The 144,179-nt window shown below is 38.7% G+C and overlaps 1 long non-coding RNA gene across 3 annotated transcripts; it reads left to right on the forward strand.

Annotated features, from left to right (window-relative positions):
* Positions 1 to 43,528: 43,528 nt before the first annotated feature.
* LOC120233173 lies at positions 43,529 to 98,034 on the forward strand. Of its 3 annotated transcripts, none has more exons than XR_005528736.1 (4): positions 43,529 to 43,657; positions 52,800 to 52,980; positions 95,284 to 95,567; positions 97,665 to 98,034. It is a non-coding gene; the product is annotated as an uncharacterized LOC120233173 (long non-coding RNA). The 3 variants fall into 3 exon arrangements; XR_005528738.1 differs by having other exon boundaries at positions 95,287 to 95,567; XR_005528737.1 differs by lacking the exon at positions 43,529 to 43,657 and adding an exon at positions 50,708 to 50,820.
* Positions 98,035 to 144,179: the final 46,145 nt, after the last annotated feature.

The raw sequence follows: 144,179 nt of genomic DNA on the forward strand, positions 1-144,179 counted from the left end.
CCAACTCCAAGTAGTCATTGGTTTAAGATTGTTCACCTATTGGGGGAGATGCTAATTCCCTGGCATTTACAGCCTTCCATGTATATGGGCAAAGAAGGTTCTAGCACCTAGAGAAAGCCTTGAGGCAAAGAGACTTAGGTACAGACCGTTGGAATATGGGTTAGTGTACACTTAGATATTAAAGGCTAAGGGCACATGAGTAAGGCATTTGTAGTGTCTGCTACATCCTGGTTATCAATACCCAGTGAACAGAAAGGGGGAAGGGAGAACATGGAACATTTTATAGAAGGTTAATGTGGGCCAGGGTAGCAAGTAACACACATCACTTTCATCCACATTCCCCTGGGCTCAACTACATGCAAAGGGCACTGCCTTTAAAAAGCTAACCCCACAGTGGATAGTCACATTCCTATATGCTCTACTTATGGAAGTCCATCATGGACCACTAACTAGCTGCCTCTACCACACCTGGCTGCTGCTTCTCCATTTCTTCATCTTGTTCTCCCACTTTTAATCTCCCATTCACACAGCTGCACTTAGTTTCTTTAGAGTTGGACTTGAAGGAAGGAGAGAAGGCACAGGGCAAAGACTTCTTACTTGATTGGTTCCATTGATATCTGTTATCAGTGCTCTCTGGATGTGACAATGCCAAACACTGACTTTTTCTCCATAGAGTAATTTTGTGGATTCTTTAGGGCTCACATTGCTGGTGATCTCTCACCTACAGTTTCTCTGATGTGGGCTACAACCCCTCTGCTAGGTCTTATAACTTCTCTAAGCTCCTAGTTGCTGGTGGCCCCCCTCTCTTGAGGTCAACTTGAACAAATCAACAGTGTCTTGAGCAAAGTCCCCTTCATGACCATTCATTCCCGTCTGTGCAATCCATGGCAAATTCTCCAGCATCGGGACATTCTCAACACTGCCTCACCCCCAGCTCAAGAACAGCTGGCTACATATCACATGCCAAACTTTAAAAGCTTTTTTTTTGTTTGTTTTTGTTCTGTTTTCATTTGGTTTGGTTTGTTTTTTTCATAGACACTCTCATTTGTCTTAGGGAGGGAAAGCTCAACTATCCCTGCACTGCTCTGGAGAAGTTACGTGAAAGTTCTCAGCACTTGTTTCTCTCACTAGGGAACCTCTCCACCAGCAGCTTCAACATCTCAATGCTGTTTTTCATCTTGTCTTATATGGCCTTACACAAGGTGGGGGAAGAGCTGTTGTGGTATAACTTACTTGGGATCATGTTCTTTGCTTATTCACCATAGGTGCCTAGCTCTTCCTTTGGAAGTTAGGAGAATATATTAGCAGGCATTCGCAGGCTTCAGAACCTCTGTGAAACTCAAGACAATAGGAAAACTTGGACTCAATATCCTGTTAACAAGCTAAGCAATTTCTCCCAGTGTCTACACTGCAAGGACATCAATGGGTTGTTGCAATAATCAGTGAAGAGAACTCTGGGAATTATTAGGTCTGCCCCTTAGATTTTAGTAAGATAAGTTTCAAAACCATAGGTATGATCTCATGGAAAGTGATCTTAAAGGGGGATGTGGCTCAAGGGACATGTTAAGTCTAAAAATAAATGACATTTTGAATCTCGAGTCTCAATGATAAATAAAATGAAGATGGCTGGAGGGAACATTTAAAGAGAGTAGTGTGGTCATACAGAAGGACCTCTCTGGTGGACTCATGTTTGAAAAGGACATCCTTACTCATATAAATACATGACAGAGGGAGGGGACGAGAAAGCACAAATGCAAATGAGAAAAATCAATCTATAAAAGTAGCTTTCAGAATATTGAGGCTCATCATGAATCAAGGTTTAAGAAAAGTGCTAAAGTAAAACATAGGGATCATTTTTAAAGACTACATTTGGAAAATAAAGGAAACAAGGGAGGAATAAGTCCACTGTGTAGGCAAGATAGAACTCTGTTAACAAATAACAGAGTAAAGGCGAAAGGACTGTACTGCTTATTTTATTTTAGCCAGAAGGATGCTTTTTCAACTGAAAAAAATTATAGTAAAAGTATTTTTAGGAGTAAAATGAAGACCAGAATAGATGACAAGATTGTAAGGGAACACTCAGTTGCCTTAGAGGAGTTGAAGTTTCCAAGTCTAAGGGAATTATATCTCCCAATACACAAGAACATACAGATTTAACCCCAGAGCTATTTTTAGGTGCCCTTGAGAAATTGCCAGGAAGCATTCCCACTTATAAGGCTTTTGAGCCTAGTTTGTTCCCTCTACTTGGAGTACCTGTGCCCCAAACATTCCCGTCTGAATAATTAGTATTTATACCTGGAGGCACAACTGAGCCACCGTCTTCTATAGGAGTCCTTTCCTGGTTCCCAAGGCTAGTACAGATGTCCTTGGTAGGTGTTTCTTGACCTCTCATTGTACTGTCCTCAAAAGACCCATCACCTGACCATTCCTGTAAACTGTCTGTAAGAGGATGTTAGCTTTTCCTTTTTGCATCACTTGGACTTGGCATGGTGCCCAGGACTATGCTAAATACTCAATAAGTATTTCTCCAATGAATGAATCAACTGTATCACTGTATCCTTCTCGGTCCTTTTACAAAGAAGATTTTGCCTGCTCTGAGGCCAAAGATAAATCGATCATTTTGTCTGTGCATGGGGCCATTGTTGTCTGAATGATAAAATACAGAGATATCTGGCTGGACAAATATATACTGTGCAGAAAAGTTTCTTTGGTAGCTTTAAAGCTGCAGCAGTGATATCTGGAAGAATATCCAAATACTTACACCACTCAGGATGACAGCAGACAACATGCCACAATAATTTCCCCTTAATCCAGAATTTAGTGTGTCAGGACCTATACAAAATATTTTAAAAACTCTCTTAACAGTTCTGAGATGTAGACATTATTCTCTCCCATTCTGTAGTTGAGGGAATAGTCTCTGAGAGGTAAAGTATCTTGCCCAAAACGATGTAGATGGCAAGTGAGAAAAGTGGTATTCAACCCCAGTTCTGCTTAATCCACAACCTTGTACCCTGCATCAGTTTCCAAGGGCTGCTATAGCAAAATACCACAGCTTGGGGCGGGGGGGCTTACAAACACAGGAATCTATTCTCTCACAGTTCCAGATGCTAGAAGTTCCAAATCAAGGCATGAGCGGGACCATGTTCCCACTGAGACTTTGGGTGGAAACCTTCCTTCCTTCTTCCTAACTGCTGGCAATTCCTTGGCTTGCTGCTCCCTCAATCCATCATCACTTGGCCCTTTCCTTGTGGAAAAGGATTTCATAACATCTTTCCTCTTTTTGTAAAGATACCAATCATTTGGGTTAAGGCCTGCCCTCATGATCTCATCTTGACTAATTACATCTGAAACAACGCTATTTCCAAAGTCATATTTTGAGAAGATGGTGGTGAGGACTTCAACATATCTTTTTGGTGAACCCAATTCAACCCATAATGTGCCTACTCACTATTACGCTGCCTCTCTGAGAAATGGGGGAGTGTTTTAAGCCTCTAGGGCACAGAGACAAATTATTGTGAAGATGCACAGCAGAACAACACAACAAAGTAGAAAGAGAATCCTAAAAAGCACATCTAAACAATTGTATTATTTCTGCTTTCTGTCATGGAATTTTATTCAGTAAAATATGTTCTTTAAATTATTTCCATCTCAATAGAGAGGCGGCTGCCATGATGAAGCTTAACAGAAACAAAGCCTTCCACTTAAAAATGTTGACTTTTACATTAGAGATTTGACTTCAACATACAAAAAAACAAGGTTAATTTGACCAATGTTGAGAGTGAAAGCAAACAAGTGAGTCAGGATTTGTGCAGCTGATTGTCTAAGTTTAACCAAAGGGTTTAGAGTACTTATTGTAAACAGTGTGTTGGAGAAAGCCAGCTCTCCACATGCAATCTGTGTTTCCTCTTCCAGAGGGTGGAGTTGTCATTCAACCGGGGATTATGTGACAGCTTCTCACCAACCGAATGTGCGTTGAATGATGTGTGTCAGTTCTAGGTTTCATGATCTTATTTTCCTCGAGTTGGTTGGACGTGGGGATACCAAGGCTATAGTGGCATAAGATGGAAGGAATCTAAGGTCCTGAATTACTATGTAAAGGAGAACTGCCCTACCAATCAGGGCACTCACTGGACCACTATGTTAGGCAGCCATAACTAACAGGTTAAGGTCTATATGTTACAGTAGGTAGTGCCATTCTAATTAATGCAGAAAGTTGCACCTTAACATAGATTGCTACTACAACAAAAAAACATGTTACACTGGGTTAGAGGTCAAGTGTAGGCAGTGAGGAAATAAACACAGAATAAACAAAGTGAAAACCAATACTACATGTAGGATAGATACTTTGTAAAATCGCTACCTGTCATAACTCACACAGACTAAATGCCTACTGAGCCTGTGTTATTAGGGGGAGTGGTTGTAACAAGTATTCATATGTGGTGGCTTTTCTTGCTGTTTTGAGCAAGGTATCACAAAACAAGCAAAAAAACATCTTACATAAAAATTGGCTGATTGGAAATCAGCAAGTCACAAAGATGAAAAATCTTACTCTTCTCGAATCTAAAAAGAAAAAAATGAAAAATAAAACCTTTGAAAAACAAAGGCTTGTTCATATTCCTTAGTTAGATACAGTGATTCAGTCCCATGGCAAAAATAAGCAAAGTCTATTGAAAGTTAACCAGACCTATTATTTTGAATGTCTCCAAAACCTGACACTATCAAGCTGAAAGGTGGGGACTTGTGGAAAGGAAACAGATTAAGCAGTCATGTGACTCTACCTTTAGACAAGGAGTCTGGGATGTGATTCTTGATGTGGAGACTGACTAGAAACAAAGGGATCAGAAGTCTACGATCTTCACTACCAAGGAAACCACAAAGTCCACTGATTATTTAATGGACTTGAAATCCCAAACTTTTACGGGAAAAATATAAGCAGCAAAACCTCTACAGATCTCTTGAATAAGTCCTAATGCCCACTTCAGATGGGCCATGGAAAATATAATTTAATAAAAATAATTTTTCAGAAAATGAAGCCAGGCTCCACAGAGAAGCGAGAGTTTCTCCCAGAGAGCAGAATTAAGGATGTAATCCAGGAATTCCTTTCCCCTTCAAGCTGGCTCCTAGATCCTTTTGACATGACCCCATTATTTTTTTTATAATGTTCTACTTTTTGTGGCTCATCTTGTACTTTTCCCTAGAATCAGTTAATGTTCCAAGGAGCTCCACTCTCTCATAATGGGAAATGGCATTTGGTAACTAAAATCTAGTGTGCTCTTTGCTATGGGGGTGTCTTTATTTCTAGGCCTTTTCTACAGACATGGTGGGATGCTGAGAGGGTGGGAGATATACACACATAGATCTATTTATCTCTATGTATCTGTCATCTGTCATTCATCTGAAAATCCACGAGTTTATGCTGGTACCTCTAACTGCAGTCTAGCTCCAGACGGTTCAATCACTCTTCTATCCGTATTATAATGTAGCTCTTATTCAAAGTGAAAAATTGGCTCCCATTTCCTCAGTATATTTATTCATACCTTCAATCTCTATTTTACACCAAAAGTTTCAAATTGCTATTCCATACGACTGGGAAAAACAAACTAATTAGAATTTATTTATTTTTTTTCAATTATTTTTATCTTCAAACTGAAGGTATAATGTCAATGTACTGTATTCAAAAATTCATTTTCTCCCTTCAGTGTGGTTTTGTTATTAATCTGAAATAGAGTCAAATTCATATGTTTCTGTTTATATTCCATTTTGGATAAAATAGAGCATGTTAACCTAATAATACAGTGTGCTAGCTTTTACATAAGGGAAATAATATACATGTAGAAAGATACATCCATACTATATTTTATTATCTTATTAAGATCAATTAGGTTTCGTGCTTTGCATCTCCATTTCCTAATATGCCATGGAAAACACTCTGTGTCCACTCTTAAAGATATTCCCTGTTACTTCTTACGTCCACATAGTCCTCAACTGTATGAATGTTACTATAGTTTATTCAACAAGTATCAGGACAAACTGATGGTTTCCAGAGGTGAAAGCGGGAGAGAAGGGCAAAATGGGTGAAAGGGAGTGGGAGATAAATCTTCCAGTTATGGAATGAATAAGCCTCAGGTATAAAAGGTACAGCATAGGGAATGCTAACTAAAACCTTGAATTGTAACTTGTTCTGCGAGTGTTCTGCAAGATGATCAAACACTTCTAATGAATTTTAACTTGATAAAGGAGTGATGTCTGCAATATGACTAGTTGGGACACCGAATATCACATGATCACAACTGAGCCAATGGTTCTTGAAATTCACTTGATATACGACTGCTTTAGATTACAAGCATGTTTCCAGAACGAATTACACTCACAAGCCAAGGTTTTACTCTATAGTTAATGGCATTCTAATAGCATTGTATGGTGATAGATGGTGGGCATAGAATAATATACAGTTAGAGAATTGTTATGTTATATACCTAAAACTAACGTAACAGTGTAACATTATATGTAAACTACACTGAAATTTTTTTAAAGACCTACTGTGGCATTAAATGGAAGAGGCAAAGCTCAACATTTAATATTGTAGGTGTAGGAAAATTTACTACTCTTAAAAATAAATATTTTATTCTTTCCTTCCTATAACTTTAGAAAGCTAGAGAATTTCTGCCTATCTTTTCCTTTGTCTCCATAGGCAAAAGAATGCTAAAAAATTGTGATATCTTTAAACCATAAACTCTTGTCTTTTGCCATGGTACTAGAAACACAAATATATCTTGTTTTTCTCATAGAATAAACATAGACAATTTACACCAGTGCCTATAATTTCTCATTTCTGTAATTTTCTGATCCCTATTGCCCTAACAGAACAAAACTGTAATACTTTTCCTGAGGATACTGAAATGATTTATCAATCATTTCTGTAAAAAATAAAATACTAGTTGCCATATCAAAAAAAAAATATATATATATACACATGTATAGGAAGGGTAAGCAAGAGAGTAATGAGACTGATTAACTTCCATAAAGATGGTCTTTCATCTTAAAGTCTGTTTCTTTCTTATTCTTAAGATATATACCTCACCTTATGTTTGTTGTTAATATTAGCTTTGTAGATCTTTTCCCATCATATTAGTCTCACATTTTTTTGTGTGTGGAAACCATGATAGTGCACTACTCACTCTCCCTGCAAGGAAGCCTACGGCAGGTAAGCAGTGGCCTGACCAGCTCGGCCTGCCACACCTCTAGGTCCACCACAGCATTCCCACCAGGGACATGCTTCCCCTGGGATGCTCACAGCCAAGGCCTGAGAACAGCAGTGGGTAGAGAGGATGGCCACTGAAGACAGTGTGATCATTCTAATGACCTATCTTTGCCATGCGCTCCACTGGTCTGGCTGAAGCTTTCTCAGAGTTGTGCTGTTGTCTGAGGCTCCTCCTTTCCAGCTCTCCTCACTCCCCTCTTCCTTTTGACATGTGTCAGACCTGCCCCACTGTCGGAAGGCTTTCTCCTCATGTCCCTAACTCCCTCTCCCTCAATCTTTCCCAAGCATTTCCCCCAATAAATCTCTGAGTATCCGATCCTGTCCTTGTATGTGCTTCTCAGGAAACAATGGACACTGTAAGAACATGATGTATACCTTGTAAAATAATTTGTATCTGGGTTTTTAATCGAATGTGGCTTTTTAAAACACTGGTTACAATGTTGTAGGAGAGTCCTTATAATTACTATAGTTGGACTTGTTTCTATCCTTTTGCACTTGATTTCTATGCATCCTGCTTTTTGTAGGATTTGATTGTTCAATATCCCCCCTCCACCACCTTTTTTTTTTTTTTTATCATTTTGTGTGTGATCAGGAAATTTATACATTCTATTTCTGTTTGTTTCACTTGAGGTGTCCAGTAGGTCACCAAATGCATATTTAACATCAGCTCTAAGATTAAACATTACTTTACTCTGCTTACTAAGTAATGCAGGAATCTCTAAACATTCCATATCTTCTCCCTGTACTTCCAATTTATTTACCGTCCCTGTCCAGTACTTGAGGTTTGCATTTTAACCTGTCAAATTAGTATGCGATGTTTACTTTAGATTTATATCTATATTTATCATGTTCTTGGTACATTTCCTTCCACACCAGATATTCCCTCTGGGATCATTGTCTTTTCAGAGTAGATGTTTTATAAGGTGTTTTCATAAAGGTTTGCTGATGATAAAATTCAGTTCTTGTTACCCGGCAATATATTTATTTCCCTTTCATTCTTAAAAGAGAGTTTTGATGGGTATAACAGTTCTTGGTTGACAGTTATGGTCTCTCAACATTTTAAAGACATTATTCAACTGGCTCCTGGCTCCCATGGTTCCTGCTAAAGTTTGCTGTTGGGCTGATTCTTGCTCTCTTGTGGGGACTAATTCTTGCTCCCTTGTGGTGATTGCTCTTTCTCTCTGGCTGTTCTTCAGTTTTGATAATGATCTGTTTCATTATGATGTGTCTGGCTATACAGGTCTTCTTTATCCTGAGTAAATCTCTGAACAGTCATGATCCATTTAAATATTCTTCTTCTTCACGTTATTCTTTTCCTCTGAGACTCTGATTAGATATGGTGGAATGTATTCTATATTCCATAGTTCTTACCTTCTTTTTAATAGATTTTGTATCTTTGTCTCATTGCGGTATATTCTGGATAATTTATTCCATTTTTCTGAGTTTGCTAATTTTTTAATTGTACCTAATTTGCAGATTAACTCTTCCCCTTCATTTTTTATACTAACAAATATTTATTCATTTATAGCATAACATTACATTTTGCTACTGAGTTTTCTGTTGCTTGCTCATTTTTGTGATTTTATCTTTATTTTTCAAGTATTCCAGAAGCTTCAAAATCTGAAGTTCCCAGAGAGCTCAATCTGTTAAGTGCAGTTCCCATTGCTTATGGTGCCTTGCTTCCTTGTGAGCTTGGCAATCTTTTACCACTATCTCCTATTTGTCTTATTATGCAGGCCAAAAGTGGATATATTTTCCACCAGAGCGTGTGTCTATTTCTGGTAGGACCAAGGAAGTACTACAAATCTGGAAACACTTTAACTCCTTCACTTTTTCTTTCTTTTTTTTTTGTTTTGTTTTGTTTTTACTAATTGCTGTATAGACTTTAACTTTATTTTTTATTTCTTCTTTGATATGAAGGTTATCCAGGAATACATTTATTTCCATTTATTTCCAAGTATAAGAAATTTTTTTGTCACCTTTTAAATATTTGTTTCCCACTTTGTTGAATAGGAGCGGAACTGTGACCAATAATATGTATGCTAATACTTACAGTACAATTTTCTTTATGGTCAAGTGGATGTATAATTTGTATCAAAGTTTTATGAGCATTGTAACAAATGCACTGTCACTTATTTGAGTTTCTTGATAAATCAAAGTATAATATATTGTTACTTATTTGGGCTGTTAGAACCTAATTCTGAATAAGATGTGAAGATTTCTGTGTTTTTGTCATATGCTCCTTGCATTTGTAATTTTTCTTCTATATATATTTAGCTGTTGGATTGTTTAGCTGTTGGATTGTTAGGAGCAGAAAATCTGATGAAGAGTGCATCGTTTTAAAACTCTCTCTCTCTCCCTGTGTGTATAAACTATCTTGAATTCTATAAATATTTCCATCCGATCTTTCATAATCAGATTTAAATTTCCCTAAATGTTTGAAAATAAGATACCAAATATTATTCCCTGCTTCTCCCTCAGTACTCTGATGAAAACTTTGTTTGGATAACTTTACTTTCTCCTTACCCACTGACCAACTCCTGGGTTTGTTTAATTTGTCTGCTTCTATGGTCTTATGGGAATTTTCCTTGAGGATTTCCCCCTCAAAACTGAAGAGGTTTTAGAACCTATTATTATACTCCCAGGTAGTCTATCATCTATGTAGATTTAACTGAGTTTCGTTGTTAGCTACTAGGCCTACTCTAAATATTTGTGGGACTTTGGACAAGAGTACAGATGGACATCCACACACCTTATGTATAAATAGGCATTATAATTCAAGTTAATAAACTGTTAAGTAAAATATGCTGTTTATTCCAATGTTGGAAATATATACCTATAAAATGGCAAAATAAAATATAGGTGACTCTATGGTTTAAATCACCAAAATTTAGCAAACTATAAAAAGCAACTGAATCCAATTACTGTATATGTCTAAGTTTTCTGTTGAAGAATCAGTAATATTGTAAAATAAAAACACACATGTTCATAAATCATATTTTTTCTATAAAGTTTATTTTCTTGCTTATATTTTAGCAAAACTACTTATCATGGTCTTATAATAAATTATCAGATAGACTCCCAAAATGTGATTTAATTACAAATGCAAAAAATGAATAGGATTTCATCAAAATGTAAAACAAGTTAAAAATAATCTAAAGTATTTAAAAATATTCTTCAAATACATTGAAATTATCTGTTAAAATTAAAAATAAAATGCAATTTGTTGAGGTTGCTGGGCAGTGGGGGAATAGGTTAAATCAATGATGGGCTATTAAGAGGGGCACTTGTTGGGATGAGCACTGGGTGTCTATGTAAGAGAGGAATCCTTGGCCTCTACTCCTGAAGCCAAGACTACACTGTATATTACCTAACTTGAATTTAAAGTAAAAAAAAACATAAAAATAATATTGTACATATAGAATTTGTAATTAAATGAAATTTTTGAATCAAAGTTATGTTTAAAAGGCTGAATTTTCTCTTAAAATTTTTAAAAAATATTTATTGATTTTTGAGAAACAAGGCACAAGCAGGGGAGCGGCAGAGAGAGGGACAGAGAATCTGAAGCAGGCTCTGCACTGACAGCAGTGAGCCCAATGTGGGGCTCAAACTCACAAACAGGGAGATCATGACCTGAGCTAAAGCTGGATGCTTAACCAACTGAGCCAGCCAGGTGCCCCAAGGCTGAATTTGATTACTTTATATTTTCATTTTTTAATGTTTGTTTATTTTTGAGAGGGAGGGAGAAAGAGAGAGCGCAAGCTGGGAAAGGGCAGAGGGAGGAAGACACAGAATCCGAAGCAGGTTCTGGTCTCTGAGCTGTCAGCACAGAGCCCAACATGGGGCTTAAACTCATGAACCATGAGACCATGACCTGAGCTGAAGTCAGATGCTCAACTGACTAAACCACCCAGGCACCCTGAAATTTGGTATAATTTCAAACATTTAACAAATCTTACTCTTTTTACAAAAAAATTATTCCTAATTTTAGTATTCAGTATCTGTCTAGTGTCAATGATTTCAATATACATCTCATGCTTCCTTCATTTTATGTCTAATCTACATATGTGCAAATTAAGAAGTAGTTTGCATTGTTAATACTGAAAAATATTCTTCAGCTGTAATGTGAAACTGTTGCAAATAGCATGCTAATTTTTTAGTACTTCTAGTGTCAGGATTTGGAACAGGAAAAGAAGAAAAAAATAGACCCTTCAAACTAGTAGAATGACATTTCATATGGAAGAACTATTTCATTCATGTTATCTGAGAGGAAGGATCTGACAAATTATTTAAATTTTCTTTCCTAAGTATTTGTTGCTTATATCTTCCATGCCCTGGAAAAGCTCTGGAGAACCATTTCCCTGGACAATGCTCATCTCCAGAGTGAATATTTACAGGGATGGTTTGTACTGTGCCAGCTATGAGTACTAGCTCTTGATATCTGGTGGTATCTAGACTTAGGGGTATCCAAATGTCCTTCAATACATTTATTTTTGGTTTGCTTCTGATCAGAGGGTTGCTGCAAAGCTTGGGGCCCAGATGAGATCCCTCTCACCTAGGTGGAAGATGAAGTACGTCTCTATTTCCTCTCCTTTTCACATTTCTTTAAGATGAGAAACATGTATTTTTCAAAACTCCTCAGATGGGGTATGTGGCGATTATTTTCTCAGTTCTTACATAGTCACAGACATCTGGTCACCAGGACAGAGCAACTAACTGGGTATGGGATTTCTGAATTTTGTTCTTTTTGCTGCAAACAATTTTCTTCTCTGACTTGCAGCTTTGAGATAATCTAGGAGTAATGGTAACCACAGGCATTGCTGCTCTAGGTCAGGCACAGTTCGAAGCACTGCGTGTTAATTAACTATTAGTTAAATTAATTCTCATAAAATCTCATGGATTAAGGACAATCACTATCACTATTCCCAGGTATGCTCTTTTGGTTTGGTCTATTTTTTTCTCTTACCAAACCTGCTTGGAATTAACCATCTTCTTTCAAACTACAAACAGGTTTGCCTTTATTCTAGAGCATTTTTCATCTATTATCTGTAAAGTTATTGCCTGTCATCCATCTTTTATCTCTGTCTCTTTGCAGAAAACTTAGTCATATACAAGATCTCTAGACGCATTCGTGTCTTCCCATCATCTTTTCATCTTTCTATTTTTGTTCTGTTTTTTGAGTGATTTCTTTCTCTTGGCATTTCTTGTCACTAATGCAGGTATCAAGAGAGTCCATTTTTCTTCAATTCACCTATTGGGTTTTGTTTGTTTGAAAATCATGTTTGTTTTTTCAACTCCAGAAAACCTGTGGAGTGGGCTCAAAGCAGTCTCCTCAGAGGTACTCAGGAGTGTGATTTCTCTGGGCGCCTACCTCTTTGTCTTGGTCTTTCTCTGAATGAGAGCACCGTATAGCTGTATTCTTGACTTTTCTGTTGTTGGCTTGTGGAGACTTAGGTCTGATCGTTCTGGTACCAGGTGGTGGTGGCCCATCAAGGAGAAGGCAAAGCATTTTCTAACTGTGGGGACTCCAGGAGGCAGAGGAAAAAGCTAGAAGGAAGCTCCACACTCTATTGTTTCCTCACACAGTACAGACCTAGCACAACCACTCAGTGTTCTTTCTACTTCTTGGGGATTCTGAAGAACAGATGTACTCATATGGAGCCAATGGCAGGGTGGTACCCTCATTCCTCAGGGAACCCTGGTTCTCTTCTTGCCTTGGGGGTCCCCAGTAGGGATTTAGAGGCTCTAGCTTGACCCTCAGGGAGAAAGTCCCACACCAGCTTCGTGAGGAGCACTGACGTAGAGCCCAAGACCTCTCATTCAAATCCTATAGTTATTCAGGACTGGGCATAGAGGAGAAGGGGGAGGCACTTAGGTTGGCCATCATGTTTCCAGAATCAACCTCATATTCAAAACAATGTACATAAGAATCAGTAATAATGATCAGATTCACATTATGTTTTCCTTCTAAGATCACATTTTCATTCATCTATTATTCAGACATCTCATGAAATTCCACTGCCTTTTTATGTCTTTAAAATTCTTTTGAAAGACTTTTTAAAAAATTTTTATTTCTTTTCGAGAGAGACAGTCTGAACTAACTCTCATCTTGTAAGCCCTCTCTGGGGCAGGCAGAGAGAGGGGGACAGAGGATCTGAAGCAGGCTCCACGTTGACAGCAGTGAGCCCAATGTGGGTCCTGAACTCAAGAATCGTGAGATCATGACCTGAGCTGAAGTTGGATGCTTAACCAATTGAGCCATTCAGGTGCCCCAAATCTTTCAAATTTTTAATCAATTAGAATATTTTGATTATGAAAACCTTAATATAAATATACATATCCAGGAATATACAATTTAAGTGAAGATAATTTTAAGGGACAAGATCAAAGAATGGAGTAAAGAATGAAGTGAATACAAAATAAAATCTCAATAAAGCTACTATAAAATTGTTTAACTTTATGCTTTCAGGGGTATTTTGCTCCATTCAGTTGTTGATAACCTTACACCTTTGGTGTAGACATCTCTCAAAATGTAAAAATGGTAAAATTTTCCAGGCCCATATAAATTAAGGCAGGGCTTAAAATTCCTGTACAGAAAGTCAAAGACTGCCAATATCTTCACCAAAAGCTGGATAACTTTGAACTGGTATCAGGATTCTTTTTTTTTTTAATGTCTTATTTATTTCTGAGAGAGAGAGAGAGACAGCATGTGCAGGGGAGGGTCAGAGAGAGAGGGAAGCACAGAATCTGAAATAGGCTCCAGGCTCTGAGCTAGCTGTCAGCACAGAGCCTGATGCAGGGCTTGAACCCACATACTGTGAGATCATGACCGGAGTCAAAGTTGGACGCTTAACTGACTGAGCCACCCAGGAGCCCCTGCCACCAGGATTCTTAAACAGTCACTCCAGAAAATGGGCTGATGATGGCATAAAGAATCAGGCAGAGTAGAAGAGAAGGCAGACAGAGGGAGGGAAGCAGTGATCAGCAGTAGTTGGGAAAGGGACCCTAGACAAAAAACAGATTATTATTAGCGGAATATTCCAATCACAGAGGACAAATTAGAAAAAACCCTATAGAATGGAGGTTTTATTTATTTATTCCCTACCTTAGCCAAAGAAAAATTGAGGAGAGTTCTTAATACACTGAATCAATCAGGATCACATGAATAGAAGTAAATAGGAAGGAAAGAAGAAAAACATGCCCTGGAAATATACATGGCTGAGCTCACAGACCTAGGTTTGGATTGTGCAGCTGTTAGCTAGTTGTCTGACCTTAGGAAATTGGCACAGCCTCGCTAGACTTCTATCTCTTCATCTGCAGAGGCTATTAAAAGGGCCTATATCATAAGGTGGCTGTAATAATGAAGTGATAAAAAAAGTGACCTAAAATGTTGAACACATCACAATGACTATAAGTACTCAACACTATTAGTTTTTATCTTTATTTTTTTTAGTGTTGTTTTAAGTCCCCCTTCCCCCTTGGCAAGTACCCAGAATGCAGCTATTCTTCTTTGCCAACTAAATAAGACCTACTAGAAAATTAAGCTGGGGCAGAGCTGAGATCCTCCTGAAAATATATAAGTGCTTAGGAGGACAGGTCGTTTCTTAGCTCTATTTGGAGGTGAATAAAGTTAATATCTACATGTCAGGCCCTAGCAACATTTACTGAGTCCACTGTAAACCAGAGGTGAATGAGAAATCAAAGCCATAGAGTTTTGTATCATGTTCATAATTTTAGCCTAGAAAAATTTTAAGGAAAATATAGGTAGACAACCACTTTGACTACATAAAATCCCATAAGACACCCATGGTACTGCCTAGCATTAAGCAGTGATATTTCCTGGTATAGTGTCTGAGACTATTTACAAAATATATATCATGGAAACCAATTAGATCATTTTCTCCTTGTCATCTTATCAGAAAGGCCTTTCTACTCCCACTCTGTTTTTCTTCCTAGCACTTGTCACCACCTGACACATACATTTACTTGTTTATATGTGGATTGGCAATCCCCCATCCCAACTAGGACGTAAGCTCTGTGACAGCAGGGACTTTGTTTCATATACTGCTACCTCCACAGTGCCTAACAGAGTACCTGAGCTGTGACAATATTTTCTGAATCGGTGGCCGACCAACTGACTGACTGATTATCTGCACAACAGGTAAAAGCTCTGTTACATATTCACAAATAATGATTTTTGTTTTGAAGTATTCAATTTATAACATTTCCTTCCTTCGCTGATTAAGTCCACCCCTGGACTGTGATAGAAGACCCCATCTTCTGTTTTTAAGGAAATTGTTGTTTTTACCTTTATTGAGATGAGTAGGGCCCAAAGGTAGAGAAAGTGTGCATCAGGCTATCCAAAAGGAGTTCACATTAAGAAATGATACTTAAAAAGGGAGGCCAGAACATATGTGTGAAAGTACCAATAATCCATCCAGAATCCTTCCTTTTTGTCCTTTCTGTCATTGTCCTGCTCCTCTTTCTTCCTTTCTGAGATCCCAGGCTATTGGGTACCACTCACTTGATACATCTTGATTTCACCATTGTAAAAGGGAAGAACAAAGTTGCCCTGTTTCAACTATAATTTTCTTCTGTCAAAAACTTTTACAATGTACCGTATTATATACCAAAATAATTTATCTCAGAATTTTTTAAAAGCACTGTTTTTTTAATATTAACATTTCTCTGATGACCCAACAGAAGTTAACATGAAAGACTTATAAAACAAGTAGATCAGACACACTGCCCTTCAGAACATGATCATCTACAGAGCTTAGCTTATCAAGGTTATTTTCACTAATGTCTCAGGGAATTGGTGAGGTTGAAGCAGTAAGAATTATAGAGGTTCTAGAAGAGTCATACTCTGATGGCCTTTTAAACCATTCTGGTAGAGAATCATTATTTAATACAATATGCAGATGTATTACTGCTTCTGTTAGACTCAGTTACTGACACAGGTTTTTTACAAAACCAGTAACTTATGTAAGTTAATCTTTTAAAGGATCTGCTTTCCAATTCTTCATGTATTTACGGGTTAATGACACACCAGGTCAGTTACCAATAATCTTCCATGTAGTGAAAGCAGTTAAAAACGTTGGCTTCAGAATCAGAAGGCCTGGGATTGAATCCTGCTTCTGCCATGTAGTTGCTGTGCAATCTTGGGTATATAGTTGAACCTTTCTGTGCCTCCATTTCCCCATCTGCTTAACAGGATGATAATAAAAGCACTCACATTTTTGGATTGTTGAAAAGATTAAGAGTTAATTCATCTGAGACACCCTTGACAATGCCTGGCCTATAACAGTAGAGTGTAGGGTTTTTCCGGGTTACTTTTGATTTTGCAGGAGGAATGAAGAGGCTTTCAAAACTATAATATATGGGACTACTAGAATTAACTGCATCTTCTTCATAAAGTTTCATGTAGCAGAATAGATTCTAGTTTAGGTTAACTGGTTTTGAAGTTTCCATTTACATTTAATTCCTTAAATTGTTCTACATGATTCTCTAGAAAGCAGGAATGACCCTTCTAATTCACCATTTGATTGGCAAAAATCCCCACGATCTGGCCCTGGATGGAACAGATTCTGATTAGGACAAGGATATTGTGTTTTTGTAGAAAGAAAATATCTTGTGAAGTTTAGTTAAGATTAGATGCCTGACAGAGTCATTGATTTGTTCATTTCTCCTTGGCCAATGCAAAGAAGGAGGTTACGTTTGAGACTCTGGTCTCCCCAAAAGAATATATATTTCATATTTCCTTAGAACTTTCAGATGTCTATTTAAACACACTGTCCTCTAACAACCAATTAGTATGCAATGATTTAGAAGATGGTGGGTCAGCATGGAAGTTCTCTGCTTCTCTCATCTCTGAAATGCAGCTAGATTAGCACCAAACCATTTTGTACACCTAGAAAATTGATCTGAGTATTAACACAACAATCTGCCTAACTTGAGCCACAGAACTTGGCAGGTACATGGTGCAAAGAGGTGAATTGGGGGGGAGAGAGAAGCTGTGGAGGGTAGGAAGCTGTTTTTGTGGAGAGAGGACAGAGAAAGGGGGGAGAGTACAGGAAAAGCTCTCTCCCCAAAAGTAGCTGGAGAGAAAGAGAAAAAATGGAAACACCCACAAGTGACTGAATAAGAAAGGGAGAAAGGATGAAGGAGAGAGTTTCAATACCATCAGGACTCGATAAACAGGAAAGAAAAGACTCAGAAATTCTGCAACTCAGTATGTGGAGGTACTCTACTGGGAAGGGAAAATTCCCAGGAGCACTCAGTGAGGCCCGAGGGGTCCACCAGCAACATGGGGAAAAGCAGTGTCCCTGCTATAAAGGCATTTGGTAGGGGCCATCTGGCCTCCCCACAGGCACAGGTCCCAGCAGACTCCAGAGAACAGCCATGTTTGCTGACCTTGGAACAAAGACGCCAGGGTGTGGTGAAACCTGGCACCAGTTGGGTGTTGTGATTTACAATCCCTGAATCTCTGGTGCCACGTGACTGCACTAACTTTTTCTGGGGCAAGTCAGTACCCAACCAGTCTCTGAGCCTCTGCAGAAGCACGATTGCACAAATGTTCCTGGGAGCAAGTCAGCACCTGGCCATTGCTTGGTGAGACCCTCTCCCAGAGGGTCAGAGCAGGTCCATACTATAGGGCCTTCATTAGTGAGGGATTTGGAAACACAGGCCCATCTGAGATAAAATTCATGAGGGAGGTGCCAACTTGCAGGCTGACAGCTTGTACGTGGACAGTGTAGAAGGAGGGAGTTGACAGAGCCTAGAGATAAAGGAGGAGTGCTTGATTGCCGATCAGTGAGAGTACAGTGTTCCTGTGCCAGAGACTGGAAAGCTGGGGGAAGCCATTTTCACCTCTCCTGTGCATGTGCATACACTGCTCACGCTCACTACACCTATCCACCACAGTAAGCTAAGCAGTGCCAACTAGTGGAGAACAGAGCCATTACAACAAGCCCCATCCAACTGCGCCAACCAAGCCCTAGAGGAGCACAAGTCTCTCTGCTTGCTTAGTGTATGGACTATAAAGTGCTCATATTTGACTTCTAGGGGAAACTATATGATCTCATTTGAATTTCCTTCTGTTCACTGGTCCATCTACTCATTTTTTTCTCTTTTGTTTTTATTTTCTTATTCTTTGATAAAGAGAAAAAATTTATTTTTATTTTCTGTTTTTATAAAAAAATTTGAAATTTTTTACTATACTTTTATTTTTTTATATTTTATTACATTTTACTTTCTCCATTTTATTTTATTCTATTTTATTGTATACATTAGTTTTAATTTTTAAACTTCTTTTTACTTTTTTCTTTCCCTTTTTTTTCTCTGTCCTATCAAACTTCTTTCACCAACCAGACCAAAACACACCAAGGATCTAGCTTTGACTTTTTTGTGTTCTTTTTAATTTTTATTTTATTAATTATTTTTCCTCTTCCAAAATGATAAAATGAAAGAATTCACCCCAAAAGAAAGAACAAGAAGAAATAACAGCCATGGACTTAATATAGATATTAGCAAGATGTCTGAACTAGAATTTAGACTCATGATAATAAACTAGCTGGGGTAGAAAACAGCATAGAATCCCTTTCTGTGGAGATCACTGAAACTAGGAGCTGGTTCTTTGAAAGAACTAACAAAGTTAAACCCCTAGCCAGTTTGATCAAAAAGAAAAAGGAAAGGACCCACATAAATAAAATCAAGAATGAAAGAGAGATCACAAGCAACACTGAAGAAACACAAACAATAATAAGAGAATATTATGAGCAATTAGAGGTCTTTAAATTTGGGTACTCTGGAAGAAATGGACAAATTCCTAGAAACATATCAATTACCAAAACTGAAACAGGAAGAAAGAAAATTTGAACAAATTCATAACCAATAAAGAAACTGAATTACTAATCAAAAATCTCCTAAAAAAGCAAGAGTCCAAGGCCGGTTGGATTTTCAGGAGAATTCTACCAAACATTTATAGAAGAGTTAACACCTATTCTTTCAAAGTGGTTTCAAAAAATTGAAATGGAAGGAAAACTTCCAAACTCATTCTATGAGGCCAGCATTACCTTGATTCCAAAACCAGACAAAGATCCCACTAAGAAGAAGAACCATAGACCAATCTCCCTGATGAACATGGATGCAAAAACTCTCAACAAGATATTAGTCACCTGAATCTAACAATATATTAAAAGAATTATTTATCAAGACCAAGTGGGATTTATACTGGGATGCAGGGCTTGTTCAATATCTGCAAATCAATCAATGTGATTACATCAATAAAAGAGAGGACAAGAACCACATGATCCTCTCAATAGATGCAGAGAAAGCATTTGACAAAATTCAGCATCTGTTCTTGATAAAAACCCTGAAGAAAGTAGGGATAGAAGGATAATATCTTAAGATCATAAAAGCATACATGATTTCATGGTTTTTGAGTTAAGGCCCCACATCGGACTTTGTGCTGGTAGGGTAGAGCCTACTTGAGATCCTCTCTCTCCTTCTCTCTCTGCCCCTCACCTGCTTGCTTGCTCTCTCTCAAAATAATAAACTAATCCCAAGATTAATGCTTATATTCTAAAGGATGGTGTCCAATATTAAGTCCAGTTATTTCCAAAGGAACTTTTTATAATTAAAAAAATTTTTTTTGTGGCAAAAATACTTAACATGAGATATATCCTCCCAACATATGTTGAGTATATATTATTGGTTTGTTTTTTTTATTTGAAAGATATGGGGGAGGGGCAGAGAGAGAGAGAGAGAGAGAGAGAGAGAGAATCTCAAGAAGTCTCCACGCTCAGCAAAGAGCCTGATGTGGGGCATGATCCCACGACCCTGGGATGGTGACCTGAGCTAAAATAAAGAGTCTGATGTTCAACTGACTGAGCCACCCAGATACCTTGACAATACGTTACTGTTAACTAGAGTTACAATATTGTATAGCAGATTTCTGCAGTTTATTCTAATCTTACATAACCATAACCATATGCCTGTTGAGTAATAACTCCGATTTCCTCTCTTCCAAGTCTCTGGTAACCACCATTCTAGTCTTTGATTTTTATGAATTTAACTATTTTAGATATTTCAAATGTGATCTAGGACTCAATAAAGGAGGACAGGAGACAGACTTTAAGAAAGGCTCATTAAAGCTACTCCCCTCTGCTTCTATATTCCTATGACCTTGAGTGTGTCTGTTGATGTGCCATTGGGTTAAAATGGGTCACATGGAAATAGGAAGCTAAAATATTTACCATGGAGCTGACAAACATTGATTTTGGCAGGGGATGTGGGAGATGTTGCCCATTGCCTATCTATGCATTCCCACCTCATTTCCTCAGGTAACAGACTCCCGTCTTATGTAAATAGAGAGCTTCCCAGGAATGAACCATGACTGATCTAAACCAAGCATTCTAGTCTTATTCTTTTGGGATGTGACTGTTGATGATGGGCATGTGATGTAGTTCAGCTAATGAGATGTAAAGAACCCTAGAGAGGACTTATTTGCCTGACTAAAAAGATAAAACTCTGTGAAAATGAAAACTTTGACTTTCTCTCTTTGTTTGTCTGGAACATGGCTCTGGTTCTGGCAGTACAACAGTTATTTTTTGACATGAACAAAAAGCTTACAGATGATAGTTAAAGATGATAAAGCAAAAAGATAGAAAGAATATAGTTCCTTGACGGGATCATCAAACAGCTGAAGCCATTCTATAGAACTGTCTGCTACTGGAATTTTTGTATTAGAAAAATATCAACCCTTTTTTTTCTTTTTTATTTAAATTCCAGTTAGTTAACATACATTGTAATATTAGTTTCAAGTGTAGAATTTAATGTTTCAACACATACAATACTGTGTACTCACCACAAACACCCTCCTTAATCCCCATCACCCATTTAGCCCATCCCCTGCCCTCCTCCCCTCTGGTAATCATCAGTTTGTTCTCTATTAGTTAAGAGTCCATTTCTTGGTCTGTCTCTTTTTTCCTATGTGTGTATGTTTGTTCCTTAAATTCCACATATTAGTAAAATCATATGGTATTTGTCTTTCTCTGACTGACTTGTTTTGCTTAGCAGAATACTCTCTAGCTCCATCCACATCATTGCAAATGGCAAGGTTTTCTTCTTTTTTATGACTAATATTCCAGTGTGTGTGTGTGTTTACCATATTTTTATCCATTCATCAGTTGATGGACATTTGGGCTTTGTCCATAATTTGGCTATTGTTGATAATGCTGCTATAAACATTGGGGTGCATGTATTGCTTCTAGTCAGTATTTTTGTATCCTTTGGATAAATATCTAGTAGTGCAATTGCATGACTGTAGGGTAGTTCTACTTTTAGGATCAATTTTTTTTCTTAAAGTATACTTCATGCCCAGTGCAGAGCCCAATGGTAGGGTTAAAACTTGCAAACTTGAGATCAAGACACTTAACTGAATGAATTACCCAGGTGCCCAGTTGTTCTTTAAGAATGTTTTAAATTTTTATTCATTTTTGAGACACAGTGAGAGACAGAGCATTCATGGGGGAGTGGAAGAGAGAGAGAGAGGGAGACAGAATCTGAAGCAGGCTTCAGGCTCTGAACTGTCAGCACAGAGCCTGAGGTGGGGCTTGGACTCAGGAACTGTGAGATCATGACCTGAGCTGTAGTCAGATGCTCAACCAACTGAGCCACCCAGGTGCCTGATTGTTCTTTTAACTTTCTGAGGACACTCAATACTGTTTTCCAGAGTGGCTGCACCAGTTTGCATTCCCACAACAGTGTAAGAGGGCTCCCCTTTCTCCACATCCTTACCACATCTGTTGTTTCCTGTGTTGTTAATTTTAGTTATTCTGACTGGTATGAGGGGATATTGTCATTTTGTAGTTTTTATTTGTATTTCCCTATTGCTGAGTGATGTTGAGCATCTTTTCACATGTCTGTTGGCTATCTGTATGTCTTCTTTGGAAAAATGTCTATTCATGTCTTCTAAATTTTTTACTGGATTATTTGTTTTGAGGGGTGTACTATAAGTTCTTTATATACTTTGGATACTAATCTTTTATAAGATATGTCATTTATAAATATCTTCTCTCCCATTCCATAATTTCCTTTTAGTTTTTATTGTTTCTTTCATTGTGCAGAAGCTTTTTACTTTGATAAAGTCCCAATAGTTTATCTTTACTTTTGTTTCCCTTGCCTCAGGAGATATATCTAGGAAGAAATTGCTATGGCCAAGGTCAAAGAGGATGCTGTCTGTGTTCTCCTCTAGGATTTTAATGGTTTCCTGTCTCACATTTAAGTCTTTAATCCATTTCAAACTTATTTTTGTGTATGATGTAAACAAGTGGTCCAATTTCGTTCTTTTGGATGTTGCTGTCCAGTTTTCCCAATACCATTTGTTGAAGAGATTTTTTTACTTGATATTCTTTCCTGCTTTGTCAAAGATTAATTGACCAAATAGTTGTGGGTTTATTTGTTTTTTTATTCCATTCTGTTGCTATGTATGTCTATTTTTGTGCCAGTACCATTGTGTCTTGATCATTACAGCTTTGCAATATAACGTGAAGTCCAGAATTGTGATGCCTCGAAGCTTTGCTTTTCTTTTTTAAGATTGCTTTGGCTATTTGGGGCCTTTTGTGGTTCCATACAAATTTTAGGATTGTTTGTTCTAGCTCTGTGAAAAATACTGGTGGATTTTGATAGGGACCACATTAAATGTGTAGATTGCTTTAGGTACTATAGACTTTTTTGTTTTGTTTTTTTTTTTGTTTTTGTTTGTTTTGGCACCAACAGAGTTTATTCCAGGAAATGAGGAAGGAAAAAGCAAATTTAAAAAATACGTAATATACAAAAGTACACACAATGCAAAATAAGAGAATGGCTATCAAGCAAATCACACATTTTCCAGAGATGATCCTGCTTACGCACTTTGTAGATTTTTTTAATAGTTTATTGTCATGTTGGTTTCCATTCAAGACCCAGTGCTCATCCCAAGTGCCCTCCTCCATGCCCACCACCCCCCTTCCCCTTTCCCCCATACCCATCAGTCCTCATTTTGTTCTCAACATTCAAGCGTCTCTCATGGTTTGCCTCCCTCCCTCTCACCCCGTGTCCCCCCTTCTTCTCTGCCACAGTCCTCCGTTAAGTTCCTCCTAATCCTCCTATACGTGCAAATATATGATATTTGTCCTTCTCTGCCTGACTTATTTCGCTCAGCATAACACCCTCAAGGTCCATCCACGGNAGCACGATTGCACAAATGTTCCTGGGAGCAAGTCAGCACCTGGCCATTGCTTGGTGAGACCCTCTCCCAGAGGGTCAGAGCAGGTCCATACTATAGGGCCTTCATTAGTGAGGGATTTGGAAACACAGGCCCATCTGAGATAAAATTCATGAGGGAGGTGCCAACTTGCAGGCTGACAGCTTGTACGTGGACAGTGTAGAAGGAGGGAGTTGACAGAGCCTAGAGATAAAGGAGGAGTGCTTGATTGCCGATCAGTGAGAGTACAGTGTTCCTGTGCCAGAGACTGGAAAGCTGGGGGAAGCCATTTTCACCTCTCCTGTGCATGTGCATACACTGCTCACGCTCACTACACCTATCCACCACAGTAAGCTAAGCAGTGCCAACTAGTGGAGAACAGAGCCATTACAACAAGCCCCATCCAACTGCGCCAACCAAGCCCTAGAGGAGCACAAGTCTCTCTGCTTGCTTAGTGTATGGACTATAAAGTGCTCATATTTGACTTCTAGGGGAAACTATATGATCTCATTTGAATTTCCTTCTGTTCACTGGTCCATCTACTCATTTTTTTCTCTTTTGTTTTTATTTTCTTATTCTTTGATAAAGAGAAAAAATTTATTTTTATTTTCTGTTTTTATAAAAAAATTTGAAATTTTTTACTATACTTTTATTTTTTTATATTTTATTACATTTTACTTTCTCCATTTTATTTTATTCTATTTTATTGTATACATTAGTTTTAATTTTTAAACTTCTTTTTACTTTTTTCTTTCCCTTTTTTTTCTCTGTCCTATCAAACTTCTTTCACCAACCAGACCAAAACACACCAAGGATCTAGCTTTGACTTTTTTGTGTTCTTTTTAATTTTTATTTTATTAATTATTTTTCCTCTTCCAAAATGATAAAATGAAAGAATTCACCCCAAAAGAAAGAACAAGAAGAAATAACAGCCATGGACTTAATATAGATATTAGCAAGATGTCTGAACTAGAATTTAGACTCATGATAATAAACTAGCTGGGGTAGAAAACAGCATAGAATCCCTTTCTGTGGAGATCACTGAAACTAGGAGCTGGTTCTTTGAAAGAACTAACAAAGTTAAACCCCTAGCCAGTTTGATCAAAAAGAAAAAGGAAAGGACCCACATAAATAAAATCAAGAATGAAAGAGAGATCACAAGCAACACTGAAGAAACACAAACAATAATAAGAGAATATTATGAGCAATTAGAGGTCTTTAAATTTGGGTACTCTGGAAGAAATGGACAAATTCCTAGAAACATATCAATTACCAAAACTGAAACAGGAAGAAAGAAAATTTGAACAAATTCATAACCAATAAAGAAACTGAATTACTAATCAAAAATCTCCTAAAAAAGCAAGAGTCCAAGGCCGGTTGGATTTTCAGGAGAATTCTACCAAACATTTATAGAAGAGTTAACACCTATTCTTTCAAAGTGGTTTCAAAAAATTGAAATGGAAGGAAAACTTCCAAACTCATTCTATGAGGCCAGCATTACCTTGATTCCAAAACCAGACAAAGATCCCACTAAGAAGAAGAACCATAGACCAATCTCCCTGATGAACATGGATGCAAAAACTCTCAACAAGATATTAGTCACCTGAATCTAACAATATATTAAAAGAATTATTTATCAAGACCAAGTGGGATTTATACTGGGATGCAGGGCTTGTTCAATATCTGCAAATCAATCAATGTGATTACATCAATAAAAGAGAGGACAAGAACCACATGATCCTCTCAATAGATGCAGAGAAAGCATTTGACAAAATTCAGCATCTGTTCTTGATAAAAACCCTGAAGAAAGTAGGGATAGAAGGATAATATCTTAAGATCATAAAAGCATACATGATTTCATGGTTTTTGAGTTAAGGCCCCACATCGGACTTTGTGCTGGTAGGGTAGAGCCTACTTGAGATCCTCTCTCTCCTTCTCTCTCTGCCCCTCACCTGCTTGCTTGCTCTCTCTCAAAATAATAAACTAATCCCAAGATTAATGCTTATATTCTAAAGGATGGTGTCCAATATTAAGTCCAGTTATTTCCAAAGGAACTTTTTATAATTAAAAAAATTTTTTTTGTGGCAAAAATACTTAACATGAGATATATCCTCCCAACATATGTTGAGTATATATTATTGGTTTGTTTTTTTTATTTGAAAGATATGGGGGAGGGGCAGAGAGAGAGAGAGAGAGAGAGAGAGAGAGAATCTCAAGAAGTCTCCACGCTCAGCAAAGAGCCTGATGTGGGGCATGATCCCACGACCCTGGGATGGTGACCTGAGCTAAAATAAAGAGTCTGATGTTCAACTGACTGAGCCACCCAGATACCTTGACAATACGTTACTGTTAACTAGAGTTACAATATTGTATAGCAGATTTCTGCAGTTTATTCTAATCTTACATAACCATAACCATATGCCTGTTGAGTAATAACTCCGATTTCCTCTCTTCCAAGTCTCTGGTAACCACCATTCTAGTCTTTGATTTTTATGAATTTAACTATTTTAGATATTTCAAATGTGATCTAGGACTCAATAAAGGAGGACAGGAGACAGACTTTAAGAAAGGCTCATTAAAGCTACTCCCCTCTGCTTCTATATTCCTATGACCTTGAGTGTGTCTGTTGATGTGCCATTGGGTTAAAATGGGTCACATGGAAATAGGAAGCTAAAATATTTACCATGGAGCTGACAAACATTGATTTTGGCAGGGGATGTGGGAGATGTTGCCCATTGCCTATCTATGCATTCCCACCTCATTTCCTCAGGTAACAGACTCCCGTCTTATGTAAATAGAGAGCTTCCCAGGAATGAACCATGACTGATCTAAACCAAGCATTCTAGTCTTATTCTTTTGGGATGTGACTGTTGATGATGGGCATGTGATGTAGTTCAGCTAATGAGATGTAAAGAACCCTAGAGAGGACTTATTTGCCTGACTAAAAAGATAAAACTCTGTGAAAATGAAAACTTTGACTTTCTCTCTTTGTTTGTCTGGAACATGGCTCTGGTTCTGGCAGTACAACAGTTATTTTTTGACATGAACAAAAAGCTTACAGATGATAGTTAAAGATGATAAAGCAAAAAGATAGAAAGAATATAGTTCCTTGACGGGATCATCAAACAGCTGAAGCCATTCTATAGAACTGTCTGCTACTGGAATTTTTGTATTAGAAAAATATCAACCCTTTTTTTTCTTTTTTATTTAAATTCCAGTTAGTTAACATACATTGTAATATTAGTTTCAAGTGTAGAATTTAATGTTTCAACACATACAATACTGTGTACTCACCACAAACACCCTCCTTAATCCCCATCACCCATTTAGCCCATCCCCTGCCCTCCTCCCCTCTGGTAATCATCAGTTTGTTCTCTATTAGTTAAGAGTCCATTTCTTGGTCTGTCTCTTTTTTCCTATGTGTGTATGTTTGTTCCTTAAATTCCACATATTAGTAAAATCATATGGTATTTGTCTTTCTCTGACTGACTTGTTTTGCTTAGCAGAATACTCTCTAGCTCCATCCACATCATTGCAAATGGCAAGGTTTTCTTCTTTTTTATGACTAATATTCCAGTGTGTGTGTGTGTTTACCATATTTTTATCCATTCATCAGTTGATGGACATTTGGGCTTTGTCCATAATTTGGCTATTGTTGATAATGCTGCTATAAACATTGGGGTGCATGTATTGCTTCTAGTCAGTATTTTTGTATCCTTTGGATAAATATCTAGTAGTGCAATTGCATGACTGTAGGGTAGTTCTACTTTTAGGATCAATTTTTTTTCTTAAAGTATACTTCATGCCCAGTGCAGAGCCCAATGGTAGGGTTAAAACTTGCAAACTTGAGATCAAGACACTTAACTGAATGAATTACCCAGGTGCCCAGTTGTTCTTTAAGAATGTTTTAAATTTTTATTCATTTTTGAGACACAGTGAGAGACAGAGCATTCATGGGGGAGTGGAAGAGAGAGAGAGAGGGAGACAGAATCTGAAGCAGGCTTCAGGCTCTGAACTGTCAGCACAGAGCCTGAGGTGGGGCTTGGACTCAGGAACTGTGAGATCATGACCTGAGCTGTAGTCAGATGCTCAACCAACTGAGCCACCCAGGTGCCTGATTGTTCTTTTAACTTTCTGAGGACACTCAATACTGTTTTCCAGAGTGGCTGCACCAGTTTGCATTCCCACAACAGTGTAAGAGGGCTCCCCTTTCTCCACATCCTTACCACATCTGTTGTTTCCTGTGTTGTTAATTTTAGTTATTCTGACTGGTATGAGGGGATATTGTCATTTTGTAGTTTTTATTTGTATTTCCCTATTGCTGAGTGATGTTGAGCATCTTTTCACATGTCTGTTGGCTATCTGTATGTCTTCTTTGGAAAAATGTCTATTCATGTCTTCTAAATTTTTTACTGGATTATTTGTTTTGAGGGGTGTACTATAAGTTCTTTATATACTTTGGATACTAATCTTTTATAAGATATGTCATTTATAAATATCTTCTCTCCCATTCCATAATTTCCTTTTAGTTTTTATTGTTTCTTTCATTGTGCAGAAGCTTTTTACTTTGATAAAGTCCCAATAGTTTATCTTTACTTTTGTTTCCCTTGCCTCAGGAGATATATCTAGGAAGAAATTGCTATGGCCAAGGTCAAAGAGGATGCTGTCTGTGTTCTCCTCTAGGATTTTAATGGTTTCCTGTCTCACATTTAAGTCTTTAATCCATTTCAAACTTATTTTTGTGTATGATGTAAACAAGTGGTCCAATTTCGTTCTTTTGGATGTTGCTGTCCAGTTTTCCCAATACCATTTGTTGAAGAGATTTTTTTACTTGATATTCTTTCCTGCTTTGTCAAAGATTAATTGACCAAATAGTTGTGGGTTTATTTGTTTTTTTATTCCATTCTGTTGCTATGTATGTCTATTTTTGTGCCAGTACCATTGTGTCTTGATCATTACAGCTTTGCAATATAACGTGAAGTCCAGAATTGTGATGCCTCGAAGCTTTGCTTTTCTTTTTTAAGATTGCTTTGGCTATTTGGGGCCTTTTGTGGTTCCATACAAATTTTAGGATTGTTTGTTCTAGCTCTGTGAAAAATACTGGTGGATTTTGATAGGGACCACATTAAATGTGTAGATTGCTTTAGGTACTATAGACTTTTTTGTTTTGTTTTTTTTTTTGTTTTTGTTTGTTTTGGCACCAACAGAGTTTATTCCAGGAAATGAGGAAGGAAAAAGCAAATTTAAAAAATACGTAATATACAAAAGTACACACAATGCAAAATAAGAGAATGGCTATCAAGCAAATCACACATTTTCCAGAGATGATCCTGCTTACGCACTTTGTAGATTTTTTTAATAGTTTATTGTCATGTTGGTTTCCATTCAAGACCCAGTGCTCATCCCAAGTGCCCTCCTCCATGCCCACCACCCCCCTTCCCCTTTCCCCCATACCCATCAGTCCTCATTTTGTTCTCAACATTCAAGCGTCTCTCATGGTTTGCCTCCCTCCCTCTCACCCCGTGTCCCCCCTTCTTCTCTGCCACAGTCCTCCGTTAAGTTCCTCCTAATCCTCATATACGTGCAAACATATGGTAGCTGTCCTTCTCTGCCTGACTTATTTCGCTCAGCATAACACCCTCAAGATCCATATATGTTGCTCCACATGGCCAGATTTCATCCTTTCTCATTGCCATGTAGTATTCCATTGTATAGCTAAACCACATTTTATTTTTTAACAAATAGTTTATTGTCAAGTTGACTTCCATATAACACCCAGTGCTCAACTATAGACGTTTTAACAACTTTTGTTCTTCCAATCCATGAGCATGGAATGTTTTTCCATTACTTTGTGTCCTTCAATTTCTTTCATAAGCCTTCTATGATTTTCAGAGTGCAGATATTCTACCTTTTTGGTTAGGTTTATTCCTAGGTATTTTATGGTTTGGGTACATTTGTAAATGGGATTGACTCCTTGGTTTCTCTTCCTGCTGCCTGGTGTATAGAAAAGTATTACCTTGACACCAAAACCAAAGACACCATTAAAAAGAAAAAAATGAAAACAGAGGACAATATCTATGATGAACATGGATGCAAAAATTCTCAGTAAAACATTAGCAAATCAATTCCAACAGTACATTAAAAGAACCATTCACCACAATCAAGGGGGATTTATTCCTGGAGGTTCAATATTTACATAAATCAATCAACATGATACCACATTAATAAAAGAAAGGATAAGAGCCATATAATCTTTCAATAGATGCAGAAAAAGCATTTAACAAAATACAACATCCATGTATTATAAAAACCCTCAACAAAGTAAAACATTGTTTTCTAGAAAGTTAATGAAACTAGGCTTGCTGTTTCTTGCAACTGTATGGCTGATGTAGGTGTATTCTCTTGAAGGTTGTTGTGAGACCCCATTGCTAACATAGTGAGAATTCTGCTATTTCCATTTGGGTTTCCTTGAAAGTAGACTCTGAGACAAGGATTATGGTGCAACTAGTTCATTTCAGAATTGAAAGAAACATCAATAAGTTTAGGGAAGTGAGACAGAATGGAAGGCAGCCAATAAAAGGTGCATTATCAAGCCAGCTACAACTGTGGGAAACTTTACAAACCAAAAGAAAACATATGCCACAAGGGCCATGAAGCTAGGGTGTTTATACATCAATTCCTATCGTTCATTAGTTGATGCTCCCAGGGATAATTAATTCCCTGGCATATCTGTCTACCATATGGAGGCAAATTCAGCTTTAGTAGTCAGAATAAGCCCTCAGGAATAGACATGTAGGAACTGGTAGCTCGAAGTCCAGCTTGCATGCAAGCATGCAAGGCCTAGGAGATATGGATGAGACACCAATGGAATTTGCCATAAATAATGAGCTGCTGTTCCAGTCTGCTGTTCCAGGCAGATAGTTATTGAGTTAATGGTTAAAATCCCTGCATTGATCTCTATAAGGAACATTTTAGAAGCACTTAAGAGACAAACTGTCTCCCTGCTAACATAAATGTGTCTCAACTAGAAGTCATTGGTTATGGTCTTCCTTTACTTAGGCTGATGATAAAATGGAAAAAGCATGTATTCAACATGACCTTTGGTTATGAGCTTGACTTATGAACTTCAGAAAGAGGATTGAGATTGGAGTGACAGGTAAAGAGACAATTTCATCCTCCATCTGTATCCACTCTCACATTCCCTACATATCCTTTCCATCCTGGTTTCAAGAAGGACCACCCTACTGTTTCTAAAGCTTATTCATTTCTCTTCTGTCTCTCCACCTCTCCTTAACACATTAATAAAACTTGATTCTCCTGTCTCATAATTTTTATTGCATACTAAAAATGAAAACATTATGACATGTTCTACTTCACTTATGTTTTGTTGGATTTACACATTTTTTGGAAGTGGCGTGATGTATATGGCTGATAAAAAGAGCATTGGACTAGAAATTTTATGAATTCTAGTACCAAATTTACCAATACAGAAGTTGAATGGTCATATGCAATTCATTCACCTTCCCTAAGCTTCAATTTTATGATGAAGAAAATTCAAGTTTTGACTCTAAGGACCCTTCCAATTCTGAAAGACTAATTCTTCCGTTGACTTGGAGCCTTGCTGCCTCTGTCAATATGAAGTCTATTTTATTATTTGTCTTAGATTTTTTTTCCTCCTAAAAGGAGGAATTAGACTCTCTAATTAGACTCTCTAGAATTAGACTCACTAGAGAGTGAAGCAAGAAGCTAATCTCATGGTTACATTATGAGGAAACTAAGGGAATCTTTTCTTCAAGTTTAAATCCTACTGCATGCCATTCTACTTAGTTTAATTTTTCACATTGCAAAGGCTTAGCCAATTTTACTAAGTTATCACATTGGGGAATTAGGCTTACTACTTAATGAACAAATACCTTAACAGCTGACACCATAGCAGAACATGGTGGGTGGGGACAATTATGACAGGTAGGAAAGTAGAGGAGCATGAACACCAGGAGAGAAAAATAAATAATGAGGCTAATAGGGAAGATAGAGGATGTGGGAAGACAAACGGCTTAATTCACTGTTATTTTCTTTTTGATTTGACATCCTTTTTATACAATGCCCAGCAGAGTTCCAAGTCCTGTTTGAGTGGGTGATTTTTGTGGAATACTCACATGACACTTCAGACAATGGTATTTATGAAGGCCAGAATTTATTTGGAAAGAACTATGAAGTTGAATTAAAATAAATTATTTTTAAGTTTATTTATTTTGAGAGAGAGAAAGAGAGAGAGAGTTGGGGAATAGCAGGGAGAGACTATCCCAAGCAAGCTCCATGCTGACAGTGCAGACCAACACAGGGCTCGATCCCATGAACCATGAAAGCATGAACTGAACCAAAACATCCATATTTTGTATATCTACCACCAGAAACTTAATGGTAAATAAATAAACTTACTTTTAAAAAATACAGCTTTCAGCAAAATTTATATATATTTATTAGTTTTAAAGTTATTAACAAGGTCTCTCGTTTCCTTATATAACTCCTTTGCTTCTATAACTCTGGTCATTTTATGTCTAAACCAGCTATATGTGCTTCAAAGGAGAATAGCCTGCTATTTAGAGCCTCCTAGCTATCATCACACAATCAGACTGCCACTCAGCACACTGTCAACCAGACAGAAAAGAAATGCCATCTTATCTCTGCAATTTGCCACCCAAATAGCTCTCTGAAACTCCCTTTGCTGCAGAGTGAGGGTGGAAGCTAATCCACCCAACAAGCCAGACATCATTTTCCTAAAAAGGTCAACTTGATATGCTCCTAACAGAGACCATAAGTATGCATGCAGCGAGCTATCAATAGTCATCTTAATATTCTTCCAGTACTGTCACATTTGCACGTGATATAAGAAATTAGCTCAAGCACTGGTGGTAAATCTGTGGGCTCACAGATTCTCCTATCTGCAGTGAAAGAAACCACGAAATGTATCTTGGATCCAAGTTCTATTTGTGCAGTTGGTATGAATTTTTAGTTGGCCTTCTGTTCCCCAACCACAGCCTGAAATCGTAGAAACATTTGCTTCAGCAGGACAGCTAGCTCTTCAATGAGCACACTGTTGAGCTTTATGATCATAAACATGACACTTGTTTGTCTCTACAGTACTCCCCATCTGGATTATTAGAGACAGGCAGAATGCAGGTGGAAAGAAAGGAAAGGCCCCCTCATGAGAGAAAGCTTCCCTTTCCAATCTACCTGGGCACTGATAGATTTACTAGAAGGCTGAAACTACAGCGACCCTTTACTTTTTGGAGCTTCTTATAAATATTCAGTTACATATGCTTATATTTGTGATTTTTTAAACTTTTTTCGAAAAGAAATGATAAAAGCTTGAGGACCCACAAATTTGGTTTCATCTCTTTTACTGGGGAATCCTAGCACTCTGAATGGCCTTTGTCACTACCTGATTCCTGAATTCTAATTTCCACACTGCTGGGTAGAAACAAGAAGCCATAGAGAGAAGCTGAATTGTACAATTATCTGGTGTACTTTATTAACAGTGGGAATTGATGTGGATAGTTAACAATCTAGGCAACGTTTAATATTTAACAAAAAGTTACATATACATATATATGTATACACACACACACACACACACACACACACACTTGACTTGGTCTATGTAGAGGAAGCTTTCAAGGAATAGTAACTGTGACATTTTTAGATTATTTTTTCCTATGTTATGTCCATGAAAACTTGAGGACTCAAGTTTATAGAGTTTGTCAATATGTTAGAGAGATATTCATCTCCTAAGCCATTGCAAACGGGATGAGCAGTAATGATAAATTTATCATAAAACAAAGATAGTATATTAAGAAGCATTTCAAAATTACAAAATTCTAATCTATCTCTTTCACAGATTGACTGTCAAATACATCCCAATGGGGGAAACTATTAGTAAAAAAAAAAAAAAAAAAGACATAGTATGCTGACTTTGGGTATATTTTATATTGAGCAAGGCGATTTAAAATTCTTCACATAGCATGTTCAGGCTGCATTTTAATTAAATGTCATGCAGAAGTATTCAGCTTTTGAACCATGTGATATTCCCAGGACAATAGTAAATTTCCAGGGAAAAATTTAGCTGCTAAAAAGTCATTTATGAAATTGTCCTTTGTTCCTTATTATTTCAAATTAATGACCTTGCTACTCAAAAAATATTCATTAAAATATTTCTCTAATAAATGATCTTGTTTGATGTCAAATGTCTTTACAGCATAATATTTGCATCAAATGATGTTATTTCAAATAATTTTTACATAATTTATCTCATTTAAACATCACATCAAACCTATCTGTTTCATTGCCCTTGGTTTTCAGATAAGAACCCCGAGACTCACTGGTTAACTATTTCTAAGTCTCAAGTCAGTATATCACAGGGCCAGAATTTTAACCTCATTTCTAAAATTTTCTGTTAAATCCTCAACTACCCTTTAGTTGAATTATGAATGATCCTTTGGCATAAACCAAATTTTTAAAGTTTGCTGCCACAAGCACTGTTGACACCTCTGTGATACTTGTGTTACTTTCTTTTCGTCATCTCAAAAAGCAAGGCTCAAAAGAACAACTTTTATTTCCAACATTGATAGAGCGATACCAAATAAAAATAATCAGAAAGTGTAAAACCAAGATAAATATTATACAGCTGTTAAAAATCATGTTTTCAGAGGGAAGAAGAGGATGAAGAGTTATGATGTAGTTGACAGAGTGTTTGAGTTCTACAAGATGAAGAGTTCTGGAGACGGATGGTGCTGACGGTAGCACAGCACTGTGAATGTACTTAGTGCCACTGACCTGTACGCTTAAAAATGGTTAAATTGGTAAATTTTGGATGGTAAGTTTTAAAAGTAATTTTTAAAAGATGAACAGATGCTCATCCTTTGAAAATTTTGAACTCTAGGGGAAATAGGAATAATTGCTAAGAGTCCTGATCCATAAAGGTAATTAATTATTTACGTTTGGCTTGTATTATTACAGTGGAAGCAATCTTTTAAAAATCAATGACATGGGAAAATGGTCATGATGTTATACTAAAGTGAGGGGGAAAAACAAAATGCAGAACTATATTGAATAATAGCACAGTTCTTTTTAAAATTTGTACATATACTCAATAGAGATTGAAAAAAAAAGTACCAAAATAATAGGGTTAGCAAATTTTTTTCTGTAAAGAGCTAGACAGTAAATATTTTAGGCTTTGTGGGCCACAGAATGCCTCTGGTGCATGTTCCTCTGGGTGTGTGTGTGTGTGTGTGTGTGGAGGTGGTGGTTATTTACAACTCTTTAAATATGTAAAAATCATTCTTAGCTTAAGGACAAACAGAAACAGGCCTTGATCAGGACTCAACTCTCTAGTGATTCCTCTTGAATGATGGAGTTATGGGTAATTTTCATTTACTTCTTCTATGCTTTTCTACATTTTCAAAATATTACACTGTGGGCATGTGGTAGGTTTCTATAATTGAAAAATAAAACAGCATTATGTTATGATCTTAAAGACCTCCTCATCTTCTGTATGCAATGTTTTTCTTCTTTCTCCTGAGAAGCTCATAAAATTAGTAGGGTGTGGCTATCATCTGTTATTCTTAAGAAAATTACCCAAGATCTGCGTGCCTCTTCTGAGAGTATGAACCACACAGAGACAGGAGAAAATGACAAATTCAGACAAACTCTAGTGTAAAGCCTTTTTGGAGACTGTATTACTTTGACTCCTGTGATTCTATTAGGAAAAGGGGGAGGGGGTGGCTAGATGTCACCTTTCAACCAGGATGGAAGCAGAAGGCATAACATCTGGCTTTAGAGCTTAGCATTGCTTTCATAATAAATAAATGGTCAAGGAAATAAGCCAGAAAAACAAGCAAAGCCTTTGTTTGCGGTCTCGTGGTGTCATGAAACTCCCCTTTTACTGTGATGAGAATATGGAAAGTCAGTTTTACTTCAGACGGGGAGTGGGGGAGGGGGTCATATCATTTGGGCAGTATCTTGCCAGTTTAATTTCATGCTCTCTCTGTCCTCACTTCTGTGATGACTTCTGTACTAGACTATAGGCAACTCAGGCCTAGTTTGTTTCCTCATCTTCCTCAATCTCTCCCATCAACTTCTGATTCTCCCCCACAACTTTCTTGCTTCTCTATATTTTCTATCCTCAATCTTTACTTTCTACTTTTCCTAAGTATCCCAATACAAGTGATCAGAAATTCTTGAATCCTGGAAACTAAACTGTTGTGCTTGCTAATCCAGTTCTACAAAGGGATGTCCCTGACGACTCGGGCTCCATGGAAAGAACAGCAGACAGGAGTGGAATCATGTATCTTAAGCCCTCTGAGAACATGGGAGTGTCCATCATGGGTCTGTGGTGACACTAACTACATGGTGTCCAGACTTTCCCAGGTTTCCTCTGCAGGAGCACAAGGTTTACTTACAGCAAAGAGTAAGTGAGGAGCCATCTGATGTGGATGGTAATTAAGCATTTTACTTACAGGTTCACGGTTTTGTGGGTTTTTTTTTTTTTTTTTGGTAATATTAATCACAAAGAAGAGAACAGCTTGTGGGTCATGGCTTGTTAATGATTTCTCAGTTTTCAAGGGAGACAGGGAGAACTGCTTGACATGGCCCTTGTGTCACCATCTCTACTATGGGCTAAATGCTTCTCCCTCTCCCCAAAATCAATGTTGAAATTCTAGCCTCCAACATCATGGTATCAGGAGGTGGGGCCTTTGGGAGATACTTAAGTCATGAGGATGGAGCCCTCATTAATGAGTTTAGTGTCTTATGAAAGAAGCTCTAAATAGATCTCTCACCCTTTTTCACCATATGAGAGATTTGTAGCCCATTTCCACACAGTGAGGGGTTCAGCTATGAACCAGGTCACCAGAACTTGACCATGCTGGCATCTGATCTTAGACTTCAGCCTCCAGCACTGTGAGAAATAAATTTCTGTTGTTGATAAGCCAACCAGTCTATGGCTTTTGATTACAGTAGCCCAAATGGACTAAGAAAATGCCCTTGTGTGCTTTGGTTGTATAGGATCTGGAGTTTTGGAAATGCCACTGTGATCAGAGGTTCTGAAGAGGACCGTTAACACAACTGACTTAACACCACTGCCAACCAAAGATGTTCTCACATATCTTCCTCCTTGACCGTTCCTTGCCATTCTTTTAAGATCAACTCCTAATACTTTCAAAACAGCCTGTTCCTGGCCTGTGCTAAGAGAACATTCCTGCTGTCGCTGTACTTAAGAAAGAGGGAGGTGGTATTGGAGGCTAACGTCAGTAGATGAATCAGATGTGGGCTCCAGCAGGCATGGGGGCAGGAGACTCCACAGTGCACTGGCAACAGACTGAGTGTAGTCAGATGGACTGTGCTCAGAGTTTTACAGGCTCACTCACAATTTGGAAGTTACTATCTCAAGCATGTCTCTGCTGTTGTGTCATTAAGAAGCACTTCTTCTTCTGTATTTTTTTTTTTAACTGTGCTTTAAAGCTTGAAAGGGAAATCAGTTTTGTCACAGATATGCCTATAGAATACACAGTGCTTTATTGCTCCTATTTTCAATTAATCTTTGCTGCTGTGCTGGCCTAGCGGGACCGTGTTCTCTGGCTGTGTTCCAGAAGACTAAGACTGACACCATCTACCTGTAGTCGTTTCCTTGGTGGTTTATTTCCCTCTGTTTTCCCCTGGCGGCAGCAGCTCTATTAATTGAAGCCACCTGTTTGGTGGCATGTCCTCTATTCCCCTAGAGGGGCTGCAACTCTATGTGTTACTCCATTGTTAGCTCACCACTGTCTGCGTATGAATTCGATTGCAGAAGAGGAGCGCAGGGTCAACCTGAATCCAAATGGATTCTGCTGGGGGTTTGCAAAACTTGCCATTGGAACAAGTGCATAGATATTGCTCTGGATCACTAGCGTGCCTTGATTTAAACAAACTGAAGTGTGGAAAAGCATAATTTAGAAAACTGAGAAATCTGAGGTGATGATTCTTAGAAGCATAACCTCTGAGATAAAAGGAACAGAAGCCACTTAATTCAAGCCTTTATTTAATGATTCCTTCTTACAAAATCTCTTATAAGTGACTCTCCATATTTGGAGCATCCAGTGATAAGAAGCATATTCTCTCAAGAAGTGGTTCATGCCATTTTTGCAGAGATAATGAAATTTCTCCCATATATTAAACCAAAATTGACTCCCCTATTTATTCAGCCCACTTGCTTGAGTAGTCACACTTGCAACTACAGGTGGTCCCTGACTTATGATGGTTCCATTTATAATTTTTCAATTTTACGATGGTGCAAAAGCAATACACATTCAATAGAAACCATACTTTGAATTTCTGAATTTTGAACTTTCCCAGGCTATTGATATGTGTCACAATATTCTCTCATGATGCTGGGCAGTGATGGCAAGGCGGCTTGCAGTCAGCCACGTGATCATGAAAGTAATCTACCAACACACTCACATTCTGTCCCCATACAACCATTCTGTTCTTCATCGTCCATATTCAATAAATTGAGATATTCAACACTTTGTTATATAATAAGCTTTGTTAGATTATTTTGCCCAAATATAGGCTAATGTAAGTATGTTGAGTATATTTGAGGCAGGCTAGGCTAAACTGTGATGTTTAGTAGGTTAGGTGTATTTTTTTTTTGGCAGATTAGGTGTATTAAATGCATTTTTGACTTATAATACATTGAGCTTACAGTGGATTTATTGGGATGTAACCCCATCATAAGTCTGGGAAGATCTTTGTATATGAAAATTAAAATTCTACTCAAAATTTCAAATATTGGAAGACAACTAGGATACTCCACAAATATTTTTTCTCCAGGCAAAATATTCTCAGTGTTTTCAACCTTTATAATATCATGATTTTTAGATCTTTCTTTTATCATATTGGGATTTTTTTTCTTTCACTGACAAAATTGCCTCTCTTAAGGGGTGGGTCCCAGAACTAGGCTGTAATCTGAATGCTAGATGTAGAAGAGAGCCTATCATATCCCTTAACCAGAAACTGTAAGATAGACAGAAAATATTTTTTTATTTCAACTTTAATCAGTAATAAGTTCTTCCTATCAGCAGTTACTTGAAATATAAATGAATTAAACTTCCCAATCAAAAGACAGAAGTGTGGGGCCCCTGGGTGGCTCAGATGATTAAGCATTCGACTCTTGGTTTCAGCTCAGGTCATGATCTCACAATCTGTGAGATCAAGCCTGACATTTTGGGATTATCAAAAATAAATAAACATTATACATATATGTGTGTGTATATATATATATATGGGATTATCAAAAATATACATATATGTGTATATATATACACATATATAATACAAACACACTAATAGAGTAGCTGAATGGATGTTTTTTAAAAAGGCAAAACTATATGCTATCTGCAAGAGACTCACTTTAGATTTAAGAACACACATAGGCTAATAGTAAAGGGTAGAAAAAGGTATCCCATGCAAATATTAACCAGAAAAGAGATGGTCAGACAAAATATATTATCAAAAACTGTCACAAAAGACAAATATACAAAATACATCAAATCACCAGGAAGACGTAACAATTATCAATATATACACACCCAACATAAAAGCACCTAAATATATAAAGCAAATATTGACCGAACTGAAGGGAGAAATAGCAGCACAATAATGGGAGATTTCAATGCTCCACTTTCAATAATGGATAGAAATCCAGATAGAAGGTCAATAAGGAAACAGAGTACATGAACATTATAGACCAAATGGGCCTAATAAACATACATAGAATGCTTTACTCAGAAGCAGCAAAATATACATTCCAAGAATGCAACATACTCCAGGATAGTTCACATGCTAGTTCATCAAACAAGTCTAAACAATTTTAAAAAGGCTGAAATTATACGAAGCATCTTTTCCAACCACAGTGGAATGAAATGGAATCAATAACAGTAGGAACACGGGACAAAAAGTCATAAATATGTGAAAATTAAATAACATACTTTTGAATAATCAATGGGTCAAAGAAGAAGTCTAAAAGGAAATTAGAAAGTATCTTGAGACAAATGAAAAATAAAACACAACATACCAAAACTTATGGGATGCATCAAAAGAGTACTGAGAGGAAATTTCACAGTGATACTTACATTACCAAAAAACGTTTCAAATAAGCAACCTAACTATACAGTTCAAAGAACTAGAAAAAGAAGAGCACAATAAGCCTAAAGTTAGCAGAAGGAATAATAAAGATTAGGGCAGAAACAAATGAAATAGAAAACAGAAAAAATGAAACAAAACTAAGAGTTGACTTTTTAAAAAGATCAACAAAATTGACAAGCCTTTAGCTAAACTAACTACAAATAAGAGAGAGAAGACAAATAAATCAGACATGAAAGAAGACATTACAAGTGATGCCATCAAAATAAAAAAGATTTATAAGAGACTACTATGAATAATTATATGCCAAAAATTTGGATAGCTGAGAAGAAATGGATAAATGTCTAGATGTATAACCTATTAAGACTGCATCATAAATAAATAAAAAATCTAAAAAATAAACAGATCTACAACTAGTAAAGAGATTGAATCAGTAATTCAAAACCTTCTAAAAAAGAAAAACCCCAGGACCAGATGGGTTCACTGGTGAACTCTCCCTAACATTTGCAGATTAATATCAATCCTTGTCAGAGTCTTTCAAAAAACTGAAGAGGGAGGAATGTTTTCAACCTAATTTTATAAGGCCAGCATTACTCTGATACCAAAGACAGAAGACACTATGGAAACTACAGACCAATGTCCCTAATGAATATAGATGCAAAAATCTTCAGCAAAATACTAGCAAATCAAATTCAACAGCACTTAAAAAGAATCATGTACCATGACCAAGTCATGTACCCATGACTTCCTGGGATGCAAGTATGGCTCAACATACAAAAACCAATCAATGTGATACACCACGTTAACAGGACAAAAGTTCAAAAAAACAAGATGTCTCAATAGATGCAAAAATCATTTTGTATATTCAACACCTTTTCATGATAAAAACATTTTAAAAACTGCAAATAGCATGAAATTACTTCAACATAAAAGTATCATGTATAAGCAGTCCATAGATAACATCATATCCACAAGTAAAAACTTGAAAGCATTTTTGCAAGATCAAGTTGAAGGCAAGGATGCCCACTTCTGCCATTTCTCCCAACATAGTATTGAAAGGCCTAGACAAAACAATTAGGCTAGAAAAAGAAATGAAACACATTTAAATTAGAACGTAGTAAAATTATCTCTGTATATGACATGATCTTATATGTAGAAAACGCTAAAAACTGCACCAAAAAAAAAAAAAAACCCCACCCTGGTAGAATAAACAAATTCGGCAAAGTTACAGGATAAAAAAATTAACATACAAAAATCCATTGTGTTTTACATACTAATAATGAGCAATCTGCAAAAGAAATTAAGAAAATCCCATTTACAATAAATAAATAAAATACTTCAAGGACTTATACACTGACAACTATAAAAAATACTGCTGAAAAAAAATTAAAAGACACAAATTAATGGCAAAACATCCTGTGTTCATGCATTGGAAGACATCGATAAAATGGCTGTGCTACTCAAAGCAACCTACACATTGAATGCAAACTCTATTAAAATCCCAGTGGCACATTTTACAGATACAGAAAAAACACTGCTGAAATTGATATGGGACCACAAATGAACCTAAATAGTCAAAACAGTGCTCGCTTCGGCAGCACATATACTAAATAGTCAAAACAATTTTTAAAAGGAACAGAGATTGCATCACACTTTCTGATTTCAAAACATATTATAAAGCTATGGTAGTCAAAAAAGAATGGTCCTGGCATAAAGACAGACACAGGGAACAAGAGAACAGAAGAGAGAGCCTCAAAATAAACCCATGCATATGGTCAACTGAATCTCAACAAGAATGCCCAAGAATACACAATGGAGAAGGATAGTCTCCTTAACAAATGATGTTGAGAAAATTGGACAGTCACATACAAGAGAGTGAAACTGGACCACCGTCTTACACCATACACAAAAATCAACTCAAAATAAATTAAGGACTTAAGCATTAGACCTGAAACTGTAAAACTCCTAGAAGAAAATACACAGGGAAAGCTTCATGCCCTTGGTCTTGGCAATGATTTCTTGGATATAACATGAAAAACAACGAAAGCAAAAATAGAGAAGTGGGATTACATCAAACTAAAAATCTTTTGCACAGCAAAATAGTCAATAGAGTGAACAGGCAATCTATAAAATGGGAGAAAATATTTGCCAACCGTGTATCTGAGAAGTAGTTAATCTCCAACATCTATAAAGGAAATCCTACAACCGAATAGCAAAACAAAAAACTCAATAACCTGATTAAAAACTATGCAAAGGACTTGAACTTCTCAAAAAAAATGAAGCACATAAATGCCAACAGGTATATGAAAAGATGTTCAACATCACTAATTATTAAGGAGATGCAAATCAAAACCATAATAAAATATCACCACAGCTATTAAGATGGCCACTGCTATAAACTAAATGTTTGTGTCCCCCCCACCCCCCGCCCCCTCGATTCATATGTTGAAGCCTAATCTTTGTTGTGATGCTATTTGAAGTCAGGGTCTCTGGGAATTAGGTTTGGATGAGGTCATAGAAGTAGAGCCCCCATGATAGGATTGGTGCTCTTATAAGGAGATGTGGAGCCCAGAGCTCTCTTTCTCTGCCCTATGAGACCACAGTGGCAACTTTGTATGAATCAAGAAGTGGACTCTCACCAGACTACAAATCTGCCAGTGTCTTTGTCTGGGACATCTAGGCCTCCAGAACTGTGAGAAATAAATGTTTGTTGTTTAAGTCATCTAGTCTGTGATATTTTTGTCATAGCAGCCTAAAATGATAAAGATAGCCATTATCAAAACAACAACAACACACCAGAAAATAAGAAGTGTTGGTGAGGCTATGAAGGAATTGGAGCCCTTGTGCACTGTCAGTGGGCATGCAAAATGGTGCATCTGCTATGGAAAACAACATGGAGGATCCTCATAAAATTAAAAATAGAACTACCATCTGATCCAGGCAATTCTACTTCTGAGTACACATCCAAATGAAATGGAATCAGTATCTCGAAGAGATATTCACACTTCCATGTTTATTGCAGCATTATTCACGATAGCCAAGAGGTGGAAACAACCCAATGAACATTCATCTGTGCACTGACAGATAAATGGGTAAAGAAAATGTAGTATATATATGCATAATGGAATATTAGCCATAAAAAAGAAAGAAATCCTGTCATATGCTACTATATGGATGAACAGTGAAGACATTATACTAAGTGAAATAAGCCAGTCACAGAAGGACAAACATTTCATGATTCCACTTAAATGCATTATCTACAACAGTCAAACTCATTGAAGCAGAAAGTACAATGCTGGTTGCTGGGGGGCTGGTGAGAGGACACTGGGAGTTGCTGTTAAATGGGCCTAAAGTTTCAGTCACACAAAATGAAACAGTTCTAGAGATCTACTATTCGCCATCCTGTTATAGTTAACAATACTATATACTACATTTAAAAATGTGTTGAGGCCGATATTATGTTTTACCACAATAATTTTTAAAAGCCTACTTGAATTTCCATGCATATCAATAATCAATATTCCCAGCAAAAAGAGAAAGCTGCATAGGAAAAAAAATTAAAAAGCTATGGATTTCCACCATGCCCATGGATACACCAGGCTTTGTAAATAATCTTGCCATTTGGAAGCTCATTCTTAGTCTTCAAAGTACTTAAAGGCTTAGCAAAAGTGCTCATAGGTGAAACAGCAAGAAGCATCTACCACCATTTCAGAGGGAGTCTTCTGCTTCCAGGAATAAAGTCACACATTTACAGGTGCTTCCTGTTTTTTCAAACACCTTGCCCACCTTCTGCACACCAGGCTTGCATTCTGCAAAACGTCAGCCCCACAGGAAGCTGCCTGCAAACTCAGGGAGCTCTTCTGACTCTTAACAAGGTCTTGAATATACTTTCAGAGAAATGCCAGCAAAAACTGTAGTCATGTGGGGAAGAAGAAGTCTGGAAGAAAAATACACAGAGGACTAGCACCAAAAGGGTGAGAATATTTTTCTGTGAAAATGCTGTCTGTAACTTACATATTTAAACAAACACATGTGTTTTATGTTTTGGATTGCTGTGGGTGGAATTAGGAGAACTGACTGCAAGTGGGTGGGGGCTGTCATTTCTCTGTTGTGAGGGAGGAAGGGGAAGGAGGAAGGTGGAGAGTAGGAAGGAGGGCTAGATGACTGGACTGCCCCAACTAAGCTCAGGGGAAGAATTACTAGAAGAGTTTCTCTATTTCAGGACACTCACAAGCTTGCCCTGAGATTTCAGAGCCACCATTTTGAAATGAGCACATAGAGTGTTGATTAAATTGTGATAGTGTTCACAGTGAGCTTTGGGTGTTGATTAAATTGTGATAGTGTTCACAGTGAGCTTTGATTAAACTATGCTGGGAAATGTCTTCTTAACAGGTTCACAGGTGGACTTGGAATGAAAAGAGCAGGCTCCGTAGTCAGTTTTCAAATGGGTTCAGAGAGGTTGTTCAAGGTCATGAATGACAAGTCACATATTATAGGCAATGAATAATCTTGGGTAATAGATTGATTTTTTGTGTGTAAAATTCAAAACTGAAGAAATTAGTAATTTCTAGTAATATTTGTTTAGCTCCCAATTTATATTTTTATATTTGCTTTTGTTTTTTCATTTTCAATCCATATTATCAAATTAAGTTGCATTGCATAAAAGATTTTTGCTTATTAAATTGGCTCTTTGATGCTCTTTTTTCCACAATAAAATTAAAAATCAGCAACCACAGGGGCGCCTGGGTGGCTTAGTCGGTTAAGCGTCCGACTTTCGCTTAGGTCATGATCTCGTGGTTCGTGGGTTCGAGCCCCGCGTCGGGCTCTGTGCTGACAGCCAGCTCAGAGCCTGGAGCCTGTTTCAGAGTCTGTCACTCCCTCTCTCTCTCTGACCCTCCCCTGCTCACGCTGTTTCTCTCTCTCTCCTAGAAATAAATAAAACATTTAAAAAAAAAAATCAGCAACCACAAAGGTACGCTTCTTCTGGATAACTGGCAAAAGGGTCAGATGGGAGAAGTTTCCTCTGCTGGGATTCAAACAAGTATCTGTAACCTATACTGGGTAGAACTGGTCCATGCACATCCTAAAGAAGACCACCCCTAGCAGTAAATTAAAGGAACAAAGCTAAGGCTGATTAACTTCCTTTTGCTTGTAATAACAAAGATGGAAGAACTAGAATGTATTATGCTAAGCGAAATGTCAAAGATAAATATCATAATTTCATTCATATGTGTAATTTAAGAAATGAAACAGATAAGTATAGGGGAAAAGAAGAAAAAACATAAGATAAAAACAGAGAGGGAAGCAAACCGTAAGAAATTCTTAAACACAGATAACAGACTAAGGGTTGCTAGAGAGGTGCTGGGTGGGGGGATGGGCTAAATAGGTGATGGGCATTAAGGAGGACACTTGGGATGAGGACTGGGTGTCATATGTAAGTGATGAATCACTGGGTTCTACTCTTGAAACCAATACTATACTGTTAAGTAACCTGTATTTAAATAAAATTTTTTAAAAAGATGGAAACACTTAAATCTTATATAACAAACAAAACCTTTCAAATACTTTTGTTTAAAAAACTTGATACATCTAAGAGTTTGAAAAACAATTATTTTTAAATTGTAAAATCTGTTACACAAGGATTTATTTCTCTTCCTGCTGTCTAATGTAGTTTGGTAAAGCATCTTGTCACTGTGGGAGAGAATTTACTGAGAATCCCAACATGCAAATGCTACAGATTCAAAGACGTCCTTGTCCTGAGGAAACTTACTTCCTCTTTGGACATACATATAACATAGTAGAAAAATACCAAATAATGACAAAGGCAGGCAGGATCCTAGTCATTTGGCTCTGTCATTAAATGTCTCTAGGTTTCAATTTTCTCATCAGCAAAATGAGAAAATTGGATTAGGTATTCTCTGAAACCTTTCCTAGTTTTAAAACATAATGATTCTGGGGCACCTGGGTGGCTCAGTCAGTTAAGTGTCTGACTCTTGGTTTCAGCTCAGGTCATGATCTCATGATTCGTGGGTTCAAGCCCTGAGTCAGGCCTTGTGCTCACAATGCCACCCAGACACCCTGCAGCTTCCAACTTTCAAGGAGGTCTATATGACTCCTACTCTTTGCCCTTTGACCCCATTCTGTTCTCTTAGTTCCCTTATGATCTCTCTCTTGCTTCCAGGTCAACTCAGGCTATATGGCCAAGTATTTCTAGTATTAGCTCCCATGATCCCATTTCTTTCTTAATCTGCCACTCAACGATCACATTACTTGCTCTCCCCCATTCTACTCCCGAGATACTGAGCACTGTTGTAGAAAATCAGGACTGTGCCGAGTGTGTCTTCCATGCATTTGTTCTTTTTAACTCTGATTAGACTGTCACTGCTACTCAACCATTTTTTAAATTCTTCCATAATCACCTTCTTAAAATTTTGGCCACCATTCATTTTCTTTATCCTCAGAATCTTATTATTCTACCTTTTACCTTCTGAAGGTATCTTCAATTCCCCAGTCTTAAAAATTTTGATGTTACCTGATACATACTTTCTCAACCTTTCCTATCATTTCATGTCAAATTTATGCTGTATCTTCACCCAGGTACCCATTTAGCTAACATGTAAAACATTTATTATGATCCATATGATATTATGATATGTAATATGACTTAATCTTTTCAACAATTTTGTGAGGTAAATACTATCATCTATTTTACAGATGAATAAGATGTGTGCCCAACATCACCCAGCCAGTAAAGAACAAAGCCAGGATTTAAATTTAGGCAACTGCAGCTCAGAGCCAACATTCTTTCCCTCACCCTGATGGGAAATAAGGGAGAAGTGTTTGTGTTTGGGTGGGAGGTGGGATTTGAACATAGATATATATTATCTCATATCCAAAATTAGTCTGTCTCTTCTACCTCTGTCTTCTATGGCATCCTTACTCATCTATTCAAGGACTTTGTATCTGCTGTGTCACAAATCACCTCAAAACTTGGTGGCTTAAGACATCATACAGCGTTCCTCACAAGTCTAAAGGTAAGCTGGATGTTTCTGCTCACATGAGCCAATGTGGCTAATTATAGCTGTACTCACTCACATGACCAGGTGGAGGCTTGCCTGGGACTTAGTGGTCTAGAATAGTCTTATTCACATGTCTGGAAATCAGCCTGATGTCAGTTGGGTAACAAAAGTGGCCAGGCCATGTGTCACTCATCATCTAGAACATCCAGGGACTATTCACATGTTAGTGATTGCAGGAACACCCCCAAGGGCCAAAAGGGAGTGAGCCTCTGTGTACAAGCACTTGACATGTCTCTTTGCCTCACGTGTGTTATTGTCCCAGTAGGCAAGCAAAGTCATGGTGAGGCCCAGAGTCAAAGGGAGCCACAACTACAAAAGCCTACAGACTTTGATGAATTATATACCATGACTTCTCTTTGATCCCTCCCATTCTACTGACTCCTTCCCTTTATCTAACAGTTTGGTATAATACACTGTTTTAGAAAATTTCCCTTCAATTCCATTATCCCCTGAGGTACTATGTAGCCGACTCCGTGAGTATTAGAGATTGACTGAATCACCAAAAGTTCTCTGAATTAACTTCCATAGAAAACAATGATATTGAAAGGATGAGGTAGTTCAAAAATATACAATTACCACACTAATCATAAGAAACTTAAAAAGACTTTCATTCAGGGAGGAATATTGTTTAGAAATGGTGGCACAAAGTGATGATAAGAAAGTAGAATGACTTTTAGTTGGTTATATTTCTGTTTTTATAGTCTCTATAGACAATGCGCTTTGCATTACCTGTGCCTGAGAAAGATGCTTCCTCTGCTCAGCCCTTGCACACCAGCATGCCAGAATCTTTCTCCTGAGCCTCAGTGAGGATGCAAGACATTTGACCCTGAATGTTTTTACATCTCATTACATTTAAAAAAAAAAAAAAAGACAGGACCTTGAGGGTGTTATGCTGAGCGAAATAAGTCAGGCAGTTTGCACGTATAGGAGGATTAGGAGGAACTTGACGGAGGAACAAGGGGGAGAAGAAGGGCGGAAATGGTGGGGGAAAGGGAGAGAGGCAAACCATGAGAGACTCTTGAATGCTGACAAAAACTGAGGACTGGGGGGAGGGGGGATGGGCATGGAGGAGGACACTCGTGGGGATGAGCACTGAGTGTTATGTGGAAACTAATTTGACAATAAACTATTTGTAAAAAAAAAAGACAAAAAAACACCTTAAATTTTTTCTGGCTTTCACTAAGCTCCATTTAAGAGCATATATACTTTCAGCTTTATGAGAGAGTACATAACTGCCCTGTGCTTTTCCGCACTGTGTGAGAGTTTCCATTGCTCCCCATTGGTTTTAATCCTTTTCAGTTTAATAGGTATAATAACATAGCATATATTTTAATTTGCACTTCCGTGCTCTGAAAGTCTTGTATACTTCATTATACTGAACACTAAAGTGAAGTTTTTTGGTTTTTCTTGCTACATCCCTCAACCTAATTTCTTTTAGGACTAATCTCATTCCTTTCAGCTGTGATCTTTCAGGTGACAAATTAGTCACCAGTATTTTTCTGGATAAATATATCTCAGAGCAGGTGTTTACTTCACACAGCAACAGAAAAGGTAGACTATTTGCATAAGTAGAGGTAATATGGCTGTGCCTATTCTAAGGTTCAGAGAATGTCTCATAATTTTGTCTCCGATTTTTGTTCCCTGATGTACCCCCACCAGCTGGTAACCACCAGGAGCAGCCAAAGCACTGTGTGGAAGGTTGTATTTGTGATATCTGCAACTCAGCCTAAGAAAATGAAGTTGCTGTAAATCTGATAAAGATGTGTTTTTGTCAGTTTCCTACCCTTGCACAGCAGTGAGGGATTTTAGACGTGAACAGAGCTCCACTGGACTTGAATCACTTTGATAAATCCAGATAAGCATCCGAGTTCTGGGGCCTTTTACAAAACAGGAACTTCTTTTCCTTTATGTTTTAATTCCAGGATTTCATTGGGCAGATGAAGGTTGCTTCATTCCTTTAGAAAATCTCCCTCTGTGTTTATGTAGCTCATGATCGACTTTCCTCTCTTATTCAGACAAGATTTGGAAGCACAAGCTGGTGTTCAATTCAGTGAAAGCATCAAAATATCCAGCAACGTCAAATCATTAAATAGAACATTATGTAGTTATCAATAGACATTTTGAAGCCTTTTTAAAAAGGTCAATGAAGAATCTTAGATGATCTACAAATGTCCATGAAATAAGGTTAAGTCAGTGGAAATTTATATCTTTATCTATAGATATTTGGCAGTTATGCTTCTATCTTACAATGTGTCTATCCAACTATCTAGAAAAAGAAAATATACCAAAATATTAACAGTGAGTATCTTTGGGTGAAGAGATTATGAATTAGTAAACACTTAAAAAAATATTTTTTCCAATAGTTTGACCACAAGCATGTATTATTTTTGTAATCCAAAATGATTAGAAGTAGTACTTATTAGTAAAAAAAATAATGTGGCAAAAGTTCTGGCAAGACTTAGTCTTATACTATAGAAGCTTTGAGGCAGTAATTTAATATGTGCAATTAATTTTCCTTTTGCTTTCTTGAGTTTGACATTGGTTTGAGAGAATAATGGAATTACCAGATTTTATAAACATAACATTCAATAAATTCAGACATGTACAGGCAAGTTTGGTAGCCTGCTGGGTCTTTCTGCATGAAGAAAAGAGGGTCTAGGTAATGAAAAGTTTATTATTTTCTTGGAGTTGATGGTTGGTACCACAATGCCATCCCCAAACCCCATTCACTGTGGCATCAGGGAATATTTTAGCCTCTCAGGCATTGGGTGGCATTCCAGGTGACAAAGGCACACATCATTACAGGAGAGTTGGAGTACACAAGCTTAGTTGGGGGTGACCTTGGGGTAAAGAAGAATTCAGTTATACCTTCATACAATAACACCAAGTTTCCTTCTCCTTCAGAGAACAGCCGTTGCCCTCAGGAGAGGAAGCTATGAAAGATAAGGAGTTAAATTAATGCTTATTAATCAGCTGATACAAAGCAAATAGGTCAAAAGTCACTCAGTTTCATTAATATCATCAGAACACCATTACACCCATGTAGAGGCCTGATAGAGAAGAGAGACAGTTGATGGGTGATGTCATGAGGATCTCCTCCCCTTCTTGAGTTCCTACTGTATTATAAAAAAAAAAAAAAAATTCATTTCTTAGATCAAATTTAGAGATTTTAAAAATATGCTACTTTATTTTAACTTATTAAAACCCTATATATAGTTTCCTAATACTAGGGGAGAATTTAAACTTTGCAAAGCAACTGAGCATGTATTTATGAAACGTGTCTAGCACTATACTCTATATTGTGGAGGCTAAAGAGATAAGACATTCCCTTTAAAGAAAGATCTTAGGACCTTATTGGGAGGATAATAATAGACATGCACATGGCATACAAAATACTACACAGTCCAGGAGGTATGGTAGGATGAAGTATTGATGAAGAAAGTGGTCTTTTGCGATTTTAGAATATAAACTCTGGATTTGGCCCCCCTGAAAATCTAATCTCCATTCCTTTTATTACTATGGGAAAGTTACTTAACCTCTGTATGCCTCAGCTTCTTCATCTGTAAAATGGTGAAAATTAAGTCTGCTGCATAAAGTAATCCATATGCCATGTATTCAGAAGTGTTTCTAACACATAGATGGAGCTCAATACAAACTAGCTCTTACCACTGCCAAAAAAACAAACAGTTCAGAGAATACATCTGATACTTGTAAATTATCAGTTGTCAGTGTTGGACCAGGGTTTTGACAGAAATGGCATGATCAGCTTTCAAAGAACATTTTTGGGTTTGCAGTTTATAAAAGGCCAGGAATTGTTCATTCCAATGACAGCTTCAAATCATTCCCATACAGAAAGGAAAGTGGAAGAAATAGGTCAGTTGATTATTTTCTTAAATAATCTCTGATCACTGATTTGAGGTTTCTCTTGGAAGTTTGAAAGTTTATGACCATCCATGGCTCATGATGGTGACAATCCTGAGGATATAGGAAACTCACTTCCCATGCAGGAAGAAAATATTCTATGGAAGAGATAAGAGTATGCAATGGAATCAAAAAAGGTAAGAAAATAATATCCATTCAGTCAGTCAACAAACGTATGAAGTACCTACTATGTAAGGCATGGCACTAGGATCTAGAATCTAAAATTAGCCTGTATCCTCAAGAGTTTAATGACAATTCAGTGATAAAATGGAACATGAAAAAGGTTAGAACAAGTCCATCCAGAAGGCATGCAAGGGGTATTTGTGGCAGGGATTCAGATAGGCCTCCTGGAGAAGATGCCGTCTGAATGGGATGCAGGGGGCCAAGTACTGCAGGTATTCACAATGGCTAGAGTGTCAGTGTGGGAAATCATGGCACGGAACTATGCCTGGAGACTGAAGTAGGGGCCGCGTGAAGGTCTGCCTTTATTCAGACCCCAAAGTGAGTCCACTGAAAGATTTAAAGATGGGGGATGACATTTAACTATTTTCATTTCTGGAAGATCACACTGGTTGCACACTGGAAGCAAACTGGAAGGTGGAAAAGAACTGAGAGTTTCTGAATTTTATAGCCAAAAATCTTGAACCGTCTTCTGTGTGTATGAAGTCTGTAAAGTGCAGTGAGGCTCGCTCTCTTAAGTCTACGTGGCTTGCCGGTCCATTCTGGTGCTATTACCCATCAGTCAGTCTTCGTCAGCCTCCCACTCAGATCCCTATAATTAACGATACAGCTGCCACAGTAGACAAACAGGAGGAGAATGAGGTATGGACTTTTTTTGTTTTCCTCCTCTCATCTAGTCAATGTAAGGAATTTCACTAGGAATTTTTCTCTTTTGGCGAAAGCATTAATTTATTAACCTATCAGCTTCCCCCCCCCCGCAAATCTTAACATGGTATTATGGTCTATTTAAGTGCTTACCCAAAATATTGCATTCCTGATGTTGAACTATGTAAGAATGATCCTGCATGGTTTTTAGTTGCAATAAAACAAAAATGAACAAAAGCAACCCAAATATCTATCAAGAGAAAACAGATAAATCATCTTTTGTCAAATCACACCATAGAATTTATATATGAGGGAAATACAGTTGCATACTTTAGGACAGATGACTCATAGGTGTATAATGTTAAACGAAAACCACAACTCTCTGAGGGCCACACACAGTATAATAGCATTTTTATCTCACCCAAGAACAAATCTGAATTACTTATTACTAAACAATATATGTATATGCAGGAAAAGCAAAAATAAATAGCCAGAAAATGATAATCAAGTCAGCATATTCCTCAGAAAGAGGAGGAAGGTAGGAGCACTGGGAAGGTGCACACAGACAACCTCAAGGCATTGACATTGGTAAAGTTGCAGTTCTTGCCTTTTGCAATGACATTAATTTCTTAATTTTGAAAACTGTGCTGTATTTAAATAAAGTGTTAATATTTAGGGAAGCTGAATAAAAGGTTATAGAAATTTTATATTGTATTTTATACCATCGTTGCAACTTTTTTGTTAATCTGGAACGATTTCAAAAGAAAAATTGAAAAAATGTATATTAAAAAGAAAGAAAAGCCATTTCAAACCCCTTCCATCTGTGGTTACAAAATTTTGCTTTTATTTTTGAGAGCAAGAGAGACAGCAGAAGCAGGGGAGGAGTAGAGAGAGAGGAAGACACAGAATACGAAGCACGCTTCAGCCTTCCAGCTGTCAGTACAGAGCCTGATGCAGGATTCAAACTCATGAACTGTGAGACCGTGACCTGAGCCAAAGTCAGACACTTAAGTGACTGAGCCCCCAAAATTTTGTTTTAAAGGGACAACTTAACTCTCTCAAAATTAGAGGATATTTTCTTCTCAAAATAAAGATGTTAAAAACATTCTGCTTTATGAAAAAGTAAAAAATATACATAGAAAGATATTATATGTATTATATATATCCTCACATTTTCATAGGATATGATCCAGGTAGTGATGTATTTTTTTCTATGAATAAACTCCTTGTGGTTGGACCCCAATGGTCCTTGAGTGTCTTACAGTCTAATTTTATGTATATGTTGTTCTAGGCAATAGATCAAGGAGTTCTATTTCTGCCCAAGTCATTAGAGGTCATTTAACAGTAAAGAAGAGTTGGCCCACATGTAAAGAGTACTTAACGTGCAACTCTGAAGTTTTCTTCTCGATTTTAAAGAGGAAGGTGGAGAAATGAAGAACAGGATAAAGGCCTGAAATCCCTTCTCCAGAAAGGTGAGGGCAATTTGGCCAACTCTAAGAATCTTCGGTACTCTACACTTACTTCCTATTCTGAGTCTCAAATTATGCTGAAGCTCTTTTGTTTCTTAAAATATATGTATTTACAACAAGTAGCTAATTATGATGAAAGCTTTTTAAATTCATTTTAATGAAATGTTTTGCTTTAGAGAATTCAAGTGATAACACAGCAAGTTCCCAGATTTTACCACCAGAGGGCATAAGACATTAAGAAATACGGCAAATAAATAAAAAATAAAGCACACTGGCTTCTGAGACTCTCTGATTTTGCGGTTTGAAATCTCTAACTACTTCCAGAAATAAACTTATTCAGAAGACCAGGTATGTGCAAATGAGGACAGGAAGAGATTAGGAGGGAAAAATTTATTTTTTTTAAGAATGAAATTCTCAACCTTGTTCTCAGAAGTGCTCACCTACATTCATTTATTAATTACACTATTGATTTAGGTTAAACACTCCAACACTGAAATAGGTTGGCAGTAATAAATTGCGATGTTTTCTCTCCTGGTGATGTTTAAGAAAAATGTTGGCTGGCTAATGCAATCCAATTTAGGAAATGAGGGGTGAGCTAGTCCAGAATCAATGAGGCCAAGGTCTCGGAGTTCAGTTTGTGTTTGGAACAGTGGACATCTCTCTAAATCAGGTCCACTCCCTCACTCTGACCAGTGGATGCACACTGCAGGTCACACAGGGAATGGAGAGAGAGAGTCCATATGTACAGACACCAGCCCAGCCCTGCACTGGAGAACTGAATCAAAATGAGTGTTCATCCTACTGATGTGAGGTTGAGGAGATCTCCTTACGTATGTATGGTATTTTGATCTTGAAGTTAGAAATTACTTGGAGTAAAACAATTTAAATTTTCCTATTCCTCCTACCATCATTCCCCCAACTCTCCCTTTCCTATTTCTATTTCCTTTCCCACCTAAGCCCCAACCCCCTCCTTTTTTTTCCCTTTGATTGATTACATACATGGAAAAGGTGAGTTTTAATTTTAATGGTTTAAAAATTATTTCAGTCCTGCCAATAGCTTTTGCTGAAACAATGTGAATGGGCAGGTGAGAGGAGCCTTGGACTTGGACCCAACTGGTCTATCCCTATCCTCTGCATGAGGTGGTACCTTACTCAGTCATTATACTGAGGTCATTTCCTCCACAGTGCATGAAAACGCCTACTGTTCATTCCATAGATGAGCAATTTTGAGAGAAACCGTGCATGTCAGTTGGAATCAATAGGATATTTCTATATCCCAAACCATCCGTGTTGGTCTGAGGATGATCATAACTAACACTGCATTTGTATAGCTGGAAATACCAGTGCACCACATCTTCCTCTCATGAGGCTTCCAAATCTAGTAAAAGTAAACTAGAGAGCTGAGACAATTACCTTGACAATTTAGGCAAAAACTTCTCGATATAAGAGCTCAGGGTCAGGAAGGATTGTGTGCATTATTTATTTGTTTATTTGGAATTTATATGGAATACTTATATTGTTCACACATATTTATATTGTGTGCATTATTTGGAATTTATATGGAATACTTATTTATATTGTTCTCACATATTTGAGATAATTGCAATGTTGCTTTTTTACTTTTTCAAAAATAGTCCCAAAACGCATTGTCTAAAATACAGTAAAGTCTATTTTTTTGTTAATAGGGTTCATTATTTCATTTCTACTCTATCACCTTCAGCTCTCTAATCAGTCATAAGATTTTGTTTACTTCTGTAGATTTGAGGGTTTTTGAGCCCTAGCTCTAACTGATACATGGAAATCATCTGTTGAATCTGCCAATTCTGACTGTAATTACTGCTGTGATACCTTTAAGAGCCAAATTCCTTTTGGTGCACCTGGGTGGCTCAGTCAGTTGAGCATCTGACTTCGGCTCAGGTCATAATCTCATAGTTCGGGAGTTTGAGCCCGCACTGGGCTCTGTGTTGGAGCCTGCTTCGTATGTGTCCCTCTCTCTTTCTCTCTCTCTCTCTGCTGCTCCTCTGCTTGCACCTTCTCTCACAAATGAACATTAAAAAAAAAAAAACAAAAACAAAAACAAAACTTACATAAAGAGCCAAATTTTTCTTTAATGGAATTGAGTAGAGTTTTAAAAAACAAAACCTGCCTCATTACATTTTGGCCCACCCAGGACCCACTGCTCAGTGTGAGCCCATGGAAATTAGTCCTATTCTTCTGCTTTAAACATCTAACCTCTGAGTCCATAATGGAAATGACACAGAGAAAAAGACCATACCATGAGCTTAATAGAGGTCACTTTCCCATCCCCAGTCACTCCGTGGTCTGCCCACGTGCCCCTCAGGCATCCCGTATCACACCCTTTCCTGGACTCAGGTCAGATGGGATTTTCCCCTTTCTCCAACTTGAATGCCACCTTTGCTCCAGTGCTTACAGAGTTCTATTGTTTTGGGGAATCTCCAAGGCTAAGTCAGTTTATAGGTAGTAACTGTTTGTAGGGCAGCAAAGTTTTGCTGACATCCAAGAACGTCAGATACTGGATCTACCTGGAGAGAACCTTGCCCTAAGGATCCAGATGGAGTTTGAAGGTGCACCCCTCACACCTAGGTAGGCTTCAATACGTCCCTCAGGTAGCAGGGCTGGAAACTCCAAATACTACCTACATATATGAAGAATATGCAGCTTCTTTATTTTCTATCACAGTTTAATACTCCTTCATAAACATCACCTCACTGGGTACCAGGGGATAGAAAACACTTTTTTAAAGTTGCCAATATTATTATTCTGGTCTCTTCTCGTTTTAAATGGATTCTTCTTTTTAACTTCCCCTCTCTTCCTCTGCTCTTTCCAAAATGGGGAGGAGGGGGCTGATGTGATCACATGGCAGCAAAGGTCAAGGCATGACAAAGCCCTCTAGATCCTCAGTGAATGGTTTGGTCCCCTCCGAGCTGATGGGTCACTGGGTCTAGAAGGGTCTTTTGAACATTTTCCCGGCACATACTCTGGTCCTGACCATTTGTCCCTGGAGTGCCTTCTCCACTGCAGTTCTTTGTGCATCCTCAGGCCTCTGCCAACTCTCTGGTCTTGTAAGCACCAACACATCCACTCAGTGAGGCCTACAGGAATTTTTAGAACCCCCAGGAGTCAAAGTTCTGCCTCATCTATTTAGCAACTTGCCAAGACCCAGTTATTCAATCACTTCACATGTTGGCAAAGAGCCTTTGCCAGAATTTCAAGCAGTAATGGGGGAAAATGGGACTCTTCTGAGCAGGATGCATATACTGAAAACCTGAGTCCCTGATTCTCCTTTCTTGCTTAGCAGTCAACAGCATGGAAGGGAAAACCTCCTATTACCTGTAAGGAATTGCTTTTTAGATCTTCTTTGTATACCCTCTTTTTATGTCCTTTCTGAGGTGGTATTTTGTAAGTCGCTTTTTCTAAAGCCATAGCACTGGACAGGTTGCAGAGAGAGAAGCTAGTTGATCCACAAGGAAAGATGCATCTGGAGAGATTCCAAAAATATTCTCTCTGTCACACCTAACTTGTACATAAGCTTCAGTTTCCCCAGCAAAAGAAAAAATTATATATATAGAGAGAGACAGACAGACAGAGACAGAGACAGAAAGACAGAGAGAGAAAGACAAAGAGAGAGAAAATAATACCTGGACCCACCCTCCAGGGATGATGAGCTTGGTTTCCCTCTTGAAATCCACCTGGGTAAAAAGTCCAGGAAGTAGAATTTTATAGACATCCATATCATAGAGGGTTTGTAACAGCATGTGACAGATACACACACATGGAACCATTCTCCACTTGCATCTTCCCTCTGTTTGGAAATGTCCTTCAACCTGTGTTAGGCTCAAACAGCAAGATGCTGATTAAAATTTTAATGTAGTTACAAGCCTAATGAGTTGGCTTTTCTTAAGGATTCAAAAACCTTAATAACAAAACTTACAAATGCAAGAACCATTGAAAGACAATTACTTATTCATTCAGTAAATATTTTGTGAGCATCTACTATGTGACAAGTATTGTCTTGGGTTCTTGCATACATCAGTGATCAAAATAGACCCAAATATCCACAACAGAACAGAGGAGGCAGGAGGAAGCTTTTGGAGATGATGTGTAAGTTTATAGCATTGATTGTGGCAATGGTTTCACAGGTATATACTTTCCTCCAAACACATCAAACACATCAATTTGTATAGCTACACTTTTTTGTATATCAATCATACATCAATATAGTGGTTTAAACCCTATGATTCTTAACCTCATATTTGACAAGAATGGAAAGGGGTGAGAAAAAGTAGGCAGATGATAATATATTGAAAGTATACATATATAAACAATATTGTACATTAGGAGCAGACAAGCAGATTAATAGGAAAAGTAGAATGCAAATTACTACAATGATAGTTATTGTTGTACCCTCGTTCAGCATATTAAAAATTATTGGCTCACTTATTCATATTTCTCAGTTAGTTTAGACCTTCCAGTGTTAAGGTAACTTTTAACCAACAGGGAAAGAAATACAGTCTCAGACCACAAATGTTACAGTTTCCAGGTTATGATCAATTAATCCTTAGTCAGGACCTGGGCCCTGGTTGACATTTCCAGAGTGATTTAAACTAATCCAGTAGCCATTTTTTGCCTTCCCTGCCTGCCCCCCTCCCTCTTTCTAGAGTCACAGGGCACTTATCTTGTCAGTGGGTCTTTTCAAGACCACATCTTTCACACAATTTTGGGTTTTGGCCATTTGTCATGTTTTCCTGAAATGATACATTCTTAAAGGTTAACTTGGCCTGCAATACATACTGTTTTCCTTTCATTATTATAAACAATTTTGGCATGATTTGTTAGCATTATGATCAATTTATGATCATATGTTAGTATCTCTTGATAATTAGCACAATCATCCAAGAAGCTTTGTTTCCTAGAAGATGAAGACTGAGTTTAATTCTGGGTAATGTGGCGAATCTATCTCCTTTCAACCCTCAATTTCTACACGTTTTCCTACACTTCTGGTCACAATCTTTCTTATTCTTGGCATGCTTCTTACTTTTTCATAACTCCTGGTATTACTCATAATTCTCTTTACCTTGCTTACATACAGGAAAAATATGTATCTAAATTTAATAAAGGAGCATATATCCAATTAAAAAAACAGAACACTCACCTATGTCAAAATACCACCATTCTCTTACAATCAATAAAAATTGAGCACATCTAATGATGTTCAACCTTCTTTCACATCACAATGTCTTTTGTGAACTTCACCTGTTCCCATTTTGATTATCATTATTGATTCATGGAATCATGAACTTAACTTGTTTATGACTAATCATTTTTTAATGCTCAAATGGTTTGAGTTAGATAGTGGAACTACCTCCAAACTTACTCCATTGTCCTTTCAACATTATTCTGGGTATGTTTAAAGCATCCCTGCATTCACACAAGAATTAAATGTTTACCTAGTCTTTAAAGAGCTCTGGCTCCTTTTAGGGGAGAGTTAGAAAAGAACAAAGTCCCAGACATTAGAGAGCATGTTTGACATTTATTTCTCAACCTCTTTAGTGACAGAACATGTTAAGAGTCCACATGTATATTTTTAGTTTAACTTTGATTTCCTAAATCAATTTTATTTTCTTCTAAAGTATTTTTTTCTATAACATACTTAAATCCAGAATGAGATAGGACCCTTCAGAAGGGGCTCAGATCAGTATTATTCCCCCATTCCACTCTCCAGCTGAACCTAGAACTCAAATCCTTTTTCTGCAGCTTTTTTATTTTGGCTTGGAAATAGGGGAAAGTTTCAAAAAAGAAATAACAAGAGAGCCAGGTCTTGAAGAACCAGCAAATATACCAGCAGATTGGTAGTTGCTGGGGGTGGGGGAGGAGATATAAAAGATACTCCAGATAAAACTGACCATATATACATAGGCACATCATGTGCAGTGATCCAAGGCATGAGGGACATGGGATAGAATGATGGGAGGAAAAGGCAGTGAGATGAGAGATAAGGGCAACATATTAAGTTTGGTTAGTGCAGGAGGGATCTTACTTTGCCACATTAAGTAAGTAGTTTGATTTTTATCCAATGGGTGATCATAGGACAAAAGTAACTAGGTGAGTTTAAGGAACGTTCTGGAAAACTAGTCAAAGTAAATTTATAATAAATTCAAAAAAGTTATTTATACCATCCACCTTCAGTGATAAAAAAGTTCTAGAAAAGGGTTAAAGAGGGAAATTTTTATGTATAAAACTTTTAACAAATTCTTGATATTTTTGTAAGCTGAGGTTAATTAATCAGTTCTTTTTAAAAATTTTTTAGGGGCGCCTGGGTGGCTTAGTCGATTAAGCGTCCGACTTTCACTTAGGTCATGATCTCGCGGTTCGTGGGTTCGAGCCCCACGTCGGGCTCTGTGCTGACTGCCAGCTCAGAGCCTGGAGCCTGTTTCAGTCTGTGACTCCCTCTCTCTCTCTCTCTCCTAGAAATAAATAAAACATTAAAAAAAAGTTTAAAAAATTTTTTTAATGTTTTATTTATTTTTGAGAGATAGAGACATAGCACAAGCAGGGGAGGAGCAGAGAGAGAGGGAGACACAGAATCAGAAGCAGGTTTTAGGCTCTGAGCAGTCAGCACAGAGCCCAACAAGGGGCTCAAACCAATGGACCATGAGATCATGACCTGAGCTGAAGTCAGATGCTTTACCAACTGAGCCACCCGGGCACCCTATGAATCAGTTCTAATGGAGATATCATCTTGTAAGACAGTACTTCTCCATCCATTTTCTTCACCCACAGAAGAAGGGATCAGACATTGTGCCATTGTGATAGGCAGATTTCTAAAATGGTCCCCGTGATCTATGCCCTTGGTGTTACATGCATGATTGAATTCCATTTTTGATCAGGTACATTATAAGGCAAGAGTGGAAAGATTTTGCAGACATAATTAAGATGCCAAATTAGTGGCGCCTAGGTTGCTCAATCCATTATGTGTCTGAGTCTTGATTTGGGCTCAGGTCATGACATCACAGTCGTGAGATCAAGCTCTGCATGGGGCTATCTGATAAGCATGGAGCCTGCTTGGGATTCTCTCTCTTTCTCACTTTCTGCCCCTCCTCCACTCACATCCATGCAGGAGCCTACACACTTGTCTACTCTTTCTCTCAAGATAAACACTTTTGAAAAAGATCCCAAATTAGTTGACAAATTCATCAAAAGTGGGATTACCCTGAGTAAACCTGACTTACTTAGTTGGAAGCCCTTTAAAAAGGATCCTGGACTTCAATGAAGTCAAAGTGATTCTCCTCCTGGCCTTGAAGAAGCAAGCTTCCAAGATAAGTCCTACAGCTATAAGGAAATGAATTATGCCAACAATTACACGAACTCAGAAAAGGAATTTGAAACTTAGATGAAACCCATGACCTGGCCAATACCTTGACTATAAGTATTGTGATACCCTAAACAAAGACCCAGCTAACCCAAATCTGGATGCCTGATCCATGGAAACTGTAAGATAATAAGTGTATACTGTTTGAAACTCTGAAGTTTCTTTTATGTAATTTGTTATGAAGCAATAGAAAGCTAATATACTTGTAGAATAGAAGGAAAGGAAATTCACATAGAATCAATACTTACCTATTAAAATAGACTATGTGGATATAGTTAAAGGCTACATGGGTTCATATCCCAACACTGCCATTGACTTGCCATGTAATTTGGGCATCTTTCTTCATGCTTACATGCCTTGATGTCCTCATTTAGGAAAGGAGGATAAACATAGGGCTTAACCTCATAGGATCATTTTGAGGATTAAAGGACTTAATTTATGCAAAGTCCCTACAAGAGCACCTGGCATGCAATAAGCACACTATAAAACATTAGTTATCTTTATATGATGCTTCTCAACTAATTATCAATGAATCTAGATATAGCAAAGGCTTTCTTCATGCACACTCCTCTTAACTAAGAGTATATCCTATTACAAATATTCAAGGCATCTGATAACAAGATCAAATATCACTGCATTGAGTTTCCATAGTCAATTTCAGTCAAAAAAAAGTTAAATAAAGGATAACATAATATAAGGATAAACTTAACCAAAGAGGTAAAAGATCTGTACTCTGAAAATTACAGAAAGCTTATGAAAGAAATTGAAGATACAAAGAAATGGAAACATTCCATGGTCATGGATGGGAAGTATAAATATTATTAAAATGTTGATACTGCCCAAAGCAATCTACATATCCAATGGAATCCTTATCAAAATAAGACCAGCATTCTTCACAGAGCTAGAACAATCCTAAAATTTTTATGGAACCACAAAAGACCCCAAATAGCCAAAGTAATATTGAAAAAGAAAGCCAAAGCCAGAGGCATCACAATTCAGGACTTTAAGTTGTATTACAAAGCTGTAATCATCAAGACAGAATGGTATTGGCACAAAAACATACACATAGATCAATGGAATACAGAATCCAGAAAGGGACCCACAAATATATGGCCAACTAATTTTCAACAAAGCAAGAAAAAGTATCCAATGGAACAAAAGACCATCTCTTTAACAAATGGTGCTGGAAGAACTGGACAGCAACATGTGTTAGAGTGAAACTGGACCAATTTCTTAAGCCATACACAAAAACAAATTCAAAATTGACTAAATACCTAAGTGTGAGATGGACTAAAGACCTAAATGTGAGATAGGAACCCATCAAAATCCTACAGGAGGAAACAGACAGCAGCCTCTTTGACATCAGCCACAGCAAATTCTAATTTGACATGTCTCTGCAGGTAAGGGAAATAAAAGCAAAGATAAACTATTAAGTTCTTATGAAAATAAAAAGCTTTTGTACAGTGAAGGAAACAAAAAACTAAAAGGCAACTGATGGAATGGGAGAAGATATTTGCAAATGACATGTCTGATAAAGGGTTAGTATCCAAAACCTATAAAGAACTTACCAAACTCAACACCCAAAAAACAAATAATCCAGTGAAGAGATGTGCAGAAGACATGAATAGACATTTTTCTAAAGACGACATCCAGGTGGCTAACAGACATGAAAAAATGCTCAACATCACCCATCATCAGGGAAATACTAATCAAAACCAAATTAAGATACCACTTCACATCCATAAGAATGGCTAAAATTAATAACTATGGAAACCATAGATGTTGCTGAGGATGTATAGAAAGGTGAACCCTTTTGCACTGCTGGTTGGAATGCAGCCACTCTGGAAAAAAGAATGGAGTTTCCTCAAAAAATTAAAAATAGAACTACCATATGACCCAGCAATTTCACTACTAGGAATTTATCCAAAGGACACATAAAACTGATTCAAAGGGGCGAATGCACCCTAATGTTTATAGCAGTGTATCAACAATAGCCAAATTATGTAAAGAGCCCAAATGTCCATCGACTGATGGACAAAGAAGATATGGTGTGGGTATGTATATGTGTGTATATGTGTATCTACATACATACATATGTGGGTATATATACATATATATACAGACCATGGAATACTCCTTGGTAATGAAAAAGAATGAAATCTTGCCATTTGCAACATGGATGGAACTAGAGGGCATTATGCTAAGCAAAATAAGTCAGAGAAAGACAGATACCATATGATTTCACACATATGTGGAATTAGAGAAACTCAACAGATGAACATAGGGAAAGGCAAGGAAAAATAAGATAAAAACAGGAAGGGAGACAAACCATGAGAGACTCCTGGATACAGACAGCACATTGAGGGTTGCTGGAGGAGAGAGAGAGGAGAGGTTGCTGAAGGGATGGGTTGAATGGGCGATGGGCATTAAGAGGGCACTTTCCGGGATGAGCACTGGGTGTCATACGTAGAAGATGAATCACTGGCTTCTACTCCTGAGGCCAAGACTATACTGTATGTTAATTAACTTGAATTTTAATTAAGATAATAATAAGAAGAATATAAGCAGACTATAAAAATAGCTAGGGGAGGCCTTACCATATCTGGAACTCTTAATGCTCCCCCAAGACTTGGAGATCCGTTTCAGTGTCAAAGTAATCACCAAAACACAAAAATAGCTACTGAGTTCTTGTGTTGTAACAGCTGTATGTCATTTGCAAGGAATTGTACAATGCAAGTATTATATACCTATACAGTAAAATTGAAGGAGAATACTTTGGGGAAAGCTACTTAGCTATGGTAGATAGAAAGCTATGGTAGATAGGTAGGTGGATGAATGGATGGACAGACAGATGGAAGGATGGAAAGACTGAAGGAAACAGATGACCTGAAATCTTGATCATGACAAGATACATCTTAAATTCCCTAGGTCAAATGGACTGAATTTTAAATAAGATATCAAAAGAATATGTGAAACTTTTTCTGAATCAGTAAAAACTGTTGGCCTATAACTTCTTTTAAAATTCAGACATAATTGAAATTGGAAAAACCTTTCCCCAAGATATACAACTAAAAGGATTTAGCAAGGTAAGGGGAAAGAAGTCAGTTGTGGAATGATGTACATAACCGTCAAACACCAGTTACATCAGAATTACTCAGGAGAATAAATTTTAAAGAATTATAGATACTTAAGCTTCATCCCAAAAATTCTAACCCAGGAGGTCTGGAGATCAGAAAACATAGCAGGAAACTATATTTTTCACTGTATCTGTGGAGATGAGGCAGGCTGTAGCAACAAACAGATTCCAAAATGTCAGCCAATGAACACAATAGAAATTAATTTCTTGCTCATAAAATGGTTTAAAGGGAGATTGCTGTAGGGAGGTTCCTCTCCATACAGTCATTCAGTAACTAAGACCCTTTCCATCTTGTAGTCTCCTCCAAACCTTAAAGTTTAATTGCTTTTTTGCTTCCATCTGACAGAGGGAGAAATAGCATGAAGGAGCACATGTGGGAAGTTTTAATGGACCAGACTGAAAGTTGCATGAACTTTCCCTTTGCTCTCATTCTGTTAAGGAAAAGTCAGTCACATGGCCAGTAGGAAGAAGTGGATTTCAGTGAACAGGAAGCAGTCTGTGCCATAAGCACACCTGTGATTTGGATGTGCAAATGGTACATGGTTGAAAATTTACAGAAGAAAATATAACTTTTGAGTCAAAATAATCTAGTTTCCAAACTTAGCTACTTGACAGTTGTCTGATCTTAGGCAAAATATTTCCCCTTTCTGTGTCTTAATCTTAACAATTCTGCATCTTTTAAATGAGGATTTGAAAATCCTACAATTTAAGATTCTTAGGAGACTGAGAGATGTCCAAACTCATTAGAATTTATTCAAGGAGTTATGAATATGTCATTCTTGCTGTATTGTTGGTTTGGGAAGACAAAGAAGCAAGATGTTCTATTATTTGAGCTAAGAAATCAAATGTATCAGCATCAGAATAATTATTCCAACTGAATTACTGGATTGAGAACATTTTAAAAGGTAGAATCTTCACACAATAGAAGTTCATTTCTTGCTCTTGTAAAAGTTCTTGAGCAAGTGTTCACATTAGCAAGCATCTTTCTTCCATGCAATAATTCAGAGATCCAATCTTTGTCCACCTGGTGGTCTTCCCAGTCCCTAGGTCTTTATCATTTTATCCAATGTGTAGAGATTAACCATGGAAGCAATAGGTGATGCGGTTTGAGCTATGAATTAGGTGTCTCAATAGAATATTTGAAGCCCACAGAGAAAAGTTACTCTAATTTTAAAATAAAATGAAAGCAATCTTAAAATATTAAGGAATTGAAAATGTTGGTAGTATAGCTCTAGAGCGGGAGAGTCACAATAATCTAGTTATCACATATTTTGATTCGGGTTGTTTGAGATATTTTTAGATTTAACTTCTGTCACATATAATTGTGTGCCACCAGGGGCACCTGGGTGGCTCAGTCAGTTGAGCGCCTGACTTCAGCTCAGGTCACGATCTTACAGTTTGTGAGTTTCAGCCCCACATCGGGCTCTGTGCTGACAGAGTGGAACCTGCATGGGATTCTCTCCTCCTCTATTTCTGCCTCTTCCCCACCGTCTCTCAAAAATAAATAAACTTGAAAATTAAAAAAAAAATAAATGAGCACCATACCTAAGAAATTCCATGAACACTCAGGTCCAGCACTGGGCCTGATCTTTGCACTGCTTATCCTCTGATGCAAGTGACACTATCATTGATTAGCTGAATTCTGTATAATTGAAAGGAGTAATTTACAGACTGGTTCTGAAATCTGGATTACTGTGAGGATGCTGTGTAATCAATGCAGTTATCAAGGGCAGAGAACAGCCCTTGTTCAGTATTTCCCAGAGTTGAGCTATATACAGACTTCTTTCACAGAAAACTAATTTTCACTAAGCCACAAGAATATATCCATGGTTTCCCAGTCTTCAGATTCCAACCTGAGGAATATATCCTTTGGTTAAGGATGTATTTGCTCAAAAGAGCAAAATATGGCCCTGCATGCATCATCTTCTTGATTTCTTCATATTCTGATTTCCATGATTTCAAATCCCACTTCCTGTACCCCCTCAGCACACTCACACACTTTTTGTGCTATCCTCTCCAACAAGCATCTCAGAACACATCCCTGTCCATCTGATCGCCTTGATTCTACCCATTTACCTCTTAGGCTTTGTTCTAGTTTGATGAACTCTTGCTGACCTGATAAACCTATCAGAACATGTGCCCTCCACCCCACATGCTTTAGTCACAATATGGAGTCCATGTTCTCACTTCAGTACATTTCCTTGCTTCTAAGTTCTTACTTTGGCTGGACTCCATATTAGGGAAGAGGGACAAAGGACACTCAGGGTACCATCCATGTGTCAAGCCTCACGGCATCATTTATTGCCCTGGTGTCCTTAGGAAAATACTGGAGCCTTTCAGCTTCCTTTCCCACCTCTGCAAAATGGGAACGGTAACAATTTCCTAGGCTCAGATAAAAGCCCCTTGTTATTTAGGTTCTTACTATGTGCCTGCTTATATGGAAGTATTAAATGTATTATCTCGTTTAATCCTTAGGCCATTCCCTTTCTTAGTATCGTGTCCACATTGTTAGATGAAAAAATTGAGGCAAAGAAAAGGGTAAGCGAGTCCATCAATCTGGGAATAGCCCTCGGAGCCTTAGTTTCCAGTTGATATCAACCCAGTTCACTTACTTGCTTCTGAAAGTACAGTAACACAGAAGTTATGACTAGAAGCACATTTACAATAAATAGCATAATCTCGCTGTGTGTGCTCACTAGAGCAGCACTCCTGTGGTGGTTCTTTGCCACACCAGCCCACTTTACCAAAAGTCAGGTAATGCAAACATAAATTTGACCTAGTTTAATCAAAATGTGGGCTGTGGTTCAATTATTTGACAATTGGTTACTAAGAATTTAAAGTGTCTAACCACCACTATAAATGCAGTCTTTCTCTTGTGGTCTCTCTCAGAAACTAACATTGCCATTTCTCACTGCCATGTATACCATGTAGCTCCTCCCAAATAACCTGCAAATGCAGAGGGAGCTGTATCCTCACAGATCGCATATTTCAAGGGGTGGATTTAAAAAGGCATCACGTGATGGATCTTGAGACGACATTCCAGCCAATCTCCAAATCCCAAATGTTAGCGTTTATGTGTATTGTCTGCAGGGTAGCAGTGGTGGCATGGGAGCCTTGATCCTCATCAATAGTAGTCTCTATTGTTTACTTCCCATTTAATGAGCAGTCAACCCCAAGTGGAGAGGAAGGCAGACTGAACTCAGCGGTGGTGGTGGCGTCAAAAGGATGGTCAGACCACAGCAAGCTGACACCCATCGGCTGTTCCCTCCGCTACCAGTACCATGGGCCTGAAGTGCAAGGATCAGAGGTGGCCTGACCTTGTGGGAGCCAAGACTCACCCCTGCCCTGCTGGCTACACCCCAGCTCAGTCTACAAGGCAAGAAGAGTTCTGAATAATAGACAAAGATTATACACCAGACTCCAATGCAAGAGTGAGCAGTTCCTGTTTAGGTCACAGGCCTCCTTCAGTTACTCTGGAAGGTTAAAACAAGCAATCTGTTTTGTGTTTAGAAAGGTCTGATGTTCCTTTATGTGGGGGTGTTCACTTTATAAGAAAAAGAAAAAAAAGCCAGCCTCCTGCTGTCAGCACTGTAGTGTGGAAATGTAGCACATCCTACTCTGACATTTCTTTTCTGCCTCCTGAGCCCCACTCGTTAGATTGTGGTTTCTAGGCTGTTTTGCTTTTTATTTCTTTCTAATTGGTTTTACTCTTCATGCCAAGTGTCTCAAGTCACATTAACTAAAGATGTAACGTTTTTGAAGTAACAGGGAAAGCTGGGATCAGCCTCCTGCTGGGACTGGACGGATGGGTTTACAGATGCTTTGCCTCATGTGAGGCCCTCTTGCTGATATTCCCAGAGTGGTGGGTATTGCTAGCATTGCCCCCTACCTCCATGGCTCCCATTCCCTAACGCCAACAGGTTAAAATCACTGCCTTCTACTGACCTCTCAGGGAACGCTGGAATCTTATCCAGACTTCCCAGACTTATCTTTTCCAACCCTTGCAGCAATGACTTTGCTGGGAGTGTCCAACATAGGAAGCTTTGAAGCTTTAACAATGGTCATGTCTACTTGGCAATTACCTCTGCTTGGGACCCTAAGCAGTTTGCATAACCATAAAGGTGTGAGAGAAATTGATATTTTTGGAGATGTTAGATGTTCCATGTCAATGCTTGTTTAAGAAAAAATTGCTGTATCTGTGTCAGTCTTCTCAATCAAATAGCATTGCTTGAATCATTTACCAAGTATTTACCGCTTGCCTGCTTTGAATGCATCACCACCATAAGAGAATAAAAACAATGCAGAACAACAGTGGCCAAGGCACTTGATATAACTTAGTGCTTCCCAACCTATCGCTATTTGTAGTCCCATTTTACAAGGGAGGAAACCGAGGCCAGGAGAGGTAAAAACCTTTGCCCAACATCACACAGGACTGTCTGGCTCCAGAGTCCACACCATAACCACCATGCTAGGCTGGCTCCATAATCTCCCAGAGTTAGAATGCTCTTAATTTTTTTTAATGTTTATTTTGAGAGAGAGAGAGACAGAGAGACAGAGAGTAAGGGTGGAGAGGGCCAGAGAGAGAGAGAGAGGGAGAGAGAATCCCAAGCAGGTTTTGTACTGCCAACACAGAGCCCAGCGTAGGGCTCAATCCCATAAGTGAGGAGATCATGACTGAGCCAAAATACAGAGGTGGACACTTAACCAACTGAGCCACCCAAGTACCTCAGCACACCCTTGATTCTAAGGCAGGGCATCAATCTTGAATTATTGCCTTTTGTTCTACACTAATGAACTATTTGGAATGACCCAGAAGGAAACCTACTATGCTTCTTGCTCTTCCTGAAAGGCCTGTTCTGAAAAACTAACAACAAGCCACAAGCCTCCTGCTTTCTCCTTTCAGTGTCATACTCCCAGCCTCTGGTATCAGGGCAGCCTGCTGTCTTGACCCAGACACCAGCCAGAACCAACCCTAGATCTGGCCCAAACCAGATCCCCCAAAGGATCACTTCACCTCAAAGCCTCAGGAGACTTTGCCCCCTCTATTATTTACAACCCTCAGCCCTCTAAACAGCATGCACCTGCACCATTGCCTTCCCAGCCTAGAGACAAGCAGGGCAGAGCAAGAGAAGGCAGTGGAAGCCATGAGCATGGCCTTCGTAGTCTGCTGTCCAAGGACAGTTTCCACCACACAGGATTTTGGTTCCAATGTCTCCATTAGAAGGCTATGGTTCTTTCTTCATCTACCTTGCAGGAGGTTAGAACAACAGCAGTCCTCTGAGAACAGCTAGAAGTTTTAAGCCACTTAGAGTATCTACATTTTTAAAAGAAAAATAAGCAGAAGAAAAACAATCTAGGAGAGAGTTTATTTAATTTCAGAGATGGAAGAGTTCCAAGTTGTTAGCAGTGCAGTGTCTTATCAGAGGAGTGGGTTGCCATGGTGTAGAGATCGGAGCCATCAGGAACCACAGAGCTGGTGACTCATCCTCATGAATAAGGAGGCATCCAGGTGAATGAACATAACTGAATGGAAGGCCCTCTGCATTCAAAGGAGTCACCTTGAGTCTGATACATGACAGCCATGGGACAAGTAGAGGAAAGGGGTGTATGTAGATGTGTCCATCTCAACAGGGAAGTTACTATTGGGGGGTGCAAGAGGCTATGCTAAACTCAAGGAAATGCTGCCTCTACTTCTCCCTAAATAAAGGAAAGGGAAGGAATGAGAAGAACATGTAAAACTAGCTTCCTCCAGAAAGCATTTCAAAGTAAGTTATGTCAAAGCCATGGACCTAACCTGGGCCAGTGGTTAGAGGAGGCAGAAAGTCTAGATTCCCCAAGTTGGTTTAACTTGTATTAATTCAATAAAACTCAACAAGCATTTATTTATACACAACTAATAACAGCTATTATTATCACTTCATGTACACAATTCCAGCCTATGGGTAGTTTAATTAGGAAAGACAACTAATGGCACATAGCACAGGGTGAGAAAGACTTTGCCATCAAGTAAAGAAGAAAAGCACGTACAAAGAATACAATGAAAGCTTTGCTCTTTCTGTGGGATAACTCCTTTTGGTAAGAGCTCCCTTAGGTATTTGGAAGAAACATCATTTGGCAAAAGAGGGAGGTTAAATGGTGTGGGACAGAGAAGTGAAAACAAAATGGAAAGGAGCTATCATGGAAGATGACGATGGTAGAAGTGGAAACACCAAGCGCTGCTCAGGACAGCCCAGCCTCATTGCAACATGGACATGTTAAGCCTTTGCCTGGGATTCACTTGAAAGCCTGTGGACAGCTAAACAAAAAATGGTTGTCTTTACTGGATTAGTTGATAGCACATATTTTTCACACTTAGACAAACATTTCTCTGCAATTTAGATCTTGAGAACCAGGGTTCAGGGTTTGGAATTCCAGGCAAATAGCTTCCTCCCAATGTGTTGGTAGAAGAGGTAGTTGTCAAGTGAGGCACCACAGAGTTAGGGCTGCCCTGCCTTCATTGGGCAGCAGTTACATAAAGGAAGCGATTTTCTTGACCTCAGGAGTTCTCAGTCTTTAAAAGGTGAGTTCACAATAGGACACTCCAAGAGGGAGGTACAGTAGGTGACGGGTCACATAGATTTCTAACCATTGAAAAATCCCTCCCTTTATTTTTCATGCCAATCTATTAACATCTATAATAATGATCTGTTGAATCCAGTTTGAAAAAACAAAAAGCAGGACCATTAATTTTATGTATTAACTTAGCTGGCCACAGCATCCAATATTTAGTCAAGCATTACTCAGGATATTTTTGTAATGATGTGTGGAAGAGATTTACATTTAAATCAGTAAACTCTAGGGGTGCTTGGGTGGCTCAGTTGGTTACGGGTCTGACTTGGACTCAGGTCATGATATCACAGTTCGTGAGTTCGAGCCCTGCTTTGGGCTTGTGTGAGTTCGAGCCCTGCTTTTGTGTGGACAGCTCAGAGCCTACAGCCTGCTTCATATTCTGTGTCTCCCTCTCTCTCTGCTCCCCCTGCTGTCTCTTTCTCTCTCAAAAATAAACATTAAAAAAATGTCAGTGGACTCTAAGTAAAACAGATTGCCTTCTATGATGTAGGTGGGCCTCATCCAATCAGTTAAAGACCTGGATAGAACAAAAGGATGACCTCCCCTGGGCAAGAAGGAATTCTGCCAGTAGACTGACCTTTGGACTTCATCCATAGCACTGGCTCTTCCTGGTTTGCCAGAAGGCTGCCTTTGCACTCCAACTGCTGCCTTTTCCTGAGCCTCCTGCTTGACCACCTTTCCTCTCAGATTTTCCATTCCCAAAGCCTCCACAATCACATGATCCAATTTCTTAAAGTGAATCTATATCTAATTTCTGTATCTATACATAGATACAGAACCCTAACACACTAAATTACTATAAATTTGGAAAATAGAATGGAGTCTTATTTCCAGGTAGTCAGGCTGCGATTCATAGTTAAAAGAGGAAGAGAAACACATATATTTTTAATGTGCCATACAAACAGATTTTGAGATAAAGGGCAGTTAAAAACCCAGGCACTGAGACCGAATATGAAACATGTCAGCACAAACAAAGTGAATCTTAAAAGCAAAAGCACCAATATAAGAACTAAGGGATCAAAACATCAAATGAAAAAAAAAAAATAAAATCCTGGATTCTTCCTGAGGTCTTATCTAAGGCAAGCCAGACAGACATAAAGCTTCGAGCTGACATGCAGGCAGAGGCTTCAACTCAGTCTGGCTTATGTGTTCATGCTCTAAAAGCAAAGCCACAGAAAGGGGGATTTGGGGCCACATGCTTCTGCATGATAAAGGCACAGCCAGAAAAAAACTGAAGAGAAGCCACCTGAAGCATAGAATTGGTGTCAGGTTTAGAAGGGAAAGGCCCAACACAAAATCCCAGGGTCCTTACTGATCCCACCCAGCATAAGACAAGGAGCCAGGAGCAAGTCATCCCACCCTTCTGGGCAAAGGCTTCACCTTCTTCTTACACATGCTACTTTGAAGCCTCTAGAGTTATTAGAGCTTCTATTAACAATTTCTAAGCATCCACAAGTCTCCTTAACCATGCTTATGGTCTACCTATTACCTGACACATTGACTGTATTTATTTGATTTCTAAACTATGTGGTCTCTTAAAAATAATTTGATGTTTATACTAAAAACACAAGGCTATGCATTAAAAAGGAGTCCAAGACAAAAGTCAACAAATAAAGGAAAAAGGGAAGATTATATTCTGTTTTAAGAGAAGACAATAGAAAGAATAGCTAAATTTGAAATTCAATTCAACAAGCATTTACTATGGACTTCTCCCCAAATCTGATTTCTTGACAAGCATATCACAGAGGTTAAGGGGGCTGCCATTTACCTGATGTGACCTTGGGCCCAGTTATTTAACTGCTCTGCAACTCTTTGTCTATCCATAAAATGGAGAACGGGGGGGGGGAGGGGGGAGAGAAAACTTTCCCAGAAATTAACACAACTTCAAATTACTACCTATTTCTCCTATCCCTGACCTCGTGAAAGTTTCTGAAAGAAAAGTCAAGGAGAAAGAGGGCCAACATTTATGGTGCACTGACTATATGTTAGCACCTCACAAGCTACCTCATCTATCACCAAAGCTTGTGAGAAAACATTTTTATTCATACATACATAAAATTAAGTTTTAGAAACCCCAAAGCTTAGATCAGAAGCTGTGAGTGAGAAAACTAAAATCTACTCTCTTATGAAGCATGGCACGGAGTGGTGCTCCACAGAGTAGGATCCCCAGGTCAACCTGCCTTAGAATCACTCAAAATTCTTGTTCCTGGGCTCTTGAGACCTTCTTTATTTCACTGTCTTGAGAGTAGCAGAATTTCAGTCTCTTGGTGATAGTGGTTTTAATAAGCCACTCACTGCCATGATTCTTCTGCATACTCAAGAGCCGTTAGTGGGGCACCTTGGTGGCTCAGTCAGTTGAGTGTCCAACGTCAACTCAGATCATGATCTCACAGTTTGTGGGTTTGAGCCCCCCTTCAGGCTCTTTGCTGACAGTTTGCTCAGAGCCTGGAGCCTACATTGTGGAATCTGAGTCTCTTTCTCTCTCTACCCCTCCCCCACTTGCTCTGTCAAAAATTAAAAAATGTAAAAAAAAAAAAATGTAAAAAAAGAGCCATTGGTTTATCAGTTGGGAACATGGACTCAGAATTCAGGCCTGGTCCTGGTTTTGCTATATTGTAGGAATGTTGGGCATATTACTAATCTGAGATTTTTTTTTGGCACTTACCCAAAACATGGAGATAATAGAAACTCATAAGTTTACTGCAATGATTAAGTAAATGCTTAGTGCAAAGTTCAAGGTTTGGAACTTAGTTATTATTTCCTTCACATAATATTAACTCAATTTCCTTTTTGCTTCCTCATTTTTATTTCTTTCCCATCACTTAACTGAGACAAGCCAAGGAAATATCACCAGCAGCCTCCTTGCTAAATGCAGTGACCTCTTTTCCAATGTCATGCACCTTTGAATACATTTTATTCATCACTTCTTTATCAAGACTGCATTGTGTGTCTGTTCTGAGCCATACACTGGGCCAGGCAGAAGGTATATAATGAACGAACACAGTAGGTTCAATACCTACCCACATGGAGCTTTCAAGTTTGTGCTGGGGATATAGATTTCAAGAAGTAATTGTATTTATGGATATTAACAAATGGTAGTGTAAAAACAGCCTGTCCTAGAAGAAAATGACAGAAGGAATATTTTGTCAAGGAGTGTCAGGGAAGGTCTGAAATCTGAGAAGGGGCCAGGTATGAAAATAATCATTGTCACAGAAGGGATAGGAGAATATGAGAACACTCTTAGGTAGAAAAAAGCTTGTCACTTTGGAGGAAGTAAATCCTCCATGTGGCTGGACAAAAGGAAGGGTGATAAGAAATAAAGTGGGAGAACAGGCATGGGCTCAGCCATGTAGAGCTCTGTAAGCCATGATTAGGGTTTGAACTGAATTCCTAGGGCAATTTGAGGCCGTTGGAAGACTTTGAGCCAGAGGATGGCTGTGATGTGGATGGATTAGATGAGGGACAGAAGACAAGTTGAGAGAACAGTTGGTTTGGATAGCTTAGATTTGGGTGTTGAAAGTAGAGGTGGGCATACAAATGAAGAATTTAAGATGAAATTTTTGATGGAAAATTGAGAAAATCTGGAGATGCATTGAATACAGAAAAATTAAAAAAAAAAAAAAAGAAAGAAAGAGGTGCCACGAACTATTCTGAAGCTCAGGTTTGAGCAGCTGGTGGGGTAGTAGAGCCATATACCAAGAAGAGGCAGGAAGTCACTCCCTAGGGGAAATGCCATGATCTGTCCATTTGTAGAACTCTCCCTGGTGATTCTAATGGCTAGCCCTTGTTGGGAAGAGACAACCTAGAGAGGTGGTATAGAAAATAGTAGTCAAGTTTAATGGTAACAATTATTTCTTTGGAGGTAGTTTGCCTTGTTCAAGTCTTGTCACTTACTGGCTATATTGCTGGGCACGTGGTTTCTTCACCTATAAAGTAAAAATACTAGAACCTGCCTCACAGGTGCCATTAAGTGGATTGTCTTCTAAAACATTTAGAACACTTTCAAGCTACCGATTTTAGATCAGTTGAATAAACCAGATGCATTCACATCTCTAAGCTCTTGCCCTGCTCTTTAGTTGATGGATTCATCTCTCTTTTGTCCATGTGATAGTTTCCTATATTCTCTTCATGGATAGCTCGTCTTGACTACTCCCCCTACCACTAACGACCCCAGCCAGTCATCTGGGCCATTTTTCCTGCTTGCACAATCATAGAACTTAACACGTCATATCACAGTTATACTTATTTGCCTGTCTTCTGACTAAGACTTTGAACTCCTGGAAGTAGCTGGCCTTATATAAATTTATATCCACAGAAAATTAGTCTAATGTCATGGCTCAAAGCCCAAAATGAATTTGTTAGATTTAAAAGAATTTAGCCGAATTAAAAGCAAAAGACCCTCAAAGAATGCATCTCACATACAAGTCTATTGTTTAATTATACAGTATCATATGGATGCAGACACAGCAAGCACCCTAAATGGCTACTTAGGCCCAACCTTAAGTCTAAACCAGTCATGCCAAACATAACACCTTTCTTATCTGCCTCTCACCTCCGCTTTGTTCTTCCTGAGCAATGTGGGGCCCATGCCTTTCTGTAGAACAGAAGGGGGTAGAGGAGTGAGGATGAAAACATACTCCTACAACTTTACAAAACTTTCCTTCACCCCTAAATGGGGGAGAGAAGGTAGAGAGAACTGCTAATGTACGTGCCAGAACAAGCACGCTCAGGTTGCTTTGAGTTCTTTCTTACCACGTGGCCTGGTGTATACAGTCCAAGCACCCGTAGGCAAAAACCAACATTAACGTTGGAGTGAGCCACTCTGGAACAAGCTTTGTAGCAGGACTGGTGTTTTTGCCATGTTCTCGTAGGGAAGTACAGCTTGATCTCTTTCATGCTAATGCTTCTGGAATTTTCAAACCCCAGGAAGTATGTGTGACATGCTGGCTGTGCATTTTAAACCAAAATAATTCCAGAATTTGGTCTCTCTCATGTTCAGGTTGCTGGAGACTTCAATCTCCAGATATTATGCAGGCAGATACTCGTCATGCACTTTAAAATAATTTGATCAAGGGTTTGAATTTCTGAGGCAAAAGATGGAAACTTTTTCACTCAATCCCTTAATCTCAAGGCAAATGGGAAGAGCAGGAGGCAGTTTGACAGTATAAGCAAACAGTTTTTGGCACCAAACAGTCCCGTGTCCAAATCCTGACTCATTCACTTTTCAGTTCTATGCTCGTTAGAGTTGTTAATAAAGTAGCTAACACTTAAATGTGTTAACCACATCACGCTATGTTTTATGTGATTTATATGTAGTGACTTATTTTAATCTTAAGATAAAACCATGAGGAAGATACGATATTTTAAAAATTTTTTTAATGTTGATTTTTCCCTATTTTATTTATTTTTTTTTTTACAAATAGTTTATTGTCAAATTAGTTTCCACATAACACTCAGTGCTCATCCCCACAAGTGTCCTCCTCCATGCCCATCACCCCCCTCCCCCCCACATCCATCAGTCCTCAGTTTTTGTCAGCATTTAATGTTGATTTTTGAGAGAAGAAAGCTGTCAACACAGGGCCTGATGTGGGGCTCCAACACACGGACCACGAGATCATGACCTGAGCCGAAGTTAGACGCCCAACGGACAGCCACCCAGGCGCCCCAACACTACTATCCCATTTTACAAGGAAGACAGCAGAGTCACAGAACGATTTAGTAACCGTACAAGCTAGTTAACAGCAAAGCCAGGATTCAAACCCAGGCAGTGTAACTCTAAATCCATGTAGTCTCCAGGTACCTGAGCCTGTCTCCACTGCGTTTCCCTGCCCCCAGCTGCCACAGGAGCACATCACACTTTCAGAACCTCAGTTTCCCTGTCTGTAAAGAGGGACTAATGAGGTCAACTGCAGCGAGGCCTGAAGGAGATCATGTAAATCGAACCCTAGACACAAAAGGGGCACCCATACTAGGTCATGTGCCTTTAGTTTTCAACTTGTATGCTCACAACATTGTCAGAATTCTAGATAAGTTCTAATCCAAGTCAGAATCTACAGGGCCTATGAACAGCTAATGTAATGCATGGAAAGGACAAATTGGAGGCTTTAAAGTGTACTTTCCCAAAACTTGTATTAATTTAGAAGGCAGACAGTCTCTGAAGCCAACTATCTCAATACCTCTAAATAAACTTTGGCCTTTACTGACAGAAGCCCACCAATGGGTAACAACAAGCCAGAGATACGAGTCAAAAGCTTGGAGAGCCCAGAGGGAGACCAATTATTTAGGGTTGGAAGGGCCAGTTAGAAAAGTCCTTGAAGCATGGTCAGAACATTTCTAGGGGGGGGGAAAAAAAGGCCAATGTCTTGAGAGGAACGTACATGATCAATGGCACTGAGGTGTGAGAACTCCCCACGCACAGTGTTAGAGTGAGCGAGGACTGAACAGCAGCAAGAGTGAAGGAGGCCTGGGAAACTTGCCTGGGAAGAGGCAGGCCTTGAATGTCACATGATAGAATGTGGGCTTGACTCTGTGTCCTAGGAGCCATCAAGGGTTTTTTAAAGGAGAGGACATCATCAGAACTGTGCTTTAGTGAGACACATTGTGTAGTGTTGTGTGTGATTTAAGGTGAAGAGCACACACCTCAGGGAGACCGAGTTTGAGGTAGAGTACAAAAGAATATTTGATTTTCTTTGTCAATATATTAAGATATACACCAAAATACACCAATATCTTAAAATCTTGAGAGAAGGGCCGAAAGTTACCTGTCACTGGACTACAAGTGGAAATACAACATTACAACTCCTAAGGAGGACTAAACTTAAAAATCATCATTGTTAGCAAACTGCCACATGAAATTTCAGATGTAAGAAGAAATGTAATTGTAGAGTTACGCACATATTTCCACCAGAGAACGGAATCTTGACAAAGCGTGTGACGTAAGCAAAGAAGTAAACAAAATGTTCAAAGCTCAAGAAGTGCCTTTACTTTTCACCAATAACGGCCAATGTTGTTTTCTTCGAATCGGCTTTCACATGCCCTTGAAGTGAGGCAGATAGTGTTGTGGAAAACTCAACTTTTGAGATCGCGACAAAAACTGCAACTCTACATGAGAAAACTGCTATTGTGTCTAAGTGACAAGTTCCTGAACTTTTGACCCACACACCCAAGAAAGTGGAGTGAAAGAATCCTTCATAAGAATCAAACAAGAGTTGTAGAAAAGAGCACGCCACTTCCCCACCAGACATACTAGACATTAGGGGCATGGGAGCAGGATGATTTACTGTGTTGTCCACACTGACCAGGGATTCTCCCACGCCATCCCACACGAAATACCATTTCTTCAAGGTCCCTCTCCAGACTCTCCTTTTAAGTGGTATGTCCCCTATTAAATATCTTTCCCCATATGTACTTGTATGTGCTTTTTTCAAACACGGCCTCTTAACACTTCTTTAAACATTTTATGCATACTTTACTCAATTTAATTGCAAACATTTTAAGATTGGGAATATTTGGGTAGATTTCTGTAATTTTATCATCATGCTTTACATGATGATAAAACAACCAAAAACAACAATAGACTAGTAAAATAATAGCTCAGACTTTTGAATGCTAACCATGTGCTCAGCATTGCTGCAGGAGTTCTACGTGTACTAACTCATTTAATCATTACAAGGATAGGAGGTAGATACCATCACTGCCCCCCAGCTTCCACTTGAAAAACCTGAGGCATGTGAAGGCTAATGATCTTTACCACACGCACACAGCCAGTAAGTGTAAGATCTCAGGCAGTCTGTCACAAGAACTGTACTCCAAAGAGCCCTTCAAAAGGTTTTTTCTTGAATTCAAATCCTGAAAGAAAAAGAAAAATGAAAATCAGAGGGCCTAGCTACGAACTACAGATAAAATTGGAGATCAAGTAAGGTTTGGCTTTTTTAAAATGTGGGCAACAATCTTCCTATGGTCTCTGCAAGATTTTGTGGCCCGTCAGAGTTTGGGTCATCTTTGACATCGACACCAAAGGAAACATGGCTTCCTGGACCTCTGCCTTCACAGTAATGCCTCTATCTTAATTTGCTGCCACTTACTGGGATCTTAAGATAAATGTGAGTAAAGTAGATACAGTGGTGGTAAACAGAAGAAGCATCTCCAACAGAAAACATCTCTATTCTTTACTGAAATAGTGACCTCTTTTCTCACGTTCTGGTTAGTTAAGAGCTGTGGTTGGCCTGTGAGAAAAGGGAGGAGGAAGGATTTCAATAGCCCAGAAGGTTTCAGAGCAGAGAACAGAGCATCATCAGTCAGGCACTGTCCTTTGGTACCAAGTCCCCCTGTCAACCACTGTAGTAAGTACTTGCCTGCCTTTGGGTCCGGTTAGCCCACACAGCATACTCCACTGGAAAGTAGGGATGAGCTCTGAGTGCTATCAGTATGATCTCCACTCTGTCCTGGTTCTTGAGACTTTGTGTTTCTGTGGAGTCTACTCATTGCATTTCCACTTTGACTTCCCCAATATGGAATATACATTGGTTTCTCTCAGGTCTCAGAACACTCTCTTTAGTCCCATCCCTATGATCACTTGCTGTCCACTTGGCTAGCTACCTAGATTCTCACAAAGGGAGAGTTTCACAGTAGGGAAGATCACATCAGACTCTGGAACGATCTGCACCTTTACTCATTCTTACTCTTTCCTTACTCATCACGTACCCTTGTGGATGATGCATAGGCCTTATTCTGGGCAAAACTGGGGATAGGGAGATTGTTACACATCTGAGGTCCTGTTTGGTAGGCCTCCAATAATGACATGATAAATGTCACATCAGCCCATTGTTTGACAGTTTACAAAGTTGGCTTCAACGATTCTTCCAATTCTTGTGCAATGTAGCTTTTTCATTACTTCCACTAAGACAGAGTCTATTTCCCCTCCCCTAGAATAGAAGCTGGCCCTGTGACTTAATTAAGCAGAAGGGGCACCAAATGACTTCAGAGTCTTGGCTTTAAAAGGCCTTTCAGCCTTCTCTCTCAGCCTCTTGCTGCCCTGAGACTACCACCTAAGAAAGCCTGGGCCAGCCTCCATGAGGAGAAAACTCCAAGCCCACAGGTAGCCCCGACCTCCAGACATGTGAGGCAGGCTCTCCAGCCTCGGTCATGCTGCCCTAGGACTACAGCCAAATTGGTGACACCAGGAAGACCAGCGAAAGAATTGCTCGGCTGAACCCTGCCCAAACCATTAAAACACAGCAATTTTTGAGCATTAAAAAAATATTTTTTAAAGTTTTGGCAAGGTTTGTTTTGAAGAAACAAGTAACTGATGAAAACTCCAATGAAAATTGAGACAAGAAACAATACCTCTTCTAGTACCATGATACAACATATGATCTTTTTAACAATCACAAGTTTTATATATTGTCTAACTGCCCTTCCACTATTAACTCCTCCTCCTCCTATACACACACACACACACACACACACACACACACACACTTTTCAATCTCCCACCTTTTCTGTTCATATGCTCTTCTGGGCATTTCAATTCTCAGTGTCCATATTAGTGCATTTCCAAACTCAGTTTTTTTCTAATTAGCCCTGTTCCCATAAATACAGCTCCTCTGGTCCATGAAGAGTAGCTATCATTTACTAGGTGTTAGAAACTGTTCCTCACAGAAACCTTGTCAGGCAGAACCACCATTATTCTGCTCATTTTATATATGAGAAAGATGAGGTTCAGTAGATTAAGTCTACTCAAAGTCACAGAGCTCATCATGGGGGAGGAGCTAGGATTTGAATCCAGGCAGGAAGGCTCAAGTCCATGCCCTTAAAAACTACTGTGCTGTACTATACTCTCTCCTGACCCCCAAGCACTCCAAGCCTTTTGTGTTCACAACAAAAACCATTGTTCTTCTCTCACAAATCTCCTATTGCCTACTTTGTTAAGTGATTACCATTTACTTACATGCCCAACAAAAACTCTCCCACATTTGAGAAGCCACATTCTATGGAATTTTACTCTCATCCATCTCACTACCATTGCCTTACATCAGGAGATCATGGTTTCTATCTTATACAACTTCAAGTAGGCTTGTTGTTATGTTAGTCTCTTTACCGGTGATTGAATGGGTCATTCTCCTTTTCCTTTTTCTTTTCCCCCAATCCAGGTCTACATCACTACTAAGATGAATATACATGGTCAGTGGAGTAGCTTACCTTGAGAGGTACAAGGTAATTAGTCATAGTGGTAGGATTATGATTATGTGGGATTGTTAGTGCTTGTGTGTGTTAAGTGTGTGTCTGTAGGGGGTGTTCCTTGAAGACAGGATAACTAACTCATTCTAGTTTGCCTTAGACGTTTCCTATTTTAGCACTGAAAAAGTCCTGCATCTCAAAAAGACTGTTCAGTCTCCAGTCTGCAAACTAAGACAACTGGTCACCCTTCATGAGGGAGATGTTTAAGTGATTGAGTGTGGGAGGTTGTGCTGATGTCCTGCCTCCACTAAAGCCAGCTGGACTTATGGCTTTTCTCTCTTCACAAAATTAACCAGAAAGAAGAGATAGTCATACCACCAATTTTTTAAAACCCTCATGTAGGTCAACCTACCAACAGCTTTTGAAACAGATGACTGTCCCTTCCTCAAAATATTTTCTTCACTTGGTTTCCAATCATTACACTCTCCTCACTTCTTCTAGCCTTAATTTTCAATCTCCTTTAGTGATTCCCCTCCCTCTGCCACCATCTTACTATTGGAAAGCCCCATGTTTCTATGTTTGACTCTATGATTTTCTCTATTGGTATGCTATCTATTAGATAGATAACCTTATCTAGTGAACCCTAAAGTTCACAATAAATTTCATAGTATATACAAAGTCAAAGAGAGATCATAATGTCACCTCTATTACTGGTTTTTTCAATATTTATATTGCAGAATATAAAGCAGACAAAGCTCAATTCTGTGTCACAACCATTGCATGTGGTGGCCCTTGTCATTCTGCCTGGAACTCTGTGAAACAATTTTCTCCCTGGAGTCAGAGTAACTAGACTTGCTACTATCTTGCTGACTCTTATTCAATCACAGGAATACTTGGATAACCACAGGCATCTCCCAACACAAACTGAGTCTTAAACTCCCATCATGGAAGATTAGAAAATTTATATTCTCTGAAGGCAGACATCCCAAACAGATACAAGAAAATTAATGAAACTTGGTTCTTTCTCCCAAACTCACCAATCATTTATGTAGTCTCTCTTTCCGGGAGGGGGATTAAGAGAACAGTGAAGTCAGGACTGGAAGACTGAGGAGGTTCCTCCTAGGAACACAGAAACTGGGGAATATGTGTTCTCCCAATAACATTATCGTGCTTATGCTAAAACCTTTCCAATAGATCTCCAGCTTCCATCTGTTCCCGGAGCTTATATACCCACCTGCCTGCCTACTTGGCCTCTCTGCTAGGGAGTCTAACAGGCATTTCAAACTCAACAAGTCTAATAGAGAACTTGATTTTTTTTCCCCACTCTCTTCATTTCTCTATTAGTTTGCTAGGTTTACTTGGGTAGTATTGCTGCCACAGTGAAATACCACAGGCTGGGAGGCATAAACAGAAATTTGTTTTCTTACAGTTCTGGAGGCTAGAAGTCTGAGATCAAGGTGCCAGCATGCTTGGTTTCTCCTGAGATCCTCTCTCCTTGGCTTGCAAATGAGGACCTTTTTGCTGTGTCCTCACATGCCTTTTCTGTATGTATACACATCCCTGTTTTCTTCTTAAAGACACAAGCTCTGTTGGATTACAACCCTACTTTTTTTCACTCCATTTAATGTTAACTTCCCCCTTAAAGGCTTGGTCTCCAAAGACAAAGACAGTCACCTTGGGGATTTGGGTTTCAACATAGAAAGTGGGATTTGGGAAAGACAATTCAGCCTGTGACTAATCCTTCTAGTCTTCCTCCATTTCAGGAAATGGCTCCACCATTGACCAATGCTCTGGCGAAAACCTGAGGAATCACACAGGATACTTCTTTCCCTCACACTCCACATCCAACCCATCAGCAAATTATGTCAACTCCTATATTCCACATCCTACCACCTCCTCTACAGACTCCAGGTTCAAACGTGATCTCATTCCTGCTCTACTGCAATAGTCTCCTAGCTGGTTTTATTGCTTCCTTTATTGCTCTGCCACAGTCTATTTTCCAAATATCTACCAAAGGGATCTTTAAAAGGAAGTTAGATTGTTGCCTCCCCAATTGGGACACCCAAAAGTCTTCTCATGACACTTAAAACAAAACCCCACTATAGTTTATGATCCACCATCATCTATCCCTGCTTACCTCTCTGTCTTTACTGCGTATCTGTCCTGCCATTCACTTACCTCCAGTCACTCTGGCCTCCTCAATTTTCTTAAAGCAAGGTTCAATTCTGTGTCCTAACCAACACACATGGTGGTCCTACTCCTTCTGCCTAGAATTCTGTAGAACAGTCTCACCCATTTTATATGCATGTGTGTGTGTGTGTGTGTGTGTGTGTGTGTGTGTGTATACACTCAAACGTGACTTTCTTCATAAAACATTGCCTGGCCTCCCTATTTAAAATATACCTCCATTCTCTAGACTCCCTACCTTCCTTTATTTTCCTTCAGAGCATTCACCACTACATAATATAAACTACACTTTAGTTCTTTTTGATTATTGTTTATGGTTAGTCTTTTCTACTAGACTAGCTTCATGATGGATTTTTGCTCTCTGCTGTACTATCAGCACTGAGAACAGTCCTAGGTGCCAAAATAAGCACTCAGCAAATATTAGTTGAGTGAAAATAACTTATGCAATATAAATCATTCTACTTTGAAAATCTGTCATGCCACTTCCTTTCTCAAGCCTTTCAGTGACTTATTTTTGCCCTCTGGGTAAAATCCAAAAATTTTGCATGGTGTAGAAAGCCCTCCTATCTTTCAGGTTCACCTCGTTACTCTCATCATGAAGTTTGAGCTCCAGCCCTTTCAAAGTCCAGAGCTGTGCTTCTTTATTTTGGAATCCCTGGACTCCAGCACAGTGCCTGGCACATCGCCTAGCTACAAAGCACCTAGCATTAAGTGGCAAGAATTGTTACAGAAGTCAGAAAGCACAGAGTCTTGATTTTACTAGTTGATAACTACGCTGATAAAATGGTGGTAATAAATAAGATCAGCCCTATCTTACAGGTTTCTATTTTTAATCAAATTCATTTAATATTTATAAAGCACCGACTATGTTCTTGTCACTATCTCAGGTGCTGGGAATAAATTAGTAAAAATTGACAAAGATTTCAGCCTTCATGGGATTTATGCTCTAGTAAAAGAAAGACCTTTAGCTAAATACACACACACACACACACACCACAGTATAATAGAACTAAATCAACAAAGAAGGGTGAAGAGTTATCTGGTGTAATGCATATGCATATTTTGTATTTGGTCATCAGAAAAGGCCTCACAAAGAGGACTGCATTTGAACAGACATGCAACGGGGGTTGAGGCAACTAGCTATGTGTCTATCTGGGGCGAGGGAAGAACGTTATAGTCTAAGGATATAACAATTGCAAAGCCCTGAGACAAGAACAGGTCTCTTAGTTTTCAAGGCCATATTCTGGGTAATAAGTCTCAGTAAATTTAAAAGAACTCAAATCCTTTAAATTATGCTCTTAAATTACATTGAATTAAATTAAGTTTAGTAAATAAAAATAACAAAAAACATCTCTGGATAACCCTTAAGTAATTGGAAACTAAAAACACTTTAAAACAACCCACAGATCAAGGAAGAAATCAAAATGGAATTTAAAAGGTATTTGAAACTGAATGAAATTGAAAATACAGAATACCAAAATTTATAAGATTCAGTTAAATTTATAGGAATAAAACACCTATATTAGAAAAGGACATTTGTTTGAAGTTAAGGATTTCAGCTTCTACCTTAAGAAACTGAAAAAGAGAAGATAAAACCCAAAATAAGGAAAGTAAATGATAAAGATTAGAGTAAAAAGCAATGAAATAGAAAACAGGAATATAGGGGCACCTGGGTGGCTTAGTCGGTTAAGCGTCCGACTTTCACTTAGGTCATGATCTCGCGGTTCGTGGGTTCGAGCCCCGAATCGGGCTCTGTGCTGACTGCCAGCTCAGAGCCTGGAGCCTGTTTCAGTCTGTGACTCCCTCTCTCTCTCTCTGGACCTCCCCTGCTCACACTCTCTATCTCTCCTAGAAATAAAATAAAAAACAAACAAACAAAAAAACAGAAAAATAGAGAAAAGTCAATTAAATAAAGTATGTGTTCTTGAGAAGTCAGTGAAACTGATAAGCCTCTCAGAAGATAGACCATAAAAAGAGTAAAGACATAAGCTACTAACATCGAGAATGAAAAGTGACAGTACAAATTCTAATATTAGAGGAATAAAGAAATGTTATGAACAACTTTATGCCAATAAACTCAACCACCTTAGTAAAATGCACAACTTTATTGAAGAGCATGAGCTACCACAGCTCATTCAGGAAGAAGAATTAGATTTTGAATAGTCCTGTATCTATTAAGAATAGATTAAAAGTTAAATCTGCTTTTAACTGCAATCTGTTAAAGAAGTTGAATGAAAATCCTTTCCACAATAAAAATTCACTGGTGAATTTTACCAAGCACTTAATCAAGACAGAATATTTAAACAAGCTCTTCTAGAAAACTAAAGAGGAGGGAATACTTTCCAAGTCATTTTTTGAGACTAGCAGGAGTCTAACACCAAAATCAGACAAAGATAGTCACAAAAACTAAAGACCAGTCTCTCTCAAGAGCATAGATGAAAAAAGTTAACAAAACTTTAGCAAGTTGAATGTGACAATATAGAAAAAGGACCACAGCCCAGGACCAGGTGGGGGTTATCCCAGAAGTGTGGTGCTGGAAAAAGAGCAAAGAGACCGGTGTGGCTAGACTGAATGAGCTGGGAGCTAGGGAAGTGGGAAGAAATCTGAACAGTAAAGATATAGAACATGTTCCAGATCATCTGACTTGATTGTTCCAATGACCCTGAACTAAACAGGCAGTACTAATGGGGACCATCTTAAACCCTTTTATAGGCAGACGAAGAAGATTTGGGGAGGAGAGTAAATATCACAGAGAGATTCTCAACCTTAAGAATGTAGATTTTCAGTACCAGCAAGAGGTACCTGGGAAGCCATTGCAGAGGTTTGAGCAGAGGAGTGATATGCCATCATTTGACTGTGTTTTAACAGTCTGTTTTGTTGAGAACATATTTTAATAGAGAAAGGTTAGAATCAGGGAGGCTAATTAATACATAAATCAAAGTACTTGTAAATTATAAATAAACCAATATTAATTGGTATTGCAATAAGTCATTTTCCTAGTGTGCCATTTCTTTTATTTGAGAGAGAGAGAGAGAGAGAGAGAGCGAGCACGTAAGTGCAAGCAAGTGAGGGAGCATGAGCACGGCAGGGGCAGAGAGCTGGATAGAGAAAATTCCAAGCAGGCTCTACATTGACAGCGCTGAGTCCAATGCAGAGCTCAAACCCACAAACTATGACATCATGCCTAGAGCTGAAATCAAGAGTCAGTTGCTTAACTGACTGAGCCACCCAGGTGCCCCCCTAGTTTGCCATTTCTGACAAGCTTCCCTATACAGACTTCTAACAAATAAGTGTTTTTGCTAAAATACATTTTGGTGGGGAGGGCTCTCAGAAGAATGCAGGGAACCCTGCTTGGATGTATACTGAAGTACAATGGAGCTCATCATTCATTGTCAGAAACAAAACGTCATGCCAAATGATGGGACCCTAGAATAATATGGCATTCCTTAATGTGATGTGCTTGGTCCTGACTTAATACCAGAGATACAGAAGATTTAATATTTTTCCCAGCCTAAGTGTCCATCAACGGACGAATGGATCAAGAAGATGTGGTTTATCTATACCATGGAATACTACATGGCAATGAGAAACAATGAAATCTGGCCATGTGTAGCAACATGGATGGACCTTGAGAGTGTTATGCTTAGCGAAATAAGTCAGACAGAGAAGGACAAATATCATATGTTTGCACGTATAGGTGGATTAGGAGGAACTTAACTGAGGACCATGGGGGAGAAGAAGGAGGGAAATGGTGGGGAAAAGGGAGAGAGGCAAACCATGAAAGACTCTTGAATGCTGAGAAACAAACTGAGGACTGATGGATGTGGGGGGGAGGGGGAAGATGGGCATGGTGGGGGGGAGGGGGAAGATGGGCATGGAGGAGGGCACTTGTGGGGATGAGCACTGGGTGTTATATGGAAACCAATTTGACAATAAACTATTTGTAAAAAAAAAAAAAAAAGATTTAATATTTTCCCAAAGAGCTGGACTCCCTTGAACCACCCACCTGCAGTCATTGTTACCCTGACTGATGCTATCAGAGCCCCCTTGTAGGGTTTAATTCCCACTTGTGCCAGAGTAATCCAGAAGAAGCCCCATCCACTACTGGGGACAAGGCTATGACCAGGTAAATGGAACCAGAGATCAAGTCCAAGACGTGAAGCACCAGTGGTTAACAAGCTCATGTTGAGGAGAGACTGGAATTAGGATTGTGTTTATGGGCAAGGTTGTGAATATGGAATACACAATAGAAAATTTTTAACAGATACATTTGAGGGTGGGATGGCCATTGGTACCAAGTGGTTTAAAAATGCATATAATCCAATACATGCCTATATGTATTATACTTTACATCATAATGATTTAATTCATTTTAACACTCTTAAAAGAACAAACCAATGGCGAGAGGATCTGGCTTCTTTACAGGTGGACAGGAAGATTTTCTTTTAGAGGAAGTATTTACCTCCACATCCACACATAAAGTCAATTCTGCTGACACATAAATGTTTTTCAGAGGTAGATGCTGCAGTTTCTATTTAGCACATGGGCCTTCCACCTGGGAAAGTCCAGTTTGGCGATGACATTTCGGTCCAGCTCACAAAGTTTACCGATTGGCTGCTTTGTGCTTTATAGTGCTATTTTCTAAAGCTAAGAATTATTTGGAAAACAAAAGTGATGAGCCAACTAACCCACATATGTCATATTGAAATCTTAGGAGGAAATTCTGCCTACAAAACACATATACACATATAACCAGTTTTTAATATTTGAGTTTTCACCACGTTCTATTAAATGGCTTCGGAATGTTTGAGATGTATCAAAACTTTCCGAGAAATTTTTATTTCAATGTTTTTCCGATAGAAATGTTTGTGAAATAGAAATGTTTTTCTTTTATTCATTCATATACCCATTCGGTAAACACTCACTGAAGTCTATCCTCAATACATAACACTCAGCGATGTAAATGTAGATTCCCATACTCAAGGACTTCAATTTAGTGAAGGATAGAAAGCATATGCAAATAGCTACAACTCAAAAGACAAGCTGATCAGAGAAATAAAAACAAGTACTTGGGGTTGAAGAGAAGGAAGTGACTAACTGGCAGGGTCTTTTTTTATGTTTTATTTATTTCTGAGAGAGAGAGAGAGAGAGAGAGAGAGAGAGAGAGACAGCGTGAGCAGGGGAGGGTCAGAGAGAGAGGGAGACACAGAATCTGAAACAGGCTCCAGGCTCTGAGCTAGCTGTCAGCAGAGCCTGACGCAGGGATCGAACCCATGAACCATGAGATCATGACTGGAGCTGAAGTCGGAGGCTTAACTGACTGAGCCACCCAGGTGCCCTTGGCAGGGTCTTTCAAGACCAACGGAGAGTGATGCATGACTGGGATCTTGAGGGACTGGAAACAGTTTATGAAAGGGAGAAACAGAAACAATGACAGAAGGAACAAAGCCTAGAAGTATAAAAGAGTCTTCTACCACAATGAAGAAGTTTTCTGCCTTTTGGTACTCCCAGTATCTAGCACCTAACCAATAATTGTAACCTGTTGACCTTATGACTGTGGCTAAAAATATGATCACTTTCTGTTTATTATGAAATTATGATGGTGATAATAATGACACAATAGGATCTCAGTGTGGAGCCTGACCAAAGTGTCCAGGTGGTTGTGCTAACCAGTTATTTACCATATTAATCAACCCGCTTGCATTTTCCATTTCTAAACCCTTCACTGTACTCTGATAAAGTGCCAGCATATATTACGGCTATTGGTTGAACCTGAAAGATTAAAGAAGGTTTTCTTCCTATAAAGACACCAGTTCTTCCAAAAGAAGTTTATATGTTCTAAATAATTCCCCTCAATTTTTCAACACACACACACACACACACACACACACACTAAATTATGCTAAAATAAATTAGGAAAGTAATACATTAGAGAAGAAGAACTAGTAAAAAAACTAAGAATGGACGAATCCTGTCATATATTATGATATGTTCTATAGCATCTGAAATATATATGCATTACTAGGTTAAAAACTGTACAGCCTAAAACTAGAACCTATTATATAATAGCACCCTAGTATTCAATAAAGGGGCCAACATCAATGAGAAAGTGAAGTTTTAGTCAATAAGTGTCATTTGAGTGCTCAGTTAACAATTTGGGGGGAAAACGTCTATTTAGAAATTCATTTCCTGTCACACACCAAAATAAATTTTAGATAAATTAAGAAGTAGACATGAAAAAAAAACAAATTGGTTGAAAAAAATTAAAGTGAATATATATCAAACATCTAAGGCAAAAGGATTTACTAAGCTTAGAAATGATGAAAGAAGGAAAAAAGGAAAGATTACACTATATGAAAATCTAAGACTTCAGTACATAAACCAAAAAAATCATTAGACTAGTATCAAATTGTGACAGACTGCTGAAAATATTAAAAACATTAACAGCTTACTGTATTATGAGCTTGGATTAACTTGACCAAAAACTTTGCAGAATAAAAAGGGGGGAATTCAAATAAATGCAAAATTAACTAAACATTAGGGAATATTTAGTTAATGCAAACATTAACATAAGGGAAGTTAAAAACAATAGTATTTACTAATTATAACTAATCAATAAACATCTACAATCTAATAGAAACAAACTAAAACAAATATTGTTTTGCTCATATGAATAGGATTCTTGTAATAATATTAAAAACAGAGAGATGTTACAGTGGAGATTCTTTGTGTTTGGGTTACGGGGCTGTCATTACTTTTATCTTTTTGGGTTTTTTTTTTAAATGTCTTATAGTGATGTATTACTTTTAAAATTAAAAAAATAAAAGGGACACGTATTTCTTATTATAGATATTTTCTCCAAATTGAGGCAAAAATAGAATCCCATACATTGGGCAAGCGAGTTTCTGAATCCTCACTGTCTGCTTGTGAGCAACAGGACCTCTCAGTAAGGAAGGGTGACTTCATCTATCAGCCCCTGCTGAGGCAGCAGGGTAGAGAACTATCAGTGATCTATCAGCTCAAAGTGCTTAATAAAATGGGTGTTGCTATATAGCCATTTTGAGTCAAAACAGGCATTTTAGAAAAGAACATACAAATAACTGAAACGTGTATATTCCACCGAGATTTGTGCTGTAGAATTCTAGGCTGGGAACACGGTGACTGAATTACTAGGAGCTTTGCCTAGAAGAGCACATGTGTGGGAGTGCTTCAGAAATTTTTTTTAAAGAGAAATAGATAAGAAGTTGACAGAGGCATTTGAGTTCATTTCAATACAGTTTTAAATACTTAGAAGATCACTTCTACATAGTTTATTGGCGGTGCTGGTGGCAGTGGTGGGGGTGTGCTTTGAGAGCTATTCTTGACAGCTCGCTGAATCCACAAGGTGGACAGATAAAATGATAGATGGGAAGTACAATGTGGTGATGGGACAGAGGGCCAAGAAGTTCAGCACAGGTTAGGGCAAGAGAACGGTCATGAAAGATCACAAAAAACTCCACGTGGTAGTTCATTTCTCGAGCTAAAAGTCATTAATGAGTTTCCTCATGTCCTTCCACCTTGCATAACACATGTAAGAAATAAATCAAGGTCCTTTTAAAATTAGTTCACAGAATTGTTGAACCAGCTATGCTGAATAATTTACATTTGTCTTTTTGTAAAACCTATTTAGACTACAGTCTTGTAAAGCTGTTTTGTAGACTATAGAACCATTACGACCAGGCCACTGGAACCCTCATTATAACCTAGGAGAGAGGGTAGTGGGGATGGTTGAGGCTGGCCCCCCAGGAACTTAATCTGACCATGCAAATCCATCCTATAAAACTGAAATAAACCTACCTTCCTTGGCTTCTATCCACCTGATACACAGAACTTGCCAGTGGGTCCTCATGCATCAGCTGCTAGATTTTTCCTCCGCTGACCATGGGAGTTTCCACTTCAGGAGGTTGGTGATCATGCTGTCCTAGACAGAGAGAGCAGGAGGACCTGGTCCCACAAGTGCTTATGCGTTGCTTTCCTTTCCTACCTCAGAGGTTGGAAACATGCTTTAGGAATGGTGATTAATGACGAAAGAGTGAAACTAATTTGAACTTGATTGCAGGAAGGTTTTTCATTTACTAGATCCTTTCTGCATCTAACTCAGGGTTAAAGGGTTAAAAGAAACCACAAAAATTTTCCAACAAAGCTGAAGAACCAACACTAGAATATATACATTTTAAGCCACTTGATTTTAAGCCACTTGATTAAGTGGCTTGATATAAGATAAATGAAAATCAAGACTTTTCTTTATAGGAGCATTAACCAGTTAGAAAATAAAAGGAGAAATAGCCTATCCCCCCCCCCCCCAAATAGGAAGGAGGATAGGAAACTCTACAATTATACTGAAAGACAGTGAACAGAAAGACAGTGTTGTAAAGTTGTCAGTTGTGCCCAAATTCGTTTTAATGAGATTTAGATCACACTAAAATATTTTTGGTTTTTAAAAAACCAGATAAAAGTTGTAAGTTAATATAAAAATAAGTGTAGGACATTGCCTGTAAATTTTTATGAAGAAGACTTTATAAAGAAAACTGAGCCAGGCAGGGGGAGATACATGCTATATAGCTATTAAGACCGTCTCAAAGGTACTGTGATCAGATTACAGTGATACAATTGAAGAGACAAATTACTAGTATACAGAAAAAAGATCCAGTTATCTATGGTAACTTGATATAGGGCAAAATTGAATTTTCCTAACAAAACTGAAAATACTAATCTATTTAACAAAATTTTAGGATTGCCGATTCATCTGAAAGAAAAAGTTTGTTTAATCTCTACCTCACAACTAAATGATATATAGATCATGTATATATGTGTGTGTATATATAAAAAGTATACATATGCGATTTTTCTCATTTGCATCTTGGACTTTTCTCATCAATATACATCTATCTGGTTCTTGTTTAATGGCCTTTGGATGTAACAGTTTAATTCTTTTTTTTTTTGTTTTTTTTCTTTTTTTTTTTTTTTACAAATAGTTTATTGTCAAATTAGTTTCTACGTAACACTCAGTGCTCATCCCCAAAGTGCCCTCCTCCATGCCCATCCCCCCCTCCCCCCCACATCCATCAGTCCTCAGTTTTTGTCAGCATTCAAGAGTCTCTCATGGTTTGCCTCTCTCCCTTTCCCCCACCATTTCCGCCCTTCTTCTCCCGCGGAGTAACAGTTTAATTCTTTTAATGGACACAGGGATTGGTTCCAAATTTAAGGATATATTCATAGAAGCAGAAGTACTAGGCAAAAAAATAGGAGCATTTAAAATTACTAGTTATTGCTAAATTTCTGGCACAAAATTTTTAAAGAAATTTTTCATGTGGTTTCTTTTTAAAAGGGATTATTTTCAGTTGATTACGGATGTCTTAATTTGCCCACTAATCTACTTGATCAAGATAACAAGTATTAATCAAGCACTTTGCTTCTGACAATTAACTAAGGACTGGGCCAGAAGGCATGCGATGGTCAAGAGATACTGTAGGAAGTCCTTACCCTTAAGACTGTCTTTTAAAACTAAAGAAGATTTAGGGGGTGCCTGGGTGGCTCAGTTGGTTAAGCGTCCAACTTCAGCTCAGGTCATGATCTCGCAGTTTGTGGGTTCGAGTCCTGCATTGGATTCTGGGCTGACATTTCAGGGCCTGCTTCAGATTCTGTGTCTCCCCCTCTCTCTCTCTGCCCCTCCCATACTCATGCTCACTCTCTATCAAGAACATTAAAAAAAAAAGTAGAGAATATTTTTTCAGATGTTTAAGTACCAATTGGGTGATAGGGTCTACTATATGGGTTTTAGAAGAATCAGAGATAAAATCGGTTAAAGGTTTTTAAAGGATAAAATTTGGCGCTTTTCTGTAAATGTTCCCCCCCAAATGATTACAATTCTAAATCCATTTGGATCTTAGTATTTATGGTGATTATTATTGATGATGTCCATGATAACTGACTAAAATAAGTTCTTCTACAATGTAAGCAAGTTCAAAACACAAATGATCCTGAAACAAAGCTAATTAAAGGGAAGGATGTACCCACTTATCTGCATGTACCATATGCCAGTTGCTTTGATTAGTCTTTTTCTTTTTAAGCTCTGGCTTGACTTGAAAGGAGGCTCCTTTAGCAATGATGATCTACAATGAGAGACAGTTCTAGGGACAAAAGGTTACAAAAGAAAAGCTGGCATCTATAGATCCCCTATCTGCCTCACACTGTGCTAGAATCTTGAAGCACACTGCTTCTGTTTCACACACTCAATACTCTAAGGGGGGGGGGATGCACAAAGATACCTCCTAACTGGACACCAGAGGAGGAAGTACTAAGGATAGAATGAGGTCCTCGAGGACATGAGTTTCCATTTGAGGAGAAGTTAAAGGTACATGAGAATGGTCCTTGGCTGACAAAAGTCACCTTACTTACATATGCCTGGGAGGCTACCCGACCACCAAAACAACCGCCCCCTGCCCCCACAACTCCTCATCAGCCAATGGTGGACTGTTTGAAATATGGAAGGCTGGTCTGCTTCAAATAACAGGAATTCTACTGTACTATTTATGCTTCAGGGCCCCCCACCCCCACCCCATTAGGCCAACACTAAACTTCACCTGTGACTATATCCTTGACGAGCAATTTGTTCATACTTGTTTTTGCCTCCCTCTCTCGGTTACTGGATTTTCCTGAAGAGCACTCTCTCAATAAGTCACTTGGTCTGAGTCTGTCTCTGCTTCTAGCAAGCTCAACCTAAGAAAGGACATTTGGGATCCTGTTATATTTCTAGTTATCATGCCCAACAATTTCTAATCTCCACAATGACTCTTCAAAGCAGGTGCGGTTATTCCAATTTTATGAATTGGTACATTATGACTGGCCCACTGAGCCAGATTCAGCAAAGAGGCAGCTAGATCCCAGAGTGAATAGAAATCAACTGCTTACATAGTTTCCCAAAAGAAACGCCAAAGGCTGCCTTTAATAGGGAGGTATCCAGCTGTCTCACTCTGGGGCCATCCATTCTAACTATCTACAGACTTTCCCCATCAGAGGTAAATCATATGAGAGGACACAAAAAGTACATTTTCCAATCCATGTTATTTAAGTCAATGTTATAAATCTTTAAAATTTCTACTCATTTATCATATCTGGCATGCAGAACATACTAAATATTTTTCAAATTAATGCATGTTTGAGCACTCAAGGATCTAAATAACGGTATCATTTCTCTCAGCTTGGAGTCTTCATTATTTATGCCTGCCCTACAACTAGAACCCCTACCCCGTTAGTAAGCTTGCTAACCTGAATGCTGATTAACATTTCTACCTCCTCTTCCAATTGTGTGGGTCAGAACCAACAATACATTCATAAACAAACGAGCCTGGAAATCTGATGGCTGAACTCTAAACTGAATGGTTTAGAACTTTCTGGACCAATCTTGTGACTAACAACTGGCAAATAGGTATGAATGGGAAACTATGTCACACCTGACTAGGTGAAAGAAAACTTAATTGAGCACAAAGTAGAATTTTTAAAGTTTAGGTTATGGGGTGTTCTGGTCTACTGGTTGGCTGACTTTAATGAAAGGATCTACCTATTAATGTTGACAACTAAATTGGAGCTCCTCTCTAGAGATGTACCCAATTAGGTCCTGCTGTTTGAACTTCATAGGCCTCAGTGACCCTTTAAATACTGCCTCTAAATCAGAGGAGGGGTCTGGGAACTCTATGGTCTAGAAAAATGAAGCGTAATAGCTGGGAAGTACACTTATGAGTAGAGTAGAAGTGTCTTTGGAGATAACCCAACACTCTACCCCAGCCCACCCTCACACCTAGCTCTCAAAGCCTATTTTCCACTGATGAGCTAAAGATTCATAAATGTAGTGAGACTGAAAACAATTGTTTCAGGAAGACTTCTGAAAATTCCTCCTGACACTACACTCGTAAGACCTGGTCTTCAGCTGCTTCAACATTTCAAGTTTTCTGAGACTTTCTGGACATGCCCACCATGCCTTTAATTCTAGAACTTGTGTATTCCCCCCCCTTCCAAATTATTTCTTTACAAATGTCACCATGGAGCAGGGATGTCAGAGGTGGAAATGATTATATTGTCACAAAGATCACTTTTTTCTTCCCAGTGCTGGAAAGCAGAACAAGGAAGAAGCCCTGACATTAGTCTAGGAGACAGGAGATTTATAACTACAGGTTTTTAAATCACCTAGTAGAAAATGAAGAGGGAGAAGTGGCATGGCAGGTGAATGCATTTGGAATAGATTACATGCTAGAACAAGAACAAATTACTAGGTCTGTCAGAATAGATGGATCTAGAAATAGTTCAGTCCTCAGGGTCAATGTGATCACAGTAATTTGTTTTTCCCCACAGGTCTCAAGCCTATCTATGTTATTTAAAAAAAAAAAACTGAACAAAAAACAAACTTGGGAGGAATCCAAATAACCAATATGTAAAGAATAATATGGGATATAAGTACTACTTAATAACTTCCAATTTCCCTGCTAAACCCATAGGTCAGTATTGCTTGCACCAAAACTGCTTAGATCAGAATCACCCTGGAAGGCTTTTAAAACAAGAACAAGCAGATGAAAATACAGTTAATCATAAGGGAATCGTCATCTAAAATCCTCTCCCCCAATGATCTAGATTCACACTGAAGTTGAAAATGGCGATTTTGCTCTCAGCAACAGGGACTAGAAAGGCAGGAGCTTGAGAAACGGTATTTTGATCTAAGAACCCTTATAGAGGATCTTACTGCCACGCTTGACTCTTTTCACTTTTTACGTAGCAGCTGACAAGTCAGCAGGTGCACAGCTCTTATTCCAGAGAAGACCCCCTGGTGTATCAACTTGGGAAGCCACCTCCTCACTGGCATCCTCTGGCCATAGCCCTGGACCTCGAAGTTATACAAAGACATTACCCACTTGTGTGAGGTCGTTTACATACCTCCCATTCCCACCCACCAGACAAGGGAGCTTAAACCTCTGTGAGGTCTCTGAATGCTCAACACGGAGTGGAAGACCGAAGGAGTAAAGCTGGAGGTAGTGTGTGGCAGGTACCACAGTGCCTCAGGTGAGGTCATAAGGGTAACTTTGCATGAACGTCAATGTTTTGCTTTAATTTTCCTTTCATGTGCCATAGAAAACTAGAATGCCCGGAGATAAAGGAAGGACCTGTGAATGTTGGAAACAAGTACGATTATTGATTATGGGTTTGGGGCTGGCAACTTCTTGATCCCCATCTCAATTGCTGGCAATGGCTTTTCACTACACATGCTTTCCAGGAATTTCTGAAGATGAGCTAGAGGGGTTTCTCTGCTATGCTTCCAAAGTCTTTGCAAATGGCCAAGCACATACCACCTATATTTATGATTCCCCATTCAACTTAAGCAGCTTTATCTGTTTTACATAAGAGCTTTCGGTTTCAGATTGTATTTAAAGGGCTCCACTGCCTGCACCTCATTCAGGTTTTGAAAAGCATTTAGATTCCTGGAGTCACCATTGTACTAAGTAACAGTGCCAACCCTGTGCAAGCCAGAGCACCAGTAGCATTTCATCTCAGAAAATAGAGAAGATGTGCTTTCTTCTTTGCAGGATAAGGGTGATGGTGAATAAGATAAACACTAAAATTACTCAGAAATAAACACTGCATATTAAGTGTTATAACCACACATCAATAGACTCCAGTTTAGATTGTGGTTTTAGAGTGTTCACATATTTGAACTCCATTTGCTTAGCTGATTAATCTACCCCTTTGATAAGACTGGTTCTTCTATTTTTCCTGCGTAGAGAAGTAAAGAGACAAATGAATGCATGAGCTTATCATTTAAAAAATCCTTCAGTTTACTGTGTAGAGAATAGATTAGTAGGTGGGAAAAGACTAACAAGTAGAGAAACCAGTAAGGCAGCTAGTGCCATAATCCGGACAAGAGATAAAAACCCACAGTGCAAAGCAAATTTATGTTTACAAGCTATGGGGATAAACAAGTCCTCACATGGAAGCCTAACGGATCCACTTTGCCACATGAGGAGAGAGGGGCGATAGTGCAGATCTAGAACAAGACTGCCTTGGTTCTAACGCCAGCTTTGGCCATACAGGACTTTGGGAAAAGCTACTGGATTATTGTAGCTCTATTTTCTTAGGAGACTAAAAGTGGTACCCACTTCAGAAAATTGCCAGGAATAAAGGAGTAGGTGTATATGAGACGTTTAGAATAGTTCCCAACAGGCAGTAAATTTTTTGCAGGGCACACGAAAGATCTAAACGGGGCCCCTAGAGGGCAGCAGAGGAAAAGGAACAAAAGTGGAAGTGCAAAGTGCCAGATTCACATTAATTGTCAAAGAAAATAAACAACCTGATGGGGGGGGGGAAGAGGGAGAGAGAAGCCTTCCATGAACCATGCAACATGGAGGCGGAGCTCAGTGTCATGTACTGGCTGCTATTTGTTCTTGCCAATACGAAAATTTTTAGGCAAAAAGCAAGGTTATTCAAGCAAGTCTGGTAATGAGAAGGATCTGGGCGTTCATCTGGGAGCACACTTTTAAATGGCTTGCTCAGAGCCAGCAAGTTGATGCTGGCTGCTGGCTGGGAGTTCAGCTGAGGCTTTTTCTGAGCTTTTCAGTGCAATCGAACATGCTTCCTATATTTGGAGAACTGCCCACCTCCTTTGCAGCTAGGACACCGGGCTAGGACAGTCGCTGATAATTACACACACTTGAACAAGGGTTTGAATCAGAAGCAGGTGTTGCAGAGAAACAAGTGCCGTCTGGGGTCCATTCTGAGGAGAATGGCAACAGGTGAATCAGTTTCCAAAGGGAGGGATGGTCAAGGTCACATGCCAGCGATGTGCCTGTGCCTGGCAGAGGAAACAAAGCAGTTTCTACCAGAGTAGTTCTTTGGTGTCATTCTTGGCATTTGTCCAGGCCAGGGCCTCCCAACCTGGCTTCTGGCCTCCTAGGAAATCTTCTAGTCTTCAGTGGATTCTCTTCTGCTTGTACTAAATTTCAGTTAGTAGTAACTGAGTAACAGGTAGGATGTTTACTCCCAGTCTGCCCCACAGATCAAGCCTGACACCTCTAGAGAAAGAACTGGAAGCCAGAATGGCAGAAATTATGTTAATAAGAAATTCTGTAATATTCAGAGTCTGAACAGTAGCACTTTGTTTCCCAGGCGACCAAGTTCTACATGGAGCAGGACAATGACGGCTCGTCCGCTTTTCCCTGGAACATGACAGAGTCCTGGCCTCAGGGAGGCCCTGGGAAAATAGTCTTCAAACATCTGTTACAAGTTCAAATTCTTCTTTAGTGGGATCAACTTAGAAATACCCCCTTATGAACTAGATAGAAGTAGACTGTGTTGGTCAAAGCGGGACTTGGAGCTCACTGAGGGCCCTAGAAGAACCCTACACCCCACTCTGAAGTCCATCTGCAGGACTCAGTAATGGGGCCCGGCAGGGAGGCTCACGGAGTCTGTGACACCCAGGAGACCATGAAGAATCTCCTGGAAAAACACTTTGCAGGTGCATGCCAGAAAGCTAGCAGGTCCCAGGTGAGCACGTTTATCTCTGAACGCCTTCCCTGAAGGCTCCTAGAAGGATTGGGGGTGGGGGGGAAGGAGACCTAGCAGGGACTTCAGGTCTTGTTACAGAAACTGGGGAAAATTCAGAGGGATTTGAATATTACAGTGTCTTTTCTAATGCCATCTATTAATGAAACCTGGAGGCGTGTTTGGGTTGTACACCTTTTTATTCAGTTATATCTGATTAGTAGTAAGTTATGCATGCTCAAGTTGTCTTAAGCCTTAGTAAACCTGTTTATTAGTTTGTTGTCAACCTTGTCAGAGAGCAGTTTAAGTTAATCAGGATTCCTCTCTGCCTGGATCTCCAAGGGTCATCCCTACCCTTCCATCCACCCCCACTGGAAGGACCTTCTCCAGAAGGATCCCACCAGACTGGATTAGGTAACCCTTCTCTGCACTTCTAAGCCTGATACGGGGCTTGAACTTATGAGCTGTGAGATCATGACCTGAGCTGAAGTCAGCCGCTCAATTGACTGAGCCACCCAGGTGCCCCCAATAAATTTTTTAGTATCTACTATGTGCCAGGCTCTATTCTGGGCACCAGGAAATCAGCAGTGAACAGTTAAAAAGCTTTTGAGAGAGAATTTGGGCAGCTTTTGTGTATATTTTGAAGTTACGACTTTCAAGATTTGTTAAGGAACAGGACATAGTGTATAAGAGTCAAATCTTCCCGAGTGAATGGAAAGTCCAGGAGAGGAGCAAGTTAGAATAGATCTCTTTTGAACATGTTGAATTTGAGATACAATTTAGACTCCCCTGCAGAGTTTTAGTTCAGGAGAGGATTCACACATATGGAGATTCAGAGACTGGGGAAATACAGAGGACCAAGCAAAGGAGTTGAAGGTAGTCACTGAGGTAGGAGGAAAAACCAGGAAAAAGTGTTTTGTAAGGGACTAAAGAGAATCTAAGAAGCAAGGAGTGATGGGTTAGGTTAAATGCCGCTGTTAAACAGAATAAGGATGGAGAGAGGACCATTGAATTTGGAAAACCTGGCACTTATCAGAGACTCCTGTGGGGAGGTGCCATGGGGAGAAAGGCCTGATTGAAACTGGTTCAAGAGGGAATGGGAAGAGGGGCACCTGGGTGGTTCAGTTAGTGAAGCGTCCGACTTCAGCTCGGGTCATGATCTCATGGTTCGTGGGTTTGAGCCCCACGTCGGGCTCTATGCTGACAGCTAGCTCAGAGCCTGGAGCCTGCTTCAGATTCTGTGTCTCCCTCTCTGACCCTCCCCTGCTCACGCTGCCTCTCTCTCAAAAATAATTTAAAAAGAGAGGGAATGGGAAGAATTGGGACAGGAGTATAGCCAACACCTTTGCTAGGTTTCACGTTCAATGTGAAAAAAAATCAGGGCTATAGCTATGGAAAGAAGTGGGGTTAAGACTTTAAAATAGTGAAGATCTACTGAGTGCTAGAGAGTTCATTACTAAGGAAAAGTTGCAGATGAAGGAGCAGGAGGAGACAAGGGCCCGAGCACATCACCACGGAGTCAGCAAGAAGGAAAAGGATTCTGGGCACAGGGTGGGTACCGGAGCACAGAGGCAGATGGTGAGGAGATGCGGTGTGAGAGTGGGTAGAAATTCACCCCCAATGCTTCAGCTTTGCCAGTGAAAAGCAAGAAGTTCGTGGTTGAATGTGAAGCCTGAGGAGGAGGTCTTGGAAGTAAGTGGAGAAAGGACAAAAGCAAACTAGCCACCTGGAAGACTGGGAGAATACTGCTCTAGGCACATGTAGTGTGGCCACAGCGCAGCCCTCAGATGCCTTTTGAGATTTAACCATCACAGGGTTGTTTCTCCCACAATCCGTGCTGTACTAACAAAGGAGTATGCTAACGAAGGAGTGAAGGACAGGAGAACAGGATTTCAGCAGGACTCTGGTTTTTCTAGATGAATATGAGAAGGCAAGAAAGAGACAGGAGAGCCGAGCGGGGATAGTAACAAGAGATTTTACTGATGACTCGTGGCCTGCTACCTCACAGCCCATGCTCTTTTTAATTTTTAATTATTTTTTTTTAATTTCAGAGAGAGACAGCATGAGCAGAGGAGGGTCAGAGAGAGAGGAAGATACAGAATCTGAAGCAGGCTCCAGGCTCTGAGCTGTTAGCACAGAGCCCGACGCGGGGCTCCAACCCACGAACCATGAGATCATGACCTGAGCTGAAGTCCACCACTTTACCAACCGAGCCACCCAGGCGCCCCCAGCCCATGCCCTTTTTAAAGCCTTCTGGAAGTCCAGCTGTAGTAGTTTCCTATCACAGCTGTAACAAATTACCATGAATTTATTGGCTTTAAACAACACAAACGTATGATCTTACCGTTCTAGAAGCTGGAAGTCCGGCAGAGGTGTCCTGGGATAATATCACTGTGTCAGTAACGGCATGTCCCTTTATGGAGGCTCGAGACAATAATCTGTTTTCTTACCTTTTCCAGTTTCTGGAGGCCTCTTTCCTCTGTCTTCAGAACGAGCAACACAGGTAAAGCCTTCCTACATTGTATCACTGACCTCTTCCTCTGATGCCCTCTTCTACTTTTAGGGGCCCTGTGATGACATCGGGACCCCCTCAGTAATCCAGAATCATCCATGTAAGGTCAGCTGATTAGCAACCTTAAATCCATCTGCAACCATAATTCCCTTTTGCCCTGTAGCAGCATATTCACAGCTGCTAGGCATTAGGATGTGGCCGTCTGTGGGTTTAACATTCTGCCTCCCAGAACGCACAATGCCAAGGTGTCCTGTACAAGCATCGTACTCCAATCTAGCATGAAAAGGACTATTCACCACTACTTTGCTAGCTCTAGGCATTGTGGTTTTCTTTTTTTTTCATTTAGCCAATTGGACAGTGGACAATGATATCACACATGGTTTTTACTCGCACCTACTTGATTACTAATAGGTCTAAATATATAGATGAACTTTTCTTCTTGGGTGAAGAAAACTTGTACCCTTTGCACAATTTTTAAAGGTCTTTTTTGTTTGCTTTTCTAAGAGTTAAGAGATATTGAACCTTTATCTTGCATATATGCTGTAAGTGTGGGGGTTTTTTTCCAGGTCATCATTAGGTTCTCAACTTTTTTTCTTTTATTACCTAGTCAAATCTGTCAAATGTTTTTGGGTGGGTGGCAGTCCTGGCCTTTGTGTTCTGCTTAGAAAAATATTCTCCACTTTGGGAGAAGAAAATTTTCCTGAATTTGTTAGTGCTTTTGTAAAATTCCTAAGCCTCCTAAGACATGGAAATATATACGATATAGGGAATGTTTATCTTCACTTCCCCTGCACATACCATGAGAATTAGATCTGTAAACATTTGTCTTGTAAACTGCTCTAATCCAAGAGGACCGAATGGCTCTAGCCTGGGCTAGGTACCTGGGAGAAGCCTCAAGGGGTCAGGGAGCTCTTTCTCCCAGGTAATTACATTTGTAGAAAGATGAAGCCCAGACTTAGAACACATATCTAGGTCATAAAAGATGTGGACACCCACCATTTCTGTGCTTCTTTGGAAGACGTATTTATATTCCAGATTAGAGTCAGAGCCCAGAACCTTTTCCATACCTTCTATGAGGAGCAAAGGATTTTGTTCTCTCTCTCTCTCTCTCTCTCTCTCCTTTCTGAAGGGGAGAAGAATGGCTGTCTTCGCTCCAGTACATAAATACAAAAAATCCATTATAGCTGACTCATTGTGTCCTGCTCTTGTAGGAGTCTGACCTGGTTTCCTCACATACCCCAGGGGTAAGGGCTGGGATGAGTAAGCTTTCTCACAATATTAACTCCATGGTAATTGTAAGAAACCCATCTTTACCCAGAACACCTCATATGTACACTCAGGTTTAAATGAATAAAGATGAATATTAAAAACCCAACACCCACTCCAAAATGATAAAAAGATTCTATCTTTTGGTAAAATAGACAGTTTCATCTCATACATTTCAATGTTGGCCCATCTGTCTCTTATTTGGTATATAGGTAGAGTGAGATATGGATTTAGTTTTTCCCCCACAAATCGCTTACCAATTGCCATAAGTTCATTTCTAGAAAAAAAAGCAATTTTTCCTCTTTGATTTGAAATTTAAGTGGGGTGGAAAGCACAGAGATCATTTTATTATGATTTTATAATTAGGAAATCCAAGGGTCAAAATGGTTAATTGATTTAAGATTAGTAAGACCTGTTCGTAAAGCCAGGGCTGAACGTTTAGTCACAGTTCTCTCCTTCTCACTCCCTGGGGGAAAAAAAGAAGGAAAAAAAAAGGCATTTCCACAGTCTTTTTCTAGAAACCAATGGGTTGTTGGACCTAAGAAAAATCTACAGCAAAAAAGGATTGGAAGATGATGACATGGTGTGATACGTAGCATAGGTCACCAGTCTTAGGACAAAACACAAAATCAGTAGCACTTTCTCCTTACTACAGATTCTCAAAACCAGTTCAAAAGTGACTTTGTGCCATTTTCCTTGCCTAGAAGCTATTTCTCCCAATGGTAAAGGCTTAGGAAATCTGTAAATATCCAAAGAAACCACAATGCCCACTTAAATATAAGATTAAGAAAGAAAACTGTCAAAAACCTTGACTTCTATATATTAAAAAAAAGTAAGCAATTAAAAAAATTAACCTATCGATTAACTTTTTACCCAAGGACCATTATTCAAAACTCCCTAAGAAAAAAGAATTTTTCCCATGACCAACTTCATACAATCACAGATTACTGTCTTGTTGCTAAACCTTTAAAAATGTGTTTAGTAAGTCTGGTAACTTGTTTACATCCTTTCCTTAAGGATCCCTGAAGACTTCAACAGAAAAGGAAAAAAAGGCATCATGAAAATGATCCTGCCCCAAGCTGAATGTGAAGCTTGTAGGGGCCACCAACTTCACCGAAACTCAGATACTTGTGTACTAAAAAATACCACAGCCTGCTGAAGGTCACTGGCCATGTGCTTTGTGGCTGTGTGAAGACCACCATCCATTTGTGCCTCTGTCCTCATGACTTAACTTTTTAACTCACAAAACTGGTGAGTTTTTGCTGGCTTGCTTTTTCTATTTGTTTAGACAACTTTCTGCCAACATCAAAAAAGATTAAATTAAATAGAAAAACTACATATATATCACCCTTATAACATCGTGTTTTTATTTTTTTGTTTTTAATTCATTCAACCAATGTCATTGAACACATTTTGTTTCATATTTATTTAGGTCTATTTATTTTATAGAACTGTAATTAGAGAATAAATGAAATTTTTACTCCCTTTTTCATTTAACATTACTTTGAGCATTACATTTTCCTCAGTTATATTTTTATTTGATCATAAATTCAGTGGCAATGAAATAGTCCATTTTACTATAAGATATAATTTGTTTAACTATTTCCCTTCTGTGTTCATTTAAATTGCCCTTAGCTTTTTGCTAATGTAATGTAATATTATAATATATAATAATACAATGTATGTATAATATTACAGTGCTCCTGGGTGGCTCAGTTAGTTAAGTGTCCAACTCTTGATTTCAGTTCAGGTCATGATCTCATGGTTCCTGAGATCAAGTTCTGCTCTGGGCTCTGTGCTAACAGTAGGGAGCCTGCTTGTCATTCCTCCCTCTCTGCCCTTCCCCACCTGCATGCACACATAGCCACCAACAAAGTATGAATATACCCATTTCCCTGGTAAATCACTGGGTTTGGGTTTTAATATAAACTCTTGAAATTTTTAAATAATCCTCCATTGTCTGAGTGAATTATTTTTAATTACTGGCAAATTTGAATGCCTTCCCAAATATTGTATTTTCCAAATTTCTTCTTTGTTGTTTATCTATTTTTGAGAGAGAGGAGGCTGTGCACACACGCTGGGGAGGGGCAGAGAGAGGGAGACAGAGGATCGAAAGTGGGCTTTGAGTTGACAGCAGAAAGTCCAATGCAGGGTTTGAACTCACAAACTGTGAAATCATGACCTGAGCTAAAGCTGGACACTTAACTGACTAAGCCACCCAGGTGCGTTCCAAACTTCTTTTAAGGTTAATTGTCCATGGCCTTTTTTCCATTTATCTATTGGAATATTGCTGCAGTTCTTGTAAAGTTGTATGAGCTTTTCACATATCACAGAGCAGAGTTTCTCATCCTTGGTACTATTGGTATTTTGGGCCAGTTTGTGTGTGTGCGCGCGCACATGTGTGTGTGGATGTGTCCTGTGATTATAGGATGGTGAGTATGTCTCTATCAACTAGATGACCATAGCACCACACCACCCAAATTGTGACAGTCAAAAATGTCTCCACAAATTGCCACATGTCCCCTAGAGGCAAAACTGCCCCAGGCAAAGGAACACTGTCATAGATGATAACTGTTAATACCTGTCAGTTGCTGAACAGTCACCATAAGTCTGACCCTGTTCTAAGTGTGTATTCTATACTCCTGCATCCCACACCTACAACAATGCTACAAGTTAGATACTATGTGCCTCAAGTAGGAGAAACTGAGACACGGATGAATTAAATACCTTGAACATGTTTACACATGGAGTAAAGGCTGGAATTGGAACCATTGGACTGACTTCAAAGGCCCTGCTTTAACCACCCTTCCTGGACCTTGCCATTACCAGCTTTCATTCTTCCATTTTATCAAATCCTCTTTTTTTGCTAGTTTTAAGTTTATAGACAATTTTACCTAATCAAAATTGTCCATATTTTCCCCCATGATTTCTTCTATTGCTTTAATTCTCTCTCAAAAATGCCCATCTCTTTGACATGTCTGGGAATTACTCTCTACTTTAAAAAAAATTTTTTTAATGTTTTAATCTCCTATGTTATATTTTGGCACATACCTCTAACTTAATTTTTTTCCATATTACTATCTACTTATTTTAACATTTAATCAAGTTTTCTATAGTCTAAACTTGATCATAAATCTATTGTTATGAACTAAATTGATTAGAATTTCTACTACATTTCACTAAACACTTTGGATAAGTAGATAATTTTAGCATTTATATTATACTATTTATTATTGTTATAATATAGTATCTGTTAGGAATAGTTCTCTTCCATTATTTTTAATTTTCTTTGAAATATGCCTTGATGTTTTTCTTGTTTAATTTCCAATGCAATTTAAAAAAACAGTTGGTCTAATTCTGAAAATAATGTTAAAAATTTTGTTTGATGTTAAAGCTATGAACTAACTTGATGGAAAATTGTCATTTTTATAAGGTGGCATCTTATTATCCAAATGTATTGGGTAATTTTACAATATAAGGAGAATAAAACAATTGTATTCACATAATACATGAACTTAAAATAGGCATTATTCAAGCTAGAAATGTAATGTCCACAATGAATCAATATATAAACACCCTGACTTCACAATTTGAGTTCTGAAAATTCATCTGAAAATTGATTTTTTAGACATCAAAATTTTTGTTCTGAGAAAACAGAATTACACAAATGATAATTAGTGAGTTCCTGGGCAGCACCCCCGCACACACACACACACACACACACACACACACACACAGAGAGAAAACCACAATATAAAACAAAAACTCTCTTAACATAAGGAAATACTTAAAGAAGACCATTACTCTGTGTAAAGGGCACTTGATGAAATGGGTACTATTTGGAAGTTTCCAGAAATGAAAGTCACATCTTGAGACAGGGGGGCACCTAGGGTTTAGCTCCTGTTGCCCCTGAGAAGTCCACAAACACTGCCTTAACAAGACACTTTTAGACTTCCACCCTCCAGAATCAAATAAGGCTTCTGTTATACTCTTGGGCTCTATTACACTAGGGCGCATAATGGGAAAAGTCTGCTGGAGCTTCATAAGCTTTTTGATTGCCCCATGTTGTATTTGTTATCCTCCAACTTCTCCCTTCTATGATTAGATTAACCCTTAAAATGAAGAGAGATTTTCACTGGAGCAACAATGTCTCCCTCCCCCTGCCCCCCTTCACAGCATGGTGAGAAGAGGCTGAGGGGTGGGTAAAGAATCTCTGGAAGCTGAGTGAACAGTGGTCTTGCAAAGATGGAAAAGTTGATGTGCTTCTTGGACCTGTGGCAAGCGAAGACAATGATATCACCCACCTCCCGGGGTAGGGCTGACGATCAAACTACTTAACATATATGAACAACATGTAGAACAGAGCTTGGCCCATAACTGGGGCTCCATATAGTTAGTTGGAGTTAATTAGGAGTAATTATGAGGCCTTAAGGGAAGATATATCTTCCAGACTCTCCCCACTAAGGTAACTGAAATTAATTTGTACTCACCCTTTAAGTTGACCCAGAGGAACCGTGGCTTCTTACACTAGAAGAAAAGAAAGGCAAGATGAAGTCCCATATATCAGTGTGCCCAGCTCCATAGTAGGCACCAATAGTCATTAATTCATTGATTTTCTATGGCCTTACCTCCCTAGAAAGCCTCATTTTATCTGATCTCTGAAGTTTAGCAGGATCCGTCCTGCCAGACCCCTTGATGGGAGCTCAATCTTACACGATTGTATGGGTTAGTGGTTAAGTGCAATTGTGTGACCATCAGAAACTTCCTAAAGTCTCTCTGTCTCAATTTCTTCATCTGAAAAATGGGGTTAACAATGGTTCCCACTTCTCGGGGTTCTTGTTAGGAGTAAGTGAAACAATACATATGCCTTACATACAGTCTATAGCCATTGAGGGTTAGCTACTATTTTCAACATCATCATTCTTATAATTCCCAGAGTTGGAAATCATTATTTCCATTTTTAGAAGATAGAATAGGCTCAGAAAAGTTAGATAAATTTATCAAGTCACATAGCCATTAGGAAGACAAGCTTGTATTTTATCTCCAAACTGATTTTAGAAGCCAGGTTTTGCATTTTTGTATTTTTCTTTTCTTTACTTGAATTTCCTTAAGGGAAGACTTGCAGGAAGATGTAAGAGCTGTTTGCAGGTGTTTCAAGGGTGAGCTCACAGATAGGTAGGGCTAGACTCTGTTGCCTTCAAAAACAAAACTGAATCTCATGAGCAGAAGCTGCAGAAAAGCTCTTTGGGTCTTACTATAAGGAGAAATATTTTACCAAAAGGAAAGAAATTCAAAAGCAGATTTTTTCTCTAAAGGGGTAGTAAATTCTACTACTACCTGAACCTCTTAGCCTCTGTCAGTATGCAAACAGGTTAGACAGCAGCTTGTTGAGGATATTGCAGAAGAGATTCCCGTTAACTGCCTCCAGGGCACCCCGATCGCCTGTCCTCAGCAATATTTGGGGGACCAACCTTCTACCACACCAGGATACATTTTTTCTTTTGTTACAAGGGCAGATGGACTAACTGGCCAGTATCTAGGACCAAGGATGAGTGAGGCATCGCTGGCATCTCCAGGAAGAGAGAAGTCTTTCTCCTTTGCTCACTTGAGATTATCTTGCACTTGAGATTATTTTGACAGGACCCTTCCTGTCAGCTACCCTAGCTCAGACTCTTACTGCAGGGAACCCTTGAGGAAGGAATCCCCATCTCTCAGGACCTGCCGACTTCTATACTTTGTTCTCTCTGGTCTCCTGCTAAGGGTCTCCCAGCAGACTCCGCTGCAGGTACAAAAAACACCGCCACGTCTGGTAGAACTGTTTTCAGGGAATGACCATCCCAAGCCCTCAGGAAGTTGTGCCATGTTCTGGGGCCAAATGGGGGCAGGAAGAGAATGATGCATGACACAGTTCAGTATTTAGCTTTGTCATCGGTGCCCCAATGCAACAGTGCTTGAGCCCAGATACTCACAAGGCTGTTACATTAATGTGGCATTTTATTGTTCACAAAATGTTTCCCAATATTTTCTCTCTTATTCCTCTGCACCCACACAAGTATTATTACAGATAAAGAACCTGTCAATTGCGATTAGGTCAGAAATATATAAGAGAAAACTCAATCAACATTAGGTTAACCAAATTAGGATTGTATTTTTGTCTCATGTAAACAAGAAGCCTATGAAAGCAAGGCTAATCTGGTGGCTCCATTGATATCAGGGACCCAGACTCCTTCTCTCTTTCTGTTTCATTATTTTCAGTGGCTGGTTTCCATCTTCGGGCTGACCCCACAGCAACCTTAGGTCTCTGGGACTATGGCTATCACAATCTCACTCTGGGTGGAAAAAGAAAGGGTATATCTCCTACCTGAGCTACTTTCATTTATAGATTTCCCATTGGCCACTCACATCTGCAAGGAAAGCTAGGAAATGTACTTGGAATTTCTTTTTCCTTAATCTGGACACAAATGTATCCCTGTCAACATAGAAGTCTATTGCTGAGAAAGTAAGGGAGAATGACAATTGGGTGGGAAAACAGTAATCTCTAGCCAAGGAAATCAAGGCTAATTGGAATTAAATGGCTTGACCAAGGTAAAAACAGCTAATTTCTTGTTTAGGTCTATTGCTGCACAGCCCTCAGGGACACAGTGGCTTCACATTCTGTGTAAACAGAACCCTATACAACTTACAGTGATGGGGTGCATGACTTGTGCCATTACATATGGGGACCTGACTCCTCCTGTACCTGGTGAAGTTTTGTGTGTGAGACCTCTCACCTCCACTCCCAGGAATCCTGCCTACTCTGCTGTAGTCAGCTGGAGCCTAATATTTATTACTGTATATTTTCCTGGAGAAGTAAGGTCACTGTCCATTTCGTGGAGGCCCTCTTTCTGCCCAGGGGCAGTAAGTCCTCCTCAAGTCTCTGCACACCTGGTCAGGACCTTCCCAGATTAGGAGTAGAAATGGGAAGAGGCCACCATCTTTTCACTTCTTTGATGCGTAAGTCAGGGAATTCACACTTGCAGTCCTCTTTTCTTCAATTTGTAGGAAAGAAACTATATATTAAACACCAGTTTTTGAGGACCTTGTTTGTTTATGAGAATCTATTCCATTTTAGGCATTAAAAGGTTTTTGCTAATATATTAATGAAGTAATACTTCAAGTATGATCCTTGGGTGTATGTTCCTCTATTTAGAACCCTGATGGATGGAAGGAAATGGCTAATAATACCACTTTATTACAAACAAAAGGAACTAAGTTTGAGGTCGTATGTGTTATAATACGGCTACATATCAGATCATAGAACACTTTAAAAGTAAATAAATATATTTCTGAAACAGTTGTGATCTGCTTCTTTCCCTAAAATTTGAGTTAGCAGGGAGGGTATACTGGTTAATGCAAGACTTGGGTTTGGTGGGCTCTATTACTGAGGGTTTTATTGTAACGAGTTATAAATGCAATAACCTGGGATCTCGCTTTCCTGATGGAATAGGACATGGGGATGCTTTCCTAAGTATAGAATTCTATACTTTGAGGACGTGATTGCTGCAGTCTGAAGTTAGAAAATGAGACCAGCAAGTCGTCCTCCAGCCATCCTGGGGTCTGTCAGTAAACTGAAAGTAACTGAATGAGAGAGGAATCTCCAAGAGAGGCCAGGGCAGCGCCACCAGCCCACCACTACAGAGAATTTCAGAGCTAAGCCACTCACAGAGAAAAAAAAGCTCAACCACAGAGCGGATGTGCTGCTTTTCACACCCAAGTCATTTATTTGAAAAGCAAAGGCAGTAAATTCTTGAAGCCTTCACTATGTTAGGATCACTCTAGGAGAAAAGATAAAGAAACACCGAGCTTCCCCTTCCAGTGTCTTATTTGCTCACTTGTTTCTCCCAAGTGAAACCTTATTTCCTTACTTTGCAAACTTAAGACAATTAAGAAATTAGGACAATGATTTTAGCCTTTAGAAGTATGCATTTGATTGTGTTCATTGTTATCTTCACTGTATAAAACAGGAAGAACTCCCTGGGACATGAGTGCAAGTTCCACATGGACCAATGGAAGAGGATGATTGGCTAACCATACCACTAAGGCTTTAGTTCTAATAGTCTGTTAAATAAATGAGTAATAAGAGATCCTGAAAAGAATTAGGCTGAGCTTCAAAAGGCCAAAGGAGTATAATCAATTAAGGCCCCAAAAAGCCAATTAAGTGGGAAAAAAAAAAAAGAGAGAGAGAGAGAACAGCCAAGCGTTCTTTGGCATGCTGGCATGCCGGTGCCTTGAGGTTTTCAGCATGCTTCCTTACTGCCTGAGAATTACTATAGAAAATCTTTAAGGTCATCCTAAACCTGCAAGGTCTGTTTGGCAAGGGCAGAAGTTCGCTCAATTGTTTACCTGGTTTGGATAAGCCTTAAAACCTACTCAAAAGATTTCTGTCATAAGCGTACTCGAGTGGGAAGGCACTGGAAAAAGTTGTCAGGACAGGCCGTTGGGGCACCAATGATCACCGGACAGTGTCAGCACCATTCAACTCCTGCTGCAACAGCACTGATGGGAATGGAAATTCTATACATTCAGTTAAATGATTTGCATACTGGAGCAGTAAGCAAATACTGGAACGGAGGCCCCCCGCTGAGGTCTGTTGCATTTCCTACACTCTTCTCTGAACCCCTGTCTCACTTATGGTCAATACCACACAGCTTATTGCTTTCCCATGCAGGCCTCTTCTGTTCCCCAAGCAGCTCCATATGTGACAACGACCACTGTTATAGTTATTGTGTGTCTCCCACAATTCTTTGATGGAAGTGGCCATGCCTGCATGCACTTATTCATCCATTTATTCAACTAATGTTGTGTTGCAAGTCTGTCAGAATCCATTCTACACACAGGCTGAGCATATAGACTGTACAAAGTCTCTATTCTTGTAAGGCTTAAATGTGAATGAGGGGCGCCTGGGTGTTTTAAGTGGTTAAGCATCCAAATCTTGGTTTCAGCTCAGGTCATGATCTCATGGTTCAGTTCATGAGACTGAGCCCCACGTCAGGCTCTGCATTAACAATGTGGACCCTGCTTAGGATTCTCTCTCTCTCTGCCCCTCCCCTATAAACATGCACAAGCTCTCTCTCAAAACAAATAAACTTAAAAAAAAAAAGAAAGTCTAATCAGAATCCCTGAGAACTAGAAGAATAAAACTGTATATTCATTGGATTTCTATTTCATTAAGTATATGTGTATGCTTCTCAGTTCACAAATTGGTCTGTGAATGATCATATTATTATTACATGGAAAACTGAAATGACATCTGCCTAAGAAAGACTGTTATGTAATTGTCTTGACTTATGAAATACAAGAATCAAAAAATCTCACTGGAATCTTAAAGTGGTTCCCTCAAATAAATTCTATTTGTAGTTAAGTATAAAAAGTCAAGGAAGGCTTGAAGGAGTGGGATAATGGAGTCCTGTTCTATGTGAGAAAGTAAAATGCTTCTTTTAAAAAAGCTTATTTTCTAATTGTGTGAGTACAATAACATATTGTGATATATATATATATATACACACACACACTCTGCCTCTGTCCTCTGTCATGTGCATGCTTGCTCACTCTCTCAAAAAAAAAAAAAAAACCACACACATACACACAACAACATAAAGCCCACCTTGACAACACCTTTCAACCCCCTGCCTGTCACTAGACGTCACCATTTGACCAGTTTTGTGTGAATGTCTTGAGTCTCTTGCTTGAGTGTGTGTGTGTGTGTGTGTTTTGTACATGTGTGTGCATGTGTATATGCATATATATGGGCACTTGTGTGGTAAATGCAATTGCTGCCCAGCCTAGATCCCCTTTTCTTCTGCTGCTGGAGCTGGCTGATAGTAACTCAGCTTCCCTTTTCTCTGGACAATTGTCCTTGGCCAAACAGGTGCTGTGAGTACTCCCCAGAAGTCTGAGAGATTGGAGGAGGCCACATTTGGTCAATAATGGACAGACAGAGGGATACAAATGGCTTCAAGGTAGGACCCACCTTGGTGCACTCTGCCTCAAAGCACCCTTGCAGAATCAGCACTGGTCTCTGCTCAGAACCGCAGTCACCTTCTCCCCCTGCAACTCTCACTCCACTTCTCCCTGAATCGCTTGAAGGATCACCATCTCAGGCTCTGCTTCCACAACTAATACAGTGCATTTCTACATAGCCATACATGCATATGAGAGTAAATTTTATATAATGTTAACATTCTTAATAGTTTCCTTGAAAAGATGTTGTATCAATATGCATAGATTTATTCCATCTTATTAAGTTTTTTTTATTTGGGGGGCAGGGGCAGAGAGAGGGGGAGAGAGAGAATCCCAAAAAAATGTTAAATAAATGTCATCCTTGGTTACACTTCCTTGATTACCAGAGTGATCTTGTATGTTTATGGTGCATTTGTAACTACTCCTCTGTGAATTATTTTCATATTCTTTCAGGTGGATTATTTGTCATTTCCGTATATATGACCATTAGTTCTTTATAAATTCTGAATATTGTTCATTTGTATGTGGTATGTTGAAAATACTTTTTACTCCTTATCATCATCTTTTATGGGGTTTTTTTGGTGTGATCCTTTGTATTCTTCAGAAGTTTGGTGACGCACTGAAAAACAATTTATATTTTATTCTTAATGCCCTTATATATTTACTTTCAGAAGTTCACTCTACCCAAAGTCATAAACATATCTTCCTATATTTCTTCTAATATTTTATAGTTTTCAGCACTATTTAATTCACCTGAGCTTTTTAATGAATAGTATTAGGTGTTGATATAATTTTATTGTATTTTTTTAAATGAATAGTTAATTCTCTCTTATATACACAGCTCATTACTGGGCTCTCAAACTTGTTCAGTTGATTTTGGGTTTTTTCCTACTTGGATACCATACTATTTTTACTACCATAGATTTGCTATATATTTTGATTCCTGGTGGGGTATGATCTCTTTTTTTGTTCTTTTTGCTTGTTTTTAAATCTCCTTGGCTATTTTGTGCATTTATTTTTCCATATTGATTTTAGAATTAGCTTATGAATTTCTTTTAAGATTTTGATTGGGATTTTCTCAAATTTGCAATGTAATTGGGGTAGAAGTCATATCTTTTAACAGTTATGGATCTTGTATATGTCTTTTACTTTAAATATATAAGGTCCTCTTCAGTAAATTTTATTAGTTTTTTCTTAAATATCTTGCATATTCTTTACTATGTTTATTCCTAGGTTTTTTTCTATAATTGTAAATATTTTTTCTCATATATTTTTAATTGGTCATTGCTGGAATTTTAAAAATTTTATTTGATTTTATTTTAGAGAAAGAGATCACGAGGTGGGGAAGAGGAACAGAGGGAAAGAGAAAGAGAATCTTAAGTAGGCTCCATATTCAGCATGGAGCCTGATTCAGGGCTTGATCCTACGGCCCTGGGATCATGACCTGAGCCAAAATCAAGAGTCAGACAGATGCTCAACCAACTGAGCCACCCAGGGGCCGCTGCTGGAATTTTTGAAAGCTGGTGGTTTTTATATGTTGATTCATACCCCTTCTTAATCTCTCCAGTTTATTCTAATAATGTTTTTATTGGTTCCCTAGAAGTTTCTATATAGACTATCAGACATATTATATAAATAATAAGGTCTTGTGTCTTTCTTGATAACAATTATGTCTCTTACATATTTTTACTTCAGTGTTACATTGCATAGGCTCTCCAGTACAGAATTCATCAGAACTACGATACAAGTATCTATCTTGACATTGTTTCTAACTATAATAGAAATGAGTTGAATGTGGTATCCGTAAGCTTATGCTAATTTTAGGGTTTTAGTGTACCAAGAATTTTCTTTTGTTTCTAGTTTGCTAGAATATAGTTGTGTGTGCAGTGGGGGAGGGAGCATTAAATACAAAATAAATAAATAATTAAAATATACAGTATGTCTGAAGGGGATAAATGCTATGTAAAATATTTAACAGAGAAAGGAGGTGGGAATGCTGGAGGGGTAGTCATTGTAATTTTAAATACAGTTATCAAGTAAAGTTTTCATGTGGAGGATTTTGCTTTTCCTTCTTTCTTTTGATTGTTGTATCCTTAATGCTGTAAAATTATCTGTCATATAGTAAGTGTTCAACTCAATAGTATTTGTTCAATGAATGAATTAATAGTATTTTGCAGTTTCTCTAAAATGTCCAATTACGGATTTTTAAAACGTAATCTTTTTTGAGTTCTAAATGCAAACATGCATTGTATCAAGATCACCAGATGATTTGTATGAACATTAAAACCTGAGAAGCACTTCTCTAAGATGTATGCCTATGAGTGTAATTTGTGGGTCAAAGAATATACATACCTCTGCAGAACAATGCAGAATTGCTTTTCAAAGTGATTATGCTGCTTCCTCCAATAAAGTGTTAATAAACATTCTAATACTTAGTACCATCAGACCTCTTAATTTTTGTCAAATTAGAAGTAAAATTATATCTCAGTATACTTCTAACTTGCCTTTTCGTATTAGTGATGAGGTTAAACCCCTATATATATATATAGATAGATAGATATATGTTTATTACACATATATGTTTAAACACATATATATGTTTATTACACTCTTCTGTCAAATACTTACTTTTCTGTGCTCATCTACTAAGTGAGTAGTTATTTCCTTATCAATTTTAGTGCTTTATATATTTAAGACACTAATGCATTGTTGGTAATAATACAGCTAGCAGCTCCTCCCCAGCTACAGTCTATAGTTTCACCTTCTTTGATGAATGGAAGTTCTTAAGTTTCACGTAGTTGCATGTATCATTCTCTTCTTAAATATTTCATGTTTTTATTTTAGAAATTTAAGATTTAAGAAAGTCTTCCCTACACATAGTGATAAAAGTTTCTCCTATATTCTCTCCTAAAGTTTTAAATCTTTGTTTTTCATATTTAAGCCCTTAAGTCATCTGAGAAAAAAAAATCTCATGTATAGTGTGAGCCAAGAATCCATTCTCCTTTGTAAGCAATTGTCCCAGCACCACTTCTTGAGCATCCACAGCTCTTCCCAGTGATCTAAAATGCCAACTCTGTAACACCGAGTTCCCATATATCATTTAGTTTGTGGCTGGCCTCTCTTCACCGCCATTGGTCTTCTTCTTTTACTGTGCACAAATACTACACTGTCTTAATTATTATATATATTTATGGGTCATGATATCTTATAACCCACCTACTGGTGGTTCTTTAGCAGTGTTTTGGTTTTTCTTGGCCCTAACTTACCATATTCATTTGAGAATCCATTTGTCAAGATCCATTAGAAAATAACATCTGTGAAGTATCAGTTAAAATTTTATTGAATCTATAACTTAATTTGGAAAAGGCTGATATATTTAAAATGGTGTGTCTCCTTGTCTATAATATTTAAAACCTAGACTCATTGCTATTATTGTATTAATGTTATTGTTGGCTAATTAAAAATTAACAGATAATAGCATGTTTTCTCTAAGTGAATAACCATCTCATGCCTACACTGAACTCTTTTTTGCTAATGAAAGTGTCTTTATGCACATTTTCTCTTTCTGCACACTTTTAAACTTAGAGCAGAATCTGGAAGAGGAAATGATCATATCTAGATGGTGTGTCCCCCATACTGGGCTGGCGGTGAAGAGAGGAAACTAGAAAGATGTAGGCCTAGGTTTTGGAGACCAAGCTAGCTCAGGCAGCCAGCATCCTAAAATCATAATTACAAAGAGATATGCATGACAAATGCAGATGCAGTCCAAGCTGACTTCAACATGCAAGGGAAGCCAAGAGTAACCTATATTAATCAGAACGCAGGAGTCACCTGGCAATCATAATGCTAAGGGCCAGGTAAGTGGTGACATCGTTGTTCTAGAGCCAGCTTGACTTAAGAGAGTGCTTTATCCAGTGTTGAGGACTGGTAATGGCCAGGCAGGCTGCCAACCTCCCTTCCAAAAAGGACTTCATAGTAGGGTTCAGAATAGGGCTCCCAAAAAGGAATCTGGGGTATAATTTTTTCTCTAAATTGGCAAAAATTCAGCCATTCGGATATAACAATCCCACCAAGGGTAGATAAAAGACTGCAGCTTCTGTAAATGCTAAAGCTTGTTATTTCCCTGTTTGGCACCTGACTAAGAAAAGAAAAGTGATTAATGAAGCCCTAACACTATTTTCTTTTAATAATAGCTTTAGGCACATAGTAGTTAACTCTCTATTTTGGTGATATGATATATGATGTGATATATCACATGAACTTACACTATATGTGATATCAGTCTGACATGTGATAATCAGTCTGACTGGTATGCCCCAGGAAATCTGTCCATTTGTAATAGGAATTCCCACCAGAGGAAAAACCTGAATGTTAGGGAAAGAGGACTTGTAAGAACTAATCAAGGCTCCGGGGTTCTGGTCCATATGGGCTTGATGGTGGATCACCAGTCATAGAAGGGACTTTGAGCCACAAGGTAGGAAGGCAAGGCAGAGTAGAATCAAGGAAGAAGCGTAAGTCTGCCCTCTGGGCTCACTCGACATGAGGTCAAGTTAACTTGTTACTCAAAGTCTATTAAAACATGCAGAGTTCATCTCTGATATAGGAAAACACTAGTACAGTGGATATAGGGCCTGGTTAGTGAAGAAGAAACATTCTTCTCCTTACATAATGGTGTCACTGGGTTTGACATTTAAGATAGATACTATTAATGGAAGTGAGTGAAAACTTGCTGAGAATCATTTGTTCATTTACTTTTTCTCTGTATTGTTAAAGACGGAGGAGACTGAGCACATATGGAGGGTCAAAGAAATGATCTGTAGAGAATCCTAAGGAAGCCAGAAATGGGGTCAAGGCCACAGAGAAGAGAATGAGCCTTAAACAGAAGGGAAGAAACCTCATTGTCACAAGGGCTAATTAAGCATCACTTCATAAACCAATCTCGCCACCAGGACTCAGGAAGTAGAGTAGTTGATCAACAATTGCAGCAGTGTTACACAATGCTGGCATTCTATCTTAGACATAGATGACAATATGTCTGGGAGTCAGCAAACTCAACCTGATATAGATTCTTGGTCCTTAGATGGTAACTTAAAACCACATTTGAATGGTGCTGGGGCAACTGAAACAGCAAAAGATGCAAAAGAATGAAACAAGACCACTATCAAAAGCAGACACAAACTCAAGATTTAAATGTAAGACATGAAGCCATAAATTTCCTAAAAGAAAACATGGACAGTAATCTCCTTGACATTGGTCTTAGTGATGTGTTTGCGGCTCTGACTCCAAAGACAAGGGAAACAAAAGTGAAAATAAATAGGACTACATCAAACTAAAAACCTTCTGCACAGTGAAGGAAACCATCATCAAAACTAAAAGATAACCTACTAAATGGGAGAAAATATCTCAAATCATATATCTGATAAGGGGTTAATGTCCAAAATATATAAAGAATTTATGCAACTCAAAAATTAAAAAATAAACAACCCAATTTAAAAATGGGCAGAGGAATCTGATCTGAGATTTTCCCAAAGAAGACATAAAGATGGCCAACAGGCAAATGAAAAGATGTTGCATTATCCAGGGAAATGCAAATCTAAACCATAATGAGACATCACCTCATATCTGTTAGAACAGCAATCATCAAAAAGACAAGAGACAACAACTTTGGAGAGAGTGTGGAAAAGAGAATTCTTGTGCACTGCTGGTGGCAATGTATACTGGCACAGCCTCTATGGAAAACAGCATTCAGATGCCTCAAAAAAATCTAGCATATGATCCAATTATTCCACTTCTAGGTATTTATCCCAAGAATACAAAAACACTAATTCCAAAAGGTATATGCAGCCCTATGTTTATTGCAGCATTGTTTACAATAGCCAAGATATTGAAGCAACCTACATGTCCATCAGTAGATGAATGGATAAAAAGGATGTGGTATATATATGCAATAGATGGTATATATATGCAATAGAATATTATTCATTCTTTATTTTTTAAAACTTTTTTATGTCTTTATTTTATTTTGAGAGACAGAGTGAGTGGAGGAGGGGCAAAGAGATAGGGAGACACAGAATGTGAAGCAGGCTCCAGGCTCTAAGCTGTCAGCACAGAGCCTGACACAGGGCTCAAACCCACAGACTGTGAGATCATGACCTGAGCCAAAGTCGGATGCTTAACTGACTGAGCCACCCAGACGCCCCTATTCATTCTTTAAAAAAGGATGAAATCTTGCCTTTTGTGACAACATGAATGGACCTTGAGTGTACTATACTAAGTGAAATAAGTCAATGGAGAACATCAAATATTGTATGATTTCACTTATATGTGGAATCTAAACAAACAATACAATATGAAAACAAACTCACAGACACAGAATAGATTGATGGTTACCAGAAGAGAAGGGGGTTGGGAGGTGGGCAAAATGGGTGAAGGGGGTCAATCACATGGCACTGGATGATAACTAGACTTGGTAGTGACTACTCTGTAGTGCACACAGATGTCAAATGATAATGATATATACCAGAAATTTATATAATGTTATATACCAATTTTATCTCAATTTTTAAAAAAGCACACATTTGAAAAACAAAGGAGTTTCATATCATTTTTGCTAAAATATCAGTAAATAGAGTCCAAGTCAATGGCTTAAACCCAACAGCTGGGGTTAGGGATTTTCCTCTAAACACAATTACTTTGTTTAGTAATTTGTACCTTACTGTATCTTACTTTGGTCACTTATCTGTAACATGATAAATCTCAAGCAAAAGAAAAAATAATGAGTTTTTAAAAATCCTACCAGCTTTTTTTTCCATAGTTTCCTTGACCCTCATTGTATTATTTCAATGACAGCAACTCGGTGGCAATAGCTGGGTGGTGGTTGATAATTTTTCTCTCCTACAAGTTAAGCCCAAAGCACTGTGGTGGGACCCACTGAGAAGTTCGCTTCCTGTCAGTGCACAGTTTGCTACGAGCAAGCCTTTCTCTGGGCTGCCAGGGCCTGTGGTCTGAACTGTGTGACACTAACATTCAATTACGGTAAAATGTCTATTTAATAACTGACATTTCCAGTAAACTTCTTGTGAGCTCAGTATGCCTTGAAGCTAATTAGAAAAGTTCCCGAGGATACTAAGAAATACTTTGTTGACAAATAATTTACACTCCTCTGATTTATTCTGACCGAAAATATTAAGGATTCTCCTTGTAGCTCTTTCACACATAGTCGGGAGAGATAGAAATAGTAAGATTTTTTTTTTTTTAGTGTTCAAAGCCTGAGAGTTAAGGAGCCTAGCACTATTTTGTGGGCAGAAAATATTTTCAGCTCCTGAGTCCAGGTGTCCCATGGTCTGATGACAAATATACATCCTCCCGTGCTTGTACGAACTTTAACCAAACTGCGACAGTCCTTACAAACACTCTGACCTCCAGTCGCCAGCATAGCTCAAAAGAAAACAGACTTTGAGGCACTCTCCAGTTAAGATAATCGAGATTTGCGTCTTTGGGAACGAAGGTTAGGTTTTCCACAAACTTTCCAGCTTCTAGATATAAGTATTTATCTAGTTAACAGAATAATTAGAAACGCCTATCTTGTAAACTCTTGAGTTTTCTTAAATAGGAAGTTTCAATCATTTTTCTTTTCTTTTAAACATCTTAGAAAGGGGAGATGCCCCTTCTCTTTCTTTCAGTTTTGATGGAGTTTTAAGCAAGGACACAAAGATTAAATCAGAACTGGCCACAGGAACCCATGGATCTTGGTTTCAAGAAATCAAGTGTCAAGCTGGAAGGCTGGGTTGGGGAAAGCTAACACAGGCTCATTCATTTTTCTATTCTTCTCCAGAGATATAGAGCTAATAACTTTAAATGAAAATGTGTACTAGATGCATAAAACTTTGTGGGTAAATCTGTGGAGTTTATATATTATTTTTCACTGATAGCTTGGGAACAGCATGTTATATTATGTATCACTTCACAGTTCACTATTTGATGCCCAAACATCCCTGTTAGGTAGGCAAGGTACATATTTACAAATCCATGCACAGATTGGGTGAGGAAAAAAATATTCTGGAGAGTTCAGAGACCAGACCAAGGGTAAAAGTTAGAAACTGAGGATTAAGAAGTACATTATAAGATTCAGTCTCTTCTGACTCTTCCAGAGATGAGAGATGCAGTCTCAGAAAATTTAATATGTAATTTACAAAAACTTGAAATGTCTATTGTATCAAGAAGAGTCTCCAAATCTAAGTTCTTAAAAGGACACATTAAACTGGCCTCCACTCTACATGGGTACAGCTATACTCAGTACGCTCTGATAGGCTCAGCCCCTACACTACACGGAAATTGCTCTCAATAAACTTTGTGACGACCTTCTTGTTGCCCAATTCAATGAATAACCTGACTTTACTCATAACTTTCTGTCTTGACCTTACTGAACTCATGGTTCCATTTGTCATTCACTCATTTGCAAAATTCCCTTTTTCTTGGACTTTTTTTCTTGGCACCACTGCCTCTGTGTTTTCCTAGGATAGGTAGCCTGAAGCAACTGAAAAGTCACGGGATTTGGAATATTATAGACAATTGGGTTACAAGTCCAACTCTACCACTTACCACCTTGGGGTCTTGGGAAAATTAGCCTTAACAAGTCTCAATAAAAATCATTAGTATTACCACCATTATAGGGCAGTTTGGAAATCAGAGGTAGCACATGAAAGAAGATCGCGCCCAGTCCATTAGTGGATGGAGGCACCTCCTCAGCTTGCTTTGGTGGAGCTCTTTCAGTGACCACACAGATATCAGTAATATCAAGATTGTGACATATTTCAAACTCTGCTCTTTTTCACTCTGTACACCACTACTGTCCAACGGAACTTTCTCTGATAACGAAAATGTTCTATAATCTGTGCTTGTCTACTATAGTAGCCACAAGCCACACGTAGTCTTTGAGAACTTGAAGTATAGCTAGTACAACTGAGAAACTGAAATTTGTATTTCATTTAATTTGAATGAATTGAAGGCTAAATTTAAATATCACATGGGACTGTGGCTCCTGTATCGGACAATGTAGTTGTATACCTTCCCAGGTGGCTTCATACCACTCCATGACTTCTGCCACTACCCATACACAAAAGATTCCCAGCTAAGATTCCAGCCTTGACTTTTACCTGCCTGTTAGCCATAACTGGGCATCTCACAGACACTTATCATTCATCACGTTCAAAACGGAATTCATCATAATTTCCTTCACACCTGCTCCTCCTCTTAGGTCCTATATTCCAATCAATAGCACCACAGTCCAGTGTCCAGCTCCATCCAGTTAAGTGTCCTACTTATGAACCAAGACATACTATACATAGTCTCTTTCTCCACCCAAACTCTATGCTTATCAGCCTACATTCATTTGTTCATGTTAAATATCCTTCTCTCTCCAACTATGCTGTCATGGTCTTAACGCAAGCCCTCATTACTTCTGAGATTTTATGATGGAGTTCTAATTTGTTGGCCTACTTCAAGTCACACCTCTCACCCTGCCCTTGATCAGCTTCCACATGGCTGTGAGAGTGTTCATTCACTCAGCTGATCTTGTCTGGAATTTACTCAAAATCTTCCACTGGTTCAAGATGGTCCGACCCCTATGTAGTTCTCCAAGCTCATGTCCCATTACACATCCCATAAGGAGAAGAGACAAAAAGAGGCAGAAAACTTATTCAAAAAAAATAGTGGCTAAAAACTGGGAACATATGGTTTTATAGGTAAATTCTATCATAGTTTTAAGGAAAAGGTGACTAGAATATTATTTAAACTGTTCCAGAGCATAGAAAAGGAAGAAAACCCTCTAAATTACTTCTGTAATATCAGCAAAGTGAAACCAAATCTACCAAAAATGCTGCAGACAAAAAAAATTACTGGAGACAATATCACTTCTGGTTGTTATGAAGGGAAAAAAACCAATAATAGTAAATACTGGAAAATATCCAGCAGCACATTAAAAGAGTAATATATCACAAAAATTATTATCTTTATTATAATAATAACCCTAAAGTTCTAATCATCTATGGATCTAGGAAAGAATGGTTCTACTCCACAACTCCACATATTCATTGTGAGTGCACACTGATGGTGGGATCAAACTGCTCACTCCACTGTGATCCAATCTGATGAGAGAAGTAATAGCTACTTCGTCATTGTGTCTATTCTCAGCCTAATGTTATTAACAACACTTTTGGATAGGAGGCTCTGTGGCAGAGTGACTGAGAGCACTGCTCAGGATTCAGAGACTGACTAGGGGTCAAAACCTGGTTTCACTGCCATGGTCTATGCAACCTCCAGCTATTACATCCCTAACATACTCTCCATCCAAACTCCTTTCTCCCTTCCATGAGAATTCTAGTTTTGGTGACTATGGACAACTTTTCCTCATTTACTATCCACATGCAATTGATGATTAAAATGTAAGAGCTGCTATGCTGGCTCGGAACTTTATTTTCTGGATTGAGAAAAGGAAGAGTATAAGCATTTTTTTTCCATTCAAGTTAGTTAACATACAGTGTAATCTTGGCTTCAGGAATAGAACCCAGTGATCCATCCCTTACATATGACACCCAGTGCTCATCCCAAGAATGCCCATTACCCATTGAACCCGTCCCCCCCACCACCACCCCTCCAGCAACCCTGTTTGTTCTCTGTATTTAAGAATCTCTTATGGTTTGCCTCCCTCCGTGTTTTTCTTATTTTTGCTTCTATTTCCCTACAATCATCTACTGTGTTTCTAGAGTAGAGGTATTTTTAACAGAATGAGAGAAAACAATTAACTCATGAACTCTTATTCTTACCACACACACACACACACACACACACACATGCCCATCTTTCTTATTTCTTTTTGGTTCTGTCTCCATCTCTCTTGCTCTCTTCTCTGTCTCTGTCTTTTTCCTTTTCTCTCTTATTCTCTTACACAAACACACACATTATCATAGGTGATATAAATGTGTTCTTTTCCAAGGTGACCTATGGAATAAAATTATTTCTAGAGAGGAATCAAACCACATTCAATGCCTAGACTCAACAGGATCTAGTACTGGTAGAAACTCAGTATGCATTTGAGGCTATCCTCTCTCCATCAACCCATAGTTTGTACTCTTATCATTAAGAGTCTCTTGTGGTTGGTTTCCCTCTCTTCTCTTGTTCCCACCTTTTCCATATGTTCATCTGTTCTGTTTCTTAAATTCCACATCTGAGTGGAATCATATGGTATTTGTCTTTCTCTGATTGACTTACTTCACTTAGCCTAATACATTCTAGCTCCACTTACACCACTGCAAATGGCAAGGTTTTATTCTTTTTTATGGCTAGATAATATTCCACTGTATACATATGCCACATCTTCTTTATCCATGCATCAGTTGATGGACATTTGGGTCTCTCCATAGTTTAGATACTGTTCATAATGCTGCTATTAACATTGGCATGCATGTACCCCTCCGAATCTGTATTTTCGCATTCTTTGGGTAAATATCTAATAGTGCAATTACTGGATCATAAGGTAGTTTTATTTTTAGTTTCTTGAGGAACCTCTATACTGTTCTCCAGAATGGCTGCACCAATATAAATTCTCACCAACAGTGCAAGAGGCTTCCTCTTTCTCCTCATCCTTGTCAACACCTGTTGTTTCCTGTGTTGTTAATTTTAGCCATTCTGACAGGTGTGAGGTGGCATCTCATTGTGGTTTTGATTTTTATTTTAGGGTTCTGCTCTTGAACCTCTCTTCATAATCAATGTGTTCTCCATGGATGATCTCTTTCTTATGGCAGTTCCAGCTCTGAATTTCCAGTGATCTCTGGCCTTACCACCATAATGTTCCAAGAGCTACTCAAACAACATGACCCAAACTGAATTAACTGTCCCCTAGACCAATTTCTCATGCATCCTCTATGGTTTAATCATATCACAATCACCTAACTGAAGTCAAAAATTTGAGTCAACATTGATGTTCTTTCTCTCCTTTACTCCCTAGTCCTTACTAGTCACGAAATCTTTATTAGTCCCAATTCCTAGCCATCTTTAAATTTTGTATGCCCCCCTTCTCTCCTCATTGATACATCTTGCTTCAAGGCTTGATCTGGACAATTGCAACAGCCCATAATTTATTTTCCTGAACTTTTGTGGAGTTATACTTCCAAAATATCAATATTATCATGTGCAGTAGGTTGAATAATGGTGTCCCCCAAAGCTGTCCAAATTCCAGTCCCTAATGCCTGTAAATATTACTTTATAAGGAAAAAGAGACTTTGTAGATGTGATTGCATTAAAGATCTTGAAATGGAGAGACTATTCTGTATTACCTGCAAGCACACAATATAAAGAGTAAGAAAGGTCCCAGTAAGAAAGAGGTAAAAGGGTCCAAGAAGATGTAATAGAAGCAAGAGGTTAGAGTGATATGAATAAGTGATCATGAACCAAGGAATGCAGGTGGACTCTGGAAGCTGAAAAGAGCAAGAAAACAGATTCTTCCCTAGAATCTCCAGAAGAAATACAGCCCTGCAGTCACCTTGATTTTAGCCCAGTGAGACTGATTTTGGACTTCTGACCTCCATAACTGTAAGACAAAAGGGTTTTTGTTTTGTTTTGTTTTAAGCCATTAAGAATATCAGAATTTGTAGGAGTGCCTGGCTGGCTCAGTTGGTAGAATGTGCAACTCTTGGTCTTGGGGTATAAGTATGAGCCTCACCTTGGGTATAGAGATTACTTAAAAATAAAATCTTTAAAAAAAAAGAATATCAAAAATGTTTACAGCAGCCATAGAAAACCAATACATTAATGCAACCACTTTTTGTGGAAATCAATGGATTCTCATTTTCTCCAGGATAAATTCCAGACTTACTAAACTGTATTCAAGAACCCTCATAATCTAACCACAGAGACATTTCTTTCTTTCTTTCCATTTCTGCCCTCTAGAGAACCTCTACTAATAGGAACCACGTTTCCTTTCAAAAGTTGAGTTACATGATCTGACAAAGAATTCTGTGCAAGTTCTATATATGAAAATTTGGGAAGAGATATAATTTAGACATCAAAATGTTAAGGTTTGGTAGATATGAACAATCCATAAGGTTTGGTGGATATGAGACAGAATACTTCAATAGCCAAGATGTACTGACTACAATCATATGAGAAAACATTCTTCCATTCTCTCAGTAATTTTATTCAAACAAGTCTTGCACTTCTACATGTTGTCCCTTTTAACTGCATGTTTTCTCTTTTTGTGCCTGGTGAACTCCTTCCTACTTATTCTTCAAGACTCAGCTTAATCATCACCTTTACTGTGAATGGATCTTCATTAACATCCCCTGGTCCAGTCACTCATTTTCTATGTGCTCCTAATTGTGCATTTAATATGATATTTTACCATATCCTTCTGAATGCTAATAACGTAATGATCTATTTATGAATCATCCTTACCATTAGACTTCCCATTAGACTACTTGCTTCTACAGTAGTACCCCAACATGGCTCTCAATGAACCTCAAATTCTGATGTTCCTGTCTTTGTGAAGTTTTCTCACACTGCAAGCCTTGGTTGGCATGTCAGTGATATGCTGTAGCCAGCTTGCGTGAACTTTCAAGAGTTAACTGAACTCATCTTTTCCCAATTCTGTGTTCACCGATGTTACCTTGGCTGATTTTAAGGAAATTATTTCCAGGAAAATTAGCAAATGTTACAAATTAGTGCAAGTTTTTTGTCTGTTTAGAGAGTCAATTTCCTAATATACCTCTGCTTTTGATTCGCAGTAGCAAACAGAATGCAGTGGAAAAGATTGTGTGTCAATGCTGGACTTAGCTTCTAAGACCAGCAGCTTCTATGTGCTCCCCTTGAATGATGATTTTTCCCACCTTATAGGAAGATAAGTTAGCTGATAGACACTGAACAGTTCCTTGTGAAGAGGAAGAAGGTTTAAGATTATATGGAAAAGGAGAAAAGCCCATTCATCCTGGCATCCCAAGTAAGCCTCTAGATGACTCTAGTCACAGCCACCATTTCACTATAATCACATAAGAGACATCAACAAAAACCAGGAGAAGAACCATCAGGTCACCTACAGAATTACGAAAAATGGTAAATAGTTGCTGCTGCTTCAAGATATCAAGTTTGGGAATGGGTAGTTAAAACCATTATTAACTTAAACAGTTTCCCACGTCAAGATCATATTTCATTCACCAGTGTATCCACAGTACCTGAAGAGGTACCGAATGAGTACATGCTGGATAGAGAGTGAACATCATCCCCTTTTTTCCCCAATACTTCCTTAAAGCAGTACCTACCCACCCACTTCACTGTGATGAAGAAATATTCTCCTTCACAATAATATAACACTGCATGACAATAATTACAGAAAGAAAACAAGTTCCTAACAATAACAGATTCTTATTGGACAAATACAATCATCCCTCTCAATACTCCATTAAAATGGCCTTTTAAAATAGACTAACATGTCTGCCTTCTCCTCTGCTGATAAGTGTCCCTTTTCATAAGGAATAAGTATCCCCTCTTATCCTCTGATAAGCCTTTCTTAAGGGCTTTCCTCCCATGATGACATCAAAACTAGATTCCTGAAAGGAGGAAATGTCTAAGCTATCTGAGATATGTAAAAGCAAAGCCTGTGATTTTGATTTCAGGTGTGGTAGTAATCTAGTTTCTACTTTTGACTACGCAGTGTACAGCAAATGACAAAACTGTATTTTGAACTGTGAACTTGTTCTCTTCCCCCCCCCCCAAGAAAATCTGTTTCTCTTTTATCTATTTATTATTTCGTTACTTCCAAACTATCTCCTTCTTTTCTTTGTTCTAGCCTCTTTTATCTATTTATATTTGGTTATTTCCAAATTATCTCCTTTTCTTTGTTCTAGTCTCTTGGTTTTCATGTCTATATATGCTTTTTTTTTATATGCTGCTATGCTCCTTAGCCCTACTATAAGTTAGTCATTTTGCAAAATTCATTACACATATCCCATTAATCGTTTTACAAATCCCATGAGCTAGGCATTATTGTTTTCAATGTACAGATAAGAAATTCTAGGCTCACAGGAATAAGTAACTGGTTCAAATCTCAGCCAACAGTAGAACCAGATATGCAGCCTATTCCAAATGTACCCAGATCTACACAGCTCTAAAACACAAGAAGTGGGACACTGGGGGTGGGGGATGTGCCTGGGTGGCTCAGTCAGTTAAATAAGCATTCAACTCTTGACTTCAGCTGAGGTCATGATCTCATGTTTGTGGGTTCGAGCCCCACATCAGTCTCTGTGCTGACAGCAAAGAGTCAGCTTGAGATTCTCCCTCTATCTCTACCTCTCCCCCTCTCTCACTCTCTCTCTCTCTCAAAATAAGTAAGTAAACTTAAAAAAAAAAAAAAAGAAATGGGAGTTGGGGGAAGGGGTTAAATACAGTTAATTCATACCTTTAAAACAAAGAAGGAAATTGAAGAAAACAAGCAGATATATATTTTGCATGAGGAAATATAGAAACTTGTTAAACACTGTACAGAGAGACTTACCCAAGAAAAACATTTCCATCTCCACTTCCACTCTGGGGGTATAGAAGGAAACTATTTTTCTTTTTCTTAGAAACCTTACTCTGCAGGATCAAAATGAGCAAATGGTGACCACGTAAGTGAGAAAGCAAAATAAGATGTGCTTATAACTGCATTCTTGTGATTGACATAAAACTCTACCACAGCTGTTCCTTAGAAGCTACCTCATTGGATCAGATAGGCAAGCCCATTTCTAAATTCTGCATCTAGACACCCACGGTATGGAACATACTGGTGAGTTCCTTTGTACCCAACCTTAGCGGCCACTTCACTACAACCACAGGGAAGTGCTGACGGTTTTAGTCAAACCCATTGCAGTGGACTCCACAGAGCTGGCAGAGACCTTGTCTAGAGTCGTGCATGTCCAAGTCATACAGATGGTCTAGGCAATTTGATGAAGAGGCAGGGATCAGAACTCTTTGCTGAACTCTGTAACCACCAAATGCTGCAACACAAGAAATGGGCCCCAAAAAGTTCCAGGGAAGTACAATTTTGTCTTTGCAATTAATATTTAAATGGTCATTAAATATTATGGCAAAGTCAGTGTATTAAATTACATAAAATTATAAAGGATTTATGAATAATAAGGTCATAAGTACTTTAATACATGTTATACTGTCAGGAACTTCACATCATCCCTCATCTCAGTCCATCATCACAACACTTCAGTGCAGCTGGTATTAATATATACCCTTCTCACACTAGGTAACCAGGCTTTGAGACAGTGTCTTTCCTAACTGCTGATTGGTTAAGTGGGAGAATCAGGACAGGAACTCTAGTCATTAGGTTAAAGAGGCAGAATGATACAGTGATTTAGAAAGCAGGATTCTGGACCCAGATTGTTACCTAAGAACCCGCTTTGCCACACATTAGCTGTATGACCTTGGTTAAGTCACTGTGCCTGTTTCCTCTTCTGTAAAATGAGGGATCATACTAGCATCCACCCCAGCATACTATTATTTTATTATTGTTATGATTGAATTAGTTAATATATACAAATGTATAAATATGTGTTATGTATATGTAATACACATGGTAAACACAGCGCCTGACATGTACATAAGCATTACCAATCCACTAATGTTGTATTTCTACTGCCACTCCCGTGTGTGCGTGTGTGTGTGTGTGTGTGTGTGTGTGTGTGTAGGGGTTCTAAAATCTGGAATGGAGGTGGAAGGTAGGACTGAGAGGAGACGACTGGAGATGGCAGCAGAGAGCTTCTAGTAGGTCTACTTAAGCTCTGGCCCAACTGCTGACTAAGAGAAGCTGAGTGCAGTTCTTTGAAGGCAGGAGAGTAAGGAAGCCCTAAGTTCTGTAACCCTGTTTTGAGACTAACTCAGTATAATATCTTCACCCAACCAGGAAATGGAGATTCCACCTTGGATGCTGTAGCTCTTTCCTGAGGCTGCTCAATCCATTCACAGTTGATCAAAATGGAATCTCCAGAAGCTCTGAAAAATCTAATTACAATTCAAGTCACAAAGTCAATTTTCTGACCTCTCAAGCTCAATATCTGTGCTCTATCTTGAACCCTCTACTCATTTTTATAGAAATCTTTGTCTATATTGTTGATTATTTTAGGTGACATACCTAGAAGTAGAATTAAGAAAAAGGATTTAACATTTTAAGCCCATCATGTATATTGCCAAACAGCTTTCAGAAAAGTTACGCCCAATCACACTGGTTCAGCCCCTCCCACCCACCACTTAGTGCCATGATTCAAAAAGGAGACATCTTTGCTAGTGTTAAAGGAGAAAATACCATATGGTTGATTTAACTTGCACTTCTTTTATTACTGCTAAGGTCATTTTTTTTCTATTTGGAAGCTATTTGTATCATTTATTGTAACTGTATTTTCTATGTCTTTAGTCGGCTTTTCTGTTGGGAGATTTGGCTTCATTTAATGATTTATGCAAATTCCTTTATGGTAACAACATTGTTTCTTTCTTGGTTATTTTAGTGGAAAATACTTCCCTAGTAAGTTATTTGCATATTAATTTATTTACTTTTTAAATTAAAAAAATTTTTTTTTAATTTAGAGAGAGAGAGCACACAAGTTGGGGAAAGAGGCAGAGGGAGAGAGAGAGAAAATTTTAAGCAGGCTCCACACAGCACATGGCCCTGAGGTCATGACCTTAGCTGAAATCAAGAATCAGATACTCAACTGACTGAGCCACCCAGGTGTCCCCCTTCCTCATTTTTTTAACAGAAGTTTAGAGTCCTTCTCATAAGAATTCAGAAATTAAAAAAAAAAAAAGAACTCAGCTATAACTTTATACCTTCCTATATCAAACTGAGGAATTTAAGAGACATATCACTCTTATTTTCTTTAGGTCAAAAGATATATTTCTTTTTATTTTTTCCTAAAATTTTTTAATGTTTATTTTTGAGAAAGAGAGAGAGAGAGATACACACACACACAGAATCCGAAGCAGGATCCAGGCTCCGAGCTGTCAGCACAGAGCCCAATATGGGGCTCAACCTCTGAACCCCTGAGACAGTGAGCTGAACTGAAGTCAGATGCTGAAACAACTAAGCCACCCAGGTGCCCCTAAAATGTATATTTCTTAAAATAATACACGGAAATGTAAGTTTTACTAGAATACAAGCTCTTCTCAAAAAGAGATCTGACCTATCCATCACCACTGTGTTCCCAGCACTTATAACTGTTCTTAGCACATGGTAGGTGTTCTATTTGTTGAACAAATAAGTGCATTGCTATCTTGCAATTTGCATGAAAGCAGCAAATCAAACTCCTAGAGACTTTGCAAAATAAAACAATTATTGCTGGCATCCAAGGTCTGCAGTGACAATGCCTGGATTTCTGGCTGAAGCACATTTCACTGTTAGAATATTAGAATGTATAAATTTGGGGCTTTTGTTTTCTTTGTACTTCTAATTTCTTCACTATATAAATGAAAATTCTGCACGTCCCCTGAGATCAGCCTTATGAAAATATTCCAAAAATATACCTTCTCTTCCTCTTGATCTCCACTGTCACCACTCGAGACGGAGCCAGCATCACCGTACCCTGGACTCTTGCAATGACCTCTCAGTTCATTCCCTACTTCCTTTTTTGACCTCTTCCATTATCTTCCCCTGTACAGCTTGGAACACGAGCATCTCAAATCATCAGTCTTATCATGACACTCCCTTACTTTCATTGCCTCCCAGTGTTTTTAGGATAAAATTTAAAATCCAAAACTCCACATGATCTTGGTGCAGCGCCATCCGGAAGTCTGACCCCACCTGCCCTAGCTGCGCTCAACCACACTGCTGCATTCTAGTTTCCTAAACAGGTCTGAGTCATTCCACCTGGGAATGTCATTCCACCACTGTCTGCTGCCTCTACCCAGATGACTCTTGCACAACCCTGCCTGGCCAGCTCCCAGTCATCTGGTCACTTTGTACCACCTTCTCTGTGACCCACCATGCTCCCAGGCTAGAGTAGGTCTTACACTCTTCCCATACATATGCTACATGGTACTTGGGCAGCGTTCTTCACAGTCCCTAATTACGTATTTGCTTATGTAATTCTTTGCTTTACCTCCCTCTCCCCAACGAGGTAGTAAGTTCGTGGACACAGGGTTTGGTCTGTTTTGCTCATCATGGTATCTCTAGCACCTACCACAGAGCCTGGCACCTATGTGGCATGCAACAAATACAAGCTGAGTGAATGAATGAATGAATGAATGAATGAAGAGCAGCTCAAAACCATCCTTTGCCCAGGAAGCCTTCCTCACTGCTCCCCAGGCCACAGGATACTTCCCTTTTTGAATATCCAGTAGCATTCTTTATTTTGTGTTGTCCCAAATGACTTCTTAATGTTACGATACTTAATGTTTCCTGTTTCTATTTTTCTAAGTCTGCTTGTGTTCTCTCAGCTACAGTGCTCCCCCTCCCTGCGCTATACACACAGTGGCCTCAGAGCTGGTTCTCAGACACTCTGGGCTCACCCTGACTCAGAGACCTTGCATTTGCTGTTCTCATTTTGAACACTACTCCGCCAGATATGTGAATGGTTCTTGCCCGGTTCATTCAGCATCAAAGGTCATCTCCTCAGGTGGACTCTGCCTCCTCTCCAATAACCGTTCCTACCTGACTGCTCCTCCCATCTCTCATCACTACCTCCAATTACAATACACACTTACACACTTGTTTACTATTTGGCTTCCTCATCAGAACACAGGCCCATGAGGACATGAGAATTTGTCTGTTTTGTTCCTACTATATATCTGGCATATAGTACTGATTATATCCCTGGTATATAAATATTTATTAATGTCTGAATACTAGTTCCAATGAGAATCCAAAACTTCTGCTCAGATCAAAATGAGCACAAGTAGATTTCAGCTGGCTTCAGAAGCTAACCCAACCTTCACTTCAGGGTCTTATCTTAGGGAAAGGAGCAGGCATGTCTTAACTGATAAATTACTTCTGAGGCAAAGAGGCAACTAAAGGAGAGGAGGAAGTTAATGAAAAAGAAGGTGGAGAATAGTAGAAGAGAAATCAAGTCAACTGAATGGAGTCAAAGGGGAAAATACTGGAATTGTAAGGATCTGAAATCTTTTCAGCAGCTACATGACAACCAGAAAATCAAAACTTGAGTTGATCTTCCTTTGATAAATGCAGCTCTGAATGAAATGCATTTCTCTGTTCTGACAACTCAGCTCAGTGCTCATGTATTTTATGACGTATGTCATGTAAAGATAGTAACTAAAGGAAACTCAAAGAATAAAAAGAGAGAGAAAGAATTTAGACCATAATAAAAAGAAGTCAGATGCTGATATGGGCAAAAACATGTATAAAAGTCTCACAATAAAAGTCGGAAGATATTTCCTTGGTTAAACATAACCGATGTTACATCATAAATGGGCTGATCTATCCAGAACTCTCAGAAGGAAAAGGGATTAAAATGCCTTCACAATGGAAAACCACCCCCAAATCTATGACTTTAGATTTGTATTTACATGAAAATACAGATAAGGAGTGGGTGATAAGGCCTTGTTATAATACAGCAGTAAGGACTGTGATAAATTAGAATGAGTGGGAGAGTTTCTGCTGTTTGAGTGACTCAGAAAGCAAACTCTGGAGCGGTTCTTCCTCTATACTTGATCACCTGGTATCAGGTTAGAATTATGTTGGCAGTTTAACATTCACTTCTTTGGGGGGAAATGGCCATGTCTATTAAAATATCAAGTATGTAGTTTCAGAATCTGTGATAATCAAAATAAGCTGGCTTCTACCACCAGCCATGTAACTAACTTACATATCCAAAAATTAACTCTTCTCAGAAATAAGGTCTTAATGTTCTTATTTTCTTCCTTGATAAACAAAAGACCCAGGCAATGAAAATCTCAAAATAAAACTGGGAAAAATTTCCCTTTGTTAATAGGAGGTTGATATTTACATCACAAATCAAGATTTGGAAAAGAAACAGAAGTATGTGTAAAGTCAAACTCATAACTGAAGAAAATGCAAAGTATGGGGTAGGAAAGTAAAGAAAACAATGTATTTTTAAATATTACTGGCATCTATGCATTTATCTTTTCATTCATCTTTCTCTCTGAATAACCTCGCCATCCATTAGTAAAAAAAAAAAAAAAAGCAATACTACACATTAATTACTGTAACTACATTCTTAACAAATATCCAAACAAGAAAACTCTTTTTTTATGCTACAAACTCAAAGCACATCATTTTACTTCTGTTCTAATTTAAGAAGCTCCTGCAATTGGATTCACAGTCATTTTTATCATTCTCTGGAGCTCCAAAACTTTTATCAGACATCTTCTCTTCTACTACTTGTCCCTTGTTAAAATGAAACTTACTAGGCCGAAGAGAGAGAAAAGAATGCAGGAGATCAAAGGGTAAATTTTTTTCTTCATTGACATTTTTAAATGAACTAAGAAATTTTGCTTGTAAATGGCATTCATGATCCCACTACGATTTTAAAAGTGAAAAAGCAGAATCGTGAAAAAAAGATATACCAGTGTTGTTAAAGCCTAAAAAAAAAAAATGCATTCATGATTATATTATAATTTTACAAATTAGATTGTGTTAAGCAGAATTCAGCATTTCCTCCCTGGAGATTTATGCCACTGTGAATCCTTGAAAGAGAAAGCAAGGTTAGAATATCTGAAAGATATTTATGCCTCTATCATGATGTTGCATAAATCTGGGTTAGAAAAACTCGAATGATCTTACGATTGTCTGGTTGGTTACATTAGAATCAATGTGTGAAGATGCTGTTATGCACTACATTAGTCCATTTGGACTGCAAAACACCACAGACTGGGAGGCTTAAACAACAGAAATTTATTTCTCCAGTTCTGAAGAGTGAGGAGTCCAAGATTAAGGTGCCAGCCAGTTGGTTTCATTCTGAGGCCTCGTCCGTTACTTTATAAGTGGCAGCCAACTTGTCATGTGCTCACATGACCTCTTTGTGGGTACACAGAGACAGGGAGAGCTAGATCTCTGGTGTCTCTTCTTTTTTTTTTTTTTTTTTTTTATGTTCATTTGTTTTTGAGAGAGAGAAAGACAAGAGTGCAAGCAGGGGAGGGGCAGAGAGAGAGGGAGACACAGAATCTGAAGCAGGCTCCAGGCTCTGAGCTGTCAGCACAGAGCACAACACAGGGCCTGAACTCATGAACTCATGAGATCATGACCTGAGCCGAAGTCAAACACTCAACCGACTGAGCCACCCGGGAGCCCCATCGCTGGTGTCTCTTCTTATAAGAGCATTAATCCCATCAGACGAGGGTCCTATCCTCAGGGCCTCATCCCACCTTAATTATCTCCCAAAGATCTCATTCTCAAACACCATCACACTGGGAATAAGAGCTTCAACATATAGGGGGCTCCTGGGTGGCTCAGTTGTTTAAGTATCTGACTTCAGCTCAAGTCATGATCTCATGGTTTGTGGGTTCAAGCCCCATATCAGGCTCTGTGCTGACAGCTTAGAGCCTGGAGCCTGCTTCAGATTCTGTATCTCCCTCTCTCTGCCCCTTTCCCGCTCTCTCTCTCTCTCTCTCTCTCAAAAATAAATAAAACAATAAAAAAATGGGGGTGTACCTGGGTGGCTGAGTCAGTTAAGCATCTGACTTTGGCTCAGGTCATGATCTTGTGGTCTGTGAGTTCGAACCCCGTGTTGGGCTCTGTACTGACAACTCAGAGCCTGGAGCCTGCTTCAGATTCTGTGTCTCCCTCTCTCTCTGCCTCTCCCCCAGTCACACTCTGTTTCTCTCTCTCTCTCTCTCAAAATAATAATAAACATTTAAAAAAATTTTTTAAAAGAACTTCAACATATGAATTTGAATGGGGGGGGACATAAATATTCAATCCATCATATGCACCATGAGGCATATATGTCATTCTGTTCTTCCAGTCACTGAATAATATGCATTCTAAGAATAAAAAATCCAAGGTCCAAATAATTTAGGTTACCAAAAATCTGTGTATATAGAAACATATAGTCCAGTTCTTCCATGCAATTTAAGAAACATCGATTAAGTGATGAATACTCTATATTCATCTTAACAGGTGTCACACTTGAGAATCAGAGAACTGAAGTCTTGCTCTAGGTCACAGAGCTGATTAATGATATGGTCAGTCTGCTGATTGCTAGTCCAGTGCTCTTTCCAATAAACCCACATCATATGTCTATACCACTGACTTCTGGGAGTCTGATGGCTCGCCTTGAGCAGAGAAAGAGTCAAGCACCTGATCTCTATCCCAAGACACTACATAGGGTTGCACTGCCAGACCTCTGCAGTGCAACTGAAGACGACTTTGAGCAAGTTCCTGAAAATGGTTTGCAGACAACATAACTGCTGCTGGAAGGCCCAGAAACAAGTTCACCTAGAACAGCATAGGACACACGTAGTTGTCCAAGTTCCAAACAACCCAGAAGCCATTTTAAATGGAGACGGACCCTGAGACTCAATGGAGGCTGACAAGCTCTCGGAGAAATTCCTGAGAGCCTCTGATGTAAGAGGCTAATTGTAAGTGACAAAGGACTGAGGGCACCTTCCAAGAACTGCTATAGAAGGTACTGGCAAGGCCCAGAAATTAGGCAGAGCCACCACAGCACATGCTCGGTCAGACTAGCCACCTGACAACGCTGGTCTCAGTTCTTTTCTGTCAGAACAGTTCCAACTGCACTTAGTTAATTAGGGAATTACATGGTCAAAATCTGTCTTCCCAAATAGATTATAACCTGACAAGGTCAGGAACAATTTATATTATCTTCATGGCTCCCCCAACACCTAGATTAGCATCTAGTCTAGAGTAACTGCTCAATAGTTGTTCAGATGAGGAAAAGGAGTATCAACTACCTTTGCTAAAGGCTTTGGAATAAAGAATGACAAGACATGGAAGCTAAAAAGAAGAAATAGAAACACTAAGCCTTCCGTTACATTCTTCCCGGAGCAATCTGTCTCAAAATATGATCATGTTGGAAGCCCTGAAATGAGTGAAAGCTTGAGTAATTATAATAATAACAACAGACATACTTACTATTATTTAGTTCTCATAATATAACATTCCCATTTTAAGATGAAGAGGCTGAACTTCAGGGAGGTTATAATTTGTCCCACATCACAAAACTAATGAAACACAGAACCAGGATTCATATCCAGGTCAAACAATTCTACATCTGGTAGTCTTTCCACTTCAACTACATTAAAATAACAAAAATACTAATAAGCACTGATTCTGAAATTAATGAGGGAAATAACCATTTTAAAATTAGCAAGCTGCTCCATCTTCTAGACTAGAAATTTGAATTTATTTTTGTGTCAGACAGTCCCTTTCTTCTGGGAAAAGCAAAAGACAAAAAATATACTTGAGAGAGGCTCTACTGTTATGCAGATAGGAAGCACACATCCACCCACCTTGCCTGGGGAAGACCCAAGTGCAGTGAAACAGCCCTAATGTCAATGCTACCTTTATTCACTCCATATTTTCTGAGCACCTCCGTGTGCTGGTCACTGCTCAAAATGAGACACTGTGTACCATATGTCAACTGGGAGTGTCTTTTGACAAATCTTTATTCCTACAAATTACATTTCAGAGAGAGAAATGTGTTCTTCCTGGTAAGCATGCTGTCTGCCCTATCAAACCTATTTGGTAGGCTTCCAAATTTGGGAAGGCTTCCCTATTTGGGCCTCCTTACGGAGGGGATGTGTCAATGTCTGAGCTCTCTGCAGGAGCTGGGGTGTTGGGAGGAAGATACTTCCATGAGGAAGTATGGGTTTGAATATCCTTTCTGTCCTGCTGAAGGAAAGACCATGGTGGGGTTTGGGACCACGTAAGCCAGGGCAGTGTGCAGAGTCCCCTTGAAGACTTTATTTAAGAAAAACCCAGAAGCGGGAAAGCACTAATGTGTGATTTGGGGGTTCTGATGATTTGGGGGAGCTGAAGATTAAACCCATACCAAGTAGGGGTAGGGTGTTCATGTAAGGAAACAGATACTCCCAGTAGGATACTCACTGTGGACAGACATTAATTCCAGTACAGACCGTGTAATCACCATGGTGGCTTTACACAGAATGTGGGAAAGTCTGCTTCCTGTCTCTGGGGCCGAGGGGAATTTTGCAGGGTTTCCATTGCTTGGGACCTTCCTATGTGTGGGGTGATGGGGAGGAACTATTCTCTGCTAGGTGATGGCCAACTGGAAGCTGAGAAATTTCGAAGGCTCTAAGAAAAGCCACAGTTAGAAGAGTGGTTATTTAAATTTTACTATTCATGTGTTTGGTCTCAATTGTGTTACAGGGAATTATGGAAGGGCCTGCCAGAGTTCAGAGAGGCTGGTAAATGGAAGAGCAGGGGTCAAGGGGAGAGTGTGAAGATGGTCCCCAAGGGATGACAGGGTGACCAGAGCAGCTCAGCCCCAGGACCCAGAGGAGAGCTCTCAGTGTAGTGGGAAAGCAGTTTAGGCAGGGAACAGTAATTTCTAGCATCTGGTCCAAAAAGATGGTAGCAGTTCACACTTTAATAATTCAAGCAGTTAAAAAATTTTTAATTAAAAAGATGACTCTATTTTGGAATCAGACTGATGAAGCCTCAGACGTGTGGGGCAAAGCCCTCTACCCCTAACTGCTCCTCCACTTCAGATTGCACAAGGGTGGTAAGCCCATGGGAAAAAAGGTTCCCAAAACTCTGAGACAGAGGCAGAAAAAGATTTTACAGAAGATAAGCATCGTGTCTGAAAGACTAAATGATGCCATTGGAGGGATTTACCTGCCCTCAGTTGTCCCTCCTTCCTAATTATTCTTTCTATAGTGCCAGGATTCTCTGAGAGCCTCTGTCTTAAGGAACCCCTGGGCCTCACCAGAAGCAAGGCCCAGGCAGCCCACCACTTCTCCCTTCAGAGCAAGAGGTCACCTCTGGAACATTCCTGAGCAGAAATTAACCACCTGAAAGAAAGAAAGGGACTCATCTGTTCATCCCATGTGAAAAGATTATGGTCCCTTCTTCATGCACCTAATTTAATCATAGTTTAGTGCACATTTTCAGAGTAAGTGGACAAACACTCATCCTCCAACTTGTGCACATGTATGTGCAAAAAATCAGGAAGAGACACAGTAATCACACTTGCAGAATATCAAGCACAGCCCATTGGTTTCTGTTTAAATGAAAGTAAGCTCTCATCAGCATATCAGAGTTAAGAGCACAGACTTGAATCACACCTGGGTTTCAATGTCATGCTCCCCCATGAATGCCCTATTAACTTCAGAATAGTTACTTCTCATCCCCAAGCCTTAGCTGCTCTGACTGCAAAATGGACACAACAATTGTATCTGCCTCAGAGGGTGGTTGTAAGGAGAGAATTATTCAATGCACATAAAACATTAAGAAGCACGTCTGGCATCTGGTTAAGTGCTCAACAATTTTACTATTCATATTTCAGTATTTCTAAAATATGGTCGAATTCAGGTGCTAACTACCAGGACACCCCAAAGGACAGACTTAGAAAGGAAAGAACTACGGGGTAAGGTTCTGAACAGTACCATCACTGGGCTTTGACTTCATCACTCACCACTTCTATCTACGCTTTTTTGGTAGCATGCTGGAAAATCAACCACAGTACACTAACACCCACACCCAAGCAGCTCTCTAAATCAGTTGTTCTTAAATGAGTCAGCATACACCCCAGCATCTTGGCTACTCATCTGATGTACAGAGGCTTCGGGTTCCCAAACAAACTCCCGCCAACAGGTGCTGGCAGCGTGCCACAGAGGCCAGGGCGCGTGGGTACACAGGTCCACACCCCCCAGCTCAGAGTTCAGGGCTCTTCAGGTACAGTCACTGAGGCTGTGTCTGCAGAAGGGCAAGCGTAGTGCACGCACAGGGTTCCAGAGACACCCGGAGGAAGCATCTTCAGCCCACGTTCCACCTCACTGTAACCAGCACCTGGGTCCCGCCGACATTCGCGACCGCTGACTTCACACAATTAGCTGAGCTATATATAAAAACGTCTCTGTCTACTCGGTATATTCTTCTCCCTCAGTAACTAAGCATAACACTTGTTAAAATTTGTTTTGCTTTCCTGGAATAAAACAGAGGTCATTCTTACTTTCCACGTGCAAAGGTTATAGTAAGAGGAACACCTTCGACTCCAGTTCCTTAGGGAGAAGGCTGGGAAGCTCAAAAAGCAGTGCTGAGGCAGGGCTCTAAAGCCAATGGTGATCAAATCAGGTTTCAGAATGAGTTTAGAAAGTCTGACTTAAACTAACAAGGTGCTTTTTGGATGTTAAAGATCTGCATTTAGGTTTTTGTTTTTTTTTTTAAATGATTATACACATTCAGGACAGAAAGACACCAGCTTACCTAGGTTTAAAGAGAAAGAGAGATCATGATTGATGAACCTTAAAATGAGCCACCAACATAAGTAATGTGCTTGCCAAAAAGTGGCGCTTTGCCAGCACTACCGCCGTATTGTACCGGAATACCGCAGTTTAAAGAACCAGACAAACCAGATCTGCCTCTTCCTCCTCACTTCCCTGTTCAGCCCACTGCTGTCTAAGTTCTGCACCTCCCCCAGCCCAACACCTCTCAAATTCTGACTGCCAAAGGTCACCAGTGACCACAAACTGGCAAATCAGTGGACTTGTTTCCAGTCTTAGAACCCGCCCCCTTTTGGTATTTGGCCTGTTGACCACGCCTCATTGTCTCCCTTCAGCTTCTCTGTCGCTGCTCTCTGTTGTTTCTCCTGACACCTCAGCCACCTCTTTTCCGCCCCCTCTTGTCTTTCCATCCACAATGTTACCTGTAACTGGAGGTTCAGTCCTCGTCCCCGTTCTCTACACACACTACCTGGTGATCTCAGCTACTCCCACGACTTGAGCTCTCACGGGGAGGATAAGAAACCCCAGATCTATCAGTCTAGTCCAGGCCCTGAGCACCAAATGTGATATACCCAACTGCATCCTGGAGAGCCACACTTGGTTCTTCCTACTTCTCTAGCCCTTGGTTCTCATTTCCTTCCTGTTCCTGAACTCTTATCTTACCCAATAGCACCACCATCCACGCAGGGGCCCAAATCAGAAACCTCAAATCCCTTCGGATTCGCTCCATCTCTTACCTAATACATTGAATCAGTGACAAAAATTCTTCTCCTTCGCTTACTTTCTGTCTACCTCTTCCTCCCCCCCCCCAACCCCCTCACTTTGCTCTACGATTTATATGCGATCCGGAGGTATCTCTGGTTCTTACCCCGTGGGGTCTAGAAAGATCATCTCTTAGGCTGCCTGCCTTAAACTAAAAGTCTCTCCTCCTAAAAAACCTCAACTTTCTATACAGTACTTTAGAAAAAAGCTTTGATCAAATGATTTTTTTTTTTAAAGAATGTAAGACTAATGCAGATGTGGAAAGAAGAAGGAATATTTTCTATTCCTTGATCTTAAGGCATCTTGTAGAAACCAACAAATATTAAGAACCTTTTTAATAACAAAAGAATGACCGTTATTTACTAATTCTTTCTTTCCACAAATATTTGTGGATTCTTTACTTTGTGCTAGGTGTTCTTCTGAATGCAAGACGGTTGAGCTGGGGCAGGGCAGATAATGGATGACAACGAGCTCAGTAAATAAGAACTATTACAGTAGTAGGGAGTGCTATGCAGAGTATAACAGAGAGCGACTTGGAAGCTTCTTCAGATGGGACAATCAGGCAGGGTCTCTCTAAGGCAAAGCCATGTAAACAGAGATGTGAGTGGTAAAAAGGAGAGAGCCATGGGAGGATCAAGAGAAAGAGCACTCCATGCCAAGAAAACTGTTTGCATAAAGGCCCTAAAGCACAAATAGGCTGGGCCAGTTGGAGTAATAAAGAGAAGGCAGCTGTGGTTGGAGTTCTGTGAGCAAGGGGTACAACTGGGTCACATATGTCAGATATCCATAAACTTCAAAATAATTGTTCAGGGGAGTTTTTATTATTACCACTTAAAAGCTAAGGAAATGGAAGTTAAGAACAATTTAACTCTGTGCAGTGAGAAAGGAAGATTTTTCTTTGTGGTATCTCTGACTCTAAAACATGTTGCTTTCACATAGGGGATGATTCAAGTAAACCCAAGGTTTGTGACATTCTGGAAATTTTCCACATCAGTCTAGCCCCAAACTCTGCCCCAATTTCAATAGCAATAATTGATTTCCCCTGATCTTTCTATAAACAAGGGAGGCTTTTATGACACCTCTCATATTCAACAAAGTCACTGAAATGTGTGAAACTTGGGAAGTCCAATGGTTATAAAAATAAGTCTAGTTTCTCATTTTTTAAAAAACATATTTGTGTTCCCTGAGTACAAAAATAATATGTGAATATTTAAATTAAAATAATACAGACATATATAAAGGAGGAAAAATAGCCCATGAATCTATTTTTTTAAATAGATTTGGCTTCTACATAGGGTTTACAATTCAGTTTTATTTTGTCATATTTGTTCATTATTTAATTTCATGTGATTTTAAACATGCCCAAGGGTATTAAGGAAAATACAATAACTATGTCATCACTCAGCTCAAAAAAATGGAACATTATCAATACAATAAAGCTTTTTAAATTTTCATCTCCACTTGTATTTCTTCCTTCCCAGCAGAAATTATCACTACTTTCAATTTGATGTTTGTTATTCCGTGTGCTTTTTCATTCTTTTATTCATTTTTTAAGAAGAAGAGTTGAAGTAGAATAACTGACAAATTGGTGAAGGTCAAGTGAGGAGTAGTGGATCATAGTGGAGCCCCTGGGGTCCCAGAAGCTGAAGAATTGCGCACCCTCTTGAAGGCTCTTTCTCCATGAAGCCCAAGGGCATTCACAGAAAAGACAAAACTGTATATTGTAGAATACATTATTTGAGAGAGTGCAAAGTTCAATGAATAGTTTGACCAGTTCCTTATACATTTAAACACACACCAACCTTATCATCCAAAAATCCACTTTTAGGTATCTACTCAGGAAAAATGAAAACTTATGTTCCCACAAAATCTGCATGTGAATATTTATACCAGCTTTATCCATAGTGACCCAAAATTGGAAATAACCCAGAGATTCTTTACCGGTGAACGGATAAACTGTGGCACATGCATTCAATGGAATGCCATTTAACAATAAAAAACAATAAACTATTCACATAAAAACAGATGAACAAATCTTAAATGCATTTTGCTAAGTGAAAGAAGCCAGGGTGAAAAGCCTACATATAATTCCATTTGTATAATGATCTGGAATGACAGGGATGGGAAACAAGTAAGTGGCCACCAGGCATTGAGGGGTTAGAGGAGGGGGTGACTACACAGGAACAGCTCAGGGAATTGGGGGCGCTAATGGAATAGAATGGAAACGTGGTGAAAGGGACACAACTCCATGCATTTGGCAAAACCCACAGAACTGTACATCACTGAGTAAATTCTGTCTTCCATAAGCTAAAACCAATCAATGAGGATGTGGGAAAGATGCAATGTGGGAAAGACTGTGAGTATTACAGACTAACAACATAACCACACTGAAGGAGGAAGGAGTAAAAAGGTGCTGATCTAAGTAACTTTGGAAAACGGTGTTTTGCTAGATACTCTAAGACTGAAAACAAAATGAATTTAAACATTGTACTCTCATTGATAAATATGTTTCTCCCAAGAGTATGGATTTGTCAGCCTAAAACTACTGTATTTATATACTAGGTTTGAACAAAAACAAAACATTGCAGATAATGGAAGGAAGATTTCTCACTGTTGGAGAAAAAAGAAATGTGTCAAAGCTAAAATATGACTCACAGAATTATTTTTGATATGTGTGCAGATAGATACAGAAATATATATGTATGTGCATCCATGAGTAAGCATACCTACTTATATTTCCTACTTCTCTTCAATGAGAGAAACTAGAAACAGCAATACTTAGCGTACCTGGCACGCAGATCTTGGTTTCTAAATATCATTCTCCAAGAGAAGGGATATAGTCCTGGTTGAGTCTAGGCCTGGGGTACAGAAAATGATACTTCTAGGGGCGCCTGGGTGCCTCAGTCGGTTAAGCATCTGACTTTGGCTCAGGTCATGATCTCATGGTTCATGGATTCAAGCCCCGCATCGGGCGCTGGGCTGACAGCTAGCTCAGAGCCTGGAGCCTGTGGAGTCTGTGTTTTCCTCTCTCTCTGACCCTCCCCTGCTCTCGCTGTCTGTCTCTCTCTTTCTCTCTCTCTCTCTCAAAAATAAATAAAACATTAAAAAAAATTTTTTTAAAAAGAAAATGATACTACTAGAGCATCTTGTGTTGCCAGAAAGTAAGGAAGTGGTAAAACAAAACAAAATAAAACAAAAACAAACAAACAAACTCAACAACAAAACATACTGAAAGGGTACAGTAGGAGACAACTTAAAATAGCTCCTAATGGCCAAAGTTAGAACAACAATAACAACAAAATAAATGATGATACCATTGGATTATAATTCAAATAATAAGATAAGTATCTATGAATCTATACTGCTATTAATATATAACTAAATTAGTAAATGAATAGAGGGAAGGGACAACTCTTCCACAGAGAAGAATTTTAATTAATAAATAATTAATAAACATAGAAGGAATAAAGGAAATTACAAAAGCATCATCAGAGGGGCACCTGGGTGGCTCAGTTGGTTGAGCGTCTGATTCTTGATTTGGGCTCAGGTCATGATCTCCCAGCTTGTGAGATCGAGTCCCACATCAGCTCTGAATTGACAGTTCAGAGCCTGCTTGAGTTTCTCCCTCCCTCTCCTCCTTCCCAACTTGTGTGCACGCACCCACTCTCTCTCTCAAAATAAATACTTCAAAAAAAAAGAATCTGTATTTTAAAAAAGCATCACTAGAATATCACAGTAATAATTACCATAGGCAACATCCTCTGATAGAAGCTAAAATAAGTAAATCACAAAAGTACTACATGATTGGTAGTTTCAACATGAAGAAAAATCAATAGTGACAACTTTAAAAGTTTTTTTTTTAGTAGTTATTAAAGTTCAGTATTATTTATTGGGCAAGTAAAATGGCATTAATAATATTAGGAGCTTGAGGACATACTATGTCCTAGTCACTGTACTAAGCACTTTACATGTGTGTTCACTCATGGAATCTTCCCAGCAACCCTATTCCATTTGACAAATGAGAAAGAGACCAGATAACTTTTCCAGACTTACATAGTTAGTAAGTGAGATGTCTGTAATTTAAAAGCAGAACTCTGTTGATAGATAAATAGATGATAGATTGATATTAGATACTATACATATATGACAGAGATAAGATATATCTATATTTGCTC

The sequence above is a fragment of the Hyaena hyaena genome, unplaced genomic scaffold, assembly GCF_003009895.1.
Source record: "Hyaena hyaena isolate Hyena2069 unplaced genomic scaffold, ASM300989v1 scaffold_87, whole genome shotgun sequence".
Lineage (NCBI taxonomy): Eukaryota > Metazoa > Chordata > Mammalia > Carnivora > Hyaenidae > Hyaena > Hyaena hyaena.